Here is a 144,179-nt window from a genome sequence, read left to right on the forward strand (position 1 = left end):
AATTTACAAAAGCCACCCTGTTTCCCCTGCTGTGCCTCTGCCTCCCCTACCCTTCCCTCCCCCCGAGACAGTGCTGGGCAGAATCGGCTTTTAAACCAGCTCCAGCACCAGCTCCCACTCCCCTCTCCTTGGTGCCTCTGATACAGAGGCAGCAAGGAGGGAAGAGACTAATCAAGTGGTGACTCGACTATTCGATAAGCCTAAGCTTATCAAGTAGTCAACTAGTCACTAACGTGCTATTTGAGATGTTTGTCTCTTCTGGATAGGACATCTACCATCCCACTTGTCAGCCTCGGGCAACAGGTTACAGCAAAAGCCAAGTCAGTGAAGATAAGGTACTGGCGAATATGGTGTTGTTGGTTAAGGAGTCTAATAATCTGAAGGTATCCCAGGTTCTTGTGATTTATCAGGACTTGGATCAGGAATTGGGCTCCTTCTAAGAAGTGGCAGTGACCCTTGAAAGTGGCTTTGAGAGCAAGTTGTTCCTTGTCCTCGGTAATATATTTTCTGCCAGAGTTAGTTTCCAGGGCAGAGAAGTGGATTAGTTGCAGTTGCCCACATAATAGAATATTGCACCTATTGTGAGGCTTACCGGGTAAGCGGTTACACGTTAACATCCCTATTTTCCATGATACATGCTGTCTCAGAAAGCTGAGATGCAAGTATATTTCTATGCCATCAGGAGCAAAATGGACACAACCACGCAACAACCCCTACCTTTACTATATTACTTTTACAGTTCCCTCCACACTTGCCTTTTAGCTCATCTGTCGGTAACCTATTTGCCCCTATGCCATACCCACACCTTTGTACAGTACAGCCAATGAATAAATATCACGCCTCTCTTCTACACACTGGAAGTGAAGAGATTTAGGCTATTGTATTGCATGATCTTAGCTCACCCCCTACTGGCCATTAGGCATTGATTATGAATAAATATGTTCAGTACAGTACTACAGACACAGGGCCAAACCAGAGGACTGCTGAGCTCACCCAACTTCCATTCTTTTTTGGAAACGGAGGAGATACAGATGTATACAGGATGGGGCCCTGCCTAAGCTAATGCTTTGATGGAGAATAAGTCACAGTACCACCAAAAAGCAAATATAATTAGATCTGTGAACTGTTGCTTCTTATTATAGCAATAACACGTAGCTCTTATATAGCACTTTTCTTCCATAGATCACAATGTACTTTACAAAGGAGGTAGTCATCACTAACTTAATTTTACCAATAGGGAAACAGAGGCACAGAGAGGTGCCGTGATTTGCACCAAGTCACCCGCTAGCGGACTAGGAATATGATTCCCAAATCTCAGTCCAGTGCTCTGTCCGCTAGGCTATGCTACTTTCCACAAAGGTAACCATAACCTGCAAATATGTTTTTTAAAATACAGCAGCTTTAGAGCGAAGTAAGTACTCCAGAGTCAGAAGAGGTATGTAGCACAGTGCTAAACTTCTCTTCCTTCGTCAGCACTGTGTTGTGCAGACTAATTCAGTCTAATACATAAGCATATGCTGTGTGCACACCAAACGTATCTGAGGATAATTAGGTTGACAAAAAGCAGTTTACGTAGACCTAAATTTATAGCATAGGTCAGGCCTCAGTTATCTTCAGTACACACAACAGCATTTGCAGCTGATTTGTTATTTTAAAATTATATAAAATGTAGCAAGCTATCATCCCCAAACAAATAAGTTACAACCATTAATAATTTGTGGAGAAAAAGCAACAGGAACTATGTAAACCTCTTTAATTCATTATTTCGCATCTGAAGAAGTGGGTTGTGCCCACAGAAGCTCATACTATTTATATGTTTTTGTTAGTCTCTAAGGTACTACTGGACCATTGATGTTTTTCAAGGTTTTTGAGGTTTGGTTGGTTGGTTTTTTAAAGTTACAGACTAATACGGCTTCCCCTCTGAGATCTTTAATTCAAACATTTTATAAACGGTCTGTAAAGTTTTTTGATTGCAATAACACTTTCTCCTTCTGAACTTCTTAGACAAAGAACCAAACAGCTATCACAATCCTGAACAAGATTAAAATCAATAAAATATGCTTTTGCAAATATGATGAAAAAGGAGTGCTACATAAAGACCAAACAATTTGCCACTAGGTGGAGCTATAGGCTGCCACTACCTTTATTACAGTATTGGATTGTGGTAGTACATTGGGGCTACTGAAATAAGGCGCATTTTCTGCCTCCCTATCCCCTCCTAGAATCCATGTGCAAAGGGAAACTTCCTTTCCATGCACAGATACTCCTCATCTCATAATAGTAACTGAAAATGGGAGACAAAGAGGTGTTGTTATAATGGCAAGAATATCAGGAGACAATTATCTAGCAAGAAACCAAGATGGGCCAGGTCAAAGGATCTGCATATTAAGAGAGTAGAAAATTGCCACCAGTAACAGAATGGAATTATCATAGAATCAGACTCCTAGGGCTGGAAGAGATCTCAGGAGGTCATCAAGTGCAGCCCCTGCCCAAAGCAGGACCAACTCTAATTAAATCATCCCAGCCAGGACTTGGTCAAGCTGGGACTTAAAAACCTCTAGGGATGGAGATTCCACCACTGCTCTAGGTAACTCATTCCAGTACTTCACCACTGTCCTAGTGAAATAGCTCTTCTTCTTAATATCCAACCTAGACCTCCCCAACTGTAACTTGAGACCATTGCGCCTTGTTCTGCCATCCGTCACTACTGAGAACATCTTCTCTGGAGCCTCCCTTCAGGAAGTTGAAGGGTGGTATCAAATCCCCCCTCACTCTCCTCTTCTGCAGACTAAATATGTCCAAATTCCTCAGCCTCTCTTTGTTGGTCATATGCTCCAGCCCCCTAATCATTTTGGTTGCCCTCTGCTGGACTCTCTCCAGTGCATCCACTACCTCCCTGTAGTAGAGGGCCCAGAACTGGGCACAATACTGCAGATGTGGCCTCACCAATGCCAAATAAAGGAGAATAATCACTTCTCTAGATCTGGTGGAAATGCTCCTCATGCAATTAATCTTCATGGCTACAAGGGCACACTGTTGACATCCAGCTTCTCATCCACAGTAATCCCCAGGTCCTTTTCTGATGAACTACTACTTAGCCAGTCAGCCCCCAGCCTGTAACAATGCTTGGGATTCTTTCTTCCCAAGTGCAGACCTCTGCACTTGTCTTCGTTGAACCTCATGAGATTTCTTTTGGACCAATCCTCCAATTTATTTAGGTCACTCTGGATCCTATCCCTACCCTTCAGCGTACCTACCTCTTCCCCTAGTTTGGTGTTCTGTGAACTTGATGAGGGTGCAATCCATCCCCTCTTCCAGGACATTAATGAAGATGTTGAACAAAACCAGTCCTAGAACCAATCCTTGGGGCACTCCACTTGAAACCAGCCACCAGCCAGACCTCGAGCCATTGATGAGTATCCACTGAGCCCAACAAACTAGCCAGCTTTCCAGCCACCTTACAGTCCATTTGTCCAATCCAAACTTAACTTGCTGGCAAGAGTATTGCGGGAGACCGTATCAGAGGCTTTCCTAAAGTACAGGTATATCATATCCATCATCTTCCTCATGCCCACAAAGCCAGTTACCTCATCATAGAAGCTAATGAGGTTGGTCAGGCATGATTTACCCTTGGTGAATCCATGTTGACTATTCCTGATCACTCCCCTCTTCCAAGTGCTTCAAAATGGATTCTTTGAGGATCCCCTCCATGATATTTCTGAAGACTGAAGTGAGGCTGACTGGTCTATAGTTCTCTGGATTGTTCTTCTTCCATTTTTAAAAGATGGACACTACATTTGCCATTTTCCAATCATCTGGGACCTCTGCTGAGTGCCACAAGTTTTCAAAGAATGGCCAAAGGCTCTACAATGACATATGCCAACTCCCTCAGTACCCTCGGATGCATTAAATTCAGACCCATGGACTTGTGTATGTCTAGCTTTTCTAAATAGTTCTTAGCCTGTTCTTTCTCCACCGAGGGCTGCACACCTCCATCCCATGTGTAGCCTAGTGCACTAGTCTGGAAGCTAACCATGTCTGTGAAGACAGAAGCAAAAAAAGCATTGAGTACTTCAGCTTTTCCACATCTTCTGTCACTAGGTTACCTCCCTTATCCAGTAAAGATCCTACCTCGTCCCTGACCACCCTTTTATTGCTAACATGCCTGTAGAAACCTTTCTTGTTATCTTTCACATCCCTTGTTAGCTGCAGTTCCAATTGTGCTTTCACCGTCTTGATTACACCTCTGCATTTTTGAGCAATAAATTTATACTCCTTCCTGGTCATCTGTCCAAGTTTCCACTTCTTGTAAATTTCCCTTTTGGGTTTAAGTTCACCAAGGATTTCACTGCTAAGCCAAGCTGGTCGCCGGCCACCTTTGCTTTTTTTACTGCGCATCAGGATGGTTTGTTCCTGTGCCTTCAATCATGTTTCTAGTTCTCCTGGACTCCTTTCCCCCTCATGTTAGCATCCCTGGGGATCCTGCCTATCAGTTTTCTGAGGGAGTCAAAGCATGCTTTTCTGAAGTTCAGGGTGTGTATTATGCTTCTCTCCTTTCTTCCTTCGGTCAGAATCCTGAAATCCACATCTCATGATCACTGCTGCCCAGGTTGCTACCCATATCTGCTTCCCCTGCTCGTTCTTCCCTGTTTGTAAGCATCAGGTCAAGCTGCGCCTTGCCCCTGGTTGGTTCCCTCAGCACTTGTACCAGGAAGTTGTCTCCTATATTCTCCAAAAACTTTCTGGATTGTCTGTGTACTGCTGTATTGGTCTCTCAGACGTCAGGGTGATTAAAGTCCCCCATGAGAACCAGGACCTGTGATCTAGAAGCTTCTCTTAGTTGTCTGAAGAAAGCTTCATCTACCCCACCCACCTGATGTGATGGTCTGTAACAGACACAAACCACATCACCACCTCTGTTGCTCCCACCTCTAAACTTAACCCGAAGACTCTCAACAGGCTTTTCTCCTTCTATATACTGGAGCTCTGAGCAATTATACTTCTCTCTTACATACAGGGCAACTCCTCCCCCTTTTCTCCCAGTTTATACCCATCCATGACAGTGCTCCAGTCATGTGAATCATCCCACCAAGTCTCCATTATTCCAATCACCTCATAGCTCTTTGACTGTGCCAGGGCTTCTAATTCTTCCTGTGTGTTTCCCAGGCTTCTTGCATTCGTGTACAGACACCTTAGGTAACTAGCAGATTGCCCTACCTTCTCCATACGAATCAGGGGTCATCCTTTGTTGCTCCTTCCTCTTTGTATTTCTTCCCAGTATCCCAATCCCCCCACTTACCTCAGGGCTTAGATCACCATCCCCCGACAAACCTAACTTAAAGCTCTCCTCGCTAGGTTTGTGCGCCTTCCCTCTCTTCATTAGGTGAATCCCGTCAGTCCCTGCTCCTAGAACAGCATCCCATGGTCGAAGAAACCAAAGCCGCCTCTCTGACACCATCGGTGCAACCATGCATTCACTTCCAAGATTCGATGATCTCTATCTGGACCTTTAAAGTCTTGAAAAATCCCTGCCAGCTCTGTAAATTGTTCCCCATTATGTGGGGTAACTGTTCTATATGGAGTCCCTGATTCAGATCCTACAGAGAATTGCCAACTCTTTTGGTATTACAGGTGGGACCTCCCTGGTCTGGCACCCTCGGGGCATGAGCAGTCCTGAACAAGAAGTTTTCTGGACCAAGCAAGGTCAAGGCTCCCCACTCTGGCCCTTTTCCCTTTGCCCCAGGCCCACTACCCCCAACCCTGAGCTTCCCCCACCCAGGGACAGGGCTACGCTCCCAAGCACATTGACCCCAACTGGGGCTCTGCTCTCGCTACCGGCCCAGGCTACACTCCTGGGCTCCAGTTCAGGCTGTGCTCCCGGGTGCTAGCTCCCCGCTACCTCTAGACAGACATGGCTGTGCTCCCCACTGTGCCTGCCCCACTGCTACCATGGCTGTGCTCCAGGGTGGGGATGTGCTCCCCACCACCAGCCCCAGAGGGAGCTGTGCTCCCCACCACACTGGCCCTGCTACCACCAAGGTTGCATCCCTCACGATCAGCCTAGCCCCTGAGCCTGACCAGCCTTCTGGACCATGGATGTTGCTAGACCAAACAGTCCCAGATTTTAGAGGTGCAACCTGTATTCAGTTTTGCTTTTTTTTTAAGTTTACTAATGCTTTGCAGGAAAGGCCACAGCTGGGGTGGGGAAGGAAGACAGAATTTTCTCAGTAGCTTCAATCTTTGCTGGGTCCCATATGATCTGACTCCCCTCTTCCTAGGACACACACTGCCTGCAAGTCTCTCATATATTGTTTCAATAGGAATACAGCCCAGGGACCAATGTCAATGTAATTCTCCATTATCAGTGGAAGCGGAGTAAAATGCAGCCCTGCTGGAGTTACTGCCATCTGAAATTCCTTTCACCTTTTTGCTCCAGGGAGTTGCAAAAGTACAGCATGAGCTTCGCATAGATAACGATTAAGGCAGATTCCTACCAAATTAGTCATCTGTGATCCATCTGTGACTGACAAGTTGAAGAGAGATATAATTGGGTGTTGGGTCATGTTAAGGAGCAGGCTTATGACACAGACACAAACATGAGCTCTGCACCTGTGTTATCATTCTAACATGTAAGAAGATCCAAGGTAGTAAGTGCTGATGCAGTTTCAGGATGAGGATTCATGCAGTAACAGGATATTCCTTACAGTTGTTTTGTCATGTGCTGGCTGAAATGGAAAAGATTAACACACCCACTTAAAGATGGAACATGTGTAACTTAAGAGTTTCAGAGCTTCCCTTGTTGTAATTGCAGAGGAAGAAATATTCCCAAATTGACAAGACTAGGGACACTGGTCATTGGATAACTCTATGGTTAAAATTTAATGTTCTTCGTATATAATGTGGCCACGAAAAATCACAATTCACTGTATAAAGTCCACTGTGAATAGCTCATACTCATCCATGGTTGGACCAAGTAACACCTTGATGGTCAACCAATGTCCAAGCTTGAACTATAAGTGTACAAATATCTAATTATCTGCAGTGTTGCTCCAGATGCTCCAGAATTGGAGCCCCCGTTGTGCTAGGCACTTTGCATATACAAAGAAGAAATAGTTGGTGTCTGCCAGAAAAGGCCTATGAACTTATGATGAGAGACCAGAAATGGATACAGGAGCAAATAAGGGAGCAAAAGATAAGAAAGTGATATGACTATTATCTAATGGTCTGTAAGTATCTGCACAGGAACTAAGTATTTGATAATGGACTCTTCAAATTTAGCAGAGCAAAGAATAACCTGCTCTAGAAGTTGAAGGTAGGCAAATTCAGACTGGAAATAAGTAGTAAACAGCTAAAGAAATTAACCATGGAACAACTTTTCAATGATGGTGGTGAATTCTCCATCACTGACAATTTTAGAAAAACTTCCAGGCTTGGTTTTAAAAAGATATGAGATAGGTGTTATTTTGGGGAAAGTCTATGACCTGTGTCCAGACAAAGAAAAGCGTGGTCAACAAGAATAGATGAGTCAAGGTAAAAACGTATTGCCTGAATATGGGTGATCCCAGTATAAAATAGCATTTTGCACCTAGCCAGGTGTCAAGGATTACAGAGAAATTTCTTTACAGTGAGGATGGCAAACTACTGCAGGGCAGAATGATCTCTTTGCTGACTGAAAAAAGAGAGAACAATTCTCCACCCAGTTTTCATAGGCCAGTGGTTCCTTTTACTCTCTCAAGATCCATCTACAGACTATAATTAAATCCCCCAAGTACTAGGGACCATTGCAAACCTCACCACACATTCCACTCCAAATGCTCAGTGTATTTTTTTGCTGTATGTATGCTTACAGAAGGAAAGCTCAACGTGTGTGGATCATTAAAAAAAAAAATTCCAAAACAGTCCTCTGCACATATTGGGGAGAGGATGGTGCAAAAAGGTGATAAACCACAATGATGAACAATAGACGACATCTTAATATTGTCTCATAATCCACCTCCTATTCATAACAAGCAGCAGAAATTGTGTACGTGAAAAAATATTGTGAAAAGTTTTCCAGGCATTATAGTGATCTTTTGTTCAAATATAGTATCTGGAACAAGAAGAGATAGCAAAATAAGACCATATTGCTAAATCTGAGCCATCATTGGTCCGTGACTCTTGGTTTAGGAACCTCTGCTGAAGAAGCGTTTCAGACACCGCCTGCATTACAAATTTAACTTTAAAATGTGGAAAAAATATATTTGGAAGTCTGTCCTTCTAGGATAGCTAGAACACTATCACTAAAGACCATGCTAAGAAACCAGAATGCAAATGCTAGATGTTGTTTCCTTCAGATGTTTAGTTTAGATTTTGGTGACAGTATATAGAAATGAAGAATACATTGAAATGTAAAAAAGTGTTTTGGCTCAATGACAGAGGAAATGAGTGTATCAAGAAATAAATTCAGGAAGAAACTGGGTACATTTCAAAAGTAAAACATCCAACAAGACACAAATGAATTACACCAGAAAAAAGATACTGTAGAATTATTTTAATAACACTAGGAAAAGACTGAAGTAGTAAAAACTCTGCATGGGTCTGAAAAGATTATTTTGATTTTGCGTTTACAAGCCAACATTTTTCCAAACATGTTTTTATCCCACAATCCCATTACAATGGTATTTTCCAGTTAAAGGAACAACTATCCTACTTATACCTGATCACCACAACACACATTGTGTGCATGAGTTTTAAGTCTCAATTGAAAGAGTGACAGAGAAAAAATGTTGACTGGTTAAGCAGTAACAGTTGTGTTAGCCAGTAAAGAATACATTGCATACATAAAATACAGAAGGGAAAAAAATCATCATCTGGAGTATCTGTGACATTACATTGGTGTTGTTGGCCAATACTATCCCTTTGAGCAAGCAGAACGTTGGTCAAAAGTCTAATGTTTCCTGTACCAGCACAGACATTATGTAAGCAGTCCACTGTTGCTAAAAGAAACCATGAAATCCAGCTCATGTTTCTGATTAAGGGTCAATTTCTTCAGGAACCACTGTTATCATAATATCTTCATTGCCCCTGCGTACAACCATGTTCAGTGTACTGTCCTTTTTAATAATGTCACTCACATCACTGGCTGAGATTATTCCCTGTCCATTGATGCTTATAATCACGTCATTTTCTTTCAGGCCACCACTGAAACACAAAAAAAGGGGACAGGTGATCGCAACTGCTACTTTATCCTCCTTATAATACTATTGAAAAAGAGAACTGAATGCTCACAATTCACCACAAGTGACCTTCAAAGGACTGGATGCTAATCTGAGATGCACAGAATCAACGTGCGCACACAGCACATTTGACAAGTTGTGTGGCAACATGTACTGGATCATTAAGACAAGGGAGCTTTATTACAGCAGGGAAACCTTCAAACCTTTCACTCTCTTATGCAAAGCAAGAGCAATTCCATTTGAGCAATGTTGTATACAGGGGCAGGTACACCGCTACAGACGGCAGGTTCTTCAATCCACATCACATCCCACTCCCCAGTAATGAACCTCTAGCAATTAGCAGGGATGTAATATTGTAGTCAATTAACCAATAAGCAAACGCTTATAGGTTAATGCTATAGACTACATGCACTTCCCTCTCCCCCTCTCCCTGCCAGTACATTTTTTAGCAGGCTGCCTAGCAGCCTGGCTCAGTCCTGGCTTGTGATGGGCCCGGGACCTACCCGTGCTGCAGCTCTGCATTTAAAGTGTATTAGGAGTCGGGGAGGAAGGTGGCCCAACTCAGTCCTGGCTCATGCTGGGTCCGGGACCTTCCACAGTTTCGGCTCTGCTTGTCAAGTGTATTAAGAGCCGGTCAGGCAGGAAGCCCAGCTCAGCTCTGGCTTGCGTCAGGTCTGGGAGTTCAGACCGCCCCCTAGACAGGCACTGCTGCCACCTGCACTGCTGCCTCTCTATCAGAAGCAGCAGCGCAAGGCAACAGGCAGCCGGTCCATGAGGGGAGCTGGTGTTTAAACTGGCTCTTCTCACGGACCAGCTGCCACCTGGCACTTCACACTGCTGCCTAGGATACCGTAGCTGCCAGCCCCGCCCTCCGGGGATTGTAGACTAATCGACTAAATGATAAAATTTCATGATGTTACACGACTATTTAATTAACCGATATTTAATATCCCTAGCAGTTAGTAGAATATATTTAGAATCCCACACTGGTCTCTACATCGCTTAGATGGCTTATTTACATCTCACATGCAGCTCTACTATGATTCAAAACTAAAGCAGAATATCATGTAGATCTATAGCATATTCAGTGGGGTGCAAGTTTTATTCCACCTGTTATTTGTTTTGCAATACCAGCTAGGAGCGTCAATTATGGACCAGAATCCTATAATCTCAGATACTGTACAAGCACAGAACAAATAACTTACAATATAAAGAAGCAACCGGTAGATGTAGATGGATGGGGACTAAATAAGTCAGACTGAAGCATTTTACTTCAGATCCTTCACATCCTGCTCCCAGTCCCTTTCATATTTTATACACAAGAGCTGGCTAAGCCTGCAGTTGGGATTGAGGAACAGGAGTGGGGAAGGGAAATATTGCACATACTGTATTGGCTTGCTCGGTCATGCACAAGGCTCTGGCTGCAAGTCATGGAAATATTAACCCAAGTAACCAGATCAGACATGATTCAAGCTTCTTAGCATAATCTTTACACAACCACACAGTAATCATATGCCTCTTCCAGTCACAGAGAAATGTCTTACCCAAGTGCTTCTCTCAAGCTACATGCCTTAGCTAAGATTTTCCAATGATTATTGAGCAGGGCACCAGAAATCATATCATCTTAAATGGACTTTATTTTCAGAGACCAGATGGTGCAACACTTTTTGAGAATATACTCTTTTATGGTGTGTCTAGTTTGGCAACCAAAATCAAAGTCAATTTGGAATATCTTGTGTAATGGGGCATTCCATATACTTTATGAAAATATGCTTATGAATATGATGTAACTGGAATATGCTTGATCACTGAAATATGAAGTATAAACCTGTGTTACTAATTTAGTCATGCTAAGTGAGGGCCATCAGTAGTTTGCAAGGAACTTAATGGTGCAATACTCAGGACAATGATCTGTGAATGGACTTGTCTTTCCTAGGAGGAGAGATTATGGTGACTCCTACCAAGACATGTGGCTCTCACCAAGACAGAGGCAGCAGTGCAGGGCAGCAGGCAGCCAGACTGCACAGAGAGCTGATTTTTAAACTGGCTCCCCTCGCAGACCAGCTTCCATCTGCCACCTCGAACTGCTGCCTCTGCTATGGTGCAGGGTGGCAAGGGGCTCCCTGGAAGTGGGGATGGACATGCACTAGCTGCTGCCCCTGCCCCGAGGGACTATCAAAAAGTCGTGTAACCAATAAGATTTCATGCAGTTACGTTACTACTCAATTACACTATATCTATCACACACAATACAAAATGTCAGTGAAAAAACCCAGCCCTAATCAAAGTTCAAAGTATGCACAGGTGTCATCAATAAAGATGTCTGTAGTAGGGGAAAAGAAGGGGGCAATATACATCAATAATGACCAACAGGTTAATATCAATGTGATTCTCAACACCTGAGGCATTCACATTCTCAACATGACCTCGCATCCTTAATATATTAGGTATCTTTTACCTTTCTTCTTTCCCTTCTGTCTGCTTGCTAACTGCTGCCACTGCCACACTACAAAACATCTTTTTTTTTTTTGCATGGTCTCAAGATGCAGGCTCACTTTTTCATCCCAAATACAGCCAAGTGCCATCCACTCATGTCAAGAAGGCAAGTGCAAACTCCACAGTACAGTACAATTAACTAAATAATGCCTATACTAGTTTAAGGGAAGGATCAGGTTGCAGGCACATATCAGAGCTCTGAATGAGTATTAACTTTCAAAAATGTTAGTTACCAAAAGCACCAGCAACTAATGTTGGAAACTTAACCGTGACTGATTAAGGTTAAAGCATGCAAAGAGTTTTCATTCTGCTGCATAGAGAGGCCTGCCAGCCTGCCCTTTTGTCTTCTTTGAATACAAATTATTAAACACGTGGCACCATGAATCTGTTCTAATCTCTTTCATGCACACATTTCTTTTACCTGAAATGTGTTCCACAATAACCCTTGCTCTTTTCCTAAAAGATCTCTAATTTTGTGTCTTGAATAAGTTCTCTCCTCTCACCTGAATTATCAAATAGGTTTTTTTTATTTACGTATTTTATATTAACCAAGTAAATCATAAGAATTAAATGTGCATGTAAGGTGCTAGATAGACAGTCCTGATGACCAAATTCCTCTGACCATGAAACACATAATACCAAAGCAGCAGCAACACAAGTTTCTCCAGACTACTTAGCCAATATGGGTCCCCAGTTCTGACCCTGTGATGATCTCTAGAAGAGAAAAGGTGCTTAGCCATCATGCCCACTTACAGCTTAACTTCTTCTCTACTGATATTTGGGACAAGTGTTCTATTGTGAAATCCTTTTCGTGATATGGAGGCTGCCCACAAAGGACTGGACTGAAACCACCAACTTGTTTCGTATAAAAGCTGACAGGCGGCAATTGTTTGGTTGATACTGACACTCTTAAAATGGTCACAGGGAAGAACGGATTTTATTAATTCATTAAGATGATGGTTGCTGCTTAAAAAAAAAAAAATCATTTCACTTACACTTCCGCTGGCGTATCTGAAATTACTTCAATAATGTAGGCCCCAGAAACAACATCTGGAAAGTCTTGATGGTGTTCCTTCAGCTCTTTAGCTTTGCTGAAAAAAAGTGACACCCTTTTAAAATTTTGACACAAGATCATTTAACTTATAATGAAGCTAAACTGCCAGGACTGAAAAACCTCAGTCATTTAAACCTTCGCGAAGGTACATTCTGCCTACTGAGATCACATATGGTACAATTCAGTTCATATTCTTGAAGCCTCAACAGTATTTTAAAACTTTACACTTATTTTATAGCATACAGATTTCTTAATACAGACAACTATCTTCCACTGACAACAGATAGAGTAAAACAGATGTAACAAAAAATCAGGCCATTATTTGTACATATTCAAGTGTAGCTCCTTGTGAGGTATACAGGCAGTCCCGGAGTTACGCGGATCCGACTTACGTTGGATTCGCACTTACGAACGGAGCTTTTCTCACCCGGAGGATGCAGGCGGCGGGACCGCCCAGACGCGCCGAGGTCCCGCCGCCCTTGTCCTCCGGGGCGAGAAAAGCTGCTCCGCGTCTCCCTGGTCTACTGGGGAGGGGACCCGGGTGGAGCTCTGGGGGGGGGCCCCCAGCGGACCAGGGAGACGCGGAGCAAAGCCGCGGAGGACCCGGACAGCAGGACTGCGGCGCGTCTCGGTCCCGCCGCCCGCGTCTGCATGGAGGAGCGGCGCTACTGGACCAACCCAGCAGCAACCCAGCTGCTCTGCCCCAGGCGTCCCCAAGTCAGCTGCCGCTGAAACTGACAGCGGGCTTCCTGGAATCAGCCGCTGATCAGTTTCAGCAGCAGCTGACTTGGGGACACCTGGGGTAGAGCACCTGGGGTGCTGCCGGGTTGGTCCCCGTAGCGCTGAGGTGCGGCGCTGCGGACACCTACCCGGCAGCGCCCCAGCTGCTCTGTCCCAGACGTCCAGATTCAACTGCTGTTGAAACTGATCAGCAGCTGATTCCAGGAAGCCCGGGGCAGAGAAACTCTGCCTCGGGCTTCCTGTAGTCAGCCGCTGGTCAGTTTCAGCAGCGGCTGAATCTGGATGCCAGTTCCGACTTAAGTACAAATTCAACTTAAGTACAAACCTACAGTCCCTATCTTGTACGTAACCTGGGGACTGCCTGTATTACAATAACCCATTTCAAGGTGACAGAAGAAAAATTTATGGGAATGGCCACATTTTATAAGTAAAAAATTATAGGCAGAGAAAAGAATTTATCTTTATTTACCTAGGAGTGAGTGACATCATTCGAATGCCAATATATTTCTTTTTAGTTACTGCTTTTCCTATTAGAAAGAGAAAAGAAAACCTTTACTTATTATTCTTACCGGAAGTGCTGGTGATCTTAAACACAGAGAGAACCAAGTATTTTTATGTTCGTTGCCTACTAAGTGACATGCCTATTTTTTAAATAGTGCAATACAATACCTTTAGCTTGTCTGTCATGAGATTCAGTTAAGAACTTTTTAATTTTATCAGAAGGAATTGCAAATGAGATGCCAGCTGTAACTTTTAAAGTATTAATTCCAATCACTTCACCATCCTGGAGGAATAAGGAAGGTATGTTATTAAGCATAAAAGAACATGACAAAGAAACAATGCAAGGGAAGATTTTCTGCAAAAATTCAGTTAAGAAAATTAATAAGGAATATGCCAAATAATTTGAAGCTAATTTTCAATACTTATTAGCTACTAAACTTGGTTTAAACTCCTTTTTTAATTAGAAAAGTTTATGGGAAACATTCGGATACAAGTTTCATGTTGTACATTTAGTCACTACATTAAAATCCAATAAAATCCAATCCAGTTATATACCAGCATAGCCAAAAAACAGAATCTAGTGATATGCTTAAAATAAACAGCACCTTACTGCATAACTGGTCCTACTATTTTCAATTTGCTTATTTTAGTGGCACCACTTATGGAGTAAGATACTCTATTTGCATGAGTAACTTTATTGGACTCTGTACCCTTGCATGGAAATACTAAAATGTCAACTGCTGGATTTGTACAGTGTGCTAGGCCAAACGTAACTGTAATATTCTCAGTCTTGCTGTATATTTTGCAAGTCAAAATTGTCCTGATGCAGACTAAGTAGCTTTTCCACAGCGAGGACCTCCAAGCCACACTGTCTGGCCAGGCTGGAAAGAGAACAAGAGACACTAAATGTGGTTGAGTTAGGCCACAATTTTATTCCTAAATGTCTGGTAGTATCCGGCAGACAAAACTGTCCTTGGGTTTACTGGAAGTTGTTGGGCTGGGCCAGTTCAGCATCTGACTGGAGAACAGAGCATTAACCCCTTCCTTCCCTGATCCAGAGTGGCAATTTTCTGCTCTGTGATGAAAGTACCATGAAGGGAGTATACAAATGGATAGCTTGGGACTCAACTTCAGTTTGCACAGAGTTTACATACTTTATGACAAGCGCAATTATTTCTCAACCTGAAAATGTATTTTTACTATTACCTTTTGCATGACATGAGCAAATGTACTGGGCATTACGTTCATTTCAAACTATGCAAATGGCACACAGCTGCAATATGGAACTTCAAGTATACCATGTGACTGGCCAATATAAACACAGATGAGCGATTAGTAAGAACCCTGCCATGTCTGAACAGTCAGCAAGTTCTCATCAGAACTGAATCACTTTCTTTGGCAAACTGCCTTCCAAATTTCTTTCAGAATGATGAACTTTGTTATTTATGTGCTATTTCCATTTTGTGTACATATGTATAGATGTTTTATTCTGTTATGTGTTTGTATTCTATGTAAAACAATAAAAATAAGTGTAAAAATATCTTTCAAAAACAGTCAGGTTAAACATTAAAAAGAAACCCTTACCAGGTTTACTAAAGGTCCTCCAGAGTTCCCATACTGAAAAATAAATGTATCGACAGATTACATGTTGGTATCTGTATGAAGTTGCTAAAAGCACAATTGACATATTAAAGAAATGCTGAACTATTTCTATAGTTATTTTCCACTTTCTAAAAAATAGCTGCACAATGGTAACCCCTCAGACTCAGAATACACGTCTCTGCTAACCACACCCTTTGATAGTTCCAACTTTTTCAAAACTGATTTCATTCTTTTGCCAATGAAGTTTAAGCAACACAGAAGATGTTAACAGCTAACACTGTTAACCAACAAATCTAACTCCCAGAGCTATGATAACAAGGGTAAGAAGACATAAAACAACATATTACTTTGCCTCAGACCCATATACACACAAGCTTGGATAATTTTAAAAAGTTCCTGGTGACAGAGAGACAGGTTAGCTCAGATATTCTATGATTAGTTATTTGATATTGTCCCTTTAGGGACTTAAAAAAAAACAAGCATGGCAGTTGGCTAACTTCACACTGGAAAAAAAAATCCCTTTAAAAAAAAATCCAGCAATTCCCCACTCTTCTTTGAAAAACTAGTGGACAAAACTTCTAGCTGAAATTATAGTCAAAAGTCAGAAACGGAATGAAACCAGAACTATTCAGCTTTGTAGAAGTGCCTTACGTTGATAATTGCATCTGTCTGAATGTAATCCATATCAGAGTTCCGAAGCCCCAATTCCTTTCCTCCACGCTGGGTAGTACTAACAATCCCAGTAGTCACTGTATTTTGGAGTGAAAATGGACTTCCAATTGCAACCACAAATTCTCCAGGCCTCAAGTCCGCAGATCGACCAAGTAGCAGGACTGGCAGTTTACCCTGTGTATAAATGATGGTCAGAATTACCACAAGACAATCCTTAACAAATAAAATCAATACACAGATGCTATGCTATCGCCAGGGATTTTGCATCATTATGTGAACAATATGGCCATAAACTTTAAATTCTAAGGGATATCTTCTTAGGTAACATTTATTTTTTCCCCCTCATATTGTATAGCCATTAAGTGAGAAGCAATTAAAAAATAAGTGAGTATTCGTGCATTGCCCTGCAAGACAAATATTTGGACTTGGGTTTGACAGCTTCTTGAAATCAATTAGCAAAACAACTATAGATGTAGTAATAAAACAAAAGCATTGATTAGTAATTCTAAAAAGTGAAACACAAAGTATATAAACATATATGCAAGAAATCTGGAACATATTTAACCTTATTCCCTCTCTGAGGGTATGTCTACACTACAAAGTTAGTTCGAACTAACGGATATTAGTTTGAACTAACTTTCATAGGCGCTACACTAGCGCTCCGTTAGTTTGAATTTAATTCGAACTAACGGAGCGCTTAGTTCGAACTAGGTAATCCTCATTCCACGAGGATTGAGCCTAGTTCGAACTAGCTAGTTCAAATTCAGGGCTGTGTAGACCCTTAATTCGAACTAGTGGGAGGCTAGCCCTCCCCAGCTTTCCCAGGGAAACTCTACTGCCCCCCTCCCGGCCCCGGACCTCTTAAAGGGGCACGGGCTGGCTACGGTGCCCGTGCCAGGTGCAAGCCTGCCAGCACCCAGCCAGCAGACCCTGCACCTGGCATGGATCGAGCCACCCACCCGATGCCCCCTAGCCCTCCCCCTCTTCCCGGGACCAGGCTGGCGGCTCCCGGGAGCTTGCCCGGGACCGCAAGAGGCAGGCACCCGCCTGGGCTAGTGCGGACATCGTGGACCTCGTCCACGATCTCCGCACTAGGCACAGGAAAGTGGCCGGCTTGGGCAGGATAGCTGCCAACCTGGCCACCCAGGAGCAGGTGTGCAAGAGAATCAAGGGGGTCCACTGAGACCCCCGACCCTGAGCCCTGAGCTTACAATGGCCGTCCTGGGTCAGACCAAAGGTCCATCTAGCCCAGTAGCCTGTCTGCCGACAGCAGCCAACCCTAGGGACCCTGGAAGGGATGGATCGAAGACAGTGACCAAGCCATTTGTCTCGTGCCATCCCTCTCCAGCCTTCCACAAACTTTGGGCAGGGACACCACTCCTACCCCCTGGCTAATACTACTCCATGGACCCAACCTCCATGACTTTATCTCACTTCTCTTTAAACTCTGTTCTAGTTGTAGCCTTCACAGCCTCCTGCAGCAAGGAGTTCCACAGGTTGACTCTTTGCTTTGTGAAGAACAACTTTCTGTTACTAGTTTAAAGCCTGCTACCCATTCCTTTCCTTTGGTGTCCTCTAGTCCTTCTTTATGGGAACTAATGAAGAACTTTTCTGTATGCACCGTCTCCACCCAACTCCTGCTTTTAGAGACCTCTATCCTGTCCCCCCTCCGTCTCCTCTTTTCTAAGCTGAAAAGTCCCAGTCTCTTTAGCCTCTCTTCATATGGGACCTGTTCCCAACCCCTGATCATTTTAGTTGCCCTCCCCTCTCCCAGCCTCTCTCTTCCCCTCTCCCACCTACTTAGTTCGAACTAGGCTTAGTCCTCGTGGAATGAGGTTTACCTAGTTCGAACTAAGCGCTCCACTAGTTCGAATTAAGTTCCAACTAGCGGAGCGCTAGTGTAGCGCCTATCAAAGTTAATTTGAATTAACGTCTGTTAGTTCAAATTAACTTTGTAGTGTAGATATACCCCTGATGACTTGAAGTGCATCCTAGAATACTCAATGAGCTAATTGAGGAGATATCTGGGCCACTAGGGGGTGGAAGTGGTATATATGGTATATCTTGACTTTAGTAAAGGCCTTTGAAACTGTTTCACATGACCTTCTCAAACAAATTAGGGAAATACCACCTAGATGGACCTATTATAAGGTGGCTGTGTAACTGGTTGGAAAACCATTTCCAGAGAGTAGTTATCAATAGTTCACAGTCATACTGGAAGGGAATATCAAGTGGGGTTCCACATGGATCATTTCTGGGTCTGGTCCTATTCAAGACCTTCATCAATGATTGAGATAATGACAAACAGAGTACACTTATAAAGTTAGCAGACAATACCAAGTTGGGAGGCATTACAAGTGCTTTAGAAGATAGGATTAAAATTCAAAATGATCCAGACAAACTGGGAAAATGATCAGTTGCACCTATAGAAAATGGGAAATGACTATCTAGGATGGAATACTGCAGAAAGGGATTTAGGAGTCATAATAGACCACAAGCTAAATGAGTCAACAGTTGAAAAAAAAATTAACATCATTCTGGGATTTATTAACAGGAGTAATTCTTCTGCTCTACTCTGTGCTGATTAGGCCTCAACTGGAAAATGTGTGTCCTGTTCTGAGCACATTTCAGGAAAGATGGGGACAAACTGTGGGGGGAAAAGTTAAAAAAAAATGGAGAAAGGTGTAGAAAACATGACCTATGAGGGAAAATTGAAAATAATGTGGTTTTCAGTCTGGAAAAGAGAAGACAGAGGACATAAGAGTTTTTGAGTAATTATGGTTGTTACAAAGAGGAGGGAGAAAACTCGTTCTGCTTAACCTTGGAGGATAGGACCAGAAGTAATGTGCTTAAATTGCAGCAAGCGAAGTATAAGGTGGACATCAGTGATTAGCCACTGGACTAAATTGCCTACGGACGTTGTGGAATCCCTATCATGGGAGATTTTTAAGAACAGGTCAAACACCTGGCAGGAATGGTCTCGATAAAGAATAGTCTTGCCACGATCCAGGGGACTGGACTAGATGCTCTCATTTCACTTCTGAAAAGTTGATCTCACTCTTCGTTGCTTTCAGTGAACAAAATCCAGGCCCAACAGAGTCCATAGTAAACTACTAACAATAAATTGGCATGGCTGGTAATACACCTCATCCTGTAGGTGGAGACAATGGCTCTATCCACTCAGCTGATACATATGGAAGTGGGGCTGTGGAGAATGAAGACAGTGAAGGCACGCACAGTGGTTTTCCAATGTATTCAGTAGCGATAAGACTGAGTGCCTGACAGGCTAGCATCTGGGGAAAGACTGAATAAAGCGGAGTCAGTAAATAAATGTGCACAGGTCAAAGGCCTCTGAACTCTACTTTAAAAAACACCGACTTTGTTACAAGAGCATGATGCAGGAGCTATGGCACTCATGGGTAGGATGAGAAAAAGGGAAATCAGACAGTCATACTCCAAGTATAAATAAATTGGAGAAGTCTCACATACCCAGACCTGAAGAGAGGAGTAACCTGCATGCTAGGCATAAATTTAAAATAGGCTTCCTCCTTTCTCAATCCATTTTAAGATTCACTTCCTAGTTCTCAAGCAGCAGGGGTGAAACACACAAGCCTACATTTTCAAAACAGGTCTGTGGTTTTTGATGTTTTATTTTGTGAGGTTCAGTCTGAGACACCTCAACAGACCTGATTTTCAGGGATCAGCACTTTCAAAAACAGTCCCCTTCTAGATATCTTCGCAACGAGTACTCAAAACATGAGACACCCAAAAATCATTAGTTACTTTCTGAAATTTGGTTTCAGACGGTTTCTGGAGTTAGACGCTTCATAAATCTTCATTCATCAATATTTTCATCATAGTTTCATAGTTTGGGACTGAGGGAAAAATTCCCAGTGTAATAAATACCCAGTGTAATAAAAAATTAATAAATATTTGTAAAAGAAACAAAAACAGTTCCATTACTGTATATATTGCAGCAAATATTTGCGATCAGATTTATATATGCTATAATGCAAAAAAGCAGTCACAGCTTTCACAGTTAATGCTTGACTCACTTTATCCTTTTATCTAACTACATTTCAGTTCTACCAACCAAGATTTATTGGGATGAGCATATTGTTTTAATAAAACTGAGCGCCAAATCCATGAAACAGGATAAGATACTTCATGGAAACATCTTCTGCAGTTTCAAGACAGCAAGAAAATATTTAACCAGATGCTGACTAAACAGAATCATCTGGGTATTCAACATAACAGGCAATACCGCAAAGGGGGAACAGCTGCTTTCCAATCACGTTTTGCGGAAACACTTTTAGTAAGTGAAAATATAATATAATTAAACAAGCACTATCTATGGGCCAAATAATGGCCAGGAATACACATAAATAGTCTGATAGTCATTAGGGATGTGAATGGGTAACCAGTTAACTGGTTACCTGGTAAGCATCACCCCCACCGGGTGATGATTACAGGGTAACAGTTAACTGGCTCTTGTAGCAGACCCATGCAGCCCACAGCAAGCAGAGGGCTGCTTTGATCCCCACTGGGCCCATGGTGTCATAGGCTGGAGCCAGAAGCAGCGGTCCCGAACGGGGCTGAGAGTTAGGGATGCAAATGGTTAACCAGTTAATTGGTAAACCTCATCCTTAATAGGTGAGGCTTATCAGTTCTGGTTAACTGGTAGAGGTTAGAGTAGCCCTTGTCTGTGGCGGGCCTGGCTTAGGCAGGGTGCCACAGGCAGGGACTACTATAAGCAGATGGCCAGAGTAGCCCGTCTGTCCCCTTCCCTCCTCCTCCCACACCACAGACAGGGACTGCTCTGACTGGCTGGCCGCAGCAGCCCTTGTCTGCAGTGGAGGGGGCTGCTCCAGCCCATTGGGGCTGGAGTGCCTTCCCCCTCACCCCTGCCACCCCTTTTTAATTGTTTAACCCGTTAACCAATTAAATGGGTTTTTACATCCCTCCTAGGAGGCTGCAAATACAGCCAGGCTGGAGAGGTCCCTCGCGTGGTGGGATTCTGCTTAATTGGTTAAGCTGTTGAACCTAACGGTGACGGGGCGGCCTCGCCCCACCTCCTCCAAGAAAGGGACATCGCGCTCCAGGGTGAGCAGCGCGGCACACCAAGATGCTGCAGCGCATGCTCAGGTGGCTGGGTGGGCAGTTTAAAGGCTGCGCCGGCATGCTCAGGTGGGAGGACGGCAGGCGCAGGAAGTGGGGCCAGCGTCAGCCTGGAAGTGGCGGGCGGCTGGCAGAGCAGGGGTGAAGCAGAGGGCCGGCAGGTCCTGGAGACAGCGGACGGACAGCAGAGGAGGAGGGAGGGAGAGTGCCAGGAAAGCCCAAAGGCAACGGGCAGCTAGCAGAGCCAGAGAGAGGAGGCGGCGGGGAACGCCATAGGAGGAGGACCCCCTGCGGGACAATGAGGGTGAGGAGTAAACCCAGAGCTCCGCAGGGCATTGGGAGCAGAGGGAGAGCGAAGGCCCAGAAAGGGAGGAGGCGAGCAAGCCTCAGAATGGGGGCCAGCTCCCCTTGAACAAAGGGACTCACCCATGAGCAACGGGAAAAGAGTCTCGGGATCCTCAAAGACGGAGGGACTGCCACAAATCAACGGGAGCAGGCGCCGGGTGGCGGAAAGGTGCGGAGGCGACACCAGGAGGTGGAGGAGGAGACACAGCCTCTAGTGGGGTAGGAAGTGGCCCAGAGCGAGCAGTTCCCGGGACGGTCGACAGAGTAAGGCGACTACTCCCACTAGATCAGCAGAGCTGCCAGCCTCTGGTCTGATGGCCCTGGTACGGGACCTGGTAGAGTGCGTGGGCCTGGGTCTCCCTACCCCACCACCACCATGGGGAACGCACCCAGAGGCTGATAGAGAGAGAGCAAAAGAAAGGCCAGAGAGACTAAAGCCAGCCGCCTGGCCTACGGCTATACTGGACTGTGGGGACAGGGGAGGGAAGGCCCAGAGCCCAACAACGTTAGGACTGAGCCCCTCGAGTGAAAGAGTGGAGCCTCACTAGACTACTCTAGCACCCTGTAAGTAGTGACCTACCTAGCAAAAGGCCCTATCGTCCGGGCTAGGTCGTTGCTACCACTAAGAAGGGGCTAGAACAAAACCCGAGGCGTGGTGCTCCCTGCCTCTGCAGGGAGGGTTCACCGCCCCACAAGGAATGGGCACAGGGGGGAGAGAAGGGCTGGTGGAGGGGGGCAGGTCTTAGGAGGGCTGAGGATAGTGAGAAGGGCAGGAGTCTGAGTCAGGACAGCAGAGGAGGGTGAGGGCTTGGGGGCCAGCAGGCACCAGGGGAGCTGATGGAGCAAGGGGAGGAGACATGGCAGCAGAGGGAAAAGGTAGAGGTTTGAGATATTTATTAATAACTTGGGTGCCACAGTGGCACATCCAAACAAGCCACATGAACTCAGTACTGGTGCACAACACAAAATTCATTCTGCTCATGGGAGAAAACTCTTAGAGGGAACACTTCCCCCAGCCTCCCCACACCCAAGTTAATGTCACACACATTGGGTTAATGCAATTGCAGGATAGTTGAATGAGGGGGATTTGGTGGGGGGCAAACTAATCCCTGTTGGTAGAAGGATGGTGAGAAAAGTCCTTAGAGGGGTCACATGACACCTTTTACTTCTGGTCATGTGTCCATCTTGCCCCGAGAGTGTTACCTCCAGAGGCATGGCTAATGGGAGTCAGGGGGTGTAGCTAATGGGAGTCAGGGGTGTGGATAACAGGGGTCAGGAGTGTGGCTAATGGGGGACAAAGAGTATATTTTAAAAAAATTCTTTGATGTGAAAAAGTGGACCATTCTCAACCCATTTCCCAGGCCTATTTTGATTGCCAGCCCGCCCCTGTATATCAGCTGAACTAGCAGCCTCAGAGGGCTACTGTCTCATTGGTGATATGATCAAAGTCCTACTACCTCTTTTCCCTGTCGATAAGTGAATGTGCCCCTGGCTGAACACGTTCCCTTATATGGCTTATGACTTTTATGTAAGTTCAAGATGCTGCTGTTCTGGTAGTGTCCAGCCTCCTCCTCTGCCTCGTTCGTCTTTTGCAAACACATAAACTTGCCCTATGTCTGTATTTCAACCTACTTCAGATTTAACCAGTTAGAGAATGAAGTTTTGGTGGCATGATGCAAGGTACTTTTAGACAAGGGGCTCCTGAAAAATAGTTAAATGAGGGGAGGGGGAAACCCTGACCCCCAAAAACCCAAACAACAACAAAGAAAATAAATTATAGACAACATTTTCTTTTGTAAATGTAAAAATAAGATGTATCTGTTGATACTTCAGAGATTTACAAAATACGCCCCCTGTACATTTTTTTGTAGCCAGAATTAAATTTGGCAGTGGGATGAAAACATATTATGAACAGTCACTGCCTAGTGCAATTATTTTTAATTGTGCTGAGTTTTCAAGTCTGGGCCTATATCAGTTAAACAGTCTAACTTTGTATGGACTGGCTGTGGCTCATCTATGTGATTCAACATGCCTTCTGGAAAGAGTTAGACTAATCTTTCATTTACTTAGAACAAAAAAATAAAACAAAAAAAATGCCTCCCTCTGCACACATTATGAAACAGTTTTGAAAAGCTATACAAAATGTTTCTAGAAAAGACTGCTTTGTATTTTAAAGAGAAAGCATTCTGAGCTAATTGGAACTACAAATTTGATTAATTATTATTTGTCAACATTATTGAAGTGGCATCCACTTACATAAATTATTTTTTTACCCTTAATGAGGCTCTGTGGAGGTAAGGAACCATTAATTCAGTAAGATCAGGACTAACACTGCAAAGGATTCTTGGTAAAATTTTCCAAATGACCTAATTGGTTTAGGAGCCCAAGACTTTCACATCACTACAAATCAATGTTACTCCCCATCTTTAATTTCTCAGTATAGTGGCAGGCACACCTACAGCATTATGCAAATGTGAAATAAGCCATAGCTAATGGTGTCAGTGCATATAAATGTGTATATTATAGTCCACTGATTTTGTAAGCTAGTTATGGTATGTTATCGGTACATTCCTGGGGATTTAATTTCTTTTTTTTTTTTTTTTTTTTTTTGGAAAAAACAGCAGTCACAGTCGCAACTAGCAGTATTTCACATCTTGAAAATAAACACATATTTAACCAAAGAGGTAAAAATTAACAGGGACTCATGAAACAATTAATTCATAAATTAATTCATTTTTTCTTCTTACCTAACACAAGCTGGTTGTAGATCACCTTTCCATAACAAAACAGTCTAACGGAAACAATCACTTCAAATTTAACTACAGATAGGTCATGCTGATTAATTAAAATCCTGGGTTAACTCATCTGCCTTGCAGCATAACATAGTTAAGAAAGCCCATGGCTTAAATCCAAACACTCCAGTACTAATCCCAGCTCTGCAGACTCTCACTGTGTGGCCTTGAGCAAATCTGTGTTAACACAGCAATATAACAATGCAAGTACACAGTCTGCAAACTAACACAGGCCTAACCATTTAAACCCATAATTCACAATTACACACTCTCAAAGGATAAACAACCAGCAACAATCTCTTAGCACTTTTCACCCCAATACTACACGATTTACAGGTTACAAGTTCAACCCTACAAACTTGTGCGATGCACATAACTCCCACTGTGTAGAATGTGAGTTCCACAGTAGATTTACAGGACCGAGTTTATACCCCATTACTTTCACTCACCAACGAATCCTTTCACTCACCACTGAAATGCAATTCTCTCTCTCCCCCCAGAGGAATTCAGCAGCTGTTCAACTATGCACAGTAACACTACACAATGGTAACTTTATGACAGAGATGATAAACTTTGTACCCTGCTGACAGCCAAACCCTCAGCTGGTGTAAATCAGCTAGGGAGCCATGCCAACTTTAGTCAATGGAGTTTCACCAAATTATGCCAGTTAAGAATCCCCTCCCCACTGAATCTAAGAGACAGAGTGTAGTAACCATAGTCAGAATTTGGTTAGTACACAGGGGTTAAAAACATAAGAGATAATAGTCCATTCAGAAACTTAACGGATATTTCTGTTAGAACTTAAACCATAAGTAGGACCCTATGAAATTCATGGTCCATTATGACCAATTTCACAGCCATAGGATTTGAAAATTGGTAATTTTCACACTTTCAGCTGTTTAAACTGAAATTTTACAGTGTTTCAGTGTTTAACCCAAAAGGAGATTGGGGAGTCTCAAACTTGTCATGGGCCGTAGCCACTCTCACTTCTGTGCTGGACTCTGAAGGCATTGACTGTAGAACTTCATGCAACTGCAGGAAGCTCCAAGAGGTAGACAGGGCCGGCTTAGGGAAGTGCGGGGCCGCGCATGTACCGTGTCCTCGGGAGCGGGGCCCTCTTAGGTGCGGGGCTCCCCTCTTAGGCGCGGGGCCTAATTTGGGGGAATCGGCCTAAAGCTGGCCCTGGAGGTAGAAGTGGTTCTCATCTGGTCCCCTCCCAGTACTACAGCAGTTGGCAGGTCCTATCCTTCCCTTGCCCAGTCGGAGGTAGGAAGCCCCCTTTAATGGGGTGCTCCTAGGAACAAGGAGACATCAGATTTCACAGGAAAAGGGCTCATTTCAGGTCCATCACACATATTTCACAGCCGTGAAATTGATAGAGCTATAACGATGAGTCATATGAATGCATCTGTGTGGGGGAAAGCATGTGGCCTTTTATCTCTGTTTTGTTCTATAATCTGCTAAATTCATAGAAGGAATTTGATGAATCTGCACACAGTGGTTTTGAAGTTCCATAAAACAGTGAATATGGGACAAAATTTTGATTTATTCTGATTCATGCTGAGACATTTCATAGTCCCTTCATTTGTTTTTTAAGAGAAACATATGCTTGTATATTTGCGTCTAAAAATTCAGCTATGACTTCAACTTTCACAGAATCTTTAACTGACAGCCTTGGGAACTATCTTTCTATTACAAATATGGAAGGCAATTAAGCTTGCAGAATAAATGACACCAAAACCCATAAAGGCCTTACCATATTATATGAGAAACGTCCTTTACAATCTATGAATTACTTGATACAATGCCAAATAAAACAAAGTACTTCCAATTTGGGATAGTTTCACAACTTTTAGTATTTTTTACGTATTTTAAAAAATCTCCATCAGATAAAATGTGATGAGCTTGCACAAAGGATAAAAGTGGCATTTCACTAGGTCACTGGGATTTATGTCACCTAACAAAATATCAATGCTATCCCTAAAACATATAATCAAATCAATATGAGCATAGCTGCATCTAGTATGTTAATCCTCAATACTAGTTCAACTGCAGGCTCAAAATCCAAAGAAATTATGTTGACGAGACTTGAAATTGGAAAGAAAGTAGAAAAAAAAAGTGGGAAGTAGTAAGGCAAGAAGGAACTTGATAAGTCAGAAATTAAATATGGAAAAAAGAAACACTCCGATTTGGAGAAATGTGTTTCTATTTAAGGAAAGGTGTTACAAGAACTATGAAGCATACAGTCCATTGAAATTTATTATTGGTTTCTCATGCAGATGATTTATTATTGGTATCATGCAGATGATACCAAACTGGGTGGGGTTGCAACTTCTTTGGAGGATAGGGACATAATTCAAAATGACCTTAGCAAGTTAGAGAAATGGTCAGAGGTAAACAGGATGAGGTTTAATAAAGAGAAATGCAAAGTGCTCCACTTAGGAAGGAACAATCAGTTCCATACATACAAGATGGGAAGCGACTGTCTAGGAAGGAGCATGGCGGAAAGGGATCTAGGGGTCATAGTGGACCACAAGTTGAATATGAGTCAACAGTGTGATGCTGTTGCAAAAAAAGCAAATATGATTCTAGGTTGTATCAACAGGTGTGTTGTAAGCAAAACTCGTGAAGTCATTCTGCCGCTCTACTCTGCACTAGTTAGGCCTCAGCCGTCCAGTTCTGGGCACCACATTTCAAGAAAGATGTGGAGAAACTGGAAAGGGTACAGAGAAGAGCGACAAGAATGATTAAAGGTCTAGAGAACATGACCTATGAAGCCAGGCTTCATGAACTGGGCTTGTTTAGTTTGGAAAAAAGAAGATTAAGGGGGGACATGATAGCGGTTTTCAAATATCTAAAAGGGTGTCACAAGGAGGAAGGAGAAAATTTGTTCCTCTTGGTTTCTGAGGACAGGACAAGGAGTAATGGGCTTAAAGTGCAGCAGGGGAGGTTTAGATTGGACATTAGGAAAAAATTCCTAACTGTCAGGGTGGTCAAATATTGGAATAAATTGCCAAGGGAGGTGGTGGAATCTCCCTCTCTGGAGATATTTAAGAACAGGTTAGATAGACATCTGTCAGGGATGGTGTAGACGGAGCTTGGTCCTGCCTTGAGGGCGGGGGGCTGGACTCGATGACCTCTTGAGGTCCCTTCCAGTCCTATTATTCTATGATTCTATGTGAAACAGCCTAATGTACTTTATAGGAGGTTTTTAAACCTGCAATTGGAGCATCTTGTTTTTCTGTTTTAGCAAATAGTGGTTCTTAGAATGAAAATATCCCATGATACACATAGATGATCTATTTTCACAAAAACCTTTCACTTTGAATTCAACATATTAAATATGTGGATATGATCAAAATGTTTTTCTCTTTATTATAGTCCAAGAAATTAAAATATACAAAGAGAGGAATGTATTTATTTTTTATTTCTGACCATGAGAAATCAAAGCAGCTTCAACTCTCATTAAATTGAGCAGGAACTGCATATGTTCAATGTATCTCAGAATCAGGACCTTACTGGCAACAGAACTGTCAAAAAGACATATCCCAAATCCATCTCCTGTGAACATATTTCAGGATTCTCATAAAAATATTGCAGGAAAATGGTCTACCTATGTTGGAATAAGCCTGCTACATGGTAGGTATTACGACAAAAATCTTTAAAAAAAAAAAAAAAAAAATAAAGTATCACCAACACTACTACCTGAAAGCACTTCATGTCCTGCCAATGTTCACCACATCTTTCATTTGTGTCGGTTATTTAAAATTTCCTGGAACTCCATGAGGGTTTCCTAGTGGTAGATTCCCGCAAGGAAGCCTTATTTTTCTTTGAACTACATAACGGAATATTATAAGGATTTATTCCACATGTGTTTTTAAAAGTAACTTCCATCTGAAGCTCAACTAGTTCATTTTCAGAGGCGCTATTAAAATATTTATGCATAAACAGGAAAAAAAATTGCTTTGCTGCTTCCTCCAATTTGTGTACCCAGAGAAGGCCAAATCCCCTCTGACCACAGATATAAATTGTGGCATTCCAGGAAAAGCGAAATTGGATTGAAAGGCCAAGCAAAAAGAGCAATGAGGGCAAAAGTTCTGATTTCCATAGCGAGTGGGTTCTAATGAAGTTCGTGAGAGAAAATATAGGTGAAAGCCCTTTAATGCAATCTATCCATTTCCTGATGATGATGCAACATTGCAGCCTAGTTTAGGGGCCAAAACGTGCCAATGACTGGGGTGGTGCTGAGGAATGAGAGCACTAAAGCCCATGCAGCTGTGTCATGGATGCAATTACAGGACAGGTATGAGTGGCCCAATGTTGTGCTCCTAGGTCGGAGGGAAGTGGGAGTTAGCTCTCAGAGCACACACCCCCAGCCACCCACACTGTCCGCATTTGTAGTAAGTAGGGATATTAGAATATTAGCAGGTTAATTGGGTAAACTTGTAACCACTAAAAATCTCAATGGTTAGAAGGTTACCCGCACCCACAAAGCAGGGCAGCAACTGGATCCCCAGGAACAGGTGTGCACCATGAGTCGGCTTTTAAGCTGGCTCCTGGCACACATCAGCTGCTGCACTGTGCTGCTGCCTCTGTATGGGTATGTCTACACTACCCTCCTAATTCGAAATAGGAGGGTAATGTAGGCATACCGCAATTGCAAATGAAGCCCGGGATTTGAATTTCCCGGGCTTCATTTGCATAAAGCCGGCCGGCGCCATTTTTAAATGCCGGCAGTTCGAACCCCGTGCCGCGCGGCTACACGCGGCACGGAGTAGCTAGTTCGGATTAGGCTTCCTAATCCGAACTAGCTGTACTCCTCATTCCACGAGGAGTACAGCTACTTCGGATTAGAAGCCTAATCCGAACTAGCTACTCCGTGCCGCGTGTAGCCGCGCGGCACGGGGTTCGAACTGCCGGCATTTAAAAATGGCGCCGGCCGGCTTTATGCAAATGATGCCCGGGAAATTCAAATCCCGGGCTTCATTTGCAATTGCGGTATGCCTACATTACCCTCCTATTTCGAATTAGGAGGGTAGTGTGGACATACCCTATGAGAGGCAGCAGCACGGGAATGGTAACTGGCTCTCCTGGATCAGGGTGGGAGCCTGCATGTAACCATGAATGTTAACCGATAAATTCAGACTTATCAGTTAACTGTTTACACCAGTGTTTCCTGAATGGTGTTTCATAAAACCCCGGGGTTCCATGAAGTGAAAATAAGGGTTCCACAAGAAAATTACATTACAATAACATTTTATGATTTAAAACAAAAATTAATATTATGTGTTTTTTGTTTTTAAATATGTGCAATTAAACTAAATGTTGATCTCATGACCTTGTTTAGCATTTACTTATTATTATTCTTACTTATTTGTGGTCTACTTTTTCAGCCCGTTATTAGGGGTTCTGCAAAATTCTTTCAAGTTTAAAAGGATTCTGTGGCCAAATAAAATTGGGAAACACTATACTTTCACATCCTTAGTAGCAAGTTGGGAAACTTGCAACTGAAAGAACTTTTATGGCAAGGAGTCTGCTGGGGCTCTCCTCCGTTTTGACTCCCGGCAGCAAAAATGCTCTTTGCTTCCACTGGTTTTGGCCTTCACTCACACAGACTGAGCACAGGATTAATCTGACATTCACAAGTGCTTTGCCAAGTTTGGTTTTGCTGGGAAGGCAATCTAACCAACCCTGTCATTAGGAAACACTTCTTGTCCTGCAGCCTTACTTTCCAATGCTTTGCTCATCCCAGTTACTACCCATTTGACCACCCTAAAAGCATCTCCTTTCTTGGCATTTACAGCTTCCAAATATTTGAAGGCGGCTGTATCCAACTTAAGTTTTTATTTAACCGAACCATAAATATTTATCTAAATACTCCACATAATTTGGCTGTCTAACTCATAACTCATTTTGTTGCTGTGGTAAGAATGCCCAAATACAGTCTCACCAGTGCCACAGAAAAGACACTATTGCTTCTCCAGGCTATGCAGGCTCAGAAGTGCAGCGCTGGTTGCTGGGGTGTTTTTTTGTTTTTGTTTTTTGCCTTATCACATCACAAGGTCATATCCAGTAAGATGTTTGTTACCACTTTGACATTTTTCAGCATTACTGCTTTCTTGAGCTCTCTCCTCCATTGAGTATCGCGTGTTTAGAATTATTTTCCAAATATTATATATTGATTGGGGCTTTTCTAGGATTGGCTCTGATTTAATTTCCTATCTTCAATGCTTTAGTAATTTAAATGTACTTGACCATGGAAATGCTTATTAATGCAAGATTCCTTTTTTCTAGACCATAACATAATTAATAGCCAGAAGAAAATCCCCAAAGAGATTTCTGTTTCTCTTTGACTTAAAGTTCTTTTCAGTAGGAAAAATAGGTCAGCCACTGGAAACCAGTTACAGTCTACTAGTGCCTACAGCTTAATATCATATTTAATTTCCTATTCCACTCAAAAAAAACCCAGCCCACATTACTCCAAGCAGTCTGTCTTCAGCCAGAAGTGCATAGCTCAAAGGAAAATAGCATGCATACTGTTGCAATAACTTAACTATTTTTGGAATATCAACTAGTAATCTGGACTCATACTTAGGTATATCTGTTTCTGCCAGCAATGCCTTTTCATGCCTTTCCGATTCTGCCTTAACATGTTAGGGGAGAACAGAATTTATTCTTCATCTGTGATGTCTTCTTCAAATGATCGATCAAAAGGAAGGAATGTTACCTCCTGCTTCAGAAATAAAATTGTTGGATGGAGGTTTTCATGTCACATCAGGATTTTATAGGATCATTATCTCAGAATCTTTAATCAAGAAATCAGTTAAAATCTAAATAGAGTAAGTCAATTTGAGATTTTAAAAATGCTTTTAAGGATTAAAAGGTTATGACATTTAAATGCAAAAAGGATGAACAAACACTAGAGTTGTGTGCATAAATGAAAGTGTTCAGTTAATATTCAGACTGAAGATAAATTTTGAGTTGATTTGTATTTGTGATCTTTTTTATTTTCATATTCCATGAACATTCAAGCTTCTTAGCATGAATACTCCAGAAGAATGAATTTTTAGCTAGATAGCCATCAAATACAAATGGACTAAAAATAGGTCAGAATTGGATTCTCACTTTTACCATGTGTTTGTATAACTCACAGTGCAGACTGTTCCTGCCCTAAAGAGGTTATAAATTAGAATATAAAAAGTAGGTTGCAAATTGCCAATGTTACTACTTATACTATACGGCTGTGTCTACATTGGCCCCTATTCCGGAACAGGGATGCAAATGTAGCACTTTGGAATAGGCAAATCCATGGGGGATTTAAATATCCCCCGCGGCATTTGCATTAACATGGCTGCCGCTTTTTTCCAGCTTGTAGATAAGCCGGAGAAAAGCGCCAGACTGGACGCAATCCTCCAGAAAATAAGCTCTTTTCCGGAGGATCTCTTATTCCACCTTTCAAGAGCTTATTTTCTGGAGGATCGCGTCCAGACTGGCGCTTTTCTCCGGCTTATCTACAAGCCAGAAAAAAGCGGCAGCATGTTAATGCAAATGCCGCGGGGGATATTTAAATCCCCCGCGGATTTGCCTATTCCAAAGTGCTACATTTGCATCCCTATTACAGAATAGGGGCCAATGTAGACACAGCCTACGTTATCTAAATTACCAGACAATACCATGTGCCTTATGGAATTAACCAATTTATCAGGGGATAAATGGTGTCCTTGGCCTCTGTTTGTCAGAAGCTGGAGAGGGATGGCAGGAGACAAATCGCTTGATCATTGTCTTCGGTCCACCCCCTCTGGAGCACTTGGTGCTGGCCACTGTCGGTAGACAGGATACTGGGCTAGATGGATCTTTGGTCTGACCCAGTACAGCTGTTGTTAACCATCACAGAACAACAGGGGGATATTATAATCAAATATAAAGTTCAAAATGCGCAATGTACTAATGGGTTATGTAAGTCACGTGATATTGCTTCTGTTCCCTCATTGGACAGTGTAACATACTATGAATTTGGAATGTAAAATTGCAAGTTACCTCTGCTGGAGAAAGCTGCAGAAAATTAACTGGAACAAACTGGTTGTGCAAACATTTTTTTAAAAATAAAATTGATGAAATAAGTGGCTTGCCATGAATTGTAACTAAGGTGTAACAAAACACATGGATAACCTCTGTCAGGATATCCAAACAAGTTAACTTCCTGCTGTATATAACTAGAATGATTGCTCTTTATGTTTTAGGAGAATACTGTACATGAGGCATTGCTTTTTTCTCTTTCCAAAGGTGAGGCCCAGGCACTTAGCTAACATATAGGCTCATCTGCCATTTCCTTATTTATCTACTCCAAGGGATCATAAACTTATGTTCTTATGTAGCAGCAGTACAGGCAATGAGACCGTCTCTCACTCTCCTTGTTTCCAGCTGCTTCTACGCCTTCCAGGCTCTTCCTTCCCAAGTGAAGTCTAGGGAGCTGTAGAAGCAGCTGGAAATGAGGACAGCCAGCCAGCTCGTTCTCCATGGGCCACTGCCTATCCCACATTGTTCCGCACAGCAAGTCTTTAAAGCATTGTGTGTGGCTCTGCAGAGCTGAGCATTTCTCTTTTCTAAACTACTGTAATCTCATGACCTAGATCTACAAGTGTGAATGAAATCTAGGAGTTAGAGCTATAGGGCATCCTTGGTAGTGACAGTGGAAAGATTGTGATGTAGGAAACCCAGTCTGCCCATCCTCACATCTTCTCTTTGCTCTTCTTCCACACGGTGCTGACTTGATTACCTCAACATCTTCTCCACACCTTTTCCTCACCATCTCTTTCTTCTCTTACTCCTGCCCTGCTACCTTTCTCACCATTTTATAGTATATATCCTGCCTTTCCATTACATTCTCATTCCATTCTCTCTTGCTTCCTTTCCTCTGGATCCCTGTAATCTTCTCCTACTCCCACCCCATTCAAGTTTACAGGGTCTGTTCTCACCCATAGTATCTCCTTACCTCCTTCCCATTGCTATGTCACTATTTTCAAAGAATAGGATTGCATTTGCTTATCTTAGGCCCTTGAATGTACAAATAGGAATTAAGATTTCTCAGAGTAAGTTGGTGGACATGCAAATGAAGGTGAAGCAAAACTGTACCTGCAAGGGAGGAGTGAAATAATGTCTGTATTTGTATTTCACAGTCATTTCCTCCCATAGGAGTCAGAAGGACACAGAAAAGAATGTTTGAGATCCAGTAAAAATTTTGTAGGCATGCTGCTGGTAAGAGCAAAAAGAACCTTTAAATGACACGGCTAACAACGTAAGTTGTAGCATTTCGTAGGATGAATTAGACAGGAGTTCTGAGTTGAATAATGTCTGATTTTGTAATGAACTCTAGACTGAAATCCCCAGACCTTGCAGGGAGATGGATTAGAACTAAAAACATTGGAGGAGCTACACATTTTTTAGTCATGTGTTTCAGATTATACTTACTTGCCTGCTGTATTTATATTAACATTCTTCCTAAATATGGCTTTTCTTCTTACATCCAATATATGACCATTCAAAAGGGGAGCCAAATACATAAAATCAGTATGATAAGCATCTCAAACACTCATCTGAATCCAGCCACATTTAAATTCAGCAAGATATACCATTTTTGCAGATCAGAGGAATATGGTTTATCATCAATGTGATTTACAATTTCCTTTCTTTGCAAGTGCTCAGATAAGAGGGAGGACACCACACATAGTAGATAGAACAATTATGACAGCATTGTGGTTTATAGGGGTTTGATTCAGGGTATAGGACTTGCCTACCTTTGCTTTATTCACAAGTCTACATTGAAGGGGAGAGTGACTGTATTCCTCTTAAACAATGCTTTTGATTTGGGTATTATTTAAGAAACATTTTATAAAACATGGTACCGAGTATAAATATTGTCTCTTAATATTTGTTGTGAGCGTAGAATGTTCCCTATGACACTGTCATTATGTTTTATAAACACTGACAATTTCACAATACAGGCAGTCCCCAGGTTACGTACAAGATAGGGACTGTAGGTTTGTTCTTAAGTTGAATTTGTATGTAAGTTGGAACTGGTACATATTGTAGGGGAAACTCTAGCCAAACATTTCTCTAGACCTCAGTTTTATTCTCCCACACCTCACTTCCCTCAGTCCTTTATTCTCAAGCTGAGGTGTCTGCTGAGAAAAGCCGCTCCGCGTCTCCCTGGTCTGCTGGGGTGGGGGCGCTAGCTTCGCGTGTCCCTGATCTGCTGGGGGGAAGCAGCTAGTGCGGGGTTGCCTCACCCCGTTTGTAAGTAGGGATCCGATGTAAGTCGGATCCATGTAACCCGGGGACTGCCTGTATCTACATGCTATAATAGTGTGCCAGCTATAAGACAAAAAACTTCCTCTTATGGCTCTAATGATTATATTAGTCTGGATATGTTAACCATTTAGTAAACTATTCTTTTTGGGAGGCCCACAGATATTTCAAATACCTTTGATTTTTATAAAACACAGATTATTTTTGTACAGACAAATGTAGCTACCAATATCATTGTGATTTAGCTTTTAAAAATATATTCATGTTGGCAGATCACACCTATTTTATGATCCATACCATTAAATGATATTTTCTGTAAACATAAACATTAACAATGGCTTTTAGAAATAATATAGTTAGCAAAAGACATTTACAAGGCCTGGACTCACCTGAAAGTCTATTTTAATTAGTGCGATATCTGCTTTTTCATCAACATCTTTAATTTTGGCTTCATATGTTGCACCATTCTTCAGCTCCACTTTTACCCTATGTTTATTGGTAACCACATGGGCATTTGTTACTATTAGTCCATCTTCTGAGACAATAAAGCCTGAACCACTAGCTACAGGAACCTCCCTTTTTGTAAAAGGGAGCCTAGAAAAAGAAAGAAATAAACATGAAGTCTGAAGACCATTCAGATTGTTCAGACATGACAAGTCATTTGTGATTACTATTTTCTTTCTTAGACAACCAACAAGTATTTGACTTTTTAAAAATATTTTTGAAACATTTAGTATAATTTATTAAGCATCTCAGGTAACATTTTATTGAACATGTATTAGTCCTACCAAATTCAAAATTTGTGCCAAAGTTTTCAAGCAAAACATAATATGTAACGTAAGCATGACAAATATATAAATATTCTTTTGAAAACAGCTTCATTATATTTCAGCATATTAACCTTTGAGAGCTATTGAAATAGAAATAAAAAAGTAGGTAACTTGTTTACTTGCGAAACAATTCAATATGAACCACAGCAGGGGCGATCTTCTCTACCACATCTGCAATAAAGTTGTATTTGTGCCGCAGGCTGTTCGGGTCCTCCTGGCCTGAGAACGGATGCAGAAGACACATGTTATTCTTCAAATGGCAGGAGATGAATCATTGCCAAATACTTGCATTAAACACACCCACACACACACACTCGACCTTCTTAACAGGAACAAAACAAACTTATAGTTTTGAGTCTGACCCCTGCCCTAAAGACATTCCCCTAACTTTTGGGGAAAGTTTTACTGGCAACGTAGCCAGTTCATAGGGCAAAGAGCTCCATGGAAAATTCTGAATGGATATGGAACTTTTTTCCAGGATGGGTAGGAATGGTGCCCTTTGGGAAGAGATGACAGGGGAGGGATCACCTGTCAATTGCCTGTTCTGTTCATTTCTTCTGGAGCACCTGTCATTGGCCACTGTTGGATGACAGGGATACCTAGCTAGATGCACCTTGAGTCTGACCCAGTATGGCCGTTCTTATGTTCTAATCCACCGGATTAGAGTCCTTATCACTTAATCTCCAGCCAGATGACTAAAGTATTTCATACAAAGGAGAACAGCTTCAACAGGAGACAGAGACCCATCCAGTGTTTACAGCACTTTCCCTTTAGACGGGAGAGCTGGATCCAAATCTCTGCTCTATCAGACAGAGGACAAATTTGAACCCAGGTCTCCTCTATCCCCGAGAAGAGTGCTGCAAGCACTAGGTATATGGCGAACAGTGTGCAACATCATCAACTCCTACTTCCGCTGGCTGCCCTTTGGTTGGGATAGGCATGCTAGGAGAACTATACGATCAGGTCTGAGAGGTTTCATAGGCAAGGGATCTCTTAGTCTGTGAATCTTCCCTAGGCTTAGGTTTAAGTGAAGTGCCAAGCTGCTAGAGGTATCAGGACTGTGCACATCCCCACCAAACAAATGCAGATGGTGGGGGGCAGTAGGATTGGGCAATAGCTAAGGCTTTATAAATGCCTCTGACATCTAAACACTGGACGTATGAGCTTAACCAACACGTTATGTGCCTCAGGCCCCCTTGTGAGCACAGCATTTAGAAATATTTTCCAAAAAGTGCCCAACTTCCATTGGTTCTAATAGGGAGTTGGAACCAAGGCACTTTTGACGATGTTACTAACATCTTATTTGTGCCCCATGTGGCAAGAGCTTAGCCACCACTGCTTTAACCTCAGTGTCTTAATCACAGCTTGCTGCAGTTACAGGACAAGTTTGTTGGTACACAAGTGTTGGGAACATCGCGGATATTCTCTGTGTGCAGAAAAGGAAATACAATTGTTTTTCCTTCGGTGTGACTGTTTTAATCTCACAATGATAACCTGTTAAAAAGGGCACAAAAAATAAATCATAAAACAGAAAAAATAAAAAGACTCCTAAGCCTACAATGCAGCACTTCTCCCACCTCTCTATTTGTCCTTACTGTGAGTATTTAAATTTGTTACCGTGTATGTTTTACATTAGTCATCAATAAAGTCTCTGCAGTGGGAAAAAAAGCATTTCCTGTTAACATAGTGCAAGATCCATAGACAATTGTTTGGTTGTTCTGACCTATTTCCCCAAAACTATTTAAAGGTCAGGGAATACATCACCCTGAAGTAGTGACTGTAAGAGGGACTACTGAACTGCATTAGGGTCCACCTGTGAGACAGGGATCCCCTCTTTCTTACAGGAACCACACAAAGCTTCATGATTTGGGTTTTTTCCATATGTGTGAGATTTTTTTCCCAAACAGAACCAAGCATGTTAATTTCAATTTTTCTTTTTACGCACATACATTTGTAAAAATGAGTTTCCAGTAAAATTTCCTTTGTGTTGTAATCCTTTGATCTGTCAGGGAAAGGAGAGTAAAAACATGGTTTCATAACACTACAGGTATCTGTGATAGCCTATCAGGCTAAGACTGGTGAGAGATGCCAGGCTATTCCAATGACTCATCCCAGCACCCAGATGGAGGGGCATCACGAAGTACAATGCAGAAGAACAAGAAGTAGATGATTTTTTAAGCAAGAGAGGGAAGCATTGTGGTGGGAGGAATACCCTAGAAGTGATCGATTCGAGGGGGGGAGGGAGGAAGGAGACTCAGGCTCTGGGGGTATGTCTAGACTACATGCCTCTGTCATCAGAGGCATGTAGAATAGGCTACCCGCCATAGGGAAATGCAGCTGCGATTTAAATAATCGTGGCTTCATTTAAATTAAAATGGCTGCCACGCTCTGCCGACCAGCTGATGATCAGCTGTTTGTCGGCAGATCGAGGCAGTCTAGATGCTCCGCGGTTGACAAGGAAGCCTTTGTTGACTGGCGCAGGTAAACCTGGTTTCACAATGCATACCTGCGCCGGTCGACAAAGGCTTCCTTGTTGACCGCGGTGCGTCTAGACTGCCCCGATCTATCGACAAACAGCTGATCATCAGCTGGTCGGCAGAGCGCGGCAGCCATTTTAATTTAAATGAAGCTGCAATTATTTAAATCGCGGCTTCATTTCCCTATGCCGGGTAGCCTAATCTACATGCCTCTGACAACAGAGGCATGTAGTCTAGCCATACCCTGGTTGTTTACAGTATTAAACTAAGAGTAAAGCCTCAGGAAGCCTGGTGACTTTTAGGTTAGGTCTTGTATTACATCCGGAGGTGCGACAGCAGCTCAGTGGAAATAAACATACTAGCTTTAATCATGGACTCTGGCACAGATCAGCAACATGAGCGGGTAAGACATCCGTGATTCCAGAAGAGTTTGCACACATAAGACACTATACCAGCTAGCATGTGCAGCATCCCTCCTCAATTTCTCATACGTTCCCCCCTTCTCCACATCACCATCATATCTGAAGTGCTTTATAAAGCAATTTGTTTACTCAACAATAGCAAATTGTAGTAATTACACACCGAACTAGAGCGATAATTCTCAGTTGGGACATAAGAATCTGAATTACAAAGTAGGGACGTAAAATGCTGTTTAAACTGGCTAATTAACAGATTAAGTGGGATTCTGCGGGTGGCGAGGGAGGGTTCAGCCCAGCTGGAGCAGCCCCTAGGGCTGCTGGCCACCGGTGAGGGGTTGTTCCTGGGTGCCACTTAACCAGTAACTGGTGAGCATCACCCAGTAAGGTAAGCATCACTGGTTAACGGGTTACTCCTTCACATCCCTATTTAAAAGAGAATTATCACCACCTCATCTCTACCTCAAAGCACACCTAGATCTTCAACTTCAGGTCACATCTACACTGGCAAGTTACTGTGGAGCAAATCAGCCCCCAGCCACTGTGACTTTCCTGGTGTCCACACTGGCAAGGCACTAAGTGCGCTCTAGGCAAACCACCTCTGCAAGAAGAGCAGAATTCCCTTCCTGTTTGCTCAGTGATGCATGGTGTTCTCAGCGCATCTCTCCAGCTGGCCGTGCCTGCTCCACGCACCATGAAATCCCTGGCTTGGAGCCATGCTGAGGTGCTGGCTTTCATCAGCATTTGGGGAGAGGAGGCTGTCCAGTCCCATCTGCGCACCAGTCGTAGGAATTACGATATCTATCTCTAGGTGCATGACCAAAAGAGGCCATGACTGGGACTCACAAAAACATAGGATCAAAGCAAGGAGCTGTGAAACACCTACAACACGACATGGGAAGCAAACTGCCGCTCTAGTGCTGTGCCCATGTCCTGCAGATACTACAAAGAGCTGGATGCTATATGTGGAGGTGACCCCACCTCTGGTCCAAAGGTCCTTGTGGACACCTTGGGGCTTCAGGGGGCATCTGGCAGTGGACCGAGATAGGAGAAGGAGGAGGAGGAGGAGGAAGTTGTAGCCAATTGTGCTGAGGGGGAGAGGGACTCAAAGCCAGAGGAGCACTTGGCACTCTGAGAGACGTGACCAGCTTCCCCCCCGGAACCGGTTGTCCCAAAACTTTTTCCCAATGCATCCCCTTCCTCATCAAATACAATTTGGGCACCACTCTGTTCGTAGGCAACACCTACTGAACTCAACACCTGCCCGCCCAACCTCCACCCATACAGACTCTTGCAACAAATTGCTGCCCCAAAACATCCCTGATCCTTACAGGCCTGCACTGTGCTCCTCTAATAGCACTGGTCTTGAGGTGCTGAAACTTGGCCTCCACGTGCTGTGCATCACCCTTCCCATCACAAATATTATGGAGGGTACAGCATGCAGTGATAATCTTAGGGATATTATCAGGCAAGTCCAGCTTCCCATACAAACTTCGCCAACAGGCCTTCAAATGGCCAAAATGCACACTCTCTCTGACCTGCTCACCCTGCTTCTGTCAAGTTTCCCCATGTATGGTTTCATGAGCCAGGGCAAAAAGGGTTAGGCATGGTCTCCAAGGATCACACTGGGCATTCCCATTTCCCTCACAGGTATCTTCCTTTATGGACCAGCCTGTGCTAATGTCCATGAAATGTGCAGTGATCCACAAGCGCCTGCAGAACCATGGAGAAATACCCTTTGCGATTACTGTACTCCAATGCTAGGTGGTCTGGGGCCAGAACTGGAAGGTGTGTGCCATCTGTCACCCCTCAGCAGTTTGGGGAGCCTGTCCATGCAAAGCCATCAACACTTTCATGCACGTTGCCCAGAGTCATGGTCTTTTGGGGCAGGATGCGATTTGTGGCCCCGCGCACTTCCATCAACCTGAGTCGACTTTCCTACTCTGAAATGACTGGCGACCAAACCAAAGCTGTCTGGAGCAGCCAGCTTACACAGTGCATTGATTACGTGCTTTTCCACAGGCAACGCAGCTCTCATTCATGTGTCCATGGCACCACAGGGTGAGGGCAAGATCAAGACACAGTCCCATGAAAGTGGGTTTCCTCATCTGAAAGTTCTGCAGCCACTGCACGTCCTCCCAGTCTTGCATGATGATGCGATCCCACCACTCAGTACTTACTTCCTGAACACAAAAGCCATGTTCCACTGTGGTTAGCACATCCGTGAATGCCACAAGAAATCTTGTGTCATACAAATGTTGCTTGGACTTCTCATCACTGTAAAGCTTCAGGAATAACTTGACTGCCATGTGTGACGTGCTAGTGAGACCAATCAAAATTTTCATCAACACCTGGATCCTGCAGACAGAAAAGGCAGAGCGTGCAGCACAGAAAGATGGTGCCAAATGTGGATGAAAGCACAGTGGTAGCTGACATGTGAAGCAATGCACCATGGGGCTTTGGGACAGGACCTAGGATGCCTGGCCCCGTCTTACAAACCTCTGCAGCAGAAGAGGAAGAGGTGCATGGTGGGACAGCTGCCCAGAATGCTCCAAAAGGCACTGCAAGTGCCATGAGTGTGGTCACGCTAATGCACTGGCGTTCAACAGTGTGCACACCCAATAGCATATTGGCTGCTGCACTCCATGAGCATCGCTGTGACTGCCAGGGTTTTACCTCTGCCAGTGTGGACAGAGCCTTAGTCTAGGTAGAAGTCATGAGAACTGGGCACCAACGATTGCAGATTTATGTCTCATTTAAAACGAGATAAGCAATATCTATTAGATAAATTCAATGCCCACTGAACAACAGCACGAGCATCTGTAAAGCTCTGCTGACCAGCTGTATTACTAAGCTACTTTGGAAGCTGGGTGAATAAACATTAAAGTTTGGAAGTATTCATTCATACTAAAGAGAAGCTTGACATATAGCCACTTACATGCATATTTTGTTTGGCTTAAAAAAAAAAAAGCCATGGACTCTGTCACTTAAATCGGTTTACTTTTTGTACCCCACTTATAAAAGAGACTGAATATTAATAACAATGTTGTAGGCACTTAGCTAGACAGCCTAATACTGATATATTTAGAATGCCTCCCTTGTAAGTTATGGGAACTGCACAGACAGTACATAGCATTACTATATTGCTTTCAATCTTTTTTCCATAGTAAGGAGATTCAAAATCAAATTGGATAGGTCATCTTCACTTTAAAATTCTTTGTAATTGTAGATTCAAATGTAGAGCTAAAACTATCAGTCTAAAATTTGGTCTATGGTGCAGTCTCTAACCAAACAGCATAAATAACTGAAAGGCCACAATTAAATCCATATTGTATCTGAAGACATTAGGTAATAAAAACTGAGTCATGGCATGCTGACCTAAATAACACAGACCCCTCCTTTTCCCTTCTTATGTATTAGAAATTCTTATGTTGTGTAACATAGTTTTGCAACAATGTTTTCAAAATGGAATAAAAAGACACCTGCTTTTTTTAAAATACGTAAACAAAAATCAGTGCACCATGCAGAAAGATTTCCCTGATGAATGCTGATACTCCCATTGTTTAGAATCTTCTTAGTGCCCAGTAAGAAAAACACTTAAAATAATGGAAGTAATAGAAGAGACACAATTGAGCTATACCTACCTACAATTAAAAATTAAAAATATAGAAAAAGTGGGCCAATAAAAGTGACATTCTCCTCTTTATATATACACACTTTTAATATTTATTAATGCTAATGGTCTTTTGGTGAATATATCACTATGTGCAGGAGTTTCTGTAAGGGCCAACAAATCTTCACTATCTCTATTTTCTATGATCCTATCCAAAAGTGGGCTTTCTGTCTTAAAATGCCACTTGCACAGTTATTTGGTTTGTGTATGTAAAGATACAATTTCCTGAAACTATAACTAAGTATATTTGTTGTTTTATCTTTTGTACTAACAAACAGGCTAAACAAAGAGGAAAAACAAATCTACATAGCAGGCAAAATTATCATGAAATCTCTACTCACGCAACTTTATATGAACAATAGTTGCACATATTTGAATAATTACAAGGTAACTGCTGAAATAGCTAGACCTGTAAGAAAACCATTTTCCACTAGAGATATGTATGGTTAACTGGTAAGCATCACCCTTACCAGGTAATGCTTACCAGTCACTGTTAACCGGTGTGGGGGAGGGGACAGGGCAGTTAATTGATTAAACACAACATTTAACAAGTTAACTGCTTAAATGGAAGTTTACATCCCTACTTTCCATATACTACTATAGAAAACACCACTCCGGAGACCATAGGGGTGTTGGTCAGGCATGGGCAAAATATAGCCTGAGTCCGGCCTGCCAAAGCTTCAGATCCGGCCCACTACAATTCTCTGGGCCACCAATGGCCCATGGCCCATCAGGACCCTGAGGTAGGTTCCATCCCTGCAATGCCCAGCATACAGCTCAAAGTAGCACGCTGAGGGGCCAGAGTGTGCATCTCTGCACAGTGCACATTTGAGTATATGAGTGAGTGGGAGGGGGGCCCCTCTGCATGTTGCTACTGCTCCCAGCAAAATCCTTACAGCTCCCTTTGGCTGGAAATTGGCCAATGAGAGCTGCCTGGGCCATTCTTGTGGGCACAAGCAGCCTGCAGAGTCCTGCCCCGTGGGATGCTGTGCAGAGACATCCATGGCCCCAGTAGTGGACCGCTCTGAGTGGTGTGTGAAGTGCAGCTGCAGGGAGCCGGCCTGAGGGTTCTGCTAGGCCGCTGGCCAGGAGCCGCCTAGGCCATGTGCCCCCTGGCCAGAGTTCGTACCTAGCACCTCACTCCTTCTGCACCAGGTCACAGCCCACATCCTCTGTACCCTTCCTATATCTCAGCCTCAGGTCAGAATACAGCCCTTCACCCACATTCCCTTCCAGATTCCACAGCTCCTCCCCTATCCCAATCCCCTACATCAAGCTCTTTTCTGCTCTCAACCTCTGTCCCACCTCCCACCCCTCATCCATAGAGAAATGTGACTCTTGGCCACTTACCAAAATCTTGGAGTGACCCCCTTTGTCAAAAATTATTGTCCCGCCCTGCCCCCGATGTAGGTTCTTTGTATCTCATGCAGATATGCATTAGCAGGCACCTTTTTCCTGCTTTTTAGAGATCCCACTATTAGTTAAGGCTCTCAATTAGCTACCCTTTGATGCACATTTTCTGTGGCTATCTCCCCATTTTTAAACTTTAATTAAAATTTAGATTTCTAACCTACATTTGGTACAAGCTCCATATTTACAACCGTTGTGCTTGCTTTTTCTTATTTATTTGTCATACCCTTTTTTCCTTCTGTTTGGAATACTTCTGAACACGGGGAAGTTTGGCTCTTTGCAGATTGGATTTGGAACAGACTGTGATTGGGTTTTGTAATTCTTGTATCGACCTATTATACAATGCCTATTGCCCAGGGAGATGGCTAGAGGGTATTCATTAATGAAGTTACAAGGATGATCATCCAGTTGGTGATGACTCATTCATAGTTGATGATAGATTGACTAAAACACTAATAGGTTACAACACGAAAATTTCCCGAGGCAACTAATTTTCAAAGAACAAATGCAAATCATCATGGCTGCCTGTGTATACAGAGCAGTATGAACAAGTCATTGTATGAAATTTTAGTTTGTACCAACTTTACTACTGCTTTTTATGTAGCCTGTTGTAAACCTAGACAAATATCCAAATATGTTGCCACACCCCATGGAAAATCAAGAACAGGTTCAACCGCCCTAATGCACTCTTTCCTAGTCCAGCATCATCAGTGACCCAGTGGGTGCTCCGGGGCTGGATCATTCACTGGGAAAAAACAGTGTGCTGGGGCCAGGAGTGTTGATGGACCAGGGAAGAGCAGAGCCCAGAGGAATGGGGAGGAAAGCAGCATTCCCTGTAAGCCTGTGAACTCATGTGGCCACTTAGGAGAGATTCAAATGCTGCCCAGTTGATTAGCAGAGTGCCCACAAGTAGGTTTTTGATTTCTGCTGGTGGTGCACATTCATACAAGCCTCCGTGCACATAAAAAATTTATTTTGCAAATGGATGGATAAAGATTAGAGGGAACATTGGAACAGAGCCCCGGTGCCCATGGAGAAGGGAGGAGTTGCTGACCTAGGAGCCAGCGGCCAGGAGCAAGAGGGATCGGCGTTGACCTGCCCTGATCCGACAAATTCCCTGGTTTAGGATCAGTCAGATCCCAAGGATGCCAGACCAGGGCGGTTCAACCTTTATTTGAAATCATTGTCCAGAGTAACTTTCTAATGGCACCTTGTCTTTATAAAAAGATGAGCCCACACTGCAGGGAGGGTGGCAAGGGGAGGCTACTGTGAAACAGCCTCTGCCTGCAGCAGGCCCAGGTTTGCCAGGGGCAGGGGCTGCTCTGGAAACTGCCCCTGTCTGCAGGGGGGTCCCAGCTTCCCCCTTTCCCCCCACTCCCCACGGACAGGGGCTGCTGCCGGAGCTGCCTCTGCCGCAGCCAGCCCAGGCCACTGGGGACAGGAGCTGCTCCGGCCTAGACTGGGCTGCTGGCACATGCCGTGTCCGGGGCCTACCCCTGCTACAGCTCTGCAGTTTAAATGTAGTAGGAGCTGGACTGCCTGCCCGGTTCTTACTACATGTAAGCAGCAGAGCTGCAGTGGAAGTAGCGCCTGACCCATCATAAGCCAGGACCGAGCGCGTCTTCCCTTATCGACTGCACGACTAGCAAATCACCTCCCTCTTAACATCCTTATTCCCCACATGGGTGCAGGAGGGGAAGGACCTAGGAGTGAAGGGGGTGCAGTGTAGAAGTTAGGGACAGAGGGGAGTAGGAGGGGAGGAGGCACAGTACAGAGGTTTGGGGGAAAGGAGAGTAGGGAGCCTATGAAGCCCATTGGAGACTGGGGCAATGGGGGGCATCATGACCATAGGCCAGGGTCACCAAAATGCAAATTCACAAGGGAACTATTTTCCTTAAGGCTGGCCCTGAAATAGAGCATAGTTGTCACCCCAGATCACTCTGAATCAGGTCATTTAGCGTGTGGCAAAACAGGATGCGACTTCACAGCACACTCACTGGCCTGTGGACACTACCACCGTGTAGTTCTGCAGTGTGCTCTGAAGTAGTGCGGTTTCCAACTGGAAGGTCACCCAGAGAGCCCTGAACCCAAAAAACCTTTCCAAACCAAAATATTTAGGTTTTGATCTGAAAACAGACATTTAGACACAATTCCGTTTTTGTGGAAACCTTCAAAAGGTTTGGTTTCAATATGGAACCACAACAAAATTTCAAACCTCAGAAACTGCTGCAGACAGAATTATCACCCCCTAAACAACTCTGATTGCCAGTACTTTTATAAAAACTGAACGTAAAGGATAGTGTGCATGCATATACATGCTAATTGTTTGAAGCATTCTTTGAAGTATATAATGGTTGTTTTGTACTTGAAAGATTTCCTCGACCACCAACCCCCTTGTGCTTTCAATGAAATAATCAGTTTGTTTCATTTCATTTTGTTTGGAACTCTTTGTAAAGCAGTAGCATCCTCAGTTCAAAGGTTTCAAGATTTTTTTTTCTTCATCCATCAGAATCATTGTTAATACCACAGATCTATCTGTGTGCTCAGCAGCAGATCCCGTGGTATGTTAATACCAGGCTAGTGCCTGGTAGCTCTTCAGAGAGGAAGGCTCAGATCCAAGGAGGCCACGTTAATCTCTTTTCAAAATTCTTTCCAGGAGGACCACACACCATAAAAAGAATAAGAGCTTCTACCCATATCATCCTGCTAGACTGTCTATGGATTAGGGATGTAATAGTGTAGTCAATTTACCGATTAACTGATAAGCAAGAGCTTATAGGTTAATGCTATAGACTACACGTATTTCCCTTCCTCCCAGCCAGTACATTTTTTAGCAGGCTGGCTAGCAGCCTGGCAGCTCACTCCTGACTTGCAATGGGTCTGGGACCTACCCCGCTGCAGCTCTGCATTTAAAGCATATTAGGAGCTGGGCAGGCAGGCAGCCTGGCTCAGTTCCGGCTCGCACCAGGTCCGGGACCTACCCCAGCTGTAATTCAGTACAGTTGAAGTGTATTAGGAGCCACATGGGCAGGCAGCCACGCTCATTTTCAGCTCACAGCGGGCCCGGGAGCTCAGACGTCCCCCAGACAGGGACTGCTGCTACCCCATACTGCTGCCTCTTTATCAGAGGCAGCAGCACTGGATGACAGGCAGCCAGTCCACAAGGGAAGATTGGCTCCGCAGGCATGAGGCCAGAGCGCACTGGCTGCCAGCCCCGCCCCCTGGGAACTATAGAATAGTCGACTAATAGATAAGAATTCATGAGGTTACTCGACTACTCAATTAACCGATATTTAACATCCCTGCTACGGATATCCTACAAACGGTAACAATTTTGTACCAGCAGCCCTTGCTGCCAAGTGACCATTTACCTGCTACTTGTTTAACATTACACACACACACACACACACACACACACACACACTAGTTACAGGTTACAGGCCCCAATTCAGTGAAGTAGTTAAGTGCATGTCTAACTTTGGACACATGCTTAAATTCAACTGAAGTAACAATACTTCAAGCATAAATGGAGTCAATAGGGCCTAAGCACATGATTATGTGCTTTGTTTAAATAAAGCTGGATTGCTGATTGGGGGCTACAGACCCTTAAAACATCATCCATCCTGTAGGTGATTTCCAACTCTGTGGAGAACATTCCATTCAACAATGACTTGCTGTCTGTTCATCCAGGATAGCTGTATTTTAAAGCTCTAGAACTGTAGTTTTAAAAAAGTGCAAGGTATTTATTTAGTTCACAGTGAAAGATATTTCCTGCTCCATTAGAAAGTAAAGAAAAAATTCTATTTGAATTTTTCTCTATATATCTCTTCCATTTTATCTTTAAAATTTCATCCAACTGTAAACAGTAACATTACACTCACTGTTGAAGGATAGTGTAATCCACTATAAAGAAAAGACAATGATGGCATTAAGAAAACAAAGAGCAGCAATTTACATCTTGTAGATGTCCTTTACACACTTAACCATGAGCATACAAAATTAAAAAGAAAATTGAGAATGAGATCCAATGGTAAAAAAAAGATCAAGGGAAGGGGGTTGGGGATGGTTGATTGTCAATATTGCCAGCATTATTATGCTAGCAAGCTAATGAGATTTCATTGACCACTAGTTAGGAAGAAATATTTATGCCTCTCACATAACATCCCTAACAAAGAATACACTTTCACGACAGAGTACAATGGAGATGTTTCAAGTGTCTTATTCAAGTTAATAATACATAGAGCAAAATCTAGTATTCACTTAATGAAACATTTCCTGAAGCTAGAAACTCTACAGGATTAGTAGAGGATTTAAAGTAAAGCATTTTGCTTGGCATGAACACAGTTGTAAACAGAATGTATGCACTGTAGTCTCAGCCTCATAATATTTACATGAGGATCAATGCTTTCTTGGCTAGCTCTCAAGATCCTTCTTGCAAATAATGTAGCACATGGCTGGACTGCATGTCTCTGAACGCAAGACTCAAAACTCTAGCTTCCCGTGTGAATAAAAAACACTAATATCTAACTCTATAGGCTGCTTAATTGTTTCATGCTTAAACACATAGGAATCTATGCCAAAGGCTACAGAACTAAAGGGCTCCCACAGCTTCTGACTGGAGGCAGCATGGACTAAAGCAGGAACCTCAGGCCCGGGCGCCCCAGCTTGCCTGGATCTGGCGCCTGAGGCTCAGGGCCCTTCCCCCAGAACTGGGGTGTTCACATCGTCACTCCAGCCCACCATTGCCGCACTGCAGGGCTGGAGCACACAAAATCTACTAGGCTGGGCCCCTCTAGGGCTTTGGTGTGGCAGGGGAATATGGGGAGTGTCTTTCTCCTTCTCAGTCAGGGGCCACATCAATGAGGATTGGGGTTGGGTTTTGGGTTTTTTTTTCCTGTTTCTCACTTGTGTGCAGCCCCTGATTGATATTTCTGTGGGTCTGTAGCCTCCAACCCAAAAATGGTTTTCCTCTCCCACCCCTGACATCTGGGGGGGATGAGGTGAGGATTGGCAAGTAGTAAGTTCTAACTTGAATTCTACCACAGACTTACAGTGGGTGCTGGACAGCTCAATCTCAGTTGTTCCTCTTCCCCCAAACTATAAAGTTAAATAGTAAAATTTAACCACTGTAAAGGGGATCTAAAAAGGATCAGTGCTTTGAAGACAAATTATTAAAGGGACAAGCACAGATACTGGACATTTACAGTAGTCATGTCCTGTAAATAACACAATACGGGCAATGCTCTTGACTTACATATTTATAAAATTTGGGTATAAATGTGCAAACATCTTTAGAAAAATTAATTCCCCACCACAGAAGTCTTTGAAGAATTTGTAATTTCACTCCCATTAATTACTCAAGGGTCTGACTGAGGATGAAATGGACCCCTGTGGATACATTACATGCTCAAGTTGGACCTCCCCGGTCCAGCACTTTTGGGACCCAAGTGGTCCCAAACAAGGGATTTTGCTGGATCATGGGAGGTAATTTCTGGCCCCTCTGCCACCAACTGCCCAGCCCAGTTCCACTCCTGACCTGGTCTCCCAATGCTCCTTACCTGCCATCAGCCCCGCTGCCGTGGCAGGGCAGCCCACAGTCCTGCTTCTGTAGCTCCCAGCTCCGGTACGACAGACTACTGCCCCGCCACCAGTGTTCCTGCCCCTGCGAGCCCTGTCACAGCAGAACCAGCCCCTCAGCAGCCCTCCATGGCACCACTGACCTCGCCAGCCTACAGTCCTGCTGCTGGGGCTCCCGGTGCCGTCAGCTGTATCGCGGCAGCTCTAGCCCTGCTGTGGAGGCTCCTGGCCCTGTCAGCCCTGCTGCAGCAGCCCGCTGCCGGGACTTCTGGCCCCACCATAGCAGATCACTGCCTCACCACAAGGCTCCCAGGTCCGGCACAGCGGACCCAGCCCGCTGGCTCAGCCAAACTCCCTCAGAAGGATTCCTGGCCCCTTGCAGCCAGCCTGGCTGTTTTCCTGGTCCCCACACAACTCCTGCCTCTGGCCCTCCACTGGGACTCTCTTATCACAGATGTTGCCAGACCAAAGAGTCCCGGTGGAGAGAGGTTCGACCTGTACTGTGAGTAGGGATGTTAAATTTAGATTAATAGTCTAATCCAATAGTCAATGCATTTTGCATCGACTATTCGATTAGTCTATAAAGGAGTCTCCCCATTGAAGGGTAGCAAGGCAAAAGTGATGCGGGGAGCATGAGGTCAGCAAGGGACTGCTTGAGTCTGCCACTGGCCCCTTGCTCCCTGCAGCATTTCAAACCGGCAGCACTACATAGAGCTGGGGGCCAACTGTGAGCTCCCCCGCTGACTCCGGGCTCCATATGGTGCTGTCGCTTTGAAATGTCATGGGAAGCTCCACGTGGAACCCAAGGTCAGCAGAGAGTCCCCATCCGACCCCGGCTCCATGCAGCATTGCCACTCTGATGCCTCCCCTCCTCTTCCCCACCCCCTTGTCGCCTCTTTCTGATAGAGGCAGCAAGTGGGGGGGAGGCGACAAGCTTTTGCTATCGGATAGTCAACTAGTCAATTAGTCTTTCACATCCCTAAATGTGACTCCAACCTCGTGCAAATAGTGTATCTCTTTATTACTGAATAGAAGTGATAAATGTTCACACTTCGATAACATGCTTATGGCTTTCTTATAGAGTATATAATGTATTCCCCTTTTGGCTAGGACTTTAATGATGTATTTTAAGCAGGTTTCCTTCCACTAATTTGAAAGCCACAGTTATTGGTATATGAATCAGACAAACATCCTTATGAGTAGGACTAGTGTGGCAAATTAACATCAGGATTGCCAGATAAACAGACAAAACTTTTTTTTGCTGAAGGAAGTGTGTCTCATGGTTATGGCTGGGATTCAGGTTTCCTGGGCCCTATTCTTAGCTACCAACTGACTCACTGTACAATCACGGAAATGTAATATTGAAAGAATAAATGACAAGTTTATCTTTAAAATGAAATGTGCTCAGGCTTAACTAATGCTTGGAGAACCTCCGATGAAGCTGCTATATAACTGCTCAAGGCCTCCAGAATTTTTTTAAAACTGTGCACATTAGTGTGCCATCAAAACAGTCTAAAAGTTACGTCAGTGGAAACATCCAAGTCAAACAAAATGATTTTCAAATCATTGAGGGAGATGCATTGGCCTGATTAAATGAAAAGAAACTGCAGTGCACACTGAAACAATTAAAATCAGGAGTGAAAAATCCTCATTGTAAAATGCAGATGAGCGAGGGGGAGAGCTGGACTTCGGCAAGGGAAAAAACAATAGATCTACTAGAGTTTAAATGTCCAACAGTTAAATGTCCGAGTTTAAACTGTCCTACTCCCTGGCCTTTTATGTACCCAGAGAAAATTCTGTTCAGATGCAACATCTGGAGCAGAGCTAGAAAACAACTAAACAGGTAGAAGAAAGATATTCAGGACAATGGTAAAGCATAGTGAAACGGATAAAGTCACTAAGAGAAACCTGGCTAAAGCTGAAATATTAAGACGTGTATGTCTAGCAGATGTGGGAAAGGATCACCAGTAGATCCTGTCGACAGAAGCAGTGAAAGCTTCAGCCAGCAGGATTCAAAATAGACGTGTTATTTTCTTTTCTGCAGAATTTTGAAAAGATGAAGGATGAGTCAGTAATCATTCCACCTTCTCCTTTTTCCACTCTGCTCAGTTTACAGTGTTTAAAGTTTCCAGTTTAGGTCATCATCCTGTTCTCCTTCCCAATTCCATATGCCTCAGAGACAGAATGAATAAAATCCCTTTTTAAATGACGTTAGGTAACAATCACATGGCAAGTTTACATATTCAAAACATAATAGTTAAAAGAAATGTTGCTTAACAAAAAATAAGGTCATCTTCTGAAGGCATGAAAGCTTTTGCATTTAATATTTAACAGAAGCCCCTATTTTGGGCACACTTGGGTTTTTCTTCCATTTTCTAGGAACATTTGGTTATCCAGGGCAGGAAAACGGAGGGGAGAGAGCATAGCTTCCTCTAATGACAGAAGTTAGATTCTTACATCAATTACTACGCTAAAAAGCTTGGTATCACAGAAGATAGGACCACAGTCTTATCTGAAGATTTTTATAGCTCTTGTCTAACACCCAAATAGATTTCATTAATAATATCTATTCTTGCATAGCACTTTATCATAGAATCATAGAACTGGAAGAGACCTCAGAAGGTCATCAAGTCCAGCCCCCTGCTCTAGGCAGGACCAATTCCACTTTTCATCCATAGAGCTATGCTAATTTACATCTGTCAGGGTCCACTTTCCATCCTTTCACCAAGTTATTTTCAAACTGAAAGGCTACATCTAGACCACATCCCTTTTTCGGAAAAGGGATGTAAATTAGACATATCGCAATTCCTAATGAAGCGAGGATTTAAATCTCCCGGGCTTCATTAGCATAAAAATGGCTGCCCCTTTTTTTCGGCATGGAGCTTTGCCAGAGAAAAGCGGCAGTCTAGACGCTGATCTTTCGAAAAATAAAGCCTTTTCCGAAAGATCCCTTATCCCTCTTGAAATAAGGAATAAGGGATCTTTCGGAAAAGGCTTTATTTTTCGAAAGATCAGCATCTAGACTGCCGCTTTTTTCCAGCAAAGCTCCGTGCCGAAAAAAAGCAGCAGCCATTTTTATGCTAATGAAACGCGGGAGATTTAAATCCCCGCTTCATTAGCAATTGCCATACATCTAATTTACATCCCTTTTCCGAAAAAGGGATGTAGTCTAGACATAGCCAAGCAGTCTCCTTGCCTACCTCTAAATTACTAACCCCAGGGAAATGATAAATGCCACTGACCTGTATTGCAACAAAAATTTCAAGGACAGAATCATAGAATAGTGGACCTCAGAGGAAGACCAACCACTATCTAGCTCATCCCTGACAGGTGTTTATCTAACCTCCAGTGATGGAGACTCCACAACCTCCCCATGCAATTTATTCCAGTATTTAACCACCCTGACACTGAGGAAGTTTTTCCTAATGTCCAACCTAAACCTCCCTTGCTGCAATTTAAGCCCACTGCTTCTTGTCTCATCATCAGAGATCAAGGAGAACAAATTTTCTCCCTCCTCCTTGTAACACCTTTTCAGGTACATAACTATTATTATGTCCCCTCTCGGTCTTCTCTTTTCCAAACTAAAGAAACCTAGTTCTTTCAGTCTTCCCTCATAGCTCATGTTTTGTAGACCTTAATCATTCTTGTTGCTCTTCTCTGGACTTTCTCCAATTTTTCTACATCTTTCCTGAAATGTGGTGCCCAGAACTGAATATAATACTCTGAGGCCTAATCAGCACAGAGTAGAGCAGAAGAACAACTTCTTGTGTGTTGCTCACAACACTTCTGTTAATGCATCCTAGACTCATGTTTGCTTTTTTTGCAAGGGGTCACACTGTTGACTCATATTTAGCTTGTGGTCCACTGTGACCCCTAGATTCCTTTCTGTAGTATTCCCTCCTAGACAGTCATTTCCCATTCCCTATGTGTAAAACTGATTGTTCCTCCATAAGTGAAGTACAGTAAAACTCCAATAGTCTGGCATCCAACTGTTCGGCACTCCCGATACTCCAGCATCAAAATGCCAAGCGCTCCTGACCAGCTGATTAAAAAGCCTGTGGCTCAGCACACATGCTGGCTGTAACCAGAGGGAGCATAAGGTTGGGGGGGGGAGGAAGGGAGTGGGATCCTGTTACAGTATGGAGAAGAGCGTTTTGCTTCAGGAAGGGGAAAGGAAGGAGGATCAGGTTACAGCAAGGAGGAGAGAGGGGAAGAGGAAAGGGGAAGGGAGGGAGAGGAGGATCAGGTTACAGCATGGAGGAGATGCGAAGAGGAAAGGGGAGGAGAGAGGGAGGGAAATTGTGTCCTGGCCAGCTGTTAAGCCCTGCAGCTGTACTGGACCTCCTGATTCTCCAGCAAATCTGATAATCCAGCACCACCTAGGTCCAAAAGATGCCGGATTATCGGAAGTCTACTGTACTTTGCCTGTGTCTTAAGTGAACTTCATCTTATTTACCTCAGACCATTTCTTTAGTTTGTCCAGATCATTTTTAATTATAACCCTATCCTCCAAAGCACTTGCAACCCCTTCCAGCTTGGCATTTATAAGTGTGCTCTCTATGCCATCATCTAAATCATTGATGAACATATCAAAAAGAACCAGTCCCAAAACTGATCCCTGCAGAACCCAACTTATTATGCCATTGAACCATGCCTGTGAACCACTGAGAACTACTCTCTGCTGTGTCTACATTGGCATGATATTGTGTAAAAGTGGCTGTTTTTGAACAAAAATATGCTGCCTGTCTACACTGGCGGGAAGTTCTTGCGCAAGAACACTGACATTCTAATGTGTGAAATCAGTGCTTCTTGCACAAGAACTATGATGCTCCCGCTCAGGAAAAAGCCCTCTTGCGTAACTGTTCTTGCGCAAGAGGCCAGTGTAGACAGACAACATGAATTTTGTGTGCAAGAAAGCCGGATGGCTAAAATGGTCATCGGAGCTTTCTTGCGCAAGAGAGTGTCTACACTGGCACGAATGCTTTTGCGCAAGAGCACATGCCAGTGTAGACGCTCTCTTGCACAAATACTTTAATGCAAAAACTCTTGCGTTAAAAGTATTTGCGCAAAATCTTGCCAATGTAGACGTAGCCTCTGAGAACAGTTATTCAATCGGTTATGCACCTGCCCTAGAGGAGCCCATCTACATTGTATTTCCCTTGTTTATTGATAAGGTCATGAGAAATTGTATCAAATACTTATTCAAGTCTAGGTATATCACGTCTACTGCTTCTGCCTTATCCAAAAGCTTTCTTTGATAGAATAAAAAGCCTATCAGATTGGTTTGATAGGATTTGTTCTTTAAAAATCCATGCTGACTGTTACCTATTACCTTTTTATCTTCCAGATGTTTGTGGGTTGCTTCCTTAATTATTTGCTCCATTATCTTTCCTGGCACAGAAATTAAGCTGACTGGTCTGTAGTTTCTTGGATTGTCCTTATTTACCTTTTCATGGCTAGGCACTATATTTGCCCTTTTCCAGTCCTATGGAATCTCTCACGCCTTTCGTGACTTTTCAAAGATGACAGCTAATGGCTCAGATACCACCTCAAATCAGCTCCTTAAGTATTATAGGGTGCATTTCATCAGGCCTAGTGACTTTAAGACATATAACTTTTCTAAGTAATTTTTAACGTGTTCTTTTTCTATTTTAACTTCTGAGCCTACTTCTTTTCTCTAGCTCTTCACTACTATAGACATCCAATCACCACCAACCTTCTTGGTGAAAAAAGAAAGACACAAAGAAGCACAATTATCACACAGAAAGAAGTGATGTATACAGAAAAGTTTCTATACCTAAACCTATTTTGCAGAAATGTCAAAAACTTACATTCTACTCTGCAAAGTGATTTATTCATTTCTTTAAAAACACAAACATCCAAGCAAGGCATTAAGCATAGATGCTTTAAAATTAAAGTATATTTACTAATTCCAACTACCATGTAAATCCTTCCTAAATTTGGCATCATCCCTGTTTCTAGTAGTATCTTACAAATGGCTCATTGTGAAGATGTTATGTAAGTCTGAATTTCAAACTCTAGTGATGCAAGGAATATATATTCTAGGGATCACTCCTGAACTTTGAAAAGATGAAAACACAGCATAAAGTGAGACCAATTAAGTACATGATAAACATTTTTTTTAAATCTACTCATGAGAAAAGACTACTAAAGACATACACTTAACATTATCACAAATAGTCCCATAAATAGATATAAATATTTTACTTCATGGGACTATTTGCAGTAAAGTTAAGGATGGATATGTTTCACAGGATATGGTGTAAATTCAGGTCCGACTTTCCTATTTCATTTTTATTTACAGAGACAAGAGTGAAATAATACCTTTTATTGGGCCAACTTTAGAACCTTTGCCCAGCTTTTCTTTTCCAGATCTAAAAAAAAAAAGCTCTGTGGCTACCACACCACTGCATATTTTTGTTTATAGGTACTTTTCAATTAATTTTTATTTATCAATGACCTCTCCCAGAAACCGAACACTTCCTTGGCAGAGCAGTCATAAGGAGTTACACAACCCAAGCCATGTAAAGGACTCAATTGGCCTTCAGCCTTGTGCCTTTTACCATCAGTGAAGGTGTGCTAAAATACTCTTGAAATACAAAGCCTCGGATATCTGACTGCCTAATTCATCTTCACTGGTTTTGAGACTGTAGCTTTTGGGCACAAAAACCTCACTTCTTGGAGTCCAAAAACAACAGTGGTAATGAACTGTGCTATTTATTACAACACAGATTTGTTTTTTTTATCTGTAGATGTGCCAGATCTTCAGCTGGTGTAAATCAAGGCAATAATACAGTGTAGTGCTCCTCCAGTACAGGGAAGTCAGAGGTTTTTTTAAAGTTAAATTCCTCATAAATTAAGACGCAAGAGCAAAGTCAGGAAACACATGCACCTGCAATCCTATAAAAGATGACTCCTTTCTTTCCAACATCAGCCTCCAAGCACACACAAGCTCTTATTTGCAAAAATGATTTTCCAAGGTCCCCAATTTCTTGGACAGCACAACATTTTCCATGAACAGTGAGACTATAATATGCCCCACCACATTCAAATTACACTTTTTAAAGCTTCTTGCTGCTTACTCAAAGTTTTTATATATTCCTGTAAGAATTCAAAGTTGCTCTTATATTTCAAATCCAGGGGAGAAAAGGATTAAGTACAAACCTCTAAAGCAAGGGTGGGCAAATACTGGCCTGAAGGCCAATTCTAATCTGCTAGGGTTAGCCCCTTCTGGGCCCCCACACTGCCATATTTATCTGGCTGGGGAATTACAGCTCTCAGCCATTGGAAGCTGTGATCCGCTTACCTGCAGAGCTGCAAGTAAACATAGCAGCAGCAGCCCACCAGGGGCTAATCCTGGTGAACCACCACCCTTTTATTGCCCACCCCTGCTCCAGAGCTTCATTAAGGACTTTATTGCCTGCAGAAAAGCCTACACCAGGAGTCATCAACGGCCCGCATGCCTTAAGTGGCCCGCAAGAGGATTTTCAGTGGCATGCACAATTAACAGGTTCCTCCTTGCTCCCCCCACCAGCTGATGATCCAGCAACATCCCTCCCCCCACAAGATTGGAGCCAGCACCGGCTTCCTGCGGGCAGGGGGAGCCCCGAGGTTCTGTGCTGGATCCAACTTGCGGGGAAGTGAATGTGCACTGCTCCTCCCCGCCTCATAGGAAAAGCCGGAGTAGAGTCCAGGGCAAAGCTTGCGGAGCAGAGCCCAAGGACACCAAACAGGGCACACAGTGAAGAGAGCCCCTCCCCCGTCCTGGGAGAGCGGCACAGGGAAGGAGGGTTAAATCTTGGCACGCCACTTCGGAAAGGTTGCCGACTCCTGGCCTACACACTATAATTTTCCAAAACTACTGCTGACTCCCAAGAAGGAAGGATTAGAATGAAAAGCGGAGAGGAGGCAAACTACTTCAGACAATTCTCTACACAGCTCCCTGTCCCCTTAATTTGAAAACTTTGCTTCAGCAAAGTTTCAATCATTACAGTATGGGAATGCCTTCTGCTTTTCAGGAAATATTTTGGCTTTGTATTTCCACTACACAAAACAACTTCCCGCTGAGGTAAGAAAGACCTGACAAGAAGGGGGAGAATCAAATTCAGCCACAGCTAGGAGGAAAAGAAGCTATGCCAATTATTCCTTTAGTTCTAGAGCTCTATTTCATCTGAAGAAGTGGATTGTGCCCACGAAAGCTCATGATACCATCTACATATTTATTAGTCTCTAAGGTGCTGCAGAACTATTCGTTGTTTTTTTAAAAGCTTTTTTTTTTTTAATGTAACCATTGTATCCAAACCCCCAGCCTAACACAGATCATTTTTGTGGGTTTAGTGTGTACTAAGTAACGTACAGAGTTCTTAAAATCTCTCCAGAATGCTAAACATGACATGTCTATTATTATCTTCAGGAAAACAGCTGAAAGCTCAGTTCACAACAAACAATATCAGCTTTCCCCTTGATAAATATCTGGCTGAGTTCCTGACCTTCCCAGATTTCTCAGCTGAGTTTCTCTTCCTGCACTGACTATTCATTTCTGCAATGCTTCCCACTGCCAAAACCATTCAGCTACTTCAGTCCTATAAGCTAAAGAATCCAAGCAGTTCCATCTACAGTATTTTCCCATCGTTTGCTGCATAGTTCACATGTCTCTGCAGTTTTCAAAGTTCTGAGAATTAATGACAAATGGTTATTGACCTTCCATTTAAATTATTCTCTGTCAGATAAGTAGTGTGTTATCTGAACGAGATGTACGTCTATTGAGCACTCCAAAATATCAAGTTTGTCCATTTGTACAACGCAGTTTTAGCAATGAATAAATAAATTTCTTCCGTGAAAGGAAAATGTGCCGACCGGAGGTTATAAAACTCAGTAAATCATAAAGCTGTACAGTGCAGGGCTGGTCTGAGAAACTCCCAGAAGAACTAAGGAAAACCCCAAAGCTCTCCGTCTTTTGCTCTCCATGCAAGGCACCCTTCTTCAATCTGCCTTCTCTAACAAACACAAGACAGCATCTACTTTTAAAAAGCCACCAAATAAAAACCCTACCAAAACCTTGCTCTGCACACACAATTCTTCCCTGGGGACAGGAGGAGAGAATGAAGGAACCACATGAGACAGTTGCACTGCTTAATGCACCATAGGTTGTATCTCCCTTAACTGAGTCTTTAGTCTGACAACATCCATCCTATCGGACCACAGAGTCCAGGTATAGGGAGGTCTGGCCATGGGACAGGAGAGTAACGGGGGGCTGGTGATTCAGTCAGGAGCCCCATGTATGTGTGGGGGAGGGAGGCAAAGTGGGGAGGAGCGGTGCAGCAGGCCAATCTGACCCCAACAGCTGGGCAGCAGAAGAGGGCAGGCAGCGTCCACCAGCTCTGGTCCTGGTGGCAGCCAGGAAGCTCCGGCCCTGGCTGCGTAGTTTTGGCCCCAGCCATTCAGCTATAGTCCCAGCAGCAGCAGAGCCAGAGGGAGCTAGGGAGCAACCAGGCAGCAGCGGGATGGGACTAGAACCATAGCAGTGGATGGTGGGAGAGGGAAGGCAGCGATTTCCCACAGGTCAGGAGGGGGAGAGACCTCCCCTGGTCTGGCAAATCCCCTCATTCAGGACCAGTCAGGTCCCAAGAGTGCTGAACCAGGGAGGTCCAATCTGTATTGAAAAGCGCTCACATACTACAGTGATGAGGGCAGTATAACAACCTATACAGCAGTGGCCTCCAACCTTTTTACACCCAAGATCACTTTTTAAATGACAGAACAAGCCAAGATCTACCGCCCCGCCCCTTCCTTGAAGCCCCGCCCTCTCTATTCTCCTCCTCTCCATCACTTGCTATCCCCAATCCTTATACTGCTGCTTATTTTTTTTATTATTATTATTCTGTAGGAAGAGGTTTTTCCAACATTTGGCCTATCTACACTGGACCAAATGTCAGAAAAAAACCCTTCTTTTGGAAGCCACCTTATTCCTTGTGGAAAGAGGAATATAGGGGTGACCAAAAGAGCCTGTTTGCTCTTCCACTAAAAAAGCAGAAGAACAAATGCAACCCTGGATGCAGAAGAGTTTTTCTGGGATATCTCCAGAATCCTGAAAAACTCCTGCAGTGTAGCTGGACCCTTGCTGTGTTGAGACAGGATGTGTAGGCTCTGGGGTGGGAATGAGGGATCTGGGTGTGGGAAGGGGTGAGAGGTGCAAGCTCTGGGAGGAAATCTGGATGCAGGAGGAGGTGGAGAAGGGGACACTGGCTCGGGGAGGGGGCTCCAGGCTGGGCAGTGTTGGGATACTAAGCAAGCCACAGGCTTGCGGATGTGAGGATGCAGGAATTTGGGTTGGGATATGTGAGGGGCTGAGGGCATGAGGTTCCAGTCTGGGGAAGGGGGAGTGCAGGAGTGGTTGTGGCCAGATGGGGGCTTGGCCCCAATTGGGGGTTTGTTGGCCAGGCTTCATTTTTTAAATAGAATACTATGTTGAACACAAAAAGTGTCTGCATTGTCTTTATTTATGAGAATGGCAGGGAACCTGCCTTGAGTCAGGGGTCACTGACCCATAGAAAAGTCATTTGGGAGCAGGGGACACAGTACTGGGAGGAGTGCTAGTGGGTTCTGGAGCAGGGAACATGGTGCCAGTGGGGGCAAGGGAGAGGGGGCACGGTGCCAGGACAGGTTTCTGCAGCAGGGGACAGGGTGCTGGGGGGGGACAGGTTTCTGCAGAGGGGAGCAGGGGGACAGGTTTCTGTAGTAGGAGACAGGGTGCCAGAAGGAACTGGTTTCTGCAGGGGGGGGCAGGGTGCCGAGGGACAAGTTTCTGCAGGGGGGGGCAGGTTTCTGCAGCGGGGTCGGGGGGGCAAGGGAGAGGGAACGGGGGACCAGGAGGGCAGGGGACAAGTTTGGGGCAGACGAGAGGGAACAAGGTTGGGGGCAGGAAGTTCCCTACACCAGCCACGGAGGGAAGCCTCCGACCCGTGCTCCCTCCGGACTGACTGCAGGGCAGCCGGGCTGGAGCAAAGAAAAGCGGCTGCCCAGCCAGCTGGCCATGGTGCTCAGCCAGGGTGCCACCAAGCTCCACGTGGGCAGGCACAGAGGGGAAGCCGCCCAATCAGCTGGAGCACGGTTCAGCCTCGTCTGGGCTGAACGCCACAGCCAGCAGGCCAGGCAGCATCTCCTCTGCGCCAGCCCACGTGGAGTGTGGTGCACCCTGGCTGAGCACCATGGCCAGCTGGCTAGGCAGCTGCTTCTCTTCCCTCCAGCCCGGCTGCCCTGCGCTCAGCCCAGGGAGGTTGCGCCTAGCTCCAGCTGTGAAAGCCACAGTCAGCTGGCTGGGATGTTTCAGCCCTCCCGACCTCCCAGCTCCCACCATTCCTCGCAGCTACTCACCTGTGTTGTTGCTCAGTGAGTAGCTGCTCCTCAAATGAGGAAATCTAATGGTGCGCAGTTCAGAGAGGGCTCAAGAGCTACTCTTAGAGCCCCTGAGATCTACCGGTAGCTCACGATCTACTGGTTGGTGACCACGGCTATACAGAATAGAATGAGGAGTCCTAACAGTCCAGAACAAGGGCTGTTAGGGAACAGTTAATATTTTATAACATTCACAAGAAAGTTTCCATCCTTCCAACTAGATGCAAATGTTAAAAACAATCCCAATTTTGTCCAAACTTTATGCTATATCCCCATAAGAATGTCAAGCAAAGACAAAATTGTGTGGGATGCTGTTCTAAAATGCCTAGAAGTATATAATGGGTGAAGCAACAGCAAAAATAACAGTGGTATTTAGGAAGTTATTTGCTATACTCAGAGCCACTAAAATACATCTTTGTGGAGGAAGGAGCAACAAAATGTTTAAGGGCCACTAACTGAGAAGGCAAAAGACACTCCCCATTAGGGATGTTAAATTTCAATTTATCAGCTAATCAAGTAGTCAATGGAAATTCCATCAACTACTCGATTAGTCAATAAGGGGGGGGAGGCGCTCGAGGCTAGAGCAGGAGGGCAGGATCCCCAGTGCTAGGGGGCAGGCCCTAAGCCTTAGGGGCCAAATCTAGGCAAGCTGGGGGCTGCATCCAGCCCCAAGGCCTTAGGTTCCCCACCCTTGGTTTATCTCTTAGTAACTCAGGGTGATCTGCCTTCCATATCTCTGTTACCCCCATCACCGCATTATCTAGATACCAAGTACTTGATACTTTGTTTCACTCTCCTTGTCATTTTTACATACGACATCAGTATTCATAGATAAGCTCTCCAGGGACAAAGGACATTACCAATATCTTGTGTGCTTCCTGGGGATTATACAAGTGAAGTGGCTTATCATGAAAAACTTAAACTGATAATGCGCCATGGCAGACTACAATGAATGGGCTTTCCTATTGACACTCCATCTGGAGTATAGGTAATGGCTGCTGCTGTGAATATGCAAAATTGTGCGTGCTTGTGTGACTTGCCTATGTGACTCCATACTCCATCTTACCTGTAATTATCCACAGTAAGAACAACAGGACTCCCTCCAAATGGGAGAAGCTATGAAAGACTCTGGGCGCACTCACCTGGACGCCTCTTTACTGCACCAGCATCTTTACTGCTCAGACCGCTGGACTACAGATTGATACTACTATGAGCATTCTCACAAAGAGCAGAGATCCTTCCAGTGATTTGGATGCAACTACAGACTTGGTGGAAGCCACCTGTTTATTCCGTTACTGCCAGCAGACTGAACCAAGGACATTGGCAAATACGCTATTTCATTCCTTTACATTTTAGATACTAAAGGATTGGCAACAGTCATAGGGTTGGATATAAGGGTGTGGGGAGTGCTGCAGCACTCCCTGGTTTGCACTTCCCCGTGCCCAGGGGCTGGCCCTGCTGCCAACCTGCCACTAGCTCTGGCAGCCTCCGGTCCCAGCCTCTTGGTGGCGTCTCTGGGCTCCTTTCAGCTTCACCAGCCCACCCCTGAGGGTCCCACCTCCAGCCATCCCCACCAAGGACTCCATTTCAGAAGGGCAAGGGGGAGTGCAGCTGCCTGTACGGTGCTGTGTGCTCTTCTTCTGGTTCCCTTGACTATCAGGGAGCAAGGGGAAAGTACACAGCTTGGGTGCATTCCTCACTCCTGGCTAGTGAGGGGAGAGGGCAGAGTGACAACGCACGCACGCGGTGTACTTTCCCCTCGCTCCCTGACCACGAAGGGAGGAGGAAGAAAAGCAAGCAGTATCCTGGTATGCGCAGCTGAAGATCCCCACTCTCTGGCATCCTGAAATGGTACCCTTGACTCCACAGGCTCTGCAGCCCGTTGTCCCTCAGGTCCGGGCCACTGACCACGGAGACTCCATTGCAGCTCAGGTTTCTACCGCTGACCTGGGGCGCTGCAGCCACCTCAAGCTGTGGCTAGGGTGGGTTGCCAACTCTCCCAGATCAGACGCTATTTGAGGCAATGGCATCTGGGAGTGTTAGCAACCCTACATGTGACCCCTGGCTGGACGGTGAGGCAAACAGGGTATGGGGGAGGGGAGACACGGAGAGGTTCAGTAACCCCACCCTAAAGAACAGTTCCAGCCCCACTGGCAAAAGTGTGATTTTGGGTAAGATCAGTTATATACTTACCTGGCGGAGTGGCTAGTCCTTTGAGAATGGTTGTCAAGAACCACTCATCTCTGATTCCATTTTCTTTTCTTTTTTTGGCGGGGGGGATACAAAGGCTCGAAAAACTGTTTTTCTGACTCCCTGTTAGCCAAGGTATTGAGAAAGAGGTTTCTTTTTGTGACTGGTTAAGTATATCTTATAGAGGAAAAGCCACCTGCATTTTGAGGTGTATTTGCCCTGTTTCTCAGCAGTGTGATCTGATTTTGGTATTCTCAGTTATGACTCATAATGGCATGGTTACACAAGGCAGGTAGTAATTGTACAGCCTACAAAAGTTAAGATGGGATAGAATTTCCTACATACATTCCTGGGGGGCGGAGGGGACTTGTGTACCATCAGTTGTGTATGTATGGTCAACAATTGTATATCTTCAGACAACTTCAAGAAAAAATGGAGTTTGAGCATAATAGTTGATTGTCTGTAGTATGGACTGTTTTAGATCAGTTGTTAAAATGACTCCACATTATGTAAAATGCCTCTGTATTTTTTAAATTTGAAAAACTTTTATACACCTATTGCCCTGTTTCCTTCTCATGCAAATCAAACATACTCAGTATTTGTTTTCTAGAAATGCAAAGATTTTTTCCATCCCTCATCCCATTTTACAGGTAGAAAACCCAACTTCATTCAACATAGATTTAAAAAAACAGTTAGAAATGGGAATGAAAAAACAATTTTACAAGTCATGTAGTAGGAGATGCTTGCTTTATCAGACATGGCTAGAAGCCTGCTTCCAGCCTGCCTACAGACTAGGCTGTTTTCCTGTTTGGGGATGTTTTACATTTGAAATACTTTTGCTTGCAACAACATTTGTTCTGTACCAGGGAGGAGATGTCACACAACTGGTCTGCTTTTCCAGCATCTCCCTTCTGTTCCCATTGATATAGACAACAAACAAAGCACTAGTGAGAGGTGCTACAGAAGCAGAATGATTGTCCAGACATGCTCCATTTGGGGATACATAATTTTTTATTAAATAATTACTTCTAAAATTAATTAGTAGGTTTTCTACTAAAATATCACTATTAATTGAGTGAGTCCTATGTTTTGTCTGCATAACCAACAGATTTGTATTTCTCTACTGCATTTTTCAAACACAGTCCAAATTCTGTGACCATTCTGCAAAAAAGACCATGACAGTATAGTATTATTTTCATGATTTGAGATCCAACACCATCCAGCATTAGAATTACTTTTGAGTAGCCACACAAGTGCACAGCTTACAGCAGTGTTAGGCAGACTGCATGTAGCCCACTGGGGTTTCACCTGCAGCCCACAGACTCCCCCCGTCTGCACCAGTGCTCCATGCAATGGGGAATTGGAGCCCCACACTTCCTAGCACTTTCAGGGCGCCACAAATCATCTGATTTGCACTCTATCCCCACCCCTCTCTCTCGCCCAGAGCATGAAAAGCCACAAACAGCTGATTTGTGGAGTTCCAGCTCTGGGAAGAGGGGGATGAGCAGGGACAGAGAGTGACTCTCCAAAATTACTGGAAGGGAGGGGGAGAAGCAGGAAGTGTGGATCTCCAATGCCCCAGTGAGTGAAAGGGTCATGGGAGAGGGGGACAGAGGGTCTGCAGGCCACAGGTGGAACCCCCGTGAGCTGTGAACCACAGGTTGCCCATCACTGGTCATGTGGCCCAGTGAGATGAAGGAGGGCCACTCACTCTTCTGGGTTGCCTGTTGCTGGCTTACAGGGAACACTGGCTGGAACACCTATGCACTGAGCTTGGAGATGTAAAATCCTGTTTGATTAGTTCATGGGTTAAACATTAAGTTTAACGGGGGCAGGGGAGAATTCCAGCCCTCCCAGCACTGCTGCTTCTGCCACCCCCTCCCAACCCTTACAGGGTTAACTGTTACCCAGTAAGCATCACCCACATTCACATCCCTAACTGAGCCACACAGATATTCTTTTAGTGGACAGGAAAGAGTAAACGGTTCAAACAGTTGCAGATGTTTCTATTAAGAAAAACGATGAAAAGTTTCTGCATGCTTTTTATCAGTGTGATTGACCTCAAGGGAACAAAATCTGAATCACTACACATGACTAATATTTTAGAAACTGAGCCATATTCTATTTTATTTTTTATATACAACTCCCAAAACTTCTGGATAGTTTGGAATGGATATAAATCTGTATGATCTGGAGTTTAACTAATCTCTAATTGTAGGAGACAGAGGAACATTTGTGGGCCACGGTTAGGGGCTGGGTCAGCCCACACAGGGGACTGGAGTAAGCACCACCCAGCTACGCTCTGGAAACCCAGCCCCTGACTTCATCCTTTTACCCTGTCCACGTCTCTCTCCCAGCTGGGGGGGGGGAGAAGAGGGAGATTCAGATGGGGGTGAGAGAGGGCGTGAAGTAAAGTTTGGATGGGTTTGGGGAAAATGCTGTATATTCCTTTGAAGCATCTGGTACTGGTCACTGATGAGACACTTGAAATGGGATTACACAGACTATCATCTGATCCAGTATAACAATTCCATGTACAAGAGTATACCACAGTCCTGTAACTTAACTAATTGGTTCTTACTATTATATATGAGAACATAATGTTATTACCTTTTTCATACTGATATTATATGTGAGGAGAGTTCATTTCAGTATGCCTGGTCAATGAACTGTTTAAATATACACTACTCTACATTGGAATACACTTAACCATACCTAACAAACTAAAAAGTATATCATTAATTTTAAATTAAGGGGAAAACCATCTTATTAAATTACAAATACATAGTCACTTCCCCTAATTTGCCATATTCAATTAGCGTAACCATAAATATTTATAAACAAAGCAAAAGAGAAAAAATTATAGCTCTCCATTACTATCTGCACTGTTACTTGTTTGAGGATGATGCTGTATTCCTTTTGAAGAGAAATTAGAAGGTGGCCCTATTCCGCTTTCAGGGTTATATTTTCCCCATTCCCACCTAAACATATTATTACTGAACAGAACAGAATAAAATATCAGTTAGCAGAAACTAACTGCTTGCTGTTACTGATATGTTGCATTCATTTAGTAATACCTGTTTTACAACAAAGACTGCCAACTTAGTATTTTGACTACATATTCCATGACATCTCTATGAAAGAATACCCAGTTATACAAACCCCCTCACTCTATTTCTCAGAAGTTAGATCAGGCAATACAATTTCATTCAGATAAAATGTATCTAGTTTTAAATGATTGAAGGGTTATTTTATTTTAAGTGGAATGTAAAAACAATTGTCTCTGTTAATTTGCATACTAAAAGTACTGCATTCTTGCCCTACTTTATGATCAAACTTGAAACCCAAACATCAGTCAAGGACAACCCTTGCCTCTGGTCCTTTTAGACTAGTGCATATATATAATAAAATTAATTTGTTTTAGCACCAAGATGTCTGCATTTCAGTGGTAGAATCCTCCTGTAGAAAATATATACCAGTTTGTGGAGTACTTGGGGAGCCTTCAGGATTAAAATTATTACTCGATATTGACAGTTCCCTGCATAATGACAATGATAGTTGATTGGCAAAATCTCAGTCTCTCAGGCTATGTCGACGCTACAGAGTTTTTGCAGAGAAACAACAATTTTTTCCGCAAAAACTCGCGGAGCGTCCACACCTCAAGCACATTTTTGTGCAAGTAAATCGAAAGATCGAGGGGTTTGTGCCCAGTTGGTAATCCTCATTCTACAAGGAAGAACGCCTTTTTGTGCAAGAGCTCTTGCACAAAAAGGCATGTGTGGACGGGGAGGAGCAGTTTTTTGTGCAAAAGAGGGAAGAGGAAAAACAAGAGGTGCCCTTGTGGCTATTCTGTCCATAGCAATCACTGCTTACTTGAGAGAGTGATAGAAATGTAGCCATGTTAGTCTGGTGTAGCTGAATCAAAAAACAGGACTATGTAGCACTTTAAAGACTAACAAGATGGTTTATTAGGTTTATTTACTAGAGAGCATCCAGGCAGTCTGGAGGCTCTCTTTTGCAAAGGGACATCGATTTTCCTATGCGCTTTGCAGTATGGACGCTCTCTTACTCAATACGTTTTTTCAGAAGACAAAAAATTCTTGTGAAAAAAGTCTGCAGTCTAGACATAGCCTCAGACATCCTACCTAATTCCTCCGTACTAATTAAGTAGGCGGCCACGTGGCCAAAGCGTTTCCAACTCTCTCTCACTCACTCAGGTAAACCCTAAACGACTGCTGGAAGAGAAAGCCACTTCAAGAACTGAGGAGCTCCTTCCCCTCACGCAGAAATCGTAAAGATTCAGTTCGAAGATGCTAAGAGTTCAGAGTGTGTTTGCTCATTTTCATTCGCTACCAAACTTCCAGAAGCGGGTAAGTGAAGAACAGCCTGCATCGTCATTTTCACAGTCAGGCAGAGATGAGCAACAGCCGCCAGTTGTAAACTCAGGTTGGAAGTCTCCAACAGGACCAGTAACCCACTGCACGGTATCAGGCCGCATGGCCACTGAACAGTTTGAAATACCGATTCCTGTGACTTTAAAAAGCGCATCGACTCTCCCTTGCAGCGCACTGGGTGCCTTTTGGGTCGGATCTTCAAATTCGAGCTCTACAAGGCCATTCACGAGCTTTGATCTGGGACCCTTGATCAAATCGCCAGACGGTCAGAGCCTTATTTATCTCCTTGCACCAATACATTGGTCCCCCACCGCGCTCTCACGAGGAGCCCGATTAGGCCTGGATGGGGACCGATATATTATTGGTGCAGGAGACCAAGGAGGCTGAGTGTGGGGAGCTTTGGCCAAGGATTCTGTTGGCGGGGTACGAACCCAGGAGTATCCGCTTGACCCCAGCCCAGGTAATGGGGCTATTTCAGTGAGTGGATTATCCCATTGGATTAGCCCCAGGAAACCCCGCCCATGGCCCCTTCCCCAGCCGCCAGCCCTCGCTCCTCCCGCCCGGTGGGCGCCAGCCCGCTCTTACCCTGGCCGCAGGCGCCCCGCTGGATGGCGATGACCGGCGGCTGCTGCAGGCGCTCGGAGCGCCGGCTGGCCGCCCGCAGCTGGCACAGGTTGCCGTAGGTCCTGGCATCGCTGCCGCACACGGGCTCGCTGCTGGTGCAGACGCAGAGCCCGGCTCGGGCTCGCTTCCTCACCGTGGCCGTGGCCGCCACTCCCCCGCCGGGCGGGAGCCGGCACTGGAGCCCCTCGCCGCAGGGCGACTCCCCGGCGGGCCCGCCGCAGGGCTCGCCCTCCTGGGCCGCGCACACCAGGCAGCAGCCGCACGCGTCCAGCGCCTCGCCGCCCGCGCAGGCGGCGGGCACCGCGGGGCAGCGCGCCCGCTCGCAGCGCTCGGGACAGCTGGGCGCCGGCTCAGCCGCGCCGCCGGGCAGCAGGAGCAGCAGGCAGCAGCCGCCGGCCCAGCTCAGCCACAGCAGCATCCCGGCGAGGGGCGACAAGCTCCGAGAGCCGCCGGCAGCAGAGCCTGATGCAGCCGCCAAGATGCTCGGAGCCCGGCAGCCGAGCCCCTTTCTGCAGCAGCAGCGAGGGCCGCGGGGCCAAGGGCAGAGAGGGTCCCCGCAGGCGGGCGCTGCGCGGCGGAGAGTGGGCAGAGCTCGCCCCCAGCCGGAGCCGCACAAGGCAGGACTTAGCGGCCGGGCTCAGGAAGCGGCCAGGAGCGTGCGGCGAGGGAGGGGAGGGACCCTGCCGGGGCTGCTTTATAAACAGCCTCGCATGGAAAGAAGCTGCGTGCGTGGAAAGCGGCCCATTGGTTTGCGCGGCCTGGGAGGGGACAGGGCTTTGGGAAGGTCAGCAGCTTTCGCAAGGCGGGGGCGGGCTGGAGGGAGGGGAGTGGGACACAAGGCAGAAGGTAGGAGTGGGACAACGCCACCAGGGTGGAGGGCAGAGCCTAGCCCCCTTCCTTACCCAGACAGACTCCAGGATTGCGCCTGCCAAGCATTAGAAAGTGTCAGACAACTGGGAGGACTGGAGAAAAATAAACCCATTGCTATCCTAACACAAAGTTAGCAACATGGTGCCAGAAAGTTGCAAAGTGGAGGGTGGGGTTAAAGGAGGTGAATAATGAAACAGCAGCAATTAGTTGGCTTAGGTAAGAATGATTTCACATTTTCACTTGAGAGACATATTACTAACCCCAGACCCCTGGGAAGGGTAGCCTGTACAAAGGAGAACAAGGCCTTGTACTGGTGTGGAAAGTAGCAGGGATCTTTTTTACATAGCAATTACTAGCATCTTACTCATATCACAGCTGTGTAAAGCTACTTTTTTCCTCTTGGTATTTTTGCAAGTAAGTGGCCCAAAGTAGGTTCTGTACATATATTGTAATTTTTATATGCCCCAGAGAGAAACACATAAGTTACCACATACACATGTGTAGGTCTAATCTTTGCCCTTTATGTATTTTTCAGATGGGGGATATTTAAATACAGAAAAGGGGTTCCAGTGTCTTTATTGCCTTACTGCATATAATCTGTAAACTATTTTTAGATAACGACTGGAAAGTAAGTAGAAAACAATGCCTGTATATATTGGTATTTTTCAATTCTTTGAAATACCCTTTATTGTAGGGAAACAGGGACCCTATAAGCATAAAGAAGATAGCTAATTATACATATATTTAGCACCTATTAGAACCCAGGATACCAAAGCACAACACACTCTATTGGAAAGACAGCATCAGTGATAGGCAATGTATTTGAAATGCAGAGGTGCATGGAAAGGGGAAGGAAGTCTGGAGCAAACAAGGCTGTGGTGTCCAACTAGTTCTGAAGCAGTAGTCACTATACTGGCTCCTGCTACAGTGAAGTAGCCACACTCAACTGGCCAAAGAGCCACATGTTACTAGCACGCTAGACACTATGTCTCATGGGAAAATCCTTACTCTAATGAAAAAGTTATGCTGCCCTACACACCAGTTACCTGTTTGAAAATGATGGAAGAATGTTGCCATAATGTAAGCTTGTGGTTCTAGCATGTAAATGTTACAGACCTAAGCTAAGATCACAAGGCCAAGTCTACACTGGCACTTTACAGAGCTATCTAGTCCAGACATAGACTCATGCTTGAGGTGGCAGCTCGCCTGTCCCGCACCATGCAGACAGGCTGTGTTTAGCCCACACTGCCTTGATCAGTGCTAGTGTTAGGTTAGTATGTCTCCTGAGGCTGGGAATCATATCCCAGCTCAATAGCTTTCTGTATTCAGGGTGCATTAAGGACTGCACCGCAAACAGAATGTAACCCACCCAACAGCATATTTTAATTCAAAAACTAGTAGTGCACTTACAAAAAAGGATATCTGATCATGATTTCCATCTGCTTTTTCATAATTTTTCCCTTACCTAGAAGAGATTTGCTGGTGAGAGAAGTTTTCAAGCCACAGGTAATGCTCTTCTTCAAGTCTGAGAAAGAGGGAGACACGTAGCTAAATGCAAGGCAGAACAGATTGCTTAGGATAAGTAGTTAGAACATATTCCAAAAGACAATTCAAGGCAGAGGGGCTCATTCACACCATTACAGATACAGGACAAAAGAGGAGGGGTTTCTTGAATCTCCCATTTCTGGCCTTCAAACCACCCTCAATCTCTGCAAGGGCATCAGACCCTGCCAGAACAACAGATGAAAAACCTGTGTATCTTCACTTCTGTAGTGATCAACACCCCTTACACCATGCCATTAAAATCCATAGATCTTACACATTCCTGCAACTTGTGCTATATCTCATCCAGTTCACTAAATACCTCAACAACTATTTGAAACCAATTAGACTACTCACATAATTAAAAGCTAAGTATGAGCTCCACAGTTTTGCTGGATTGAGGCCTAAATTTTTTACTCAATTTCTTATTGTAGACCTGTTAGGCAATCTCTTCCAAATCTGTAGACAGAAACTGTCTGGTATTGATGGGTGAAGGTATCACATAATGGTATTGCAATAGCATAGTGATTCTCAAAGTGCAGTCTGTGGACCACTAGTAGCCCCCAGCTGGTCCAAAGTTTGAGTTCAGCTCCCTCTTCATCCCCCATGCAGCTGTGACGCTTGGAGCACTAGCTCCAGCTTCCAGCTCGAAGGGAATGCCAGGGGGCAAGAAGACAGCCCCAACCAAACCTTGGTCCCCACTCACATCCACCCTTGATGCCCCCAAGAGTTGCCCAAGCTCCCTGCCAGGCAGCACAGGAAGGGAATGGTTTGATGAGATAACATGATCTTGGTAACGAATTGACCATTCATTATCAGTGGGAAATAGGTCAATGGAGGGATGATAGGAGTTACTATAGAGAACTTTCTGGGTGTCTGGCTGGTGAGTCTTGCCCACATGCGCAGAATTTAGCTGATCGCCATATTTGGGGTCGGGAAGGAATTTTCCTCCAGGGTAGATTGGCAGAGGCCCTGGAGGTTTTTCGCCTTCCTCTGTAGCATGGGGTGCAGATCACAGCTGGAGGATTCTCTGCATCTTGGGGTCTTCAAAGTATTTGAAGGCTCCAATCTCTCAGATATAGGTGAGAAGATTATTCTAGGAGGGGGGGGGGGGTGAGATTCTGTGGCCTGCACTGTGCAGGGGGTCAGACTAGATGATCATAATGGTCCCTTCTGACCTTAAAGTCTATGAGTCTATGAGCACAGGAACCCCACACAGAACCAGAACATGCCCCCCTCCCTCCCATGGGATTGAGGCCCCACCCCCTCGCTGCTGCTGCTCTGCCCACACTGGCCTGCCCTCATGTGTGGATCCGCAGGTAGGGAAGGCGGGAACAGGCCACCCAGGGCCTAGCTAGGACGGTCCCCAAGCAGCTGCCCCCACGCAAGATCAGCGGTGGGATCTGGGGTGTCGAGGGCTATGGGGGTGATGAGTGTGCCAGGATTGAGGAAACAATGGAGTGGGGGAAGACTATGATGGAGCCAGATTTGGGGGGGGGGGGTGCAATGAGGCAGTGGGGCGGGCTGGGGGAAAAGGAAGCAATGGGTTGGGAGAGTCCACCTCAGTGCCCCCACAAGCCACCCAGCTCCTTGCCCACTGCCAAGGGTGGCACAGGGACCCTGCTCAGAGCCCAGACCCCTCCCAAGGGGATGGGTGGGGGAAGTGAGAGCTGGGTTGTGATAGAATCAGACTCAGTCTTAAAGGACTTGGGGGCACATGGTAAAGTGTGACCCCTTCCCATAGGCAATGCTGTGCAAGGAGCTGCCCGGAACTTGATCCATGCCTGGGACCGAGATGGACAGAGCACAAGCCCTGGACCAATGCAGGTGGAGAGCAGGCATGGCCTGCTCTCAGGGAGGACAAGGATGCCCAGGTCACTCCGTTGCTCTGAAATCACCCCCCTCTCTAACAAACTAGACCCCACCCCAGCTGGGGACAGAACATCGACCCGTTTAGCATCACATCAGGGAACTGAGGTCAGCACAACCAACAGTTCTTCCTGAAACCCACTGAACAACTGTCCAGTGCTAACACTCTCTGGCAGGGTAAATGAATTGGACAGTCATGGGAGTGGGGAGCCCAGGAGTTACTCACTGGCCAAGAGGGAGTTGAGCTCCCTCTCCACCCTGCTGGGAGAATGGCAACACAGTGATGCACTGTCCGGAGGCTTTCCCTGCTGCAATGGGGCACAAAGCCAGGTAAGCATCCTCCACTCATGCTCAGACCCCTGCACCTTAATCCCCCTCTCTCATTCCCCTCCTCCTGCCAAGACCCCGCACTCCCAGCTTGTTCTACACCTTCCCTTGCTCCTGCACCCTCCCTTGTTCCAGCACCTCCCCCCGACTAGACACCTACCCCCACCTTGCTCCTACATCCACCATTGCTCTTGAACTCTCCCTTGCTCTTGCTCCCACCCCACTCCCAGCCTGCTTCTGTACCCTACCTCCCACCCAGACCTTGCACCCTCACCCCCTCCTGCACCACATCTTCCACCCAGATTCTGCACCCCCCATCCCTATTCCACTTGCTGGCAGCCCAGTCCCCCACATTGAACCTCTCATTTTTGTCCACCCCAGAGCCTAAGGGGATCTACAAAATTCATTAACCCAGAAAAGTAAATCTGGCCTACGGGAAGCCCTGCACCTCAGTCCTCTGTCCCTTCCCCTCGCCCCGTGGGGCTGGAGAGCCAGAGGAGTGTGGAGTCTCAGTTAGGGGTCACATCAGTGAGGGTTGGTGGTTTTGGAGTTTTTTTGCTTGTCACTTGTGAGGTCCCCAACTGATTTTTCTGTGGGTCTGTGGCCTCTGACCCAAAAAAGAGTCTCCACCCTTGCCATAAAGAAAACATTTAAACCTTGTGTGTTGGACATAATTAATATTTTAGTTATTCAAACTTCATTTTAAATAAAGTAACACGAGAAAATTAACACACTTAATTGCTTAATAATTTAAATTAAACCATTTCCCCTAGTTACAGCACTAGCAAAATGGCCATAGGCCAAAAAGTTTGAGAACTACTGCAATAGCACATGTCCTTTATTATAGAGGTAACAGTCCTGACTCTATAATTATAATTGCACTAGTTTTTCATTTAAAGCATCTTTGAGTATGAAAAATACAATACCTTAAATACAGAACATTTTAATAAGAAAATCCATTAATTAGCATGAGTTAAAATTAACGTATAACTGAGATAAGACTGGCAATCAGCATTAAAAAGCCAAAGTAACTCAAGATGCTGGGAGATTTAGGTTAAATTTTTTGCTTTACCACCGACTTCCTGCATGCTGTTGGGTAAATAGTGTGCCTCAGTTCTGCATATCATTAATTGGGAATTATAGCTCTCTCTCAAAGTTATTGTGAGGATAAGCGGCGAGGAGTCCTGTGGCACCTTATAGACTAACTGAAGTGTAGGAGCATAAGCTTTCGTGGGCAAAGACCCACTTCGTCTTTGCCCACGAAAGCTTATGCTCCTACACTTCAGTTAGTCTATAAGGTGCCACAGGACTCCTCGCCGCTTTTGCAGATTCAGACTAACACGGCTACCCCTCTGATACTTGACATTGTGAGGATAAATTAATCAAAGACGTGCTCAGATGTTAAATGTATGAGGGCCACACGAGACTCTACAATCGCTTGAGAATAATAGTTTAACAACATCCTGGAAAAATATGGATAATACACTGTGGCTTTAACCCCTTCTCCCCCCATAGTTTCACTGTGGTATGGTATTCTTCATGCATTGGCACCAAATGCCGTTTTAACAGATGCCACTTTTCAACAGAGATGGCTGCATTTTAGCAGTGGGCAGTGATTCTTTCTGCATGTTTGTGAAGTGTTTCCAAATTAATTGACGAAAGACATTTAAACATATTTAGAATTATGATCATATATTTTACAAAGAAAGCATCATTTTTAGGCTAGGTTCCGTTACAAAAAGTTGGCAATGAAGAGTCAAACAAGTAAAAAAAATTCACTTTGTTCAATTTGTTGTGCAAAAGACCATAACATTGGCCCTTAAAGAGTAGAGAGAGGACTCTGAGTTTAAATTTCTATTTTCTTCTGGCCTTGGATTTTAGTGCTAAGCTGAAATTTCACTTTTGAAGCATGTGGGTTTATCTGTGACAAGACACACATTGGGAATGCTGGTCACTCACCTGGACAGCCTCCAGAAAGCGACCCCCACTGACAATCTCCTCCCTCCTTAGCATGATGGTTTTATTTACTTTTTATGTAAATGTATTCCGATTGTCTCTTATCTTGGAAGTATCTTCCAAGGGATAAAAACACGGTCTTTTGTCTAAGATGAGGTAAAATCAGCCTACCTGGGCAGACATATTTTAAGAACATAATTCCTGCTGCTTGTAATTTTGCAGTTGACCTCCATACATACACCATATAATAATACCAATTCGTATGTCCTTAGTTTTCTATTTATATCTTGCATGATAACCTTTAGAGACATCTTGGGTAGATTTTCCTACCAAAAGTCTAGCATACCACAGAACTATTTTTATGTCCCTCCTAAGAGAAGTTTGGCAGCTTTTGAAACCAGTTGGTAGTTTTGGCAATATCTTGTCAATGCAAGTTACGTTAGTGTTAGGATTGATAGTTTTATTCTTTTTTGTATTTGTATTTTAGGTTTAGTAATGTACGGTAATATATAACCATATTTAATATTGTAGTAAGTCAAATTCTTTAGTTAAGTATATATCTCCTATATTTCCTTGTTCTAAAGTGTAGTAAGTAAAAGAGACAGGATCTCCTATTGTGTCTATGTCAATGAGATTAGAAATACTGAAGACCTGGGCCTTTGATGTGAATTGTTTTGATTTTGTTTAAAATAAAACACTGCTGTTTATCTTTAAAGGATTCTGTGAGAGAGACTGTTTGTATGAATGAGATACGGTGTGAAGATCATCATTAGAGCCAGATGGTTAAGAGAAGGGGGGGGATGTGGGGTGAAGACAAACTGCGAAGAAACATATTGGCATTAGAAAAACCAGCAGTGCGTACCCACGGTCAAGAATTGATCAGGCTGGCAGAATTGACGGTTCTAACGGTGAAGGGCAGGCACACCTGAAAACAACTGATTAAATCCAGGACAGGATGAGCCTTCAAGAGATGTTTGGGAATGACTGACATCAACAAGATAACATTCCGGTCACAGGATGACAGAGCGGAATCCATTGATTTCAACAGAGAAAAGGATTATAAAAGCAGGGCGCTTTGCTAGGCCCTGCTCTCCTTCTGTGTTCAATCTAGCTGGCCACTAGACTGATACAGAATCTGGACTGGTAACTATATCATCATCTGGGACTCTTCCCCTCCCCCCTCCCCCCCCCCCCCCGTGAGAGAGAGTATGAGTGAGAGAGTGTGAGAGAAAGAGAAAGAGAGAGAGATTGGAAAGCATATGCAACTGTTGTATTCTCAGTAAATGCGGCGTACTGCCTTTTCCCCTATAAAAGATCTCGTGCTGGATTTTGTAGCAGTTACATGTTTAAACAAATACATGTTTGTTAACATCCCTAGCAGGAAGGTGATGCTACTGCATAACAGCACTTACATCAGAGGGGAAAACTGAAGCATATAAACATACACAACTAGGTCTATTAAAGGCAATTTATATCAACCTAACTTTGCAGTGTAGACCAGGCCTCAGTCTAGTCACCCACAAACTGATAGGCTGAGTGGTTTAACTGTACCTTAAAGTCAGTGGTCCAGTAATTCATTAAGACGGATTCTAAAGATCTGGAGCAAGTATAGCTCATTATGAGAAGTAGGGGTGCAAGTTTTGGTTAGATGTATTTATGGAGATTTGATCACATGAAAATCTTTAATTAAAGATTAATCTTTAATTCCTGGACGCTCCAAGCCAATCCTGGAGGGTTGGCAACCCTAAGGTGAAGGTAGTACAATGCTCAAGCTATTAAACATAGAAGAATGAAATAGAAGATGGAATGTATCAATGGAGAAGAAATCATTCACTTAGCCTGTTCTGGTAAATGGTACAATAAAAATGTCAACAGCTCTTTAAAGTTATCTAAACTGATTTATTGACAATTTAAATGTGACTTTACAGGAAACAGCACTGGTTCTAAAATAATTTAACAATTTTCATAGATTTATAAAAGTACTGATAAATAGGAGACCCTGACAATTACCAGCCACAAATATATTTTCCTATGCTACTGAACTACAACAGTAGTTCTATTTTTAAAAGTCCCATAATGGAGCTGCTTTACCTCCACCCAATATGTAAAACTGCCAATACCAAAATATAGTAAAATGAACATGCAGTGCCAAAGCTGTACCACAGCAAGTGATTTTAGATGTGAGAACTATAGTAAAAATAGGGTGTCTCCCATACAGTATGTACTTATGAAAAGTAAGCTTTCAAGAAATCATTGTTTTATTTTGATACAAACTACACTACTTGTTTAGACAGCTATCATAACGCCCAACTCTGCACTAGATTTCATGTGATGTTGAAGAGTAAAATGAAAAAGTGTAATTTACAAATACTATTGCCTTAAAAAAGTGTTTAGCTTATGGATTAAAAAGTTGAAGATGCTAATGGCTTTGAAACTAGATGATAATCTCACATTACACCAATTACTCTATTCTTGGCTCAACAAGTTACTGTGGAAAAAAATCTCCCTCTCTGGTCAGAAGTCAGTTTGGAAGCTGGAGAAAAGATGGACCTTTCTGATACATAACTATTAAGTTCCAGAAGACTAACAGCAATGGGAAACACAAATCACAATAAACAGCAGCATATGAAGTGTGTGGGGAGAGGGGGAAATTTGGTTATAGCAAACATTGGCAAAACCCATGAAACCAGTACATGCTCAAGCTAATCAAATATTTGAAGTGTAAAAGTTCTTAGATCTTTTGTTTGCATCACTGAAGCCCATAACAATTCACACATGTAACAAATATTCAGTTTTATAAAAAACACACATATTGCACAGCTAGTAGATGCAATACCAGAATACTGGTATCCCTAGCATAAGATTATCTGTTTTAAATAATTATTTTGAACTAAGTTATTCAAATAATTTCACCCCAAGTTTCAAAACCATGTAAATAAGGTCCGTGTACACATTGAATCTCAAAATGTTTAACAAGATGAGAAAAAACACAGGCACTTTAAATAGATTAGTGCACCAAAATTACAGGCCACAATTGCATGACTATAAACAGTTCAGTACCAGTTTTGACATCAAACTAGATAAATGAAGTCTTTCACTGATCCAAATATAGAAACAAGAACTGTTCACAAAAGCACTGATAAGAAAACAAATCTCTCAAAAATCATCATAAACAATATGTTTAGACATTTGATAAAAAGTAATTGCAGCAAAGCTCAACGTAATGCAATATAAAATGGTTTACTTCAAAGGTGTAAGATGTAGTAGTCCAATATCCCTTCCCCCATCCAAAACACTATTATAGGAGGGTCCATTAAAATCCAAATGTGCAAAAAATTACAATTCAACTTTAGGAGAGCATCAAAAATAGGTTTAATGTTCAAAAACAGCATTATTGTACTAATGCGAATTTTAAAGCACCATATACTCAGAAGTCTAAGGTAGCTTAGAATTCGTAGTCTGGTAATTTTCAGTTGATACAGGTGATCCAATAGGAACAGAAGAGAACTTTTTATGCATATCCTGCTATCTGAAAAAGTTGTAACATTTTCAAAGGAGAGAAATAATTCTCCCATACGCATAAAGTCTTAATCTGTTTTATAATTCAGTCAAATCATCACATTTGTATATTACATTTTCTATATTATACCATGTAATTTTAGGTTTGCCAAATTGAGAAATCAGAGCTGCTGGTACCTTCACTTATTGGCAGCTGTACATTTGTGAATCATGTAGTTTGGCCCCTTATTAGAAAGTGATTTATCATCAGGCTGTGAGAAAAAGCAGAAGGCCCATTTCTGACCCGAATTTAAGGCAATATATAATTATGTAAATATATAATTATATATGCAGGTACCTGTGTATACACATACTTCTGTATATACACACATACACAAAATCAGTGTTCCATTCTCTTTGTTCTTTCTTCCTAAACTCTTCTTTGGCTACAAGTCTGACCAAGGAAATTAGAGGACCAAATGGATCATTCTCCAAACTCTTCCATGATTACACATCACTGACTGGAAGGCTTGCATCATCCAGATCCACTGGGACAAGATCCTGTTCCTGAGTGCCATTTTTACTCTGAGGTTCCAATAGATCCTCTACAGTCACTTTGGAAGCTGATTCTCTTGGAGGGACAGCCTGGACCTTGAAGTTCCCTGGTTTGGCCTTGGTAAAAGATTCGCAAAATCCTCGCTTCTCCAAGGCAGGGCGTTTGGCATTAAGGTTTGAGACCAGAGCGTTGTTGTGAGAGGCTGTGGAATGTGAGGTGGCTGTTGTGTTGGCAAAACAGACAGCATAGCTGGAGTCTGAAGGAGAGCTGGAATGCTCCTGTAAAAGGATATATATTTGTCAGAGTCAGTTGCAAATGTCATGTTAATAACTCAGTTTGAGATTTTACTCTGCAAAACAAGAAAACGGAAAAAACAAAGCAAAGCATCAGCCATGGCAGCAGAAAGCGGGTGCTTTCCCAAGGCAATGAATTTGTAAATGTGAGCTCATAGCTGAATGGGATAGCAAATAGTCATTTCAGCTGAAGAAACTATGTTAGGGTTCTGAAGTCAAGCTTGGCAGCTCTTTACATTTTTATACAAGAATCTAGTAAACCCAAACTGATTTTTTTACTAGTATGCTTAATGGCAATTAAACTTTTTGTTTTCAATACATGTTAAAGCTCACATCTGCAATGCCATAGATGGAAAAACTAATTGCAGGAGAAAAGTGTATTCAAGCGATATTTGTTATACAAATATATCTTTACATCTCAAGTTAAAGCACTGTGGAACTCTCACTGCTCCCTCCCCCCTTTGGATACTCTGCTGAATCAAGTATCAAATCACCCTAAGAGGGCAGTCAAATTACAATTGTTGATCTATTTCCTGTTTTTGTTCTATTTTACTCTACCGAGCCATGATGAATCAATGTCTATAAAAAGTTAAAGAATCCTTTTCTGGAATCTTAATTATTGAAATCTTAGAAAATATTCTTAAAATACTGCCTTTGAATTTAGAGGTCTATTTTATAACCCACAACAGCAATACTGAAATAATTATTTTCAAAAAAACCCTCAAGCTACTAATTGTACAGAAGTTGCTTTCAAGTAAGTGTTTATTACGGATACCTGCCATTCTGTTGAAAGGATTTTGGAAGTCACATTCATAAAATAAATCTACCACTATTTAAATATCTTTTTTGCCAGAAAGGGAACAAACTATCCTTAACTATTACATTATTATTCAGACAGGCTGATACAGGGGTGGGCAATAAAAGGGTGGCATATTGCCAGGGTTTGCCCCTAGTGGGCCACCGCCACTATACTTACCTGCGCCTCTGCAGGTATGGGCTTTTGCAGCTTCCATTGACCACGGGTCACTGCTCCTGGCCAATAGTATCTGCGGGAAATGGCACAAACTGGGACACCGCTTCCTGCAGCTCCCATTGGCTGGGAACAGTGAACCACAGCCAACGTGAGCTACAACTGCCCAGGCCTGTGGAGGCACAAGTAAATATAGTGGTGTTAGCCCATTGGGGCTAACCCTGGTGAACCAGATCTGGCATATGGGCTGGTATTTGCCCACCCTGGGCTAGTACATCATTGTCAGTTTTGACTTTGTAACATATTTAACTATGATAAATCACCATAACAGGTCTGTCAAAGAAAGAGAGAGATACTTTATGTGCGTTATCTAAAAACATTTTCATATCAATTGTCAATTTCAAGGATTCCAGAAAAACATGCTATTGGACAGATTTATAGGTGTAATTAAGTTTGCAATGTTGTTTCTGCCAAATCAGCAATGTTGCCATTATATTAAAATAGAAATTTATATTTTCAGAACTATTATGCAGTTGTGCATATTATAATAAAAGAATAGGTGTTTAAGAATTTAACTTTTTAGCCTTTCACGTTTTTAGGAGCAATCCATGGACACTATTTTATATGTTTTTATGGTCAATAGCCCACTTGCCACACCACTTATTTCTAACAGCATACAATGGTTATTAAAAAAGCAGTCATGCTAAGTACTATGTTAACCAAGCTGAAAGCTGAATCTAAAGTAAACTTCTGTGATTTAAGCAGTGGATTATGATGTTAAGTTTTCTAACAAACTACTTTTTGTCTAGATTTTATTACCTTATCTGATTATAAGTTCCTATTTTAAGCTCCTATTTTAATACACTATGCTGCTTCACTTTTTAAATCATTTTTTTAAAATAATGTACAAGTTACTTCTAGCAAACCCTTCTACATTTTGGCTAAATCATTTCATGCATGAGTTTTAAAAAGCCATGCAAATCAGGCTGCGAGATTATCCTTCCAATTTTTTCAGTTATAAAATGCTTGTGTGCACGCACACATCTGTATTAGTTGCAGCTAATATTTATTTGTATTTTTGCTATTATAAGGTGTCAAAGTTGTAAGGTAAAAAATGGAAATATGAACTCTCATGCAAATTTATCAAAATTTGAATACTTTAAATTGTATTTTAAATGAGTAAGATTTGTACTATGAATATGAAAGTGACATTGTTTTTGCCATTACTAATTTAAAAAAAAAATCAAACTTAATTTTAGAAATCAATAGGAAATACTTAAGTGCAAACCTAATGAGTGGTGTGAAGTACTATGTGAGTTAGTATTAAAAATAACTTAAAAACACAGTGGGATTAAGAGTTAATTTTACATAGTGTAAATTAGCATTTTAAATCCTAGCCCTCTGTTAAGAAGGCAAGTTTACATGAGAGCCCACATACGTGCTGCATTCACCAGTTCTTGATGTATACCTCTGTATACAAGGATTCGACAGCCTTCTGGCCTGCCGCATCTGGAACACAGTGCAAAGCTAAGATTAGAGTAACCTATACTTCAGAAAGAGGATAGGAGGAAGAAAAAGAGAAAGTGTTGGCAATAGGTATAGCTAAGTTGCTTAGTCAGCCCCACCACAAAAGCGTATACAAACCAAACACCCATCTCCCTCTTTACCTCTCCCCCAGAAAACGTATTTTAAACTGAGTCTATTTTGTAATGGTAACATTTACTTAAAACATGATGCATCTATAACATTAGTAGCTACAAATACTAGTGTTTAGATCAATAGATAGCAATCACATGAGCACACCATCAATATGACTTCATTTAATAGCCAGATTTCAAAACTTTGGTTTCCAATGTATTATGGGGGTTGATATACTCAGTTATTACAAACCATCACATAGCAAAAAAAGTGAAAGCCATACCTTGCAGCATCTGAACTGTGAAGTATTCCATGACAAATCTGGACATATTTGTTGACACTGACACTATAACTATCTTTAGCATGAAATACACTAATTTGTAAAAAAAAAATTTCTTAACATTTCTAATCTAGGGTTCTAATGAAAAAAAAAAAAAAAAATATATATATATATATATATATATATATATATATATATAAACACACACACACACACACACACTGCCATCCACCTACTTAACAACTGTTACGATATAAGTCACAGTTGTACACACAGTTCAATAATTCTAGATGGTGCTCATACTGAATGTCCAAAAGCAAAACTTCTAATTCACACAAATTATTTGCAAACCCTTCCAGCCTGAAATGCATTATATTTGGGACCATAGTTGCTAACATGACAAATGGTTAATAGCTGATCCCAGGGATCTGCAAATTTAGTACCCAAAATGATTTTAACCAACCTTTTATATAATTTGATTGCAAAATTTAGCAATTAGCAAAAAAACTCACAAGAATTAACAAAGTTTCACTGTAGTTCTTCAGCTAATAGCAGCTTAGTGCTAAGAGTCCATACTGAACTCAGAGAAGTCTTCATACTCAGCACTTGCATTGTCTTTACACTTAAGAAAATGCAAAGCATACAAAACTATAACACTCAATGACCTCTCAATTAGAAATGCAAAATATTTTCTGCAAATTTAATATGCATGAAAGCGCATACACAGGAGATATATTACAACAGGACTGAGGGAAAAGGAGATTGACAGCTCTTAGAGGTAGTATGTTATCTACATCTCAAACACATACAGAAGCTGCTGATCTTCCAGGTCCCCGCTGTGCCACTATGGCCCCAGAAATTGCTTTTATCCAGCTGTGCATGTCCTCCGGGCTATCCGCCTAAATCAAAAGAAAATGTTGAAAATAACATTAGATAGCTATTTAAATTGGGTGAAAATTGTTTGTGTACGTGAACTGTCTAGGAATACAATAATTACCCTAGAATTACCTTTCTTTCCCAGTAGGAAAGGAGGAGTAGGATTTTTGTAACTACTTAGGATTTTGGAGCACAAGCCACCATGATTTTCAGTGGGATTTGAACTCTTGATTCACTTAGGCACTTGTGAAAATCCACTCAAGATTATTTTATCATATCTTTAATATCCTTCCAGGGTAATACTGCGATAGCATTTGTGTCAGAATTGTATTTTTTTTTAAAAAGGTAACCATTGTAATTCTCACAGGATTTTAAGTGATGTATAATAAAGGGAATGTCACACCTTCATATTTCACTTTTGCTGATGCTTCCCATGAAATAGTAACTAATGTGATCTGGTGAAATACTGCACGAAGCAATTCATATGGTTTATTGCTGGTGACACACACAGAATGAAAAGGTTTGGGGTTTTATTAAATTAGGGGTCAGCCAAATTTGCAGATAATGAAAATTGTTCGTCTACCATCTCAAAACACTACATAAAGCACATGCCAATAGACTGTGCAAACAAGTTTGTATTATACATACTTCAGATGATACAGAAAATAAAGTTTACTCACCTTGGAATTGTTGTTCTTTGAGATGTGTTCGTTCACATCCATTTCAATCAGGTGTGTGCGCGTGTGTGTTCAAGGAAGCCAGAAGATTATTTTTCCCTAGCAGCGTCAGTTGGGTCAGTCTGGGTGCCCCCTAAATTGGCTCCATTATGGCACCTAATATGTAATCCTGTGGCTCACCAACCCTCCAGCTCCTCCTTCTTGCCATCAGTTCCAATAGAGGAGTAGGAAGGTGAAAAACAATTACGAGAAGGCGAGTAACCTTTTTTCTTCGAGTGCTTGTTCACGTGCATTCAAATCAGGTGATTTAAAAGCCTGAGTTCAGGAGGTGGGGTCAGAATCTCAAACTGATTGGAACACAGCCCTGCCAATGGCCATGTCATCTCTGGCCTGTTGGGTAATTACATAGCGTGCAGCGAATGTGTGAATAGACCATGTCACCACTCTGCAGATTTCCTGAGTTGGGACCTATGCTAGGAACACTATGGATAAAGCCTGTGCCCTGGTAGAGGGCACTGTAACTGTAGGCACGGGAACTCCTGCAAGGTTGTAACATTCATGAATACAGGAGACTATATAAAAGGAGATACCCAGAGGATACAGGCTGGCCCCTCATCCTATCTGCAATTAACACAAGAAACTGCACTAACTTCCTAAACAGCCTAGTTCTCTCAATGTAAAAAGGCTAAAATCCTGCAGATATCAGACTGCCAAAATGTGGCTTAGGACAGAATACCAAAGGAAGTATGTCCTGATTGATGTGGAATTGTGATACCACTTTAAGGAAGAAAGTGAGGTGAGCTCTTAGCTGCACTTTGTTCTTATAGAACACAGTGAAGGGAGGGTTTGATGTCAGGGTACTGAGCTAGGAAACCCTCCCAGCCAACGTTGTGGCCACTAGGAAAGCCACCTTATAAGAGAGCGTATGCAGGGAGCATGTTGCCAAAAAGTTTCAAATAGCAGTCCTTTCAAATAGCAGTCCATCAGTCTTGAAAGGACTAGGTTAAGGTCCAGCACTAGGGACCTGTTCCACTCATCTCTGCCTCTTGTGGGCCAGTCACACAGATTTGTGCCTGCCCCATTTTATGTTCGGCACCATCTTGATGCCACTGTCTGTTAGGCACCAAATCGCATACCATCAGCATTAGTGCACTATATACCAAGAAGAGCTGCACTAGGGTCTGCTGGCCCCAGGTCAGATGGGGGCAAAGAGCTGCCTCCATACATAAGATTCTGAACTGCTGCTCACAATGTTTAAGTGTCCGAAGATGAACATTTTTATAAATGCAGAGAGTCTCTTTCTGGTGCTCCTCACCAAGACACTTTAAGCATTCAGTGTGGGGGTTGCTCTTTGGCATAAGCTTGGCAAGCTTTAAACACTGGGAACCAAGAGAAGTCCTGGCACAGGGAGAGAAGAAAGGGGAATGTCACACCTCTTAACTGTTAAACTATACCACATCTGTAACTAATGAACTGACTAAACTATTAACAGGCAAATAGGATACGGCAAATGGTGTTTGCCAGAGCAAGAATAAGAAGTTCCAGCTGCTGTCATGGGTGGTAAGGAGGAACTGGGTGATTGGTAAGTTGGAGGGACTATACATTAGGTGCCATAATGGAGCCACTCAAGAGGCACCCAAGACTGACCCAACAAATGCTGCTAAGCAAAAAAAATCTTTTGGCTTCCATGCATGCGCAAACACCTAATTGGAATGCGTATGAACAAGCACTTGAACTTGTGTTCTTACTTTAAACCATTTAGTAGAACCAAACAAATTATTTAGTAGAATAAATCACCTACGTCCTTACTACCATCTCACTGGTACACATACAAATGTGAAAACTGATTGTTATCTCAGTTTTTCAGTCCACACATTACAGGATAGGAAACAACTGGAATTGTTAAGAACAAGAACTGTATTTTCTAGGTAACCACAATAGGACAAATCATTGCTTCTCAGACTCCAGTCTCTTCTTATTGGAAAGAGGGATATGTGACACAAGCACACATAGTACAGGCAGTCCCCGGGTTACGTACATGATAGGGACCTTAGGTTTGTTCTTAAGTTGAATTTGTATGTAAGTCGGAACTGGTACATATTGTAGGGGAAACTCTAGCCAAACATTTTTTTTAGTTTTGGATAGCATAGGGAAAGGTTAACTCCCCCCTAATGTTTGTTTTGCTGTCTGTTCCCCTGTTCAGAAGATTTCACATCTATTTCTGTCCCTGTGACAAACTCAGGACTAAAGGAGTAACTCATCAAATACCAAACAGCTCTGCACCATGCTTTGAGCTAATAGCTTTATTTCCACACACCACCCAGGGTTCTAGGAGGAGGGTCCTTTTTTTGCTAACACAATGAGGCCAGCACTTTGTTTGTTTTGGTGGAGTCTTTGTTTGCCCAGGGAGCCCAGCATTTATAGGGGGAGGAGGGGCGGAGAGGCTGCTTTTGTCTGCTGTTCGGCAGCCTGTTGCTCAGGGGAGGGGGCAGCCTGTTGCTGGCAGGGGGGGAGAGGAGAGGCGTGCAGGATGCGAGGCCGCGGGGGGGGGGCACTTTTCCTCTGCCCGGCAGCTCTGCGGGATCCCTGTCCCTGTGGCCAGCTGCTGCAGGCAGAGGCCAGTTGGAGCCGGCCGAAGAGGAGGAGGAGGTGGATTCTAGGACCCAGGTGAGCGAGCCCCGGGGACGCTGCTGCGCTCCGGGAGCCCGGCATGTATAGAGGGGAGGAGGGGCAGAGAGGCTGCTTTTGTCTGTTCGGCAGCCTGTTGCTCAGGGGAGGGGGCAGCCTGTTGCTGGCAGGGGGGTGGGGGGGGCAGCGGGCGTGGGGAGGCACTTTTCCTCTGCCCGGTAGCTCTGCGGGACCCCAGTCGGAGCCGGCCCGAGGAGGAGGAGGATCCTAGGACCCAGGTGAGCGAGCCCCGGGAATGCTGCTGCGCATGTGCGGGAGTTGCCTCACCCCGTTCGTATCTAGGGATCCGATGTAAGTCGGATCCACGTAAGTCGGGGACTGCCTGTACTTGTAATACTTCCTTTTCTTCTGTTTTCTTTCACTTGTTTTTAAGCACTGGCGAACCAGTATGGATTACTGAAGTTGCCAATTTCTGCTTTTGATCAGGGCATGTATTAATTTTAGCCAATTAAGTGTGTCTGGGGGGAAGACAACTCAAATTGCCTATTTCCATACTTTCACATGTATGGGGTTGTTTTAAATAGGGATGTTAAATTTAAATTAAATTAACTACTCGAATAGTTGATGGGATTTCTATTGACTATTCGATTAGTCTATAAGGTTGCCTCCACCTTTGAACTTGCTCTTGCTACAGTTCAAAAGCAGAAGCCCCACAGGGAGTCCTTCACAATACTTCACCCTTAATTCTCAACAACAGCTTTATCATAAAGTCACGTATAAGCGATATAAACACAAGATCCCCCTATTCATCAAGATTTATTTTCAAATGAAATTCAAACTGTATCTGAAGTACTATGAGAGTTTGGTACTTTTTTTGAAAGTATGCTTATAACATGAGAATAAAATAGCTGCTGTAGTCTCAACACAATTCTAAATCAATGTTCAATGATTCAACAAGGAGTCCCTTGGAGTAACTAATTGCATTTTTGAGGTGTTTGGTTTAGGGTTTTCACTATTATATCAGTAATGCAAAATTACTGGTAAAAATAATGCAAAAATTATTACTATTAATATAAATAATTCATAGCATCCGAATACACACCAAAATCATTTTAAGATATGATGCCAAAATTAATATACATCAGCAATTAACAAAAGAAAACCTTGCTAAAGCATGCAGTAGGTTGACAAGAACATATTAAAATCTTCTGATCAAAATCAATCAAACTGTCTGGGAACTTGCATATTTCAGTGAGACAAGACATTAAGGTATGAGGTGTTTTTAGAGCTAGACTAATTCATCAGTATCTCTCAACAGCTGAAAGCTAGGATTCTACGGATAAATTCTATACGAGTAAAATTTAGTGAAACTGGAATATGGTGATATATTTATTCTCCACTACATTTAAGACATGTCTTTTTCACCAAAGAGTTCTAAAAAGGTTTACAGTCTGCAGAACTCACAGTAAGCATTAAAATGCTTAAAAGAAACAGCTGCTCCATTATGTTCATTATCCTATTAAATAAATATTTAACACTAAACTAAAAAGAACATATGTACACAATGTTCCAAACAACTTTTTCTTGTTTAAAAATGTATTAGTATGATAAGACATCCAACTTGTGCATTAGCAAGTGAGTAAGTTATTATAAAACAACAGTTGAGAATACTTCAGATAAGAACAACAGTAGCTTGCATAAAGGGAACAAATATTAGTCATCATAATACATTACTTGGGGGATTTTAATGTCAAGAACTTGCAAGGAAGAATACCAGTAGTGTTAAGTGACTACTTATGGTTAAATAAACAAATGATCTGGTGACACATTTTTGCTAACTTTTTGGTTTCACCTCTATTTCACAAATGCAACTTCCTCATTCAGACTTTTGGGAAGAATGTTCTAGCATCATCATTAAATCTATCTTGCTGAAGTCCACTCTCATTCTCTGGAGAAACAATGAGCAGTGGCATCTTAAAGATTAACAAATTTATTAGGTCGTGAGCTTTTGCAAATTTGGTGTGTTGTGTTTCATTCAATTTATTTTTAAAATACAGAAAATGTGTATAGTTTAAAAAAAATAAGCCTGGTAAGAAACTGTGAGCAGACTGTGTGCGTACCTGTTCATTGCATGTACTGTTAAGGGTTCAGTATGATATGGCAAGAATCACTGAACTATTTTCTAGTTTACAAAGGCTACTGAAACTGCACATTAATCAGTTACGGTTACTACTTTTATCTTTGATCTAAGAACTGAATGGTCTCTGTAGTTTAAGTCTGCAGCGATCTGTACTTTTAATTAAATTATATTTTTATTCATAGAAAATTAGTTTTACATTTACTTGGCACTATAGAATTTAAATAACTATGTCAAATGTCAATTCAAAAGAGTATTTATGTTAATAATGGACTGGCTGTTTAGGATTTCCATAACTCTTTCTTGCTTGCAAATCTGACATTTATCATACAATTTTCAGACCAAAATTGCAAAGAAGAAAAAGTATATTAACTTGACAAGACAGTTGAAGATATTGAAAGGTTTGAAATACTATTGTATTTTACAACCGATGTCTGTGCAACCAAGAGGAAGACTGCAGACTTGAGAAAATTAATAGTAAAGTATTTATGCTTAATTTTCTTGCAGAATGATCTGGTTTTACCCAGAGTAGAAGATTACCTGTACATAAAAGGTTCGAGAAGTTGTTACAATTTCAAATAGATTATCTCTCATCATTATATCACTGCAAAGACAAAACACAAATATTTAATATTTAGATTTCTAAACTGCTCTAATTAAAAACATTATCCCTAGAAAATCAGAATATGCAGAATATTCATCACCCTTCAATTTGAACTTTTATCTTTCCTGATGTAGTTTATAATTACTATCAATGTAATCAAAGAAATTGAACTCAAGCTGTTACGAAAAGAAAAACTGTGTAACTAACTGAAAGAACAGATCAATCCCACACTAGTCCAAAATGAGTAAATCACTCACTGCCAATTTGAGAGGCTATGCCAACTTCACCCTTGCTGGGCATGCTCTTGCTGGAGCCAGGGTATAAAAAGCAGCAGCTCAGCTCAGTCTGGGCTGATTGAGACAGAAAGTGGATGAATGCTACAGGTTCCTGCCACAAAGCTGCTTGAGCTCCAGATATTGGAAGCTGAACACACTTAAGTCCACTGAAGTCTAAGAATGTTAAAAGGCAGGTAACTGACTAATCATATAGTTGATACAATTTGTATTGACTACACAATTAGTCAATAAGGGAAGGTGCTCTGTTCCGGCTTGCACTGGTCCAGAAGCTACCCCTATTGCAGCTCTGTAGTTTAAATACAGTAGGAGCCGGATATGCAGACAGCCCGGCTCCTACTACATTTAAACTGCAGAACTGCAGTGGAGGCAGCTCACAGACCCAGTGACACTCAACTACCCAATAAACTTAGGCTTATCAGGTAGTCGAGTATTCGACTACTCACTTAGATTCCCTGTCAACCACAGAGACAAGAGACAACTGTACGAGCTAGAATCAAGGGTAGAAAGTAGTCCAGAGAACACATCTGTGAAGATTTGGAAGGAACCTACACTTCAGGACTACTGGTATCACAGGGCTCTGGGTCATGACCTGGTAAAGTAGGGTGGGCCCAGGTCTTCCTGCCCAGCCTACTGTTGATTGTGGCAATTGCTTGAGATACTGGACACTACAGCCTGGAGACCAAGGGCATGAGCCACTAGGCCTTGCTGCCCTGAGGACAAGGGCAGCCTTAAGGACTCTAGACACTGGGCCTCACTAACCTGAATGTGAGGGGTCACAGTGACCAAAGGTGCTAAGTTCTCTCTCCTCCCCTCTACTTCACCTTTACTGACATCCTGTTGGAGCCAGAGAAATTTGCCAAGCAGTACCTCTAGGGGTGATGCTCACTCTGCAGCCCTCACGTGGCTGAGGTAGGGCTGCACTGTCCTGACCCCCACAGTCCCTTTACACTGAATGTCAGACTCCTATAAAGATGGGACACACCTGCATCACACCTCAAAGAACAGCAGTTACAGATAACTATATTTTCTTCTTTGAGTAAATGCAACTACAGTGAATCACAAATGGTCCTCACAGGAAGTCTATTTAAACAAAGACTGCAAGATTGCCATTATATCTGCATTCAGATGACAAGCAAATTTTGGGAAGGCAGTCAGACACATCCCATCCATAGAACAGTTTAGGCCTGCCCCCTTATTCACTGGTGGTGGAGGGAAGAGGAGTGTGCTGGCCCCATCACTGAGGGAAGGGAGGCTTGGGGGGGAGGGAAGGCTGGAATGGGGGCAGAATAGGGGCTGAGCCTAGGGCAGAGGATAGCAAATTGTCCTGGGCCCTGCAACACCTAGCAATGCCCCAGTGGATAACGATTTGTAAAAGTATGCATAGAGGATCAAGTGGCTGTCCTGGAAATATCCAGTACTGGAATGTCACTTAGAAATGCTGTCACGGTTTCCATTGCACTGGTGGAATAAGCTTGCACCCTTTGAGGTGTAGCTTGAGTTACTTCATACAGTGTTATGATAAAGGATGTTCTCCACCCGGAAATAGTCTAAAACTGCTTGACCCTTCATTCAGTCTGCATATGAAACAAACCAACAGAAACAAAGATGAGGAGCAGAAATCTTAGCTCCTATCTAGATAAAATGCCTAAAACCCAACGTTCCAAGAAACCGTTCCTCTGCATGTGAATGCAGCTTAGGGAAAAACACTGGTAAAGATGTAGCTTGGTTCAAGTGAAAAAAAGAGAAACTGCTTTGGATTACAACTTCATGTGTGGCTGCAGGATCAGAAAAAGTGTGTAAGGGGACTCTGCCAATCAAAGACTACAGCTCACCCCCTCTCCTTGCAGATTTATTGCCACAAGGAAGGCAGTTTTCTGACATAGAAGGAAAAAAATAAAGAGCCACTAAGACGTTATTAAGGTCCCCCAAAGAAAGTGGCTCTTTAACCAGCAAATGAATTGAGTTACTTATTTCAAGCACTTCACGGTCATAGGATTTGAAAACACAGACTTCTTGCGTATAGACAGGTGAAAAGCTGAAATCACCTCTAGAGGAATCCTCGAAAAAATAAGTATAAGACCAGAAGACTGAAGGTATAACAAGATATCCTAAATAGAAGTAGGGTTGCCAGATGGTTGAAACAAAAATACTGAACAGCTCCTCCCCCCCCAAAAAAAACGAGAAAAAATTCTGTTGAAGGGAAAGGGGGGGAGATACGGGACACTAAAGTTGTTGAGAAAAAACACAAACTCCCACCACTCCAAGACCATTTTGCGCTGGCAGCCTTGCAGAACCAGGTAAGCACGGGGGCTAGGGGTGTCGGGAGGGGCAGCGGGGGGCAAGTTGCTTCTTAGTTTAAATCTCTGTGGTAATCACAGGGATAGGATCACTGCTAGGGTTACCAGGTAGTTATTAAAAAAAAAAGACCAGACACGCTTCATGGGGGGGGAGGGAGAAGTGGGGAGAAGGACCATCCGGGAGGTGAGCGATGCTGGCTGGGAGTAGGAGGGGGCCGATGGGAAGCAGGGCTGGTCGTGGGGGGAGGGAGAGTGTTAGGCAGAACGGGGCTTGCCACTGGAAGCAGGGCTGGCGGGGGGGTGCAACGGGGCTGGCCAGGGAAGCTCCGGAGCAGGAACCAGCCAGCGGGACGCAGAGCTCATGGAGGGAGCAGGGGAGCGAATCAGCTGGAGGAGAGCAGGACTGACCCGGGCTGTGCAGATTCTAGGGCACTCCCGTCCCACACGAGTCAGTCCGGCTGCGGCTCCACCACGCGCTTGACCAGCAAGCAGGAGCATGGACCGGGATGCCCCTCCTCCTCATCCGCAACTAGGGCTCCCAGCGCCGATCGCACCCCGCCTCCCAGTCACTCCCACCGCCCCTGCCAGGCTTCCGTCCGGCACCCAGCTAGAAAGCCAGGAAATACCGGACATTGCACATGTCTGGTATTTTCTGGATTTTTTTTTTTACCGGACAGAGGGCCCAAAAACCGGATTGTCCGGTAGAAAACCGGACACCTGGCAACCCTAAATAGAAGCCAGCTTCACATGAACTCTGCAGGCTAACAAATATACTGAAAACTACTCACAATTTACAAGAGGTTGCTCTGGGAGAGAGCTTCCTGCTATTGAGCAAGACTTGCTGAACTGTCTCCAAACACTGTTCTCATCTAATCATGAAGCATCCAAACTGTAAGATGCAGGGAGCTGAGTGCTACATGCAAAACCTGATTGATGAGGGAGAGGTGTTAGGATATGGTTGAACTGATCACCTCTGAAACAGCACAGTGGAGACAATGAGCATGAGCTGGGCACGGTTCAAATCCATCTTGGGAACAACTTGTGGGATGATCAGAACTGGAGGAAGAGTAGAGCTGGTTCCCAGCTTATATGAGAAGCATCAGTCAAATAGTCCCTGGGCAGAAGAACAGCTAACATTTCTTGTTCTACAGTGGTGAGCAGATTGTCAGAATGCGTAAACTACAAGAACTGGACCACAAGATCTTCAGGGACCTTTTGTGATTTCAGATCCCAGGTAAGTGATTGGCCATGAGGGTAATATTTTCCTAATGCAAAACTGCCAGAGCCTTATCACTTCTTGACTCAGCATACTTTGTGTGTGCACCCTCCCCCCCTCACCATCTGTCCACATATTACATTGAGGTGGTATTGTTACTAAAGATATGCACTGAAGTGATCTCAAAAGGGCTTAGCAGGCATTATAGATCAAACAAAGATCTTTGACAGCGATATGCAGAGAAGATTCTTAGTCTAACCATAGTCTCTGAACTTTTACAACCCTACATGTGCTCAACAAACTTTTAAGGAACCATCTGTTCTTTTTAAGGAAAAACTGTCCTGGTGAATAGGAAGCAATTGAAGCTACACCTGGCACACACTGCTCTGAACATTTCACAACCATAAAGACTGCAGGACCAACAGAGGAAGAATGGACAATCTGTTCAAGAGATGACTACTACAGTAAAACTCCAATAGTCCGGCATCCAACAGTCCGGCACTCCTGATAGTCCGGCATCAAAATGGCAAGAGCCTAGTGAGTGAGCTTCGGCAAAAAATGAGTCACAAGGTAACAGTGACAGCAGCTGAACTGAGCGAAAAGGGTAAAAAAGGGTTAAAAAAACCTAACACATTACAGTATACTGTATACAGTATGTACAATAAAAAAGGTTAAGAACACTTTATATACAGTATATACTATATACGGTATATACATAACCAGCTTATAGTACCTCCTAATACTCCGGCATATCTGATAATCCGGCACCACCTAGGTCCCATAAATTCCAGATTATCGGAAGTCGACTGTAGTAGGATTGGCCAACTGCAGACATATCTACTTCCCTTCTGGACCTGCCCCTCAGTAACCAATGACCCTGGTACAGGAAGATAGGAACTCCCCTAATCCTGAAGTATGCTGTGACCACCACTACATTGAAATAAACCACCAGGGCCACAAACCAATCTTTGTGATTTAAGGTGGATAAAGTAGTTGCTTAGGTGACAATACAGAATCTGATGCATTTGTTGAGATTGCAAAGCTCAAATACAGCTTTCATCCCTTCCTTTGACTGGAGAACCACGGAAACCCTAGTCCCCGATGAAGCAAGCCTCATGCCAGCATCCATTCTGTCAGGACAGAGACTCTATGGTTTGTCACAGATGGTAAAAAGGCACTGAGGAAGAGTAGCATTTATGCCATAAGAAGGGAGCACTAGGAGGCTTAAGGCTAACACACGACCTTGAGACATACTACTATTCAAAAAGACTACAAATCTCATGAAGTGCAAGCACACCAACAGCAGAATCTTCACTAACACATCCTCACTTCAAAATATTCTGTTAAACCACTAACTCTTTCCTTGAATTTGTTGTTTATAGTTCATTCTGACCTTGGTTCACTACTGGAGTTCATGCAGTGCAAGTTTCAATAATAAGGTATCATGTTATTCACCATAAACTGCACTGTTTAATTACCACAAGGTACTTAGCCATAAAGCTATCTTATAGCCCTAAATAAACCAACTTTACAAACATCTAAATTAACTGAAATTAAGCCACATGTCTTTAGGCAGATCCTACATTCTAGCTTCAACAATAGTGTTACTATGAGTTTTTACATGCACTGCATCAATGATTGCAATTCTCACCTTTGTTTACATTCCTGAACTTTATGAACCTCTTTAAGAGGTATGATCCGTAGAGGTTCCTTTTCCTGGAAAAAACAGTGGATTAATTTCTTTCAAGATTCAAATAACCAGGATTTTGTTAGTAGGGAATACTACGCAATAACAGGGAAACATCCAAGATAGCAACTAACTATGCTACTAATGTTGCTTCCAAGGTAGCAATTCCAGCTAAGATGTGGTTCATTCTCATAAGCACTGAGCTTCTCTGATTCATGCTTTCATGCTTTGGAATTTGCATTAATAATAATAATTAGGAAATGTGTGTACTTACTTATTATATTCTACTAGAGAGGTTCCAAAAAGATCCTCACACTTTAATCCACCTTGTTCTTTCTAAAGCATGGCATAGTAATCATATAATCAGAATCACAGAACTAGGTTGGACTTCAAGAGGTCATTAAGTCCAGTCCTGTGGATTCATGGCAAGACTACCATCTCTAGACCAACCCTGACAGATGTTTGTCTAAGCTGCTCTTAAAAATCTCCAATGATGGAGATTCCCCAACTTTCCTTAAGCAGTTTATTCCAATGGTTATCTATCCTGACATTCCCCTTCTGTAAACTAATGGATCTGATTCTGTACCAAATTTGGAAGCACGATGAAGTACTTATTTTAATGGATCTTTGAACCTTAACAAAGAGGAGAGGAAATTACAGGAACTTACATTGTCCTCTTCACACTGAACTAGAAGACAAGAGGACAGAACACACAAAAAACAATAACTAATGAACTCGCACATTTCCTGTAACTGTATAAAGAGGATGAAATGGTGAATTATCAAAAATTACAGTTCTAGCTTATGGGCATTACGTAAAGAACTGTGCTACATTGAAAGTTCCCCAAATCACTGTGTCCCATAACAAAGTAAAAACTTCATCAATGATCAGATCACTCTCCTAGCAGAGACTGAAATCTGACTAGCTAGTTTTCTTCATTCCCCCGCCCGTCCCCCCACAATTTTAATTCAAGTAAACCTAAATGCTTACGTTTTGCAATAACTTGGTTAACTAACCACAATGGTTAAGAGATGACAAAACTGCTTCTGGCCAGCAAGTCCAAAATAGATTAAAAACAAGCCAGATAAGGGCCTGGACAGAACGCTGCTACTAGCACAATTTAAAGACCAGACAAAGGAACATAAAAATCCTATTTAAATACCGGCCAAACAATTTCTACTAATTACTATTGTTTTTTCAATCTTTATTCAGTTAGGTGCTTGCATGCAATCTGGGTGTTTGTATCTTAGCTGCATATCTCTGAATTTGCTATTGACAATGGTCACGTGAAGGTGAGAGAAAAAGGAAGTGTTCAGTCATGCAGTCAAGCTTAAATATAGCATTGTGCTTAACATTTAGAAACATACCTGTTCAGATTTGAAATAGCTTATTTTGTTTTCGTCTAATTGAAAGTATCTTCTCTTCCAGTTCTTCATCTATTAAAAGAAAAACAAAATATCATAATCCTCAAATAATACAAAATTCCCTTTAATTTCAATCAGTTTAACTAGTTTTTTTCTTAAAACAGTGTATCAGTGATCCTTTAGTGGTTATGTAGAAGCTGCATTTTCCAATTTTTTCATTTCAGCATTTCGTACAACAGGCAGAACCTCTCTAGTCTGGCACTCAGGACCTGACTGGTGCCGAACCAGAAAATTTGCCGAACCTCAGGAGTTCAATATTGTCTAGCAGCATTACCAACATTTCCACTGCTTACTGGGCTCTTAGAAGACATTTAGGGGGTAAATTAAAGCTTAATAACAACACTGAACCAAGACTGGTGGCTATAAACAAACTTTATGGGACCACAGGAAACTTGGCCATAACCATGATAAGTGGTCATCCAGCTAATTAAAATTAGGCTGGACCATAAATGTTGCTGGTCAGAGGTTCAACCTGTAAAAAGCTAATGGATATTTCTTGAACTGTCACAGTTCTATTTCCAGTTACTCATACTCATGGTAATCCTGTTTCCTACCTTCATTACTCAGATTATTTTAAACCACATATGCTGCTTTCACAAGAATTACACATGGAAAGAGTGCTCCAGCCTTGAGGGGGATTGTGGGGGGAGGAGAGGGGGAGACCTGCGGGGGTGCCAAATGCTGGCTCCCTGATAATAGGGGGAGATCCAAGGTTTGGGAGCTGAGTCCAGGCAAGGTGAAGGCCAGATGCAGCCCCTGGGTCGTACGTTCCCCATTCCTTATTTAAAATTACAGGTTTTAAGAATCACACTGCTACTATATTTAAACTGAAAAGCCACAGAGAGGGTAGCTCCCAGACCTGGTGTGTGCTGCGAATGAGACAGGCTTGCTCAATCCCGGCTCACACCGGGCCCAGCAGCCCCTGTCTGTGGGGGGAGAGGGAGGGGAAGGGGGTCCAAGCAGGGATCCGGGATAGCTGCAAACAAGGGAGCTTGGACTTCCTGCAGACAAGGGCTGCTGCTGGAGCAGTCTCTGTTCGCAGCCAGCCCCAGCCACCATGGACTGAGGATGCTTCATGGCAGCCTCCCCTGCACATCGCCTCCTGTCTCTGACAGAGGCAGAAGTGAGGAGCGGGGAGGCAGCACCACAAAGATGGTGCTACAGGGAAAATAGCTTTTAAGCCGGCTCCCCCCCCAACACCAGATCTTGCTTCCCCTCCCTCTTGCTGCCTCTAATACAGAGGCGGGAGGGGAGGAGGGGAGGACGGATGTGAGTAGTCAACTAGATTAACTAGGCTTATCGGTTAGTCGACTACTCGCTTACATCCCTAGTAGGAGGTGGCAAAAAATGTCTACATGCTTCCTTGGAAATGAGAGAGACAGAAAGATGTTTTCTGGGGAAAATTTTGAGAACTACAATCCTAGAGAAGACACGCACTCTGGGTCAGTGAGATCCATATTCCTTGATTTAAGGAATCTGTTCAAAAAGCGCTGTGGGCAAATGTGAAATATGCACTTTCTATGTCACATTCTACATGCAGAGCATAGATCAAACACACACTTCATTCGCTATACACATCCAATGACCTAGAACAACAAATGGGATTGAAGTGATGAGAAGGACTGGCTCTGGGAGGTGTGGAGCCTAGGGCAGCACTCCCTCCCAGTGCCCCAGATGCAGGACACTGGGTAATCTCACTGGCCACAGGCCCCACTTCTGTCCCTGCTCCACTGACACCACACCCCCAGCTCTACCCCTTATTCCCAGACCCACTCCTAAGCAATGAAAGCCAGAGGTATTACCAGAGGGCCTGGCACAGGAAGCAGCAGGAGTCATCCCCCCACTCACTGCAGCAATGGAAGCTGGAATGACCCAGCAAACTGCCCTGCCCTGCCGCTGCACTCTTGATTCTCTGCAGTGATGGGAAGGGAAGCAGAACATCTTAAGACCAGAGCACTCTACTTCCCACTGCCACGGTGAAGACGAACCCCGTGGGCTAGAAGAGGATGGCAGGGTGGGGCAAAGTGGAGCAGGCTGCCAAGTTGCTCCAGCTCCCACTGCCATGGGGGGGGGCGCTCCGCACCAAGCCCCTCTGCCTAGATAATCCTCATGACCACCCTGGGACCCCGTCCATAGGACAGTTAAGGCAGCCACTGTGGAGGGGCCTAAACCACAGGGCCTGGGGTTGCTGCCTAGACTGTTCTATGGATGGTATGACTCTGGTGATAAGATTATTTGAATGGAAAACTGGGATAAGGGTAAACAGAGAGAAAGAACAGAAAGACATGAAGAGCTCTGTGTAAGCTTGAAAGCTTCTCTTAGGGAAAAAGGCAAACTTATAAATTATAAGTTACAATTAAAGGGACTCCAAACAACCAGAACAGTCCCAGATGACCAGAGCAGCCCATATCTACTGTGGGCCCCATCGGGGCTGGAACAGCCCCCTTCCTGTGGCAGGCGGGAAGCTACTCTAGCTCCCACCAGTTAACCAGAACCAGTAAGCATCACCCATTAAGGGTGATGCTTACCAATTAATCTTTCACATCTCATTTTCAATATCTCCAAGGATGCAGATTCCATAACCTCTATATTCCCCCCTCTGCCCTGCCTCCTTTAACACCAATTTAGTTACTTGAAATCTGCCATTATATCCCCTCTCAGTCTTCTCTTTTCCAAACTTAAACCCAATTCTTTCAGTCTTCCCTCACAGGCCAAGTTTTCTAGACATTTAATAATTTTTGTTGCTCTTCTCTGGACCTTCTCCAATTTCTCCATATCTTTCCTGAGTGTCTTGTGAGATCCCTTTATAACCTTTGAACTTAACTATACTGACTAAAGTATCACCGGCAAACTCTGCCATTTTGCTCCCTTTTCAAATCATGAAGGAGTATGTCCAACAGTACAGGTCCCAATACAGATATTTCAGAGACCACAAAGCTTACCCATCTCCAACGTGCAAACTGCCCATTTACTCCTAGTGTTTGTTTCCTATCTTTTAACCAGTACAGATCCAGGAAAGACCTTCCCATTTATTCCATGACTACTTAGTGTCTATAAGAACCGTAGGTGAGGGACCTTGTCCAAGACCTTCTGAAAATCCCAGTACACTATATCATCTGCATCATCTTTGTCTATGTGTCTATTCAGACCTTTAAAGAGTTCTAATAGATTGGTGAGACATGGCTTCCCTTTATAAAAGCTGCCTTAATCATCATTTGTTGGTGGAGAGTTATCTATGTGCCTCATAATTTTGCTTTTTGCTATATTTTCTACCAATTTGCATGGTAATCAAGTTAGACTCACCAGCCTGTAAACACTAGAACTCTCCCCTGGTTCTTTAACAAAGAAAAGGAGTCCTTATTAAAAATCAGCATTATCTACTTCGAAGTCATCTGGTACAGAGGCTTGTTTCTGAAATAGTTTATATACTACCATTCATAAAACAAAAATTTCATATCTGAATTCCATCAGCAATCTTGGGTGAATACCGTCTGGTCCTGGTGACTCATTGTTTAACTTATCAGTGGGTTCTAAAACATATTCTATTAGCACATGAATGTGGGATGGTACTTTAGATCCATCAACTAAAAAGGATAGCTCTGATATGGGTACTCCTCTGTAGTTAAGACTGACAGAGTTCATTTAGTTTTTCTGAAATGACCTTCTCTTCCTTGAGTGTTCTTTAACAACAGCTTGGTTGTTTAGTGGTTCCATTAACTGTTTAATCAGCAGAAGCAGGAAGTCTGCCAAAGTCATGCTCCCAGACTTCAATATTGGTGAAGAGCTTTGAAGATAACACGTGCAAGTCCTTTAATCTCAATCTGTTTGGCTAAATACCAGTCTCTTGCACACCTTTGAAACTACACAATTTCTCCTCGAAACCCCACAAAACAACTAAAAACTTTCTCTAATCACTTCACTCTTTACAAATCCTGTATGCAGTAAACCCTTTGCTTCAGTCCAGATACCTTCTATACACTTTTCACTACAAAAAGATAGCTGCACATGCCCATAGCTGCAAAAGGGCATCCCTTAATTACTGACAGCCTAAAACCCACCTCTTCTCCAATTTACCCTACTACAAAAACACATAGAAGCACAAACAAACAAACACACACACACCCCCAAAAGCTGAAAGAATACCAATACAGAGATAAAACACATACTACTAAAGTATCACCCTTTTGATAAAATCATAATTATCCTCAATATTTTAGCAACATTAGTATTTAATTTGGGAAAAACCAAAAATCAATATCAACTGATCTCAGTGAAATACGGACAGTAACTATAATAACTTTTAAGCCTCTTTGACAAGAGGAATTCATTATTCTCCAAATCACTTACCACTGCGCCTTGTTTAACACAATAGCCAGCTTTGATAACAGCATTGTCTGGGACAGGCTTAGCAGTAAAGTAAGGAAGGTGGCTTTGTGACCGTTTCAAGTAATTTTTGTCACCACCTGCCCCACATTCATTTAATTCTTCTTTCTAGAAAAAAAAAATTCAGAGAAGGTTTCAAGATGTTCAGTATTTGCTCCAAAGTGATAAAAAAAATTTGAAGGGTATTTGGTTCCCTAAATTTGATCAAACTTAAGCCAGTAAACCTCATCCCTGACTTGTTTAGAAGCAAATACCTAATATTGACAAATATCTAAAGAAGGTCTGATGGAGAATGCCAGGTACTGCTCAAAATTACAAAAACGAGTAGTCTTGTGGTGTAACCATACCGGACTCAAACCAGTGTAACAGAATGACACGGATGCCCGAAGGAGGATTTACCAGACTTTTATTAATCAGCGCTGATGGTCGTCCCCTCGAGCTTTACAGCAAAAAAAATAGCGAGGAGCGACCCCGTGCCGCTCTGTGCATAGCCTTTTATCGGATACATGAATAACAGTTTGATTGGCTTTTACATTTCATTGGTTAAAGCACAGCAATACATTATTTCTAACGTTCACGATTGACATTCCAGTAGTTGGGGAGGGGTACTCTTATCTTATGCCCATGTGCGGTTTTTACTTTCTCATAGCTATGTTACTGATTTCTGCCTGCTTGTGCCTGTCACAAGTTAGAAAATGTGAAATACAGCTTCATTCTTGCTCACAGGCTAGTGGGCCCCTAACTGCCGTTAGGCTAGTTCCTTATCTTTTTCGGGCAAGGGGCAAATTCCACTACAGTGGCACCTTAGAAACTAACAAATACATATATAGTATCATGAGCTTTTGAGGGCAAAACTCTGTTCAGCAGATGATTATGAATACATTAAAACAGAGCAATTAAAATAGCATGTTGAAGACCTAAAAAGCAACATTCACCTCTTTAAAAACATTAATTGATGGTGTGACTGTGGTTACAGGTAGAGTAGTTTTGGTAATTGCACAGCTATGATTTAGGCTAATCATGCAAGTGTTCAGAACAACCAATCCCACAATGTGATCAAAGAGGAGAACAAGGTAGTACATAGGGCGTCCAGCTCAGAATTAGTGTTTATCTATTTCTAACTATTACTAACTTAAAAAAAAAAAAAATCAGATTTCTAGCACATCATCTTGGTTTGTGGAGCCAATCAGTTTTTTTTTCTCCTCCACTGCAAAATCCAAAAACAAGTACAGGTTGGACCTCCCTGGTCCAGCACTTTTGAGACCTGAGTGGTCCCAGCCGAGGGACTTTGCCAGACCAGGGAAGATCTTTCCTGCTTCCGCCACTGGCCTCCTAGTAGGCTCCCCATTTATTACCAACCCCGCTGCCCTGCCACAGCAGCCCACAGTCCCATCTCTATAAAGATCCCAGCTCCGCTATGACAGACCGCCGCTGCTGGTGCTCCTGGCCTGCAGCCCTGCTGCAGCAGCACTGGCTGAACTAGCCTGCAGTCCCACTACCAGAGCTCCTGGCTGAACCAGCCTGCAGTCCCACTACCACGGCCCCGCTGCCAGGACCAAAGCAGACCCAGCTTGCCACTGGCTCAGCCGGATCCCTCTGCAGGGCTGGCCTCTGAAGCCAGCCTGTCTGGGTTGCCAGCCCCACAGGGTGCCTATGTCTGATCCTACAACGGGACTCTATGGTCCAACAACATTTGTAGTCCTACCGGACCAGGGACGTTGCCAGACCCGAGTGTCCCAGTTGAAACAGTTTCAACCTCCTGCCATGAGGGCAGGGGACTGGACTTGATGATCTCTTGAGGTCCATTCCATGACTCTATGATTCTAACCCTTATAACAGTTAATGTCAGTGACCAGCTAACTGATCAACTCTGACACGGTCACTCATTTCAAATTCAGAGAGGCAGGAATAGATTGACTCTTTTGGGTGGCCCAGGGCTATTAGATTTTGGGGGACCACCTAGGCTCTGGGGTGTGGACAAAAATGAGGGGTTTACAGTGCAGGAGCAAGCTGTGGGTTGAGGCAGAGGGTTAGGTGTGAGAGCAGGCTCCAGGCAAGGGATTAGGGGTGTGGGAGGGAGCTCATGACAGGATGTGGGGTCTGGGACTTAGGGTGCTGCATGGAACTCAGGGAGTGGGGTGTTTACTTGGGACAGCTGCCCTTTGGCGGTACAGACCCTGGGAAGGAAAGGAGAACACGGCTCTGCACACTGCCCCGTAGACTGCAGTGCATAAAGTCCCTTTTCTTAAATCTTGCTCTATATATGGGAGGAAGAGTCTAATTCTCGGAAGCAACATATTCAACGCTCAAAAATGTAATCTTCTATGCAGCCACAAAAAACTAAGCCAGTTCAAGTGATACCTAGATACCATGAAATAAATGTACGTCTCAGTATCCTGATAAGACAGACACATTTGCACAACTCCATCACTAATAGCTTCATAACAAGTAAGGAAACGTTATTACCTGAGTAGGCGTAATGATGGGAACACCGCCAACAATTTCGGTTCTGTAAGATACTTGTTTCTTTCCACCTGGATTTTCAACTTGGCGATTTTGGTTATCAGACTGACACAGCAGATCAGACTGTTTTGGTACCTAAAAAATTAGACACTTGAATAATATAAAGTTTCCCTCTGCCTCAGGAACAAGAATAAAGCTAGTAGTTCCCACACTTAAGCACTCTACAACTGGTCTTTAACTCAAGAATTATCTCAATGGTAAAATGCAGGTTAAGACATCAGAAGAAAGCTGCTCTGTGTTTAAGACACTCAGCCATGACTCAGAGATGGGGGGTTCACTTTCCAGCTCTGACACAAACTCCCTGCTTAATCTTCAGCAAGTCAGTTTCTCTGTGCCATTATTTCTCATCTGTAAACTAAAAATAGCATCTTTCTCACCTTTATCCAGTTTTATATATTTTTACATTAAGGTCTTCAAGATTAGGATTCTTACTAAATATCTAAACAGTACTTAGTACAATGGAGCCATAAACCTAGCTAGTGTCTAGGTACTACTATAATGCAAAGAATTACTATTCATACAAAGCTATAGTGCAGATGTTTGACAAATGGTTTTTGTTGCTTGATACAACATTCTCACTCAAATGTTAATGCTTAGTGTGACAATATTTAAGTATTTGAGACAATATGAACCAAATTAAAACTTTGCTTAAAGTTTAAAATCTGGAGCAAGATTAAAATTTTATCCCATAATTGTTCAAACTGCTTTACAGAATGACAAGATACAGGTTTGTATTTCAATACAGAATCTTCAGGGCTAAAGAATGCAATGGTTATTAATCATTAATATAGAACTTTTGGGGGGAAGGGTGTGTACAAATTGCAAAGTGAGTTTGATGACAGGATCCAAAGATTAGTATTTCACTGCAATTTAATACATTTGAAGAGCTGTATACAACTTACACAAGTTCCAACTTGATATGCTACAATGAAGAACTCTCTGGATGTTAGCTCACCCTCAAGCAAAATTTGGCACTATTTCATAAAGATGAGACAAGCTATAGGAGCTACACAATAGATAAATGGGACTACTCTGAGTAATACCACTTACCTCTTCATTTCTTCTGAGTGCTGATGAGGTAGGTCACTGTATCACAGGAGCACCAAAGAAAGAAAATAGGAGTTCTAGTACTTTCCAAAAAATAAGCAGCAAGTGCTAAGGAAACTCACTTCTAGGAGCAATCTACAAAGGTGTCTAAAACTAACACCAATCTTTGCAAAACAGGATTATCTGACAAAACAAAATGTTCAAGTAGTACCTCTGAAAACTACGTGAAGTAAAAACAGTTAATGTTCCACTTTAGCCATATCTGAAAATGAGTATGTTAATTCCAATTTGTTGAAATAAAAAAAAATGTTCTAAACCATGTGCCCCATGTCCTACCCCTGAAAAAAAAATCTTTAAAGAGCTTTGTTACTTCACATAAAATCAAGTTCTTACTGGTTGCAAAATAAGCATCCATTTATTCGATAACTGGAGGAAGCAGCTATTCCTTTTCTTCCTCACCTTGTTTGACTAATCTCCTTGTATTTCAGTAGGAGCTGCAGCCACAATGGTATCTCTGAAACTGACAAGCTTCTGACAATAAGCCCTCTTGCAAAGTCTCACATCAGGATACAATATTTCTAAAGTATTTGCAATATCTGAATGCTTTAGAATACGTTAGTCTGCAAAAGCTGAGCTCAAGGATGCAGGCTTTTAAGGAGATCTGCCTGTTTGAGTTTGTGCTCAATATGAAAACTGAGTAGTTTTCTATCTTTGGAAGAAATACAAATACATCCTATTCCAAAAAGAAACATCTTTATGACTAGGATTAGCCTGCTTTCAAACAAATCAGAACTCAAAAATAAGGGACAAGAAGGGCCTATTAAAGAAACGCAGAGCAGAATGTGTGTGTGGTGGGGGGGGGAGCAAGAGCTGTCTCCCCATGAACATCAGATTTGTGGAGCTGCCCCCCACCCTAACATTGCCACTGATAGAGAGGCACCAGCATAGAGGGTGAGGGGGGCAGGCAGGAGCTGGTAAATGCAAGCCGGCTCCCCACACATACTGGTTCATGGGAGCACTTTCCCCACTACTGCCTCTGGTATCAGAGGCAGCAGCATGGGGGGAGAGGGGAAACAAGAGCTGATATATGTGGGGAGTTGGCTTTTAAGCCGGCTCTCCTTGCATGCCGGCTCCATGTAGCTGCCTGCCCTCCCCACGTTGCTGCCTATCAGAGGCATTGGGGGGGGAGGAGAGGAGGTGGCAGGGGAGGCTGCCGCGGATCAACCTCTGTCTGTGGTGGGCCTAGACTCACTGTGTACAGAGGCTGCCCCATAGAATGCCAGTACACCCTCTGTCCAGGGGGAAGTCAGCCCCCCTGTAGATAGAGGCTGCTGCCAACCCATGCTGCTGCCTCTATCACAGGTAGCAGCGTGGGGCAGCAGGCGGTGGACTGGCTCCCACCTACCATGCCGCATTGCTGCTTCTGATGCAGGGGCAGGGGGGCTCCCTGGGAGTGAGAACAGGAGTGAACCAACAGCTGGTCCCACCCCCAGAGACTACCAAACAGTACTGTAACAGATAATATTTTGTGCGGTTACACAACTATTCAATTAATTATTATCTAACATCCCTATTCATTATCGTATATCGGGTTCTGGAGTATAATCAAGGGAGCAATTTTTCTTGTTTTTAAGAAGAGAAAGGGTTTTGTTTTATGAGCTTTATAATTCTCCATCTAATCAAAGTCTTAGTTTTAATAGCTTTTATTAATAATACACAAAAGCAATGCAAAAAGGTCAACTCATTCTTCTGAGTAGCTTTGATGTTTGGGCACTGGAAATAATCTATTGAAACACTGATGTTAAAGATTCCAGGAGCTATGACAGCAAAATATTACCTAGATCAGTTTATCTGCAGAAAGTTCAGCTGAATTATTCATTTGATAAACAGCATTAATTAGGAATATTCTTAATACTTTGGACAGGTGTACTCCTAAAACATACTAGGATACACAAGAAACAGAAGAAATTTAGATGATACATTCTAGATTGAAGCTTGTTATCGTAATTAAAAGGAAGAGGCAGAGTGCAATAATCGGAGGACTAACTGAACGCTGAAGGATTTATTAACTGATTATGCTATAGATAAAATATAAACTTTGTATCCTTTTAGTTGCTAAAATTAGTCAAGTCTTCTACAAATCTTGATTAACTGGATTCCATTCCATTAAGGACATTTCTGGACTTTGTTCAGTGAGGGGGTCATATTTTCAAGATGTTAACAGATAATTTTAAAAAGTTTCATGACATTCCCAATGTAATTCGCAGTAATAAAGGTGAAAATTGATTTCAAGTTTGTTGAAGTTATGGGGGCTGTTGGAGTAGGTAAAGGGTCTAGCCAGAAAAGGTATTGCCATTGCCCTTCAAACATGTTCTTCCCCTTTGTCCTGGCAGCCTTGGAATATAAATAAGCATGCAGCTTGACTTTGTTGTGTCTTTTGCTTATCCTCATTGGCTCTGCATAACACATCTTCAGGGTCAGATCCTTTGTAATCTCTGTAACCTGTTAGTTGGAAGCATGGGAATGTGTTGATTTGATTGAAAGTTCTGTAATTAGGGGCAGAAAATTGTATTCATTATTTGCTTATTAATATTCATTTTATGGGAGTTAACATTACTAAATAAGGCTTTAGGAAAAGTAGTGATAAGCGTGTGAATTAACATACTAAAATAGATAAAAAGGTGTGATTAACACCAGGTTGTTGCCACTCAGACATTATGTTGAATGTCTGAGGTAAATGTGCGTAGGCAATAAAGCAACTCCTTTTACCCCATCCGCTCCTGGGTCACCTGTTTCTTCTCTAACAGGGGAAAGGGCACTTTCAACAAGAATGAACAAGAAGAATATTCATTGTTTTGTTTTCTTCAATCCTGTATAAAGGTGTGTGTCATCTTATTCTTCCTATGAGGAACAAAAATCCCTTTGACTCCTCTTTGGTGCTAGTTCTAAATTTTGTATTTGGCAATTTTAGGATGACGTGTTTGATTTAGAGTTGCCACAGAGAAGCATTTCAATGGAAATATCATTAAACAGTAAGAAATTATGGGACATTTGTTTGAGAGAGCCAGTTCCTTTGCTCTACTCTTCAAGTGCATGGGGTTGTAATGTCTATGGATTATTTTGGCTGGGAACACTAAGAATAGCAAGTTCCTACTATACTTGCAGCTCCCAACAAAGGGGACATTTGGTAAGAATATAGCCTCAAACTTACCTTACTCTAGGTTTCATAACTGCATAACAGTCTTCCAGGATGATAGCTGGCCAGAGTAGTTTAAAATCAGACCTGGAATTGGCCTCGCAAATCAATAGATTCCAACTGCACTACACCACAAAAATTTGTCTCCATATATTAACTCCTTTATTGCTCATTAAGCATATAAGCAGAACTCAAGAATGGAGGAAAAAGCTTAAGTATGTGCAAGCAGTATGTTTTATGCTTTGTAGACACATGCTCTTCTTAGAAAATGCTACGTTTGCTCCTCTCTCCGCTTGCATCTCTTTCATAAATCAGGATGCATTCTGTGACTGACCAGTCAAAGAATTTTCCACATAATCCTCTGCCACTGAACAATGTTCCAAAACATCAATTTTCATTTTCAAAACTGCTTCATGTACTTATGGCTTGTCAAGAAAAACGTTTCCAAATTAGGGATGTTAAAAATTGTGTATTTGTGTAAATGTGTAACTGCTGACATTTTTTGTGGTTACAGGCAGTCCCCGAGTTATGCAGATCCGACTTATGTCGGATCCGCAGTTACAAACGGGGATTTTTCACCCCGGAGGACTGGAGCGGCGGGACGCCTGGTCCCGCCACCCGCCTCCTCCGGGGCGAGAAAAGCTGCTCCCTGTCTCCCTGGTCTGCTGGGGGAGCCAGCAGACCAGGGAGACGGGGAGCAAAGCAGCGGAGGACCCGGGGCCGGACCCGCGGCCGCTTCCAGATCAGCTGGAAGCGCTGCGGGTCCCGCTGGGTCCTCAGCGGCTTTGCTCAGCGTCTCCCGGACCAGGGAGACGCTGAGCAAAGCCGCTGAGGACCCGGCCGGACCCGCGGCTCTTCCAGCTGATCTGGAAGCGCCGTGGGTCCGGCCCCGGTCCTCCGTGGCTTTGCTCAGCGTCTCCCTGGTCTGCTGATCTGGAAGCGCCGCAGTCCGGCCTGGGTCCTCAGCGGCTTTGCTCCCCGTCTCCCTGGTCTGCTGGGGGGGGACGCAGCTAGTGCCCCCCTAGCAGACCAGGGAGACGTGGAGCAAAGCCGGGGGCCTGTGGTAGAGCAGGTGGGGCGCTGCCGGTTGGTCCCGCAGCACCGCTCCTTGGTGCTACTGGACCAACCCGGCAGCACCCCAGCTGCTCTGCCCCAGGCGTCCTGATTCAGCCGCTGCTGATCAGTTTCAGCAGTGGCTGAATCAGGATGCCTGGGGCAGAGCAGCTGGGGTGCTGTTGGGTTGGTCCAGTAGCGCCAAGGAACGGCCGCGCTACTGGACCAACCCAGCAGCACCCGAGCTGCTCTGCCCCAGGCGTCCCCAAGTCAGCCGCTGCTGAAACTGACCAGCGGCTGACTACAGGAAGCCCGAGGCAGAGTTGCTCTGCCCTGGGCTTCCTGGAATCAGCTGCTGATCAGTTTCAGCAGCAGCTGACTTGGGGACGCCTGGGGTTCTTAAGTTGAATCTGTATGTAAGTGGAACTGGTGTCCAGATTCAGCCGCTGTTGAAACTGATCAGTTTCATCAGCGGCTGATGCCAGTTCCAACTTACATACAGATTCAACTTAAGAACAAACCTACAGTCCCTATCTTGTACGTAACCCGGGGACTGCCTGTACATGTTTAACTTGCAGGGGGAAGGCGTGAGTCAGTGCTCATGGGGAGCCACTGGCTCCCATCTCCCCCTCCCTCCTGCCTCTGATAGAGAGACAGCAGCACGGAGAGCTGGGGGGGGGGAGGGGGGAGAGGAGGGCTCCACGGCAGCCAGCATACACAGGGAGACAGCTTGCCAGGGGTCAGGGGGATGCACACATGTAACGCATTAGGATTAACTAATAAGCCTGGGCTTATCAATTATTCAAATAAACGAGTACATGCTAACATCCGTATTCCAAACACAAAATACGGAGGTAAAATAATGTTGCCTTCTCTGATCTTTCAGATAATCTTAAACAGCTCAGAGAGAAATGACCTGTCTCCTTCATCTCAATTCCTCCAATATGTCTTCAGATATTAAGAGCTCCAGCAGCTCCCATTCCACTGCCACAAACCCCCAGCTCTTTTCCCACTGTCAGGGCTGCTATAATGCGGGTTTCTATTACAATTAGAATAGCCTCTATGGCATATTAAAATCAGAAAATGAAAGCTGAAGCAAACATTTATTTAAATAGTAACGGGTTAAAGTAAAGATTCATTTTGTCTTCAAGTTACTAAAAATCTATTTTTTTAAACTGAAAAGCTGCTGCAGAATTACCATTACATCACATCAGAACATTGCAGAATTCAAGTATGTTCTGAAAGTTGGACCTAAATTCTGCAGCAGAACACAAGGGGCCTTGACTATAGTATATACCTTAATCCACCTCCCAACTCCACCCCCAAAAACAAGATTCTGAAACCCAGCTTCCCTCAGAGTTCTAGACATCTGGGCTGATCCCCTCCATTTTGCAGCTCAGAGGCAGATTAACATTTTAGCACCATGCATTCTGACCCCCTACTCCCACATGTCAACAGATGTTCTGCCTTTGCAGCAGCAGGCTGTTTGATTGCCCCCCTGCTCTCATTTGTTATTTAATTTTATTTTTCTTCTCCACTTGGGCAGTAATGAGCAGTTTCTTTTCAGCTTACTGCTCCTCCCTGAGTCATTTAACACTTCAATAATTTTAACCCAACCTGACCTCCAGCTGCAGCATCCTTCTACATGTTCTTTCCTTCTAGTCAGGTATGGCAGACCAACCAAGAAAGTTCCATGTGAAAGCCAAGTGATGCTCTACTTGTGAAGCAACCTTACCAAGCTTGACAGATAGCAAGCACCTAGAAAATAGCCCCTAATGCTGGTATGTTTGGCGCTACAAACAGGAATTGCAGGTGGGTTGTCCTTCCCACAAAATCAGTCACAACTCAGCGCAGTTCCTAGTCTATTTCTGCCACTGAAGAACCAAGAGAGGCTCTGAAACCAAGAATGACCCCAGGTAGTCAATTCAGGGGTAAGTCCCAAATGATCCATGAAGAACAAAGACAAGAGGTTTGTAGGATCAGAATTCTGCCCACCCAACCCCTTTCCACACACATTAAAAAACTTGGTTTCTGCCCTTCCTCCTAATTTGCCCAAGGGGGCTCTGAGGAGTCCCCTGCACCCTCTCAGGAGGGACTAGATCCCAGCAGGAGAAGTACAGTATTCAAACACAGATCTTTTGAGACCCTAAAAAAAGCAGGCTGCAAAAGGTCTCAGAGCAAAAGCAGAGCTTCTACACATCGGACAAATCCAAAAACAGCTAAAAACCTAAAATTAAAAAAAAAGACAAAAAGGGGAACAAAAACTATCAGAAAATCCAAGACGTACAAATTCTGACTTCTTCCTCCTCTCTTGCTTCCCACTGAGGAAGGCACGCTATTACATTCAAAAAAATACAGCAGAGATTTTCCCTCCATGAGAAATTCCACACTGTGCATCGAGGTTGTCTTCAAAAAATTCAAATTCAACCTGAATAGGCTCTCAAGAGTAAGCCTCAGAGTAAATTATCCCCTTAAAATCCTCTCCAAACCATAATAACCCTTTGAAGAATGGGTTAAGGATTAAAGGAATAAGCCTAATAAAGGCAAACACATTAGCAAGAGCAAACTCAGGATCTACAACATTAAAAAACTGAAGGACTCTACTGCTGAACTGCAGGAGGATGCTGCTGTAGCATCTACTGTAAGGGATATGGTAATTCCTTCAGAAAGTAAGTTCTATCCTCAAGGACTTCACTGTGAGGCAAAAAGGGGAGAGGGGACTTAGAGGGTGGCAGAGGTGGCCTCAATGCATGCTAGGCAGTGATTTGCTTTGCAAAAGCATCTCTCTCCTAGCTTTACCTCAAAGTCCTCAACAACAGAGATCACCTCAACCTTGGTTCAATTTTTAAGAGACTCTCCCTAGCAATAGCATTCATAACTGATATCTCAGTGGATGCAATGCAGTTCTCAGCTTAAATCAAGGATTCTAACTCAGTAAGGCACTACCTAGGACTCCAACCCTGGATGGCAGATATCCACTCTAAACAGGTCCTATACTTGGCCAACTTCACATGCTCCCTCTTTTGGAGACAAGCAAAAAAAGTGGTGCAAGAGTTGCAAAACTCCTGCAGTCTTTTCATTCACCACTAGGTGCCGTCAAGAGACAAAAGACCAGCTTTCATACAAAAATGTTCCTATTAGGCTCTATATTCACAGAGGTATCAGAGCAAGAACAACAGACTCTCAAAAGGAAAACAGTAGAACTGAGGTATGGGGTAGAAGTCCAGAGAGACCTCAGCCCTTCCCAGCAGCCCACTTTGTGACAAAGACTTCCTAGCTTCAGTTCTGGGTGAGACTTAAGGAACAAAATTCCCCAATTCCTAGGGGAACTGTTGACATTCACTATAGACAACTGGGTCAGGGAAATGGCAAATCAAGGCTATTCCTTCAAACTCCTACTCCTCCATCACCTCATCCATTCTTTCATCCATTTCCAAAGATCTTCTAAAATGCAGTTTGATCCAGAAAACCACTTCATCCTCTGGCTATTGGAGTGACAAGAATTCCCTCAGAAGATAGTGATAGAGATGCAGCCGTGTTAGTCTGGTCTAGCTGAAACAAAAAACAGGACTGTGCAGCACTTTAAAGACTAACAAGATGGTTTACTGGAATGGAAATACATCAACCATATGAAAAAACTTGCACAGATCCAGACAGACATCATCTTTCTATCCAAGTGCAAAAAGATGGACATCGTACCCAAAGGAATGAAAGTGAATAACCTATTAAGATCAACATACTGTACTGACTACAGTGAGAGACTGCTCCACGAAAGCTCATCAGCTAATAAACCATCTTGTTAGTCTTTAAAGTGCTGCATAGTCCTGTCTTTTTTCTCAGAAGATAGATTCTACTCCATAGGAAAGCGGCTAGCATTAGAGTCATTTTTGACAATGTAAGGTTCAACAAATGGAAGAGGGGAAAGTTGCAGATAGAAGTTTTGGCCTCTACAGTGTTGTGTGTGATCCACCCATGGACATAAAGAACATTTCCTAACTTCAATGGATCTAGCACAGTGGTTCCCCACCTTTTTGATACCAGGGACCGGCAAACCTACTCACAAACCATCAGCAGATTTTACACATTTGCATATTCATTATGCAAATAATGAATATGCAAATACAAATAAAATATTACTGGTCCACCAAAAGCCCCAGCCTCCAGTCTCCCAATGCCAGCTCTAACTCCAAGACCCACTCTGCCCTTCCACTACCCCCCAGTGCCAGCCACTGACCCCAGAGTCTCCTACACCCAACCCCGCCAATACCAGTCTCCCACCCTTTAGAGCCCCCTCCAACACCAGACTCCCAGTTTCCAGAGTCCCACAGCACCCAACTCCCCCAAAACCTCACCCTAGTCCCAACTCCCAATCCTCAATATCAGCCCCACTCCAAGCCCCTCAGTGCCATCCCCCTGCCTCTTAGAGCCCCCCCACCTTAAGAGCCCCCAGCACTAGCCCCATCTCCCTCATCTAGCTGTGCTGCCTCCCAGCCACCAGCTGAGTGCAGCTGCCTGGGTCGTTGTTGGTCTAAGGTTGCCCTCCTGCCCCGCAGAAAAGCGCTCTTCTGTGGCTGGGAAGAGACCCCGACCCTGCCCTGCCAGACCTGGCAACAACCCAGCCCCAAACACACACATGGGATCAGCAGTGTTTGTGGCACAAGTGACAAAGGCAGGTGCATGTTTTTGGTGGCTCAAGAGTTCTTCCCCAGGCCTTTAACAGTTGAGGCCTAGAGGCACAGGGTCACTCAGTCCACGTGCGTCACAGGTTCATGGCACCCACCTAACAGCCAGGCAGTACCAGACCCCTGGCACCCGCTGGTTTGAGTCAGGGAGCCTGGCTCCCCACCGCACAACTCCAACTGGTGCTGCTGGCTGCAGTGCCCTGGGACACTGAGAAGCAGCAGACACGTGGCACAGGCCAAAGCCGACAGGGGAGACCCCACGAGAGAAGCCAGCCCCTGCTGGAAGGCGGAAATCGTAGACACCCAGCGTGACTCCCCAGGGCCTCTAACCTGATCATCCTCGGTAATATCAATAAAGGATGCTCCTGGCTGTGAAGGCTCTGCTCCCTGGTCATGAACACACTGCCAACAACGGAAAGGACATAGGGCAGCAGCCCAGCACACAGGCTGGATGGTGTGACTGATGCTGGAGCTGGAAGCTGAACCAGGGCCACGGTGAGGCTGCCCCAGCAGGAACAGCCTCACCGCAGCCCAGTTCCAGCCACGGCACATGGGGCAGCCCACAGCACCACTCACGGTGGGAGGCTGGGAGAATTTTTAGTGCATGCGCAGGCGTACACCTTATAGGGTACAGAGTTCCCCAGTGAATAGGGCTCATTAGCAGCCAGGGGTGTGGCCTGGTAGCGTGCCATGGCCTGGCAGGCAGGGGTTCGCAGCCCACCACTGGTCCAGTGTTGGGAACTGCAGATCTAGCAGTTGCATACCTTCGCATCCTATCAGCCCACATCACTCCAAACTTCTGAAGTTGGTCTATGACAAGAAACGTCAGTGCCAATCACTCCTGTCCTCTATTCCCAAGATTTTGACAAAGATGGTGGTGGTGATTAGTCAGATTGAGACCAACTGTACCCTTTGTGTAAGACATGCTTATCAGCACTCAATCACTATCAGCATCACATGCAGCCACATCTCTGACAGTGAATCTCTTACAGGTATGTGGCTTCTTCAGTGTGACGAAAAACTCCTTGATTCTGTCAACAAACTAACAAAAGCCTCATCTGTGGCAGTACATCCTTAAAAGCTGATTTGGGATCATTTAGCCTGCTGGTTGTATAACTCTCAGTGTCATAAGAGGTTAAGAAAAAAATATTAGAAATTGAATAGATTGATTCAATTAAGGTAAAAAGCTTTGACATGAACTTTGGATTTGGTTGGAGAGGCACATTATCTTTATTGTAGACACTGATTAGATCTTTCAAAAATCTGGAAGCCAGGGGGCGAGAGAACATCAAAAACACCTCTACTGGCAGGTGAACTGCAGAAATTCAGGCCAGGTGAATGCTCACAGAGCTGACTGAAAGGCTTGATTACTTCAGTTGTATCAAATAACCCCATATAGGGGTAATGCCCATGCAATGTGGTGACAGATGACAGAACATCTCTTCCATTTTGCTACATAAGCTGTTCTAGAATCCTGTTCTGAAAAATAGCACATAGTTTTACACTTAGGACTTTATATTTAGCCAAAGGACTTTATATTTAGCCAGAGATCATCCATGCAACGAGGTGAAGAGACTGAACGTTGGGGTGCAGACTGACCTGGATTCTCAGACAGAAAATCTTTTAACTGAAGTTAATTGGCAGACTGATGGGAAGTCAATGCAGGTCTGTGAACCAACATTGTCTTGGCCAACCCAGTGCTACTAAGATCAACTCTGCCTTCTCTCTTTTCAGTTTTCCAATTACCCTGGTGATCAGAGGGACTGAATGGAATACCATTAACAGTAGACAAGACACAGAAAAGAAAAGCACCTGTCATGGACCCAGGAGCAAAGCCAGGCCTGGAGCAAAACCTTCTGCACTTGTTTTTCTGGTTGGTGACAAGTCTCTCCTGTCATAAAGCAAAGGTACTTACTTTGGCCAGAACACGTGCTGCACCCCAACATTCAATGAAAGTATGGCTCCTGTAAATTGAGGGCAGCATACCAGACTCTACTCTCCAGGAAAGGGATAACACAAGCAAGAGTAACTATTTACAGTTCAACTTCCTGAGGTTAAAAATGGGTATAAGGCCCCTGAATTTAACGAGGGACAGGGGAGTGGTGGAGGGGGGGGAAAAACCAAGAAATAATAGGAATAAAATCCTTCCCCTCTGATGGCAAGAAACCTCCTCTATACATAAGAGACCGTACTATTTAGAGCAATACAATCTCATGAGATGGATCCCGAAAAAGGGGTCAAGAAGGATGGTGAACTGAACAAGTTTGTAAGTGGGAATCCTTATCTGAAGCACCCCTGTGGAGTAAGCCTTTCTCCCTCAGAGACAGTCTTATGTTCATTGTCTTTAAGAGTGGCTTTAGAACGTGACTGGGGGGAATACACTCATGAGCTGTAGTAACTACTAAACACAGTATTGGTATGACTTAAAAAAATAATCAATGTCCTTCAGGACATCTTAATATCACCTATTCATTCTTTTGGCTTTTGATACTATGGAAAACAGGGTCTGCTAGTAGGTTTTTGTGGGCAGCAAGGACTTGTTAATTGGAAGGGCAACTCCTCCCATAAGTGGGAGTCTGTAAAACATCGAAGAAGGTAAGTAAAATCTCTTCAAAGAGTTCCACTTACACTCGCAGCAAAGTGGTCCACTTCTCTAATCAGATACTAAAAGACACTGAAATCATCTGGAGGGCAAAGAAGGGGATTCAAGTATAAGAATGTCATCCAGAGATGAGGAGGAAACATGGGAAAGGACCCAGGGGTTCCTCCATGATTCCTCCTTCCTCAGTGAAATCCAATTTTGTGGTGAGGTGACAGGCTGATAAGCTGAGGCTCTTGTACCAGAGGACAGGGGATCATCTTCCTGCAAGAGAGACTGATGAAGCCTAAGCTCCCATGGGACAGGGCCTAGCCAGCAAGGCCAAGGAGGGTGTTTTTCAATCTGGGTTCTTCAAACAAGAGGACACCATCTGAGGGCTTCCTTGTAAAAGGACCACTCCTTAGAACTTGTGTGTCTGCTCAATGGCCAGTTCAGCAATCTAATGAGTGTGAAGGTGATACCTAGCCCTCAGGCTATGAGTCCAATGAGGCTATGTAGGGACCCAATCAATAATGGGGACACTTCATAAATGACAATAAGATCCTTAAGTTAAAGTATTTCAAACTCAATGAAATTCACCTAGATGGCAAAGTTTAACCCTAAATTTTGTAAGTGGTACTGGTACCTGACACCTAGAACTGAAACTATCTAAACACACTAAAACTGGATGTCAAGAATATAAGCTCCCTGTGCCAAAGGAATATTCTAATGGGTAATATTAACTTCCAAATGTACTGAACTATAAGATGTATTTTATAGGATACATTTTGAAAAAATAGTAACTAAAATGCAGTAAAATTCAACACTACCTGGAATGTTAGCAGTTCCAGTAAGTAATGCTACATACATATGAAAAACTAGTCAACTGCTATGACTTCATATTATACTTGGAATCTTTTCCTTAAATTAAGGAGAATTATTAGATAACACTTATCAAATAACTTTATAAAACAAACAAAATCACTGGTCAGTATTTAAACTATGAGACTTCCTTCTTTGATAGGAAAATAAAGCCTACCAACCCTATTCAGCCCTTCTGAAATGCAAATGTGATATGTTATAATCACCTCTAAAACTACATTCCTTGATTTTCAACTACAAGGAAGTACTCAACAACCAATAAAAACCATGGAGATTTTAATATAAAAAAATCCTACTACATTATATTCCATTTTTCAAATGCTAGCACTGTAGAGTACTTCTTTGTGGGATATCCTCAAAAGAGTTTCTATTTAGATACATTTTAAAAATAAGACAAATACCATCAAATACAATGCTAAATTTATTCCTTAACTGGAAAGCAATAGCAACAAACCTAAAGTAGAAACAAAGTATTTTAATAAATATTTGTAATTCCAAAACATACACTACATAAAGTAACAATTCCACTTTCCTAGGGTATGTCTACACTACAAAGTTAGTTCGAACTAACAGACGTTAGTTCGAACTAACTTTAATAGGCACTACACTAGCGCTCCGCTAGTTCGAATTTAATTTAATTCGAACTAGCGGAGCGCTTAGTTCAAACTAGGAAAACCTCATTTTACGAGGATTAAGCCTAGTTCGAACTAGCTAGTTCGAATTAAGGGGTGTGTAGCCCTTTAATTCGAACTAGTGGGAGGCTAGCCCTCCCCAGGTTTCCCTGGTGGCCACTCTGGCCAACACCAGGGAAACTCGTCTGCCCGGCCCCGGCCCCCTTAAAGGGGCACGGGCTGGCTACGGTGCCCGTGCCAGGTGCAAGCCTGCCAGCACCCAGCCAGCAGACCCTGCACCTGGCACAGATCCAGCCACCCACCCGATGCCCCCCAGCCCTCCCCCTCTTCCCGGGACTAGGCTGGCGTCTCCCGGGAGCTTGCCCGGGACCGCAAGAGGCGGGCACCTGCCTGGTCTAGTGCGGAGATCGTGGACCTCGTCCACGATCTCCGCACTAGGCACAGGAAAGTGGCCGGCTAGGACAGGAGAGCTGCCAGCCTAGCCACCCAGGAGCAGGTGTGCATGAAAATCAAGGTGGTCCACTGAGACTCCCGACCCTGAGCCCTGGGCTTACAATGGCCGTACTGGGTCAGACCAAAGGTCCATCTAGCCCAGTAGCCGACAGCAGCCAACCCTAAGGATCCTGGAGGGGATGGACTGAAGACAGTGACCAAGCCATTTGTCTCGTGCCATCCCTCTCCAGCCTTCCACAAACCTTGGGCAGGGACACCACTCCTACCCCCTAGCTAATAGCACTCCATGGACCCAACCTCCATCACTATCTCACTTCCCTTTAAACTCTGTTCTAGTTCTAGCCTTCACAGCCTCCTGAAGCAAGGAGTTCCACAGGTTGACTCTTTGCTTTGTGAAGAACAACTTTCTGTTATTAGTTTGAAGCCTGCTACCCATTCCTTTCCTTTGGTGTCCTCTAGTCCTTCTTTATGGGAACTAATGAAGAACATTTCTGTATGCACCCTCTCCACCCAACTCCTGCTTTTAGAGACCTCTATCCTGTCCCCCCCCCCGTCTCCTCTTTTCTAAGCTGAAAAGTCCCAGTCTCTTTAGCCTCTCTTCATATGGGACCTGTTCCCAACCCCTGATCATTTTAGTTGCCCTCCCCTCTCCCACCCTCTCTCTTCCCCTCTCCCACCTTCTTTTCCCAGTCTCCCCCAGTTTTGTTCAATAAAGACAGATTCCATTTTTGAACACAATTGTCCTTTATTTTGTACATCAAGAAAAGGGGCTAGGGAAGGGTAAGTGGAAGGAGGTGAGGGAGGAATGGGGTACGCACCCCCCGATGGGGAGGACTGGGCTGGCTCTGCGGGCTTCTGGGGGTGGAAGCTCTCCTGCAGCCCCCAATTGTCCCCTCTCCCCAGATGGCAGCCTGCGGCAAGTGCAGCCGGGCTGATGGCCGAGTGCTGTGATGTGCCCAGTGTGGGTACTTCGGGCAATCCAAGCCAGGACTGCTTTGCAAGCGGGGCACCCCTGAGAACTGTCTGTCCGGGGTGGGGTTCGGGACCCTTTAAGCACAGCCCTTGGCTAGCCTGAAACAGCATCTCCACGCTCTAAGTCCTCCTCTGATGCCCTGCAGGCACTGCTTCCGGCCATCCTTAAGCCTGGTTCAGGGTCCACTTAATGTGGACATGCTAGTTCGAATTAGCAAAACGCTAATTCGAACTAGTTTTTTAGTCTGGATCCGTTAGTTCGAATTAGCTTAGTTCGAATTAACTAATTCGAACTAAGTTAGTTCGAATTAACGTTGTAGTGTAGACGTACCCCTACTAGAGAGGAGCAAGTTCTGAAAACTAGGAGCTGGAGTACAAATATTTGTACTGTGCTCATTCTGAATCCTAGGTGTTGATTTGTAAGCACACGTAAGTAGTTTCTTCTCTGAAACTGCACAAAGAAAAATAGGCTAAAGTAACTTCTGCTTCATAAAAAGATTAGATGCAACCTGTGGGCGTTTTCAGTCACGTGATAACAAGCTGCTCTGGTGCAAGACAAAAATGTAACAACCTCTACGAGAGAAACTTATTTGTTAAAATTAACCCTTCACTGTCAGTATCTATGGAATGCCATGGAATACAAGCAGTTGAATATCAAAACCCCTATAAAACAAAGTTTATTCTCTTTGACTATACTAAATTAACAAACTCAGCAGGGAACAGAAAACACTGCCCTGATTAAATTACAGTGTGTTCATCTCAACTTCTTTCACAAAAGAAGGGAGGAGGGAGATGAAATACTTTCAAAATATATACCCACTAAAAAGTACACCTGAAAATTTTTTAAACTATTTTTACTACTGAAAAATTAGATGTGTGTCCAATTTTCAAAGTAAAAATATATCTCCAATTAGATTCCCTTTCCCTTCTAGAGTCAATTTCTTCCATGGGGCCAGTGGGGAGGGCAGCCACTCCCTTGGCCCTCACTGTGCTGGTGCTGAGGAAGGGATCTCCTCTGGCTGCTCCATGCTGGGGCCAGAGGAGTGTGCCTCTCCTCCAGACACAGCATCCAGAGCAGTCACTGCTGAGGGACAGACGCTCCTTCCATGGCCCCTATCCAGCCTAGCCTGGATCTGTCCCCAGCTGAGGAACAGGCATCCCTCCTCCTTGAAAGTGCAACGGCCATGGAGAGGCACTGTCCACCTGGCCCCAAGCTGCTGTGGTATGAGAGAACTGGGACTAGGATGTTAAAAATGCATTTAATTTTGGAAATGTGTAACCACTGTAAATTTTAGTGGTTGCACATTTACATGGAGGGGAGCAGGCAGGAGCTGGTGCTCATGGGGAGCCGGCTTAAAGCTCCATGAGCTTCAACCCCTGCCTGCCCTTCTTCCTACTGATGCCTTTGTGAGAGGTAGCAGCGCGGAGGAGGCAGGAAGGCAGCTCCGCAGGAGCTGGTGTGCATGGGAGGCAGGTTAAAAAGCTGGCTCCCCTTGCTTACTCCCCTTGAGTACTGGCTCCTGCCTGCCCTGCCGCCTCTGATGTAACCATTTGATTAACTGATGAGCGCAGGCTCATTGGTTAATCGAGTAAATGGCTGCACATCCCTAGCATGGACTCTAAACCCCTCGCCCCCCAAGCCATCTGAGAGCCAGCACCCCCAACCAGAGCCCTCACCCTGAACCCCAACCTTCTGTCACAGCTGAGTCCCCTCCCATAACCCAACCCTTCAGTGCCACCCTGCCACACAGTCAGTGTGTGCAATAACTTTTGTTTTGTAATATATTACCTCAATATTGGTGCATATAATGAAAGTGATTCCACACATGGACATAAAAAATTAGAGGGAAGAGTTGGTGATGGAGAACAATTTTTAAAGTCAGGAAAAAATTTTAAAAGCCACATCAATAAGCCTTGAGGGCAGACGTAAAATTTGGAAGTGACTATTTGCATCTGATACGGTCTCTGAAGTTTAATACTCTCAATTGAAGAAAAATTAACAGAATACTTACTGTGATTTTGATAGCTTTGTTCAGAACATTTACCCATTCTACTAGGTCTTGTTGATCATTGGCTTGTAGAAAATACTTCCTCATCCCTGCATTCATAACTGTTAAGATATTGGAAAGTAATTAAATTGCACTGAAAGAATTATTGAAATCTCACAGTTTAAATACTCAACTTTGATAAGTCCATCTTCCTCCTCTATGCAACACAGTCGCAAATCTCATGAAGTTTACAGCTATTTTCAGGTTCTCATTTTACCCACGACTAAACAGTTTTTCAAATACGAATTGTTTTTTCAAAAACTTTCCAGTTAATACTTTACTACCCAGTATAGGAATTACTGTCTACATTTTCTTACAATAAAAAAGATCTCTCTTGTTTTAATAAGAGATCGTCATCTTATGCGGTCCCTCCTTGACTTAATTTAGTCTAAATTTTACACTACATCCAAACTTGCATGTTTGTCAGAGTTTGGGTATATCTCTTTCCAATACTTTGACCAATTCTCATATTTGGCCACAAGCTCTCCTCTGCCAACTATTCTTTTGTGTTAAGTACACTATCCACCTGGTTGTGATAAGTCCAAACATACCAAGTACAATCAAACTGATGGTCAACTACTACTCCCTAGCTATCAGTTTTTAATGACTTTGAATCACTCTCTTGGATTTTGGTGCAAGTCAAAATTCCAGCATTGAATGATAGATGATAGGTCATGAAAAGCATTGAAAATGAAAGCCAGTGGAGAATGGAGAGTGGGGAATATGGTCAAAGCAAAAGGTTAGGAAAATGAGCTATGCATTGGCATTCTGAATGGATATGAACAGGGCAAGGTCACAATTGCTAAAGCCAGAAGAAAAAATGCTTCAGTAATTTAGACATGAAGTAATAACCTGAACAAGAGTTTACCTATGTGGATGAATAGGAAAGGTTGTGAAGTAATGCAGAAAGAATCATCAGTAATTACACTCAGCCTTTAAGTCAAAACTGAGAGAGAGGACAAAGACTAGAATGACATCCAATTTATGGTCCTGAGCAACAGCAGGATGCCCACAGTGACTGAGAAAGAAAGTAGCAGGAAAGACTTGGGGGAGCATGGCTGAGCTTGAGCTGACTGCTAAACATCCGTGGGAAGAGATTGCCAGAAACAGGCTCATATTTAAATTTCAAGGTGAGATATGTATCTGAACTGTTACAAAGAAATGGTAACTGAATGTGTATGAGATTTCCCAGAGATAAGATGCACAGGAAAAGAAAAAAAAAATGAAGGAATTCCTACAGAAAGGGGAAGATAGATTCTCTGAACACCATGTTTAAGTAGCAGTTAGAAAAGTCAGAGAACCACCACAGGAGAAGAGGATTACAGAAGTCAAGAAGGGTAAGATTTCAAGAGCAGCATGGTTGTCCATGTCAGAGGTGACTGACAACGAAAGGAGGACAAGCATGGAGTGCTGGTTCTACATTTTGGCCACAAAGAGATGATTAAACACTTTGGCAATTGTGTTTAAAGAGAAATGGGAAAGGGTCTAGAATGGAATAGGAGGAGTGGAATTCTAGGTACTGATTGTAAACAGCACATTCGATTATCTTAGAGCTGAACAGGAGGAGATGGAGAGGGAGTGGAGTCATGAGTGAGTATTTTTAAGATGGGAGAAACTAAAACATGATTGTATTTTGAGGAGAGAGTCAGAGGAAAATGAAAAATTAAGGAAAATAACAAGGTATGGCATGAGAATGGGTGCCAAGGACATGGAGTCACTGATGCAAAGAAGGGGTTTGACGGAGAAGAGAAGATGAAAACATTCTGCCTCTATGATTACGGAGAAAGTTTTAAGGGGATACTTTATTTTGTCAATTTTCTCTTGAAAGAAATCAGCAAGGTCCTATGAAGATAAAAAAGTGGAAGCAGAATGGAGAGGTTTAAGAAGTGAATTGAAGGTTGTGAAAGAAATGTAGGGATAGCAAACGTGAGACTGAATTAAGTTGGAGAAACAGAGTTGTATAGATAGCAAGATGGCAGAACTTAGAGAACAAATTTGTAATGGAGGAACCCAGACAGGCCATGAGAAGTTAGAAAGAATACACAGATTTTCACACTCCAGGTGTATTGCACCATGTAGTTCAATACGTAAAACTGCACAACTTCATACAGAACTCATAAGCCAAACTCTGGACACCATAGTGCCATTTTTACAAAGTTATTTTTTAGAGCATAAGCTCACCTTTACTCCTAGAAGTCTATGGCATGAGCAAAAAAGCTCTCTCAATGGATATTTAGGTACAGGAAACTTCCAATATTCCGGCACCTTTAGGACCCAGGGGGTGCCGGATTATCAGATATGCCGGACTATCAGAAGGGGGCTCTGTGAGGAGTCTGGAGTGGGGTGCGAGGGGATGCCACCCCAGACTCCTCATAGCCCCCCCTTACGATAGTCCGGCTCTGCCCCAGGCGTCCCTGATTCAGCTGCTGCTGGTCAGTTTCAGCAGCGGCTGAATCGGGGATGCCTGCAATAGAGCAGCTGGGGTGCTGCCGGGTTGGTCCCGCAGCGCCGAGGGGAGGCGCTACAGCACCAACCCAGCAACACTCCAGCTGCTCTTGGGGACGCCTGGGACAGAGCAGCTGGGGTACTGCCGGGTTGGTCCCATAGCGCTGCCCCTCGGGGCTGCGGGACCAACCCGGCAGCACCCCAGCTGCTCTTGGGGACGCCTGGGGCAGAGCAGCTGGAGTGCTGCCGGGTTGGTCCCGCAGCGCCAAAGGACGGCGCTGCAGGACCAAGCCGTCAGGACCCCACCTGCTCTGCCCCAGGGGTCCCCGATTCAGCCGCTGCTGAAACAGATCAGCGGCTGATTCCAGGAAGCCCGGGGCAGAGCTTCCTGGAATCAGCCTCTGATCTGTTTCAGCAGCGGCTGAATCGGGGACTCCTGGGGCAGAGCAGGTGGGGTCCTGCCGGGTTGGTCCCGCAGCGCCGTCCTTTCGCGCTGCGGGACCAACCCGGCAGCACTCCAGCTGCTCTGCCCCAGGCGTCCCCAAGAGCAGCTGGGGTGCTGCCGGGTTGGTCCTGCAGCCCCGAGGGGCAGCAATACGAGACCAACCCGGCAGCCAGCTGCTCTGCTCCCGGCTTCCCCAATTCAGCTGCTGGTCAGTTTCAGCAGCAGCTGAATGGGGGAAGCCTGTCCGGCTGCCCCAGCACTTCTGGGTTCCTGAAGGTGCCGGACCATCAGGAGTCCCGGAGCATTGATGCTGGACTAATGGAGTTTTACTCTAATTACTGGTACCAAGTGATTGACTAGTATGTTCGAATACACTCAACACACATCAATAAGAAATGTCTTGTGTACAACTTACTTCCCATTGTGGAAAAAGCTCTTGATACTATCTACATTTTTGTTAGTCTCTAAGATGCTGCAGGACCATTTGTTGTTTAAGTTTTCCCATTTATTACAAAATAACTTAAATGGAAAAATTAGAAAGACATTTATAGCAGCAGATTTTTTTGGCACTGTAAGCACTTCCTATGCAACATCTTAAAAGCCATTGTGAAAAGAATATTTTTATGGGAAAGATGAACAAAAGCACTAATGCACTACTTTTTCAATAAAGACTGTGTCTAAGTTATGCCACTATGCAGATGTGAATTGCAGTGTGCACCAAAATGCTCTGCTATATATCTGTGTGAATGCTCCGAGCACAAGCTCAAAGGTATCCAGCTCTTGTTACTGAAGCCCTCTTCAAGCAAGACTTCGTAAAAGCAAAATTAGGTCAGTTTTAGTTCATAAGAGCAGCATCCACACAAGATGCAATTTCAGTTAGTTAAAATTCAGCAATTTGGCATATGTGCTGCAATTCACATTCCCGTAGCATGAATTGCAGGACAGTATAGATAAACCCACAATAAAGAACAAGGCCACTGCTTTAATGTAAGCTACTAATCATTAGAAAAGCATTTATCCTGAAGTAGGAATAGAGCTGGTTTACATTAAACAATAGAACTAAAACCTTTACCAGACTGTGTCACATTAAATCTTCACTCAAGATTGAAACCTTAGGCAGAACAGCAAAATCAAACTTATTTTGTCATATCAGTATAGTCCACTGCTGCCCACATTGCTCAGTCACATTCTTAACGATCCATTATATTTTCACAAGCTAGGCTAAAATTGATGACAGTAACTTCAACTGTTAATCCACAATATGCAAGACTGTAATGAAACTGTTAAAAATTAAAGTAAGTGAACATGCAGCCAAACAAAAAAATCCTATTTTTTATTTAAAATAAAATTCTCAAAATATTTGTATAATTTAACAGAACAAACAAAATGTGCATAAGCTGATGGTCCAGTCACTTTGCCTACTTAGACTTAGAGATGACAAGGTAACACAAATCCACCTTAGAACTGAGCTATGTGGTCAGCTGGAGAGTCCCATGATGCTGGGAAATCCCCAGATGGCACTATAACCTTTGGACTCCAGTGGAAAGTGCACAATCATTACACTGCTATGGTCTGGAAGTCTCCTGCTATCTCTTAAGGTATTGTACGCAAGTGTTCATTGTAAAGGTACAGAATGGATTCCAACAGGCCTCCAGCAGTCTCAAGAATTGAGGGAGCCACCTCAGTACTATCCATCCCCTCACAGGTAACTCAGACATGAGGATTGAGACCAAAGCACATAAACACGCTTTTCAAAAATGTACAAATTGTACCTGCCATACGTTTTTCTTATAACTGTGTGATCTATAATCAAGTCTTGACATATTAAACCAAAAAATTGCAAAGAACTAGTGAGAAAAAAGTGTGTACAGGTGTTTCCAGTGACAGGCCCCAAGATCAACAGGAATTGTGCCTATGTATGGAAACAGGAAATGCGTTAAGCATCTGGATGTGCAATCTGCTTTTTATAACTGCACACAGAATGCTACACATTGTGAAGAGGCAGCACAGAGCACTATTAGTTTGTCTTTTGCAGTACAGGTTAAACCTCTCTTGTTGTGGTCCGGCAGGATCACAGATGTTGCTAGACCAGAGAGCCCCAGCGCAGAGCCTGAGAACACATGGGAGCGGAGCCGGTTTGGTTGGTGGCATCCTGCAGGGGCAGTGACCTTGGGGTAGAGTGCCCTGGGAGCAGCTGCCACCAAAGCAAAGAGATCTGGGGAACCCCAGGAGCAGCTGCCATTGCGCGTAGAGCTGGGGACAAGGAGCAGAGCCTGGCGAGCAGTCTGGGGGCAGCAGACACAGGCAGGTGGGCCAGAGAAGGTCAGGTCTCCAGGCTTTCCCAGGTCAGCTGCCAGGAGGAGAGCCCTGGGAGAGCCTGGATGCCTCATCTCCCCTGGTCCAGCAAATTCCCTTGTTCGGAACCACTCTGGTCCTGAGGGTGCCAGACAAGGGAGGTTCAACCTATAGTGTGTTCCCATAAAACAAGGAATAATTAACAGAAAGGAGAAACAAGATTAACATATAGTTTTAGCTAGTTTACTCTAGAATACTAGATATTTATTGAACAGCTATGTCAAAATATTTCTTGGAATATGGGATAAGAATAGGTTTTCAAATATAGCAGTTACTGATCCCAGTCTTTGCAGAGAACTTTAGATATCTAAATTGCTTCTGTCATATGATTCCAGATTATGATAAATCCTGGACAAATGCCATTTAATATATTAAACAGTAGAAGAGAAGAATAAATGAGAAAGGAGAATAACCATGAGAAAAGTTTAAAGTACTAGTGAACATTCTGGCAGGCATCATTAACAATGGTGTATCTACAATAGAACATCTACATACTTTCTCTATATAACACAGATAAAAATAGTTCAGTTACTTGCCTTCAGAGCTGAATTATCTGTTCCATGTACCTTGGGAACAACCTATCTTCTGTAATTAGTTTATCCACTGATTCAAAAAACCCAAAGCATTCCCAACAGTTGCCAGCAAGTCATTTTAAATTCAGTATGTTGCAATTTTTAAAAAGCCATTTAAAACCTCAAAAAAAAATATTCTCCCTTTATATTAGGAAGGAAATCAGGAATACAAATAAACTGTTTAGAAAAAAAAATACTACCGGCAGTACCTAATAATAGAACTGCAGAATATATCCTGGTTGAAAAAACATTTTTTTTTTTTTTTTTTTTTAAAGAGCCACTTGACAGATGTGCAATACACTAGAACTTACCAAAACAGAATTCTGCCTTTGGCCTTAGCTTAGTTGCATCGCTAACCTAATAAGAAAATTTACATATATAATACATACTGTAAGTATCACACATAATGTAATATATACATTAAATACCTTCACACATTAAACACACATTCAGTTTAAAATTAAAAACTCAACATTGAAAGGAAAGAAAATACAACACATACTTTTGTTGCTTAAATTTAAAGACGAATCTCATTTAGGGATGGTTAAAAAGTTAACCAATTGAACGTAATGCTTAACCGGTTACTTGTGATCCCAGCCTGCCCCAGTCACACCGTGGCCACATAAAGGGAATGAGAGAGCTGCTTTAGACAGGGAACAGCCCTCCCATCAGTTAATTGGGTACTCCGATAAGCATGGCAGTAGGAAGCATGCTTACCAAGTACAGTAAACTTCCGATAATCCAGCACCTTTAGAACCCAGGGGGTGCCAGATTATCAGATATGCCAGACTTTCGGAAGAGGGGGCTATGAGGGGTCTGCGGTGTGGTGGGGGGGTTGCCACCCCAGATCCTTCATAGCCCCCCCTTCCGATAGCCCAGCTAAAACTGCTGGTCAGTTTTAGCAACGGCTGAATCTGGGATGCCTGCGGCAGAGCAGCTGGGGTGCTGTCGGGTTGATCCAGTAGCACCGCCCCTCAGCGCTGCGAGACCAACCCGGCAGCACCCTAGCTGCTCTTAGGGATGCCTGGGACAGAGCAGCTGGGATGCTGCCAGGTAGGTCCCACAGCGCCGAGGGGCGGCGCTACAGGATCAACCCGGCAGCACTCCAGCTGCTCTTGGGGGTGCCCGGCCTTCCTGGAATCAGCTGCTGGTCAGTTTCAGCAGCAGCTGAATCGGGACGCCTGGGACAGAGCAGCTGGGGTGCTGCTGGGTTGGTCCCGTAGCGCCGCCCCTCGGTGCTGCGGGCCCAACCCGGCAGCACCCCAGCTGCTCTGCCCCAGGCTTCCCCGATTCAGCTGCTGGTCAGTTTCAGCAGCTGCTGAATCAGGGAAGCCGGGCGCAGAGCAGCTCCAATTGTCCGGCTGCCTAGAGCACTTCTGGGTTCCTGACGGTGCTGGACCATCAGGAGTGCCGGAGCATTGGATGCCGGACCAATGGAGTTTTAACTGTAGCCAGTTAACGCTACTAATTACATCCCTAATGGCATTCCTGGAAAGCAAAAGCCACTCGTAGACATCTGTAAAATTCTACCAAACATTGAAGGCCTAACAACTTAAGATATTCTCATCTCTAGTTTAGGATTTTTAGCTGCTACCCCTTACTAGTATTACTGCACAATGAATGTGAAATCAATAGCAACAGCCAAGTTCATTCTCGAATTCATGAAGGGATAAACAACTAGAGTAAGAAGTTTGTTTTTGAGTTTTATTTTTATTAACTTCTCTTCTCCTGTTACATTTCTAGTGTTCTCATTACCACATCATTCCTCTCATCCCAAACCTGATTTGTGAACCTTTTAGCTATGTCTATACTATGACTTTTGCCGCAAGAGGCAATGCAAATGAAGCATTAGGGGGTTTTTGGGTTTTTTTTTTAGCAAAAACAGGCAGTGTGACCGCGCAAAACCCCCTTTTTCCGCAAGATCCTTATGCCTAGGAAGGCATAAGGATCTTGCGGGAAAAGGGGGTTTTGTGCAAAACAGCCACAGCCACACTGCCTGTTTTTGCACAAAAAACCCCTAGGGCAAAAATGGAACAAGAGAGTATGCAAATGAAGTATGAGAAAATGCTAATCCACGCTTCATTTGCATTGCCTCTTGTGGCAAAAGTCATAATATAGACAAAGCCTTTCAGATTTAGGACCTGAAATTTCAAGAAGAGTTGTGTAATTTAGGGAAAATTAAGCAATTAAGAACCGAATGAAAAAAGTCACCTGTGATGAACAACAATTCATGATAAATTCAGAGTAGAAATAAAGCACAAATTTTTAATAAGGGTAATTTGTCTTGCTTCAACATCCAGTCATTGGTTCATGTTGTAACTTGATCTGCTAGACTGAAAAGTCTACCAAATTTCTGTTCCTCATGTAGATACACATGAGCTAATCAAATAGTTCCCCCTCCCTTCACCAACCTCCTCAATCTAAATTGACTGAGTTGGCTGAGTCTGTAAATTATGTTTTCTAATCTTTTCATCATTATCTCAGCTTGTCTCTAAATTCTCAATTAAAATTATTCATTAAGGAATTCTGGTAACTCCATAAAAGTCAGAGCTGCTAATATCACTCAAATCTACAATTTTATACATATAGGTTAGCTGACATACCTTTGAAATGTAGGTAAGTTTAATTGCTCCAACAGGTGGAGAGCCAGAGGGAAGGTTCTAAAAGCAAGCACAATAATATGGAATTAAACTAAACTATCCTCCTACCACAAAGCATGTTCAATATATATGCATCAAATACTAGGAAATGAAATCAAAGCTTTATGAACAAAAAAAATTCTATACACTATGTCCACAATACAACATTCGACACATTGTGTGCGTAAACAGGATTTAAACTACTTGGTTTCATTTATTACAAACATCTGGTAATAAACTAAAACTGAACAGTGGTTGAAAATAATGCTGATGTGAATTGTTTGAGAGAGGTTTGTATTTTACTATAGGAAAAAAGAATTCTTGCAGATTTGCATCCAGGAAATCCTCCTAAAAGAACACTTTTTCCTTAACAGATGTTGAATCGAAATAATGACAGATTATGTATTTTCGTAGAAAAGAGACAGCCAGCCAACCCTCAGCTACCTACAAGGATACTGATGCAGTAGTACTTTTTAAAACATTAAAACTCCTGGAAAAAACTGGAGAAAAATGGGAGGTCTACATTAAGCCTACAAGCCTGAAGGTCACATTTCAAACAATAGTCCCTTCAAACTAGAAACAGCAGTGACACACTCTGGTGTATTAACATATTAAGATGTATTTGTGTTATTTTTCATAGCAAGTCTATACAGGCAGTCCCCGAGTTACGTACAAGATAGGGACTGTAGGTGTGTTCTTAAGTTGAATTTGTATGTTAGTCGGAGCCGCCCAGCAGACCAGGGAGACGCGGAGACGCTTTTCTCGCCCCATAGGACGCGGGCCGCGGGACCGCGGCGCATCTGGGCGGTCCCGCCGCCCGCATCCTCCGGGGCGAGAAAAGCCCCGTTCATAAGTACGGATCCGACGTAAGTCGGATCCGCGTAACTCGGGGACTGCCTGTACTAGAGAACAACTGCAGTTTAAAGGAGCAAAACAATTGTGTACTTTTTACTCTTTGCTTTAGGTCAAAAAATATTTTACTTCTGGTAACTTCAACAATTTTATCCCAGATGTTCTCGTACCTGTGGATTATCCATGTACCATACCAGATTGTCTTCCCTCGTGTCCAGTATAAAGTATCTCCGCAGAAACTTCCCACTATTCTCATTTTCTTCAATGTCTAGAAAACCACATATGCGATTCTGACGATCCACATAAGGCATTTCTGACTCTGAACATTACACTGCAAAACAAAAACAATGATTGAAACAAAAAGTTTACTTTTACTGATTATAATCAGAGATTCACCTATCAGAAGAATTTTCAAGAAAAGGAGCTTCCATGTAGCAACAAGGCAATTTTTCCCACCACAGCAGTAACTTGTATACATTTCTTTTGTAATATAACTTAAGTACTTAACCGTTTATATACCATGAGTCCAGAACCACAGGTATGTATGTGTTAAATGCTTATATAACAGCATGCCTGTTAGTTCTTTCACCAATTTGCACAAAGTTACATAACAGATTTACATTTATTTTCACTTTTAACAATACATCTTTTGCAAAATCTTCTACAAAGCACACTAGGCTCCACCAAAACAAAACAAAAAAAAAAAATCAGAATTCTTTCACCCTTGAATGTTACTAAAAGGTGAGGGACATTAAGTATCCATATACAGCTGCAAGTAGTTATGCACACATCTTGTAAGCCCAAAAATAAAGTCTCTGGCATTGATTTGTGATGCCATCATGTATTTTTTAGAAAATCAGCTTTGAATATATATACTACTGACCACCTTTTCAGTTTATCTGCATCTTTTGTTGTTTCATCTCACAGAGACCATTGCATCATCTTCTGTTTTTATCCTCAAGAGCCAGGAAAGTCATCGGCTCTCAAATATGACATTGTAAGCAAGTAAGTTTCCACTTTGGAATAGTGATGTAAAAATCCATGTAAAACCAACATTAAAAATTGAGATATGAAAGCTTGCCTGATGTCAATATATTTTAAATCAGGATGGGAACTATTTATATAGTCTTGCATTATGCTTCTATACTTTGCCAGACAAAGTACAGATTAAAAATACCCATCTCCACACACACCGGAAGAAGAGATCGCTAGGCCGAAGTACAGGAGGCCCCTGACATGTGATCGCCCGAGTTCCGACCTTCCACACTTACAACCATTTTTGTAAGCGTGGAAGGGGCCAGAAACCCCCAACTTATGTCCTCGGCCCGCATTAAAGACAGGCGCACGTAAATGATGGCTCAAGTTACGACGCCCCCGGCTTGCGACGCTTCCCCAGGAACGGATCACGTCACAAGTCGGGGGCCTCCTGTACTCATGCATCATGGCAACATGCAAGATTCATGTAATCACATTTTTAATTACAGGTTTATGTTTGGGATCACCTGCTTGGACGTAATTAGAGTTCTTTATTTCTGTATACCACTAAATCCTTGTCACTTTGTACATAGTCCACAGTTTGATTCACTGAAAGTTAGGGATAAATAAATCTAATTTTTAAATCACTCTCATGCCATCATTAAGGTGAATGTTCTAGGAATACTTCAGGGCAAAGAAATACAGCAATGAATTTAAAAATTATCAATGAAACTTAAGTTTTAGCATGCAGAATCCTGGAAGGAAATGAAATGTCATGGTGATAGGTTACCTTATTTAAAAAAAAACTAGATAAAAATTATTAATCTGCTAGCTAAAGAGTTCAATTGCAAAATTATAAAATGGCACATCTTACTTGGTGATACCTGAGAAGATATTTCTTCTGTAGTTTTTCTGAATACATCATAGGGAATTTAAACCCTTCATCAAGACATAAGCTTCCCCATTTTCCCAAAAGGAAAATTACTATGTATATTTAAGGCAACTGACAATACTGTAGAACTTCTAAGGCTTAAATTAAATAATCGAGAAAATTTAGAATTTACTTAAGCCAGTGTTTTCCAAATACTGTTCCGCGAAGTGAAAATAAATATTCTGCGAGAAAATTCCCTTACAATAACATTTTATGATTTAAAAAAAATTGTACACATTAAATGATTTGTTTTTAAGTACGTACAATTAAACTAAATGTTGATCTCATGACCTTGTTTAGTATTTATTATTTTATCCTTACTTATTTGTGGTCTACTGTTTGAGCTCCATATATAAGACTTATTAGGGGATCTGCAAAATTCTTTCGAATTTAAAAGGGTTCCGTGGCCAAATAAAATTGGGAAACACTGACTTAAGCCATGTATAATTTATGTATCAACATTTCAGGTCATAGTATAAATATTACTGTAATGGGGAGGCATTCACCTCCCACAAGCACCCATCGTCTGGCCAAATGTGTGGGCCTGCATTCCCTCACTACATCAGCCTTTTTGGCCAAGTCACACCACTTTCTGAAATATAAAACTCCTTAACAGGTGCATCTCAGCGCCCTCTGTACAGTGTCTCAGTCTGTTTTCCCCACTCCAGATGAGAGTGATGCCTCCAGGGTTTTCCCCCCTGGAGACAAAGCCCTGAGCTATGAGCAAGGAGTTCTCACAGTTCATCAGATGCAGCACAATCCACAGTCTCTATCCAGTTTTCCACTTGGCACCCTACACGGTGCAGCTGCTCCATCAGCCAGCCAGTCATCCCTGCTCTTCTCTCCTTGAGTTCTGCCTTGCAACCAACTGCTGCTGTGTTTTGCACTTCCTTTTGTAGGCTTCCCTAGCCCCTGACTGGCTGGTTCCTCCACCACTGCTCTAGCCTCCTCAAGGACTTGTCTATGACATTTTCTGGGGTAGAATGTGGCACAACCACAGTGCCTGCATCAGGGGGCCCCAGGGCCTCGTTACTAATATGAATAACTGTGGAAACAGCTGAATGATAGTTCTTAGTCAGCCTCACCTAGTAACCATAACAGACAAGCTCTTGGACAATTTTAGAGGGGGGGAGATGTTTCTCTGCTGAAAAGATAAATACAACTAATGGAGAGACTAAGAGTGGCTATTACATAAATTGGATCCATAATTTGACAGCATTTAGCACAAAGTATATTTTCATTAAAATAAAACATCAGCTTTATGATATGAGAGGATCCTCCCAATTTTCAGCATTTATACTCTCTAGAACAGCTGGGCAACCTGCAGCCAATTAGGGTGCTATGTGTGGTCTGTGAGACATTCTGATTACTGTTGCCCATGCACAGGATTGCCAGATTCCACTAGCTTCTGTCAGCATAGGGTTCTCCCTCCCCACTAATAGTACCGAAGTGACATGCACAATAAGGAAAGGCATAAAAAATGAAGTGAGTGGTGATTGCTCAGAAAAACTGACTACTGAGAACCATGTGTTCCCTCTGCATCCCATCAAAGCTTTGCAATGGTTCAAGTGGCACATCCCACAAATTCTAGGAATGCAAGTGCAATTAGCAAAACCACAATGTCTTGGTTACAACAATCTTGCAGTCCACTGACATGGAGGGCCACTCATGAAGCCCACTCACTAGTCTAGGTTGTCCATCACTGCTCTAGATAACTGTGTGTCATGCATAGCTCAATTACAGCTTAACTGTTTCCTCAAAGTAGAAACAGACCAGAGAAATGGGATGTCAATAAAATCAAGCAAATACTGGTAGCTTATTTCCTGTCAAAGCAAGCTGAAACTATTCTCTGCAGAGACTTTGTAGAAACAAGAAAAACTGTACTCATTTTTTTCCATCAAGGTAGAGAATGAGGTTTTCAAAGCCCTATATTTAAGATCTGGTAAATAAAAATAGAGTGAGTCTTCAAAGAAAACCTGTTTCCTATTACATTTTTAAGAAGATTCATCTGCCGTTCTTTTGTATGGTTGAAGAGAGGATCCAGAACCTAGAACTGATTTAATAAAAACCCACAGTTAAGGAAAAGTTAAGGTTTTAAACAGTAATGAGATGTTAAAAACCAATATTTCTGAAACTGTAATTAAGTATAAACAAGTAAATAAGTTCTCAAGGACCCTAATCATGCTAAGATTTAGTCATATAATGAACTTTAAGTATGGGATTAGGTTCACTAAAGATACTGTGATTACTCCTAGGCCTTACATCTTGGCAGGACTGGGGCCAAAATACAGAAGGTTTGTTTTGTCGATATACTAAATGCAGAAGGTTCGTTTTGTTGATATACTAAATGTAACAAGAGAAAAATGCTTCAAAAGTTCAGCCTCTAATTTTAGGCTTACATAACTATTCCACTTCTTATTCCTATATGTCCTTTGTTGAAAATCCAACAGAATATTGATTTGAATCCACTGTAAAATGATCACAGTATAAAACTTTCATATTTTAAAGATTACTACCATCTTTCAAGATTACTACCATCTTGTATTTGTGACTGGGTTCAGTCACAGAAGACCCCCTCGGGGCTGCTTCCTGGTGTACTGATAAAGCCACTGACACTAGCCTTCTTGCTCTGTTGGGTCTCTCACCACCCTGTCCTCCTGGTCTCTCCCAGCCAAGGGACAGAGCTGAGATGACCGTTCCACCGCCCTCCCTGAAAAGCAATGCAGAAACTGAATCACTTGAGCTCGGAGTAGATTGCATCCAGGAAACCAACCCCCAAATGGGATCAGAACACACCCCAAAAAGTCAGTCTTTCAATGTGAGAGTTTCACGCGTTGAAACCAAATTCAGGTAAGCTCCCTTTAACAATGAAAGGAAAATGTGCACACCAATTGCTCCCACAGGTAACACATTTACACTAGACTCGATAGTAAATAAAAGTAAATTTTATTAAGTACAACGGTATGTTTTAAGTGGTTGCAAGTGAAAACAGAGAAAAGTAAAGTACAAATTTAAAATAAAACACATAGCTAGTTCTAAAACTTATCACTGTCACAGCATTCATCTTTTGATTTGACTATTTGAAAAGACAACATTGACTCAGACAAAAGCCAGTAATTGGAAAAAGGATTAAAAAAAACCTGACTTTCACCAGTACATAAATCCAAATGTATGTTTCAACCAATGCTCTTCTGCTATAAGACATACCCTAGAAATGTTTGTCAGTAGATAACTTAATAGATGCAGCACTGTCTCTAGGAAACAAGTGGCAAACAGATAACATTCTCTGCCATAAAAGGCTTACAATCCAAAACAAGGCTAGGTAGTGCACACACAGACTAGAGTATGACTTCAGCTCAAATGCTTCACAATAAGGAGGGTTTGGAACTTTTGTGGAGAAGAATCAGAAGGCTTCAAATATAATAGCAGGGAGGCTGCTCTAAACTTAAGGGGAGACCTGAGTAAGGCACTTGGTTGGATGGAACATAAGAAAGTACAGGGATAAATGCAGGGATGGAATTAGAAGAGCTTTCAAAGTGGTTAAGTTTAGCAGCTCCATTATGAATACAGTCCTACCAAATTCACAGTCACATTTTGCTCCATTTCACAGTCATAGGACTTAAATCATAAATGTCATGATTTCACCTACTTAACTGAAATTTCACAATACTGCAATTTTGGGAATCCTGATCCAAAAAGGAGTTTAGGGGGAGGAGATCACAAGTTTATTGCAGGAGGGCTTGCAGCACTGCTACCCTTACTGAAGACAGCTGTGAAAAAGAGTTGGATGGCTGGAGAGTGGCATCTGCTGACTGACAGCCCAGGTCTGCAGGCAGCATAGAAGTAAGAGTGGCAAAGTATATTATTGTCACTCTTGCTTCCGTGCTGCTGCTTGTGAGGTGCTGCCTTTAGAGCTGAACACGTGGCTAACAGCCACCACTCTCCGGCTGCCCAGTTCTGAAGGCAGCACAAAAGTAAGGGTGACAATACCATAGCCATCCCTCTACAACAACCTTTTGAGCCAGGAACCCCAATTTGATGTACACTGGTTTCCCCCCATGAAATCTGCATAATACAGGGTACAAACACAGAAGACCAGATTTCATGGTTCGGGATGTATTTTTCATTTACATGAATTTGGTAGGACCCTAATTATCAAATCAATTTGGCTGCAAAGATCACATGAGTATAGTAGACTAATGTCTTGGAAAGCAGGATGTAGAGGAAGGGATGAAATACTCTGAAGATGTCTTGGAGTCCTGCACTGGTGAGAGAAAGAGGGATGAATTAGACTGGAAGACAAAAAATATTTCTTAATATTGGCTATGACAGAATATGTGGATGGGTGAGCAGAGAGCTTTGAGAAGAAATATCAGGAGTTTACTTTTCATCATGTGAAGATTATTAGGTTTAGTGGTGTCATTTAAGATAAACTAGACCAAGTGAAGAACTGGATGAACATGAGAATCAGTGAAGAGGTCATAAAAATCAATAGCAGGGAAATGAATAAGATCACTCTGAAGTACGAAAGAAAAAGAATGGAGGGGGACAAGGAGAAGGTACAAAGTAGCAGTTTCTGTGGCTAATGGGAGTTTACAGAACATGAGATGAAGGAATGTGAGGATGGACTGCCTGGGATGGGGTCCTTGGAGACAGAGATGGGGCTCTTGGAGTCAGAGATGGGAGGACTGGAAAAGGAAACAGCAGGAGTTAGGAAGATCCATGGTGTCTCATGGGGTTTATATCACTAAATTGGGGCAGAGAATGGGGATTATCTGAGAACTATAGTACCAGATACATTTCAAGGGGACCAGAACTGTCCAGCGTATTTAAGGACAGCTAACTGTGGTAGGGGTTGGTGAGTGTCTCAAGACATGGAATGCATAATGCTCAAGGAAATATAGTATTGATAAACTAGAATTTATTCAGTTTATGCAAATAAAAAAAGAAATACCGTAATGGATAAAACAAAACAAAAAACTCCCAAAAATAAAACAATTATACAAAATAAGGAATTTAAGAAGGTCTTCATTATTTATACTTGTAATCAAAGGCGAGTTCTAGTATAGTGGGGCTTCCCAGTATTAGAGAATGAGCCAGAACCACCAGCTATTTTAACAGTAGACCTTATCCTAGCTCTGGCTAGCTTTTGAAGTCATGTTACTATCACTTCAGATACTACAGTGATAAAATTCATAGAAGTAATAAACAGGACTGCCTACCTCATGTTCTTTCATTCACTCCATAGTTACATTGGCTCATATCACACCATTTTTAGCACATGATTGGGGTAAAGAATACAAGCACCCTTCAACCCTGACCAGATTTTCAAATCATTACTACATCATTCCTGTTCTCATCTTCTTTAAATTCACAAGTGAGTTTCCTTTAAAGCGCCACTCATAATAAAAGAAACATTTGCCACATAGTGAAAACAGAAAAACCCCACAAAATAATGAACTCAGTCTGAAAGCACTGACATGAGTACAGAGTTCACTACATAGTAATGAAAATGCAAATGCCTGCAAAACTGACTTAAAACCGTATATAAACTCAATTCGCTTGAATTAGCTCACCTGGAGGTTCAATCTTAGTGCCTTGTGCCCCTGGCAGGAGAGGAGACTTTACACGCTCCCCCATCCCCAAGCTCTGACTGGCCTGGGGAGCGGGAGAACAGCAGAGTGTCCACAGGCCGAATCTATCTGCTTGGCGGGCCAGATCCAGAGATTCTCTTGCCCACCCCTGTGCTAGTATATAGAGCAGTGTGCAAAAGGCGTAAGATTAACTTATGCTGAGTAAGAAAAACAGTCTGCCAAATCAACTGTTGTAATGAGAAAAGTTCAGTTTATTATATCCTCCTACAAGAGTTAAAATATACTTGACAGCATCCTTTAAAAAGTAATATTTTATAATATAGTAGCCCAGCGTCTGAGTCTGTAACGCTGAAATGCTGGTTATTCCCTCTGGGTGGCGCTGTTGCCTGAAATGCTGGCTGTTCCCTCCGGGGGGCGCTGTTGCCTGAAATGCTGGCTGTTCCCTCTGGGCAGCCAATGCTGCATGGGGAGCGTGGGACCCAAACAGCCGCTTGCGCCGCTTGGTCCCCCACAGTGGCCCGGCTGAGCGGTGCAGAAGTCAGCAGACCGCCACGGTGGGAGGGGAAGGGGGGCGGTGCGGTGATGTACATGGCCAGGGAGCAGGGCCTGGTCATGTACGTTACCTCCCCGCCCCCCTTCGCCTCCCGCCGTGATGCTCGGCTGACTTCTGAGCCACTCAGCCGGGCCGCCATGGGGGGGCCCAAACGGACGCCTGCTCCCCCGTGGCAGCCCAGCTGAGTGGCGCAGAAGTCAGCTGAGTGCCACAGCAGGAGGCAAAGGGGGGGGCGGGGCAGGGCGGTAACGTGCGGTATGACAGCGGCTTCAGAACCCGTCCCCTGGCCATGAACACCACCGCCCCACCCCGCTTCGCCTCCCACCGTGGTGCTCAGCTGACTTCTGCACTGCTCAGCCAGGCCGCCACATGGGAGCAAGTGGCACAAGCGACTGTTTGGGCTCCGCGCACCCCATGCAGCATGGGGAGTGTGGAGCCCAAACGGCCATTTGGGCTCCCCGTTCCCCTGAGTGAGAGGCAGGAGGGGGAGGAGAAGAGAAAGAGAGAGACAGAGAGAAAGGCAGGAGGTGGAGGAGAGCTGAGAGAGAGAGAGAAGGGGAGGCACTAGGAGGAGGAGGAGGAGGAAGAGACAGACACACCCAACGAGAGACTGGAGGTTCAGGAGAGAAGACCGACGTGGAGGAGAGATCTGAAAATCCCGTCTTATGATGGGCTAATTGGCTAGTATTTTAAGACTGCTCATTTTTGTAACAGACTTAATGACAAGTAACTGTGCTGTGAATTAACACTCAATACTCAGTCACTTCTCTGAGAAAGTTAAGGTATTTACTACCATATTTTCTTGGAGATACAAGTGTAGATTGTGCATGTATGTACCAATACAGCCTGAAAAAACATGTTTCAAAATAATCACATTTACATGTGAATGTATGAAATACTTCAACTCAGTCATGAGTTTACACCAGAGGCCAAATCTTAACAATTAAAGCTTCTGTTGGTAAAGTTTGAAAATTCTGCAAATGTATGCCACACACATTTAGTTTATAGTATCATTAATATCTTACATTTATACAGCAGATTTCAACCAAAAAGATTCCAAAGCACTTCATGTACCACATAGAATTACTTCACCCACCTGAAACACAGTTGGCCTTTACATTTATTTTTGTCTTGGGGAAAGATGTTGACCTCTTCGTATATTCTTTCAAATATTGGATATTCAAGATATCAGACTGCAAGATTTCATATCAAAACTATTTGAAATGAGCTATAAATCTTTTTGTGAGTTAAAATATGAGCTTTAATATTCTAAATTTGAAGCACAGAACAAATGCAAAAAGGGTCAAATAAGACCCTTACTCTTACTCAAACTGTTGTTTTTATATTGAGATCTGAATGTTAGTAATGACAGTTTTTAAAACATCTGTAAAACTGAAGAGCAAATAAACTTATAAGGAATAAGCTACACTATATTCTGTCTGTTTATTAGGGATGTTAGATATCATTCAATTTAATAATCATGTAACAATCAAATTTTAGTGGTTACACAATTATTTGATGATCCCCAGGTAAAGAGCCAACAGCCAGTTTGCTCCAAGCGAAGGATGTGAAGAAGTGGATAATGGACTAATCAATACAAATACTGCGGTTCTGCAGTTTAAACGTAGTAGGAACTGGACATGCAGGCAGCCCAGCTCCTACTACATTTATACTGCAGGCCAGGAGTAGGTTTGGAACCCGGTCCTGGACCACTGCGGCTCTGCTTTTTAAATGTAGTAAGAGCCATGAGGCTCTTAATCCAGCTCACCCAGCAACGGCTGCTGCTTCCCCCCACCTTGTTGACTCTGATACATGAGCAGCAGGGGGGCGAGCAGGGGAGCAAGTAGTTCAGTAGTGACTCAACTACCCAAGAAGTCTAAGCTTATCAGGTAGTTGACTACGTGAGTAGGCACTTACAATCCTACTCCTGCCCACCACCCCACTCTGCTGCCTCTGGGAGTGGGCTGGGAGTCGGTCAGCCAGGGGAGCCTGTTTAAAAAGCTGGCTTCCCATGCAGATCAGCTACCTGCCGCCCATGATACAGAGCTCCAAACTCCCCATGAACAGAGGCTGGTACGTGGCAACCTCCTCTGCCCCCCACCCTCTGCACTGCTGCCTCTGATAGATGTTAGAACGATTGGTAGGGGGGATAGGTGGTAGCGTGGAGCGTGTTGCTAGGGGGGACCAACTTTTAAACCATCTCTCCCTCAGCACCAGCTCCTACACATCCCTCACTTGCTGCCTCTCATATAGAGGTAGCAGTGCAGGAGGGGTAACCCCACGAAGCCAGTGCTCCCACTGAGCACCGTTTCACACCTCCTCCTCACTGCCTCTGTGGGAGACAGGGAAGGAGGGTGAGGCGGCCTCACGGACCCAGCACGCACAAAGAGCTGGCTTAAAAGCTGGCTCCCCATGTGTACCAGCTCGCTCCTATCCCCATCACCCTTCATACTGCTGCCTCTCCATAAGAGGCAGCAATGCGGTTGGGGGCCAAGTGGCTCCTCGGGATCTGGTGCTCATGGGAAGCCAGCTTAAAAGTCAGCGCCCCACTGCCACCAGCTCTCACCTCCCTCCCTTTGCTGCCTCTGATACAGAGACAGTGGCTTGGGGGGGGGGGGAGGGATTGCGTGTAGTCATTAGGACCATCTGATAAACCAACACTTATCGGTTAATCATTTACAAAACTACACCTTAACATCCCTACTATGCATCAGATTTGGTTACGAAGCTCTAATCAGTTACAACTGTCCAACCACTGAGGTCACTCGTAATCATACAGTGTCAACTCAAGGCACATTTCAAAAAAGATAAATGTATTAGAGCATCACAGAGGCCAAATTTGCATCTGAACACATTAAACACATTAGCATGCAAACACATTACTGCAAGGCATAAATTAGGATTAAAAATTTATGTTATATGGTTATTTTAAAGCCCTGCATATCTAGCTATAGTCACTAAGATTCTGATATTTATTCTTATGTCTAATTTAAGATTATTCACTTCTGAAATAATTGATACCCATCAATTTCTAGAGATTTCTAACTGTACTATAGTTATTTAAAAAATAATTGATCATTTTCAGCCTGACATCATGACCTGGATGTTAGTGACAATATATTAACTATTCACTCCATTTTGTACAATAGGAGTTATATTCTAGGCAGCAAATACCTGAGCTACCATATTTTTCGCATTAAGGATCACTAACTATACTGTATTTACCATAGACCTGTAAAAGAACTGAGCACAAGGATTTATTGGGGTTCAACTTCTACTGAACCTTTAAAGATATTTTTATACTATGCTAATTATTCAGTTGTACAGAAAAGACAATCTATCACAAGATACTCAAGTCAAACACTGATTATTATTTTGATCGATTATTTTAATCCAAGTGCACACTTCCACTGACTGAAGTGTACTTATTTTAAGATATACTGAATTTCTACAAAGCTCCAGACTTGTTGAAGAAACTGTGTTTTCTATTCTATGTATCATCATTTCTGCAAAACCTCAAAAACATTAGCAATTTAGAGTCAAGGAGTTTTTAATTTTACATTAAACTATGAATATTTGCCATGCTTGGCACTACTATAACCAGCATTTGGTTCTCTATTAAATGAAGAAACCTTTTATTCATATAGGCAATGCCTTAAACTTTTCTTATACTACCAGGAATCTCCAAAAGTTTTTCTGTTAGCTTATTATATCCTTATCCGGCGGTAAAGTCACCCTTTGTTTATTATGCTTGTGAAAAATACCTCCTTTCCTTTGTAATTCAGTCAGAGCTACTAAGAAAAATCACAGCCTGCACTTGAATATTCTTCTCTACCCTGCCTTCCCATTCCTCCTCCTACACATTTTTCCCTTTGTGTATCTTTCCACAATTAATAATTAAGCCTTAGAAGAAAATGACAGTCTCTCTCATACCTGTGGCTCAATTGTCCCCACAGCCTAATGGGGACAATCACAATCTCTTTTTACAGTGATAGAAATGTAGCCATGTTAGTGTGGGGTAGCTGAAGCAAAATGCAGGACAATGTAGCACTTTAAAAACTGACAAGATGGTTTATTAGGTGATGAGCTTAGATGATAAGATTAGATCTGGCCCACGAAAGCTCATCATCTAATAAACCATCTTGTTAGTCTTTAAAGTGCTACATTGTCCTGCATTTTGCTTCAATCTCTTTTTATGACTCCCCACCCCCCAAAAAAACCCTACAATTTCACAATTAACCTTTACTAGTGGAAGTAGCAATTTCTCACCCTCTCAAACATCTGAACCTATGCCTTATCACCTGAATCAGGTTAGGGATGATAAAGCATAGCAGGTTAATCAACTACTACATGCCTGGATGTCACTAAGTCTTTCATTTACATAGTACCATATATTCTAAAATATCCCAAGATTCTTCTCAAATGTATAGTGACAAAACATTGCCTTAGAGATTACATAAGAACAGCCGTACCGGGTCGGACCAAAGGTCCATCTAGTCCAGTAGCCTGTCTGCCAACAGTGACCAGTACCAGGTGCCACAGAAAGGGTGGACCGAAGACAATGATCAAGCGATTTGTCTCCTGCCATCCTTCTCCAGCCTCTGACAAACAGAGGCCAGGGACACCATTTCTATCCCCTGGCTAATAGCCTTTTATGGACCTAACCTCCATGAAATTATCTAGCTTCTCTTTAAACTCTGTTATAGTCCTAGCCTTCACAGCCTCCTCTGGCAAGGAGTTCCACAGGTTGACTACACGCTGTGTGAAGAAGAACTTTATTTTATTAGTTTTAAACCTGCTACCCATTAATTTCATTTGGTGACTTCTTGTTCTTCTATTATGGGAACTAATAAACAGCTTTTCTTTATCTGCCCTCTCCACACCATTCATGATTTTATATACCTCTATCATATCCCTCCTCAGTCTCCTCTTTTCTAAACTGAAAAGTCCCAGTCGCTTTAACCTCTCCTCATATGGGACCCGTTCCAAACCCCTAATCATTTTAGTTGCCCTTTTCTGAACCCTTTCCAAGGCCAAAATATCTTTTTTGAGGTGAGGAGACCACATCTGTACAGTATTCAAGATATGGGCGTACCATAGTTTTATACAGGGGCAGTAAGATATTCTGGGTCTTATTTTCTATCCCTTTATTAATATTTCCTAGCATCCTATTTGCCTTTTTGACCACCACTGCACAGTGTGTGGAAGTTTTCAGAGAATTGTCCACGATAACTCCAAGATCTCTTTCCTGATTTGTCATAGCCAAATTAGCCCCCATCATACTGTACGTATAGTTGGGGTTATTTTTCCTGATATGCATTACTTTACACTTATCCACATTAAATTTCATTTGCCATTTTGTTGCCCAATCCCTCAGTTTGGTGAGGTCTTGTTGGAGTCCCTCACAGTCTGCTTCTGTCTTGACTATCCTAAACAATTTGGTATCATCTGCAAACGTTACTAGCTCACTGCTTACCCCTTTCTCCAGATCATTTATAAATAAGCTGAAAAGGATTGGTCCCAGGACTGACCCTTGGGGGACACCACTAGTTACCCCTCTCCTTTCTGAAAATGTACCATTTATTCCTACCCTTTGTTTCCTGTCTTTTAACCAGTTCTCAATCCAAGAAAGGACCTTCATTCTTATCCCATGGCCATGTAATTTACACAAGAGCCTTTGGTGAGGGACCTTGTCAAAGGCTTTCTGAAAATCTAAGTATACTATATCTACTGGAACCCCCTTGTCTGCATGTTTGTTAACCCCTTCAAAGAACTCTAATAGATTAGTAAGACATGATTTCCCTTTACAGAAACCATGTTGACTCTTGTCCAACAAATGATGTTCTTCTACATGCCTCACAATTTTATTCTTTACTATTGTTTCGACTAATTTTCCCGGTACTGAAGTTAGACTTACTGGTCTGTAATTGCCAGGATCACCACTAGAGCCCTTTTCAAATATTGGTGTCATGTTGGCTACCTTCCAGTCATTAGGTACGGAAGCCAATTTAAAGGATAGGTTACAAACCACAGATAATAGTTCAGCAATTTCCCATTTGAGTTCTTTTAGAACCCTTGGATGAATGCCATCCAGTCCCGGAGATTTGTTAACATTAAGTTTTTCTATTTGTTCCAAAACCTCCTCTAATGACACTTCAATCCGGGACAGTTCCTCAGATTCATCACCCACAAATGACGGTGCAGATTTGGGAATCTCTCTAACATCCTCAGCCGTGAAGTCTGAAGCAAAGAAATTATTTAGTTTATCCGTAATGGCTTAATCGTCCTTGATTGCTCCTTTCATATCTCGATCGTCTAGGGGACCCAGAGGTTTTTTAGCAGGCTTCCTGCTTCTAATGTACAGGCAGTCTCCGGGTTACGTACAAGATAGGGACTGTAGGTTTGTTCTTAAGTTGAATTTGTATGTAAGTCGGAACTGGTACATATTGTAGGGGAAACTCTAGCCAAACATTTCTCCAGACCTCAGTTTTATTGTCCCACACCTCACTTCCCTCAGTCCTTTATTCTCAAGCTGAGGTGTCTGCTGAGAAAAGCCGCTCCACGTCTCCCTGGTCTGCTGGGGGCGGCTCTAGCTTCGCGTCTCCCTAGTGTGCTGGGGGGAAGCAGCTAGTGCGGGGTTGCCTCACCCCATTTGTAAGTAGGGATCCGATCTAAGTCGGATCCATGTAACCCGGGGACTGCCTGTACTTAAAAACATTTTGTTATTTCTTTTTGAGTTTTTGGCTAGCTGTTCCTCAAAATCTTTTTTTGCTTTTATTATTACTCTTTTACACTTGATTTGACAGTGTTTATGTTCCTTTCTATTTATCTCACTAAGATTGGACTTCCACTTCTTAAAAGATGCCTTTTTGTCCCTCACT

General features: G+C 43.3%; 2 protein-coding genes across 6 annotated transcripts in view; both read right to left on the bottom strand.

Moving 5' to 3' along the window:
- Positions 1-8,515: 8,515 nt before the first annotated feature.
- HTRA1 (HtrA serine peptidase 1) lies at positions 8,516-68,564 on the bottom strand. The gene is made up of 9 exons (XM_075935338.1): positions 67,809-68,564; positions 35,791-35,890; positions 35,231-35,435; positions 16,261-16,455; positions 15,592-15,624; positions 14,176-14,290; positions 13,976-14,033; positions 12,707-12,802; positions 8,516-9,180 (listed from the first exon to the last, which is right to left on the bottom strand). The coding sequence occupies exons 1-9, from the start codon at positions 68,263-68,265 to the stop codon at positions 9,012-9,014; spliced, it is 1,428 nt and encodes a 475-aa protein (XP_075791453.1). The 5' UTR covers positions 68,266-68,564; the 3' UTR covers positions 8,516-9,011.
- Positions 68,565-76,289: 7,725 nt separating this feature from the next.
- Positions 76,290-144,179, bottom strand: part of PLEKHA1 (pleckstrin homology domain containing A1) — a 71,523-nt gene continuing 3,633 nt past the window's right edge. For 3 of the 5 annotated variants that reach the window (XM_006111425.4, XM_006111424.2, XM_006111426.4), the window contains 11 exons: positions 129,416-129,576; positions 128,358-128,414; positions 126,066-126,111; positions 119,902-119,999; positions 102,338-102,469; positions 99,836-99,979; positions 95,432-95,500; positions 94,029-94,093; positions 88,505-88,568; positions 82,456-82,545; positions 76,290-78,743 (listed from right to left, as the gene is read on the bottom strand). In XM_006111425.4, coding sequence (XP_006111487.1) covers positions 78,417-78,743; positions 82,456-82,545; positions 88,505-88,568; positions 94,029-94,093; positions 95,432-95,500; positions 99,836-99,979; positions 102,338-102,469; positions 119,902-119,999; positions 126,066-126,111; positions 128,358-128,414; positions 129,416-129,556 — 1,233 coding nt within the window. In that variant the 5' untranslated portion in view covers positions 129,557-129,576 and the 3' untranslated portion in view covers positions 76,290-78,416. Of the gene's footprint in view, positions 78,744-81,166; positions 81,238-82,455; positions 82,546-88,504; positions 88,569-94,028; positions 94,094-95,431; positions 95,501-99,835; positions 99,980-102,337; positions 102,470-119,901; positions 120,000-126,065; positions 126,112-128,357; positions 128,415-129,415; positions 129,577-144,179 lie in introns of all 5 variants that reach the window. The other 2 variants (XM_006111427.2, XM_006111428.2) reach the window with 2 other exon arrangements.

Source organism: Pelodiscus sinensis, chromosome 8 (genome assembly GCF_049634645.1).
Source record: "Pelodiscus sinensis isolate JC-2024 chromosome 8, ASM4963464v1, whole genome shotgun sequence".
NCBI lineage: Eukaryota > Metazoa > Chordata > Testudines > Trionychidae > Pelodiscus > Pelodiscus sinensis.

What these genes read in the sequence shown, in the direction of transcription:
- HTRA1 (XM_075935338.1), bottom strand. Translation starts at nt 68,265, where the DNA reads ATGCTGCTGTGGCTGAGCTGGGCCGGCGGCTGCTGCCTGCTGCTCCTG. An exon ending in TAATTAAAATAGACTTTCAG is followed by an intron (nt 16,456 to 35,230) that starts GTGAGTCCAGGC and finishes ATTTATACACAG; the next exon opens with GGTAAACTGCCAGTCCTGCT. An exon ending in AGACAGATGCAATTATCAAC is followed by an intron (nt 15,625 to 16,260) that starts GTAAGGCACTTC and finishes TTTATTTTTCAG; the next exon opens with TATGGGAACTCTGGAGGACC.